Source organism: Patella vulgata, chromosome 7 (genome assembly GCF_932274485.2).
Source record: "Patella vulgata chromosome 7, xgPatVulg1.2, whole genome shotgun sequence".
Lineage (NCBI taxonomy): Eukaryota > Metazoa > Mollusca > Gastropoda > Patellidae > Patella > Patella vulgata.
Window position 1 is genome coordinate 32,550,016 of NC_065885.2, and position 144,179 is coordinate 32,694,194.

The 144,179-nt window shown below is 35.6% G+C and overlaps 2 protein-coding genes across 3 annotated transcripts; one reads left to right on the forward strand and one right to left on the reverse strand.

The window, feature by feature from the left end:
* The first annotated feature begins 20,405 nt into the window (after nt 1-20,405).
* On the forward strand, nt 20,406-24,606 carry LOC126827051 (nuclear receptor ROR-beta). Its single transcript, XM_050556228.1, has 7 exons — nt 20,406-20,529; nt 20,695-21,269; nt 21,806-21,914; nt 22,121-22,262; nt 22,596-22,726; nt 23,048-23,140; nt 23,295-24,606. The coding sequence occupies exons 2-7, from the start codon at nt 20,757-20,759 to the stop codon at nt 23,450-23,452; spliced, it is 1,146 nt and encodes a 381-aa protein (XP_050412185.1). The 5' UTR covers nt 20,406-20,529; nt 20,695-20,756; the 3' UTR covers nt 23,453-24,606.
* Nucleotides 24,607-29,885: 5,279 nt separating this feature from the next.
* On the reverse strand, nt 29,886-103,073 carry LOC126827044 (probable nuclear hormone receptor HR3). 2 transcript variants are annotated; one of them, XM_050556207.1, is made up of 9 exons: nt 103,006-103,073; nt 71,264-71,454; nt 63,225-63,366; nt 41,319-42,178; nt 40,440-40,548; nt 39,977-40,118; nt 39,252-39,382; nt 37,793-37,885; nt 29,886-37,099 (listed from the first exon to the last, which is right to left on the reverse strand). In XM_050556207.1, the coding sequence occupies exons 2-9, from the start codon at nt 71,423-71,425 to the stop codon at nt 36,936-36,938; spliced, it is 1,803 nt and encodes a 600-aa protein (XP_050412164.1). In that variant the 5' UTR covers nt 71,426-71,454; nt 103,006-103,073; the 3' UTR covers nt 29,886-36,935. The 2 variants fall into 2 exon arrangements, with proteins under 2 accessions (XP_050412164.1, XP_050412163.1); XM_050556206.2 differs by lacking the exon at nt 103,006-103,073 and adding an exon at nt 102,448-102,568.
* Between the last annotated feature and the right edge of the window lie 41,106 nt (nt 103,074-144,179).

Consider the following 144,179-nt stretch of genomic DNA (forward strand, 5'->3'; position numbering starts at 1 on the left):
TAGGATCTCAGAACAGACAGTCCGTAAACGCCAGCGTGAAAGCGTGTTAAGAGCTGCTGTTTTGAAATACACCGACACCGTCAAATCTGACTTCAATGGGCTCAGACACACAGGGTATGGTCACAGCAACGTTGGAGAACAGTTTGTTTCGGCGGTTTCAGAGACGCGGTTCTTGTTGCAACGGGGCGATGATAGAACGCAGGTATACCGACGACGAAATGTCACTATACGTTTCCTTTTTTGAAGAGTATACTATTTTCGGTGCAAAGTTATGAATATTTGAAGTTTTGACAAAATGTAACGTAGATGGTATCACAATCTTTGCATCAATGAAATTGAATCACAATAATAAAAACTGACGTATCTCTTTAAAAAGCTCGGTAATTTGGAGACGATGATGGCATCATACATTGTCAACTGTCAAATTTCCTTATCAGGAACCTGGCAAACACCCTCCTGCCAAAAAATTCCTGGCTTCACCCCTGAATTGAACCCAGGGGAAAACGGAAGCAATTCTTGATTGGGTGTGGGGCACCATGCTAGTACTTTAGGCTAGGGGCCAGGGGCCGCCTAGGCCCCGGAAGCTCCCAGGGGTCTAGATCGTCGGAGACGCTTTCTAAGCGATTTCTGGCTAGTTAAAATACTCAGCAATGAAGTGAAGTTTTAATTCTAGATTTAAAATCCTTACCATGAAAGCACTGTAGTCGATTGTGCTTCCCTGTGATGCTGAACTGGACAAATATATGCATAATAATTCCAAGGTTGTGGACACTCTAGATGTCACAATTTTTATCCGATCTTGATGAAACTTACAATGTATGTATATAACCTAAAGATCTTGATTCTGTTCGATATTGGCGCATATCGGACCGTAACTTCTTGAATTATGGACCTTGATTGTACGAAAAATCAAATTATTAGCTTGTAGGCCCTCTAGAGGTCACAATTTTTAATGGTTGTAAAAATGTCCAAATATATAACCGTTGCACCATAATTATGGTTGAGTCCATATGATGGCCACTACCCTTTACGGTAATAGTGTAAAAGTATGTAATATAAAGGTTGTCGACCCTCTAGATTTCTGATTTCGATGAAACTTAAAACATGTGTTAAGTATCACTAGTTCATGGATGAGTTCAAGTTTAGTGCGCAACCGTTCTGAAGTTATGCCCCTGCCTTTCACGCAAAATGTGAAATATGAATGCAGTTTGTGAACCTTCCAGAGGCCTGCAGAGGCCACAATTTTTGTCCGATTCATGAGATGAAAATTAAACAATGTGTTAAGGATCAAAAGTTCTTGGATGAGTTTGCATTTGGTACGCATCAGACCTTCAATTCTAGAGCTATAGCCCCTGCTATAGAATGTGAGAAAAAACTCTACCCTGTCGTGTTTTAATTACCCAAATCTGTCAGATTGAATGAAATATTTAAGATCGACTGTTCAGTTAACTAATCGCGACCCTCGCAACTGAGGGGCTCTTAACCCAAGGATCAGTACAGTGCATAATAGGTTTTTTTTCTTCTGAAAGCCTACGTTCTACTTCTAGAAGTCTCACTTCTATGTTAAAATCAGGCCTCGTCCAGTTACGCCACTGTATATAACCGAATAGTTACTTGCGTGCAATTTAAACTGGATAAAAGAGTACTTGCGGCCAAATTATTGGGTGGGGGGGGCAGAGAAAAAAGACCCGTAATAGACAGATTTAGCTTTCACATAATGAATCTATCACACTTTCTATTGTCAATATATATTTTACAACTGTCGTGTACGTATAGGACTACTGTGTTTAAAAATGTTTCCGTGCGGTTTATGACGTCTCAACCATAATAATGCTCCCATGGTCGTGTTTCAAGGTTGTATTGTAATCAGACATAATAGACTGACTGGGGTCTACATGGACCGTTGACCTTTATACACCAAAATATATCGGTTAAACCATTATACTGTACCAATGAAAAATACAATGCAACTTTCTAGGCTACTAGAAATAATATTTATTCAGTATTAGAAATTGATTTTCCTGTGTGAGCTATAACTAAGAAGTAAAATCGAGTGATCTAGAAACATATAAACATACCATGCCACGTATTATTAGTCGATCGGCAATTCTCAATACTATTTTGGAATTTCCGAGGTATTGGACATTCTGCACACAGAGATCCATCTACTTCATACTTCGAGAATAAATATATTCCCTAAATGGCCGGCATATCCAAAAAAAAAAAAAAAAAATAATATATTGTTTTGTAATGCGGTTCTATCCCGTTCACATCTGGCATACACTCAAAGACGAAATAAACCAGTTCAATCCAATTAAATGGAAGCAGAATGAATACTTCTCAGTTTTCGACTACATAAAATCGTCGATTTAGAACTTAAAATATCGGTCAACTATAGCTTAGTGTCTGTTCTCAAGCAGAGCGAACTATAGGCAGGCAACCGAAGTATTAGATTGGTGATTATTCGAATATCTTACGGAGGCAGACCACCATTAATTTCCCCATTGACTTCAATGTTAATTCTGGCCTCTTTGCCCACCTCCAACTTTTCCCCAAATTTTCGTTGGGCTGAATGCTTTTCACTACAGACAGAGGAACAAATGGTCATGTCTTTGCACTAAAATTTGTATGAGGTTGACCACCAAAATTTTGAGATACACAAACTTGAAGAAGCATACTAAAAACATGTAACTAGTTGCCGTACATATCGCCGTAGCTAACCTGATAACCCTCTTATCCTTCCGCCTCAAAATCATGAATATTTACCAAAACCTGGCAGAAAATGTTAATTCAAACCCTCCTCGTCCATTCTAGACCAAAAAATCAACACAAATGGGCATGCAAAAGGGGAGAAAAGAGAGAGAAAGAGAATTGCTATAAATAGACGAACTACAATTCGTGGGTACCGAGATGATGAAATTTAATGGTGGTCTGCCTCCTTACAGAGAGATTGCAATGAGGGCAAGCTAAATAACCTCATGACAATCCATTAGTATCCAAATCCGGAATTATTTATTTTTAGAAGCTTTCGTATTATATCCAGTTTTATAAAAAAAAAACTCATGTTGTTAAGTATCAATTATTGGTATCACGCCATTATCTTTTCTAACAATGCCACTTTCTGTTGATAACATTTTTTCCGATTGCTTTTAAACGTAACATGTGAAAACCCAACCCAAATATAAGAAGAAACGGTTTTCAAAAGAGATTGAGACTTCAAATTCTAACCCGGCCTTCTAATCACTTCTTTTTTAAAGCCCAGGGTAGGTTAAATATATTTCAAATACTCGCATAAATGTTTTCAAGAGTTTTTCACCCCGGATTAACCAGTTTTATTCAGTAAATTCTATCTGGGATTTTTCCTTTGAATCATTTTAAAGACAATAATTAATAAACAGTCGTATACGAAAGATGATTAAATCATTGGTTTTAAATTACATCTATGCGATATTAGTATATTGATTTGTAATTGAAAACTAAATCGTAAAATGAATTTATCGTAAAGGCTCTGTTAGTGGGTCGTGTTTCAGAAGCACACATTGCACAATTTTTATCCGATATCAACGACAGGGATTATGGCACCTGATTGTACGAAAAATCACGTTTTTAGCTTGTGGACACCCCTAGAGGTCACAATTGTTATCCGATTTTGATGAACTTAAAATGTATGTTTATAACCCACAGTTCTCGGTTTCTTACGATATTCACACATATCGGACGGTAACTTCCTGAATTATGAACCCTGATTGTTCGAAAAATCGCGTTTTTAGCTTGTGCTCCCTCTAGAGCTCACATTTTTTATCCGGTTTGGCACTGAAAACCCGAAAACATCATCTCGGAAAAACAAATGTGGTTTGCAGAAGAAAACATATAAAGTTTATCTAGTTTTGAGATTTTAATCATGATTTTAAAAATAATTTCAAGATGCTGTATTTGAGTCAAAAAAGGAGTCACAATAAGTATGAAGGTGCAGAGTCAGAAACACAATTCAACATTGTGATTAAAGGTCATCGGAAAAAGCTTCATAATGGACTTTTTTTTAAATAATGCAAGTAATTATTTTAACATATCCTTTCCATAAGTATAACACGATTCCGAATGTCAGTGATACCTGCCAATGGTAAATTTCAACGTTAGCGATTTCCGCTATTCTTCGTGAGTCGCTACATGTATTCTCCGTGAGTAGTCGTAACTTTCCACCAATACACAAGCCGTGACGTCATATTTGTCCTTCTCCTTATAGAAATATAGACCATAAACCATAGACTAGAATATGAGTCGAAGGCCTAAACTGACGTCACGGATTGTTTATTGGCGGAAAGTTACGACTACTCACGGAGAACGACGGAAATATATCTGTTGAAATTTACCTGTGGCAGGTAACATTGACATTTGGATCGTGTTATACTTATGGAAAGGATATGTTGACATAATTCCTTGCATTATTTAAAAAAAAATTATGAAGCTTTTCCGGTGACCTTTAAAAATGAGAAATGTCATTAAGATTCCACAGATGACAGTTTAAAAGTATATAATACCAAGGTTGTGGACCCTTTAGAGAGCACAATTTTTATCTGACTTTTTGATGAAACTTAAAATAAATATTTATATCCCAAAGATCTCGGTTCTTTGCGATATTCGCGCATATCGGACTGCATCTTCATGTCCCCAATTATGGCCCCTGATTGTACGAAATATCACGTTTTTAGCTTGTGGACCTGAATTTTTATCCAATTTTGATGAAACTTAAAATATATGTTTATGTCCCAAAGATCTGGGTTCCTTTTGATGCTTGCGCCTACCAGACCGCAACTCTCATGATTATGGCCCATGATTGTACAAAAAAATCGCTTTTATAGCTTGTTCTCTGTCCATCTCTTGCAAAATGTGGGCGTATCATGCATTACAACCGCTTCTATATTATGCCAAATCGGTGCACGTATTATAAAAATAGTTTATACGTTGCGTTTTATATATATTAGTTCTGATCTGAATATTGTAAAATTCCATATAAAACAAGCTAATACATGGAAACGGAAAGGAATCTTAGATCAAAGGCATGTCTTTTTATGATTTACTAAAGACAGTTTAACTACAGTATTAAATCTAGACATATGCCATCAAAGATGGCCAAGTTTAATTTTCCACTAAACGATACTCAATCTGACTCACTGGAACCGCCCATGATGATTCATTTTGTTCAAATTTTAAAATTGTCGTTACATGATCAGCTAATCCTTAATTTGTATACATGTATTCTATTAAAATGTGTATATTTCATACAGTAGTATAGAGTAAGCACAAAATGTACAAAAGAGAATGACTGCAGATACTGTTGCAAATGGATACGTGTATGAAGAAAGAACAATTATGCACACTGCCCCCTAGAATTAAGAAATACCATAATATTGTAAAATTTAATTTACATGACGAGCACATAATCAACTTTCTAGCCCATAGATAATTGACACATAGTCTTGATTGTCAAGCACCGTATGGTCCTGAAGCAACGATTGTGAGTTTTACAACATCTAGCCGTTACTAGTTTAGTCTGATCTTCCCAGACTTTTTATGTACGTTATCTGTCTTTAACCACGGAAACAAATCTGATTAAAACACAGATCCTATTTCGTTTCGTTTTTTATAGTTCAAAATTTCGTTTTACCTGTGTTTACAACACTAGGACCCGGAAGAGTTGTTATATAACGCGAGTTGTTCTTGGCGTGCGATGTACGGAACTGTGGGTATCATACTAGAAACACCAACTATGATTGGGGGGTTGGATGACCGAATGGTTAGCACGTGCGTGCTGTATCATGAAGCCTGTTATTGAGTCAACTGGCGTGGTTTCGAATCCCCGGTTGTACGTGACAAGGAGTAGGGTCGCCTTCCAACCTCGTGGGTTTTCTCCGGGTCCTCCGGTTTCCTCCCACTGCTAAAGACCCCTACGCGCAAGCGAATTATTGAAATAAAATTAAACCATGTTAGTCCCGAAATGACCTAGTTTGTGTCGAGTGGACGTTAAACCCCATTTCCCTCTCTCTCCAACGATGATTGGTTAATCAAACGTCTGGCGCCATAGGATCAAAAGCCGATCGTAATATGACCCCTGACGCGACCTTCCACTAAAACCGGTTAGATCTTAATTTAGTAGAGGCCTTCGAAAGTATAAAAAAACGAAACGAATAATAGATCTGTATTTTAATCAGATTGCGACAGACACGTGATACAAACACATAATAGAAAAGATTTTGAAAGCTTTTTATTTTTAGTTGAAAAAACTGACGGAAGATTAAAGAAAATTAACCTTATTGGGATAATGGAAGAACAAAAAGTAAATTAGAAATTTTTGGACTAAGATGTGAAATCAGTAGCCGAAAAGCGGAAAGTTCCAACAACATTGACACTGAACGAACCTTGAACTTTTGCAACCCGATTATTAAAGCTAGACATTTCGGTTGAAAAGCGCGCGACTTGGTATATTCGCGATGATATTTTTCATCGAGGAATCTAAAGGTGCCTTCACACTGGGGGGTGTGTGTGTGTGTGTGTGTGTGTGTGTGGGGGGGGGGGGGGGTAATCTGAATTGAATTCAGAATAAAGTCTTATTCCGGATTTAGGCGTCACACTCAATTCTCTAAAATTCGAACTAAATCTGAAATAACGAATCTGTATATTTTTCCGAATTCAATCTGGAACAACTATTCCAGATCGGGTTATTCGCAGTTAAAATTTGAGTGTGGCGCGCTTGATTTAGATCAACGGGTTTACCGGAACCGAATAACTTTGCGCGCATATTCACTTCTACTTCAATTTTATCGCCGGGTCAATAGTCTGCAAATAAATAAACATTGATATTGCAAACATAAATCAGTTGGGGTATAGCCTACATAGCCGTAGCCCTACCTCACTGGAACATATACTGCGGTAACATAACCAGTTAAAAATCCAAATACAAAGATATGATGTGTTCAAATCACGGCTGTACATTTCAGGCCTAGGCATTAGGGGCCGGGCAGGGCCTGGCAGGCCAGTTCCAGACATCTTGAGTCTAGTAGAATCTAGTCTCTAGAATGTATTGTATGTAGATCGATTACAATGACAACAAAATTCACTGCTTTGCATTGTGCATGTTTAGTGCTGAAAGGATTTTAATTATGAAATGTATCTTCGCTGGTACAGAGTCGAGAGTGAAGTGCATTAGTCCGGTGGCTGAAGGGAGGGAATCGCCACCCGAGCTGTGAATTTATGAGACCGAGTTTTTCTAGACCAGTTTTTTTGCGTAGGGGGTCAAATGTCTATAATGGGGGGGGGGGGGTGATGGCATTATGTTGACGTAATATATTAATAAAACATAAATTTCTAAGACTGCCCATCTATAAATAAGTGTTTATGATGCTCCTGGACAACTGCTTTGATTTGTGGGGAGGTGGGGTGGGGACAGCAGGTAGGTGTGTGTTTTGAGGAGGGGGGGGTGTCAATATGTTGACATAATAATTATATTAATAAAACATAAATTTCTAGGGCTGCCCATTTTTAAATAAGTGTTTATGATGCCCCTGGACAGCTATTTTGATTTGTGGGGAGGTGGGGTGGGGGTAGCAGGTGTGCGTGTATGGTTCGGGGGGGTACATTTGGCGGGAAGTGAGTTCACGTTGATGATTTTCTTAGAGCTGGGTAAAAACATTATTTTTAATTCCACTGCACATCTCTAAATATGTGTATACGATTACCGTTGTATAGGGGAGGGTAAATGTATTTTGGGGGACAGAAACCACTTGGTTCAAAATTGACCTGAAAAGTGTTTTCTCGAGTTTTCGTTCAGTGCCAATATCGTCATTCAAAATATTAAATTATAATGGTACTTTTCGAGAGATCTGGAAATTTACATTAAAAACACATGTTTAGATATTAGTTTATTCTTATAATATGTGCGGGATAGATATCCTCTGGATGGCTGATTAACAGCCTGCGTATATCCTTTGGATATGCTTCAGATACCCATTCTTCTTGTTCCATCATTAATTTTGCAACCTGTCTCCATATTGTTGCAACATAATTATTGCGTTTAATGTGCAGCAAAAGACTACTCGGGCAAGATGGTAATAAAGAAAGAAAGTTTTGTTATTTTTCATCACAATTAAAATTTCTCCAGAAGATCTTTCTTCTAGTGTCATCTACAAACAATTTTTTCTAAACCAGCAATTACGTCATCAGAAGCATCATTTGTCTATCCCAGCTCTTTAAACATTGTTAGAAAGTTAGGATTATCTTGAAAAAGAAAGACAGATAGTCATTACCACTGAAAGCATGTAGTCCGAGATATTCTCGACACTTTCAATACCAATCTTGATTGGATCAAAAAAATATCAAGATTAGTATTGAAAGAGTCGAGAATATCCTAGAACTAATTCTTTAAATGACATCTGGTAGCACGGTTTAACTATTCATAACAAAGCACAACACAAGGTATATATATATGGATGTATATATTGTTTGTATTAGTTATTGTTATTGTAGGGCTTCTAATTATTTTAATGGTTTCGTCTGATTATTAATTAAGTTGGTGTAAGCCAAAATATGTATAAATAAGCTGACTAGATGGACAGTTAAATGGGGCCCGGCTGACAGTCCTACCTACCCCTACCCACCCAAAACAAAGATCGTAACATTTATGGCCAAGCGGACCAGACTGCGCCCGCTCGCCACCCCTTTTCTACCCCAAACTTTCTCCGCTCCTTTCGATGAGATTTTTAACTTGGGCATTCCCTGCTAAGACACTATGTCTCAAATTAAACTGGACCAAGCCTAATCCATACGGCTTCCTCCAGTAAGTTTCTTAGGAAACATCTTTGTCTACGATATCACCTTAGGTGGCAGAAACGAACGAACGGATATTTATTATTAACTTAAAAACGTGACCTGTATGTGTTACGAAACGTCGTTATTAAATAATAGAGAAGTAGTTACATCCATATATACCAAAATATCTTACCTACTCCTCTTCGCATTGCAAATTAATGGAGGTGCTGAAACAAATTGTATTTTGCATTCTTGCTCGGGCGAAATAGACATCCCAATCATTCTCTTCGCAAACGATGATCCAAATATACAAATTTTGATCGATAATGAGACGGGCAAAGGCAGAAAATATCGCGAAAGACGACTTACATCACTAGATGACGCTAGAAAAAAGATTTTCTGGGTGAAAAAATAACAGAACTTTCTTTATTACCACCTTGCCGTATACGTGGTCTTTTGCTGCATGACTGGAATGATGATTTACAATGTGAATTGGTTCCTGAAGCATATCCAAAGGATATGCGAGCTGTTGGCCAGCAACCAAGAAAATATTTATCTCGCTCATATGAACTTTTGATTTTGAATCTTCTGATGAAGACTAATAAGAATAAACTAACAACTAAACATATCTCTGAGTTAATGTGTTTTTGATTTACATTTCCAGATCTCTTGAAAATACCATTATAATTTAATATTTTGAACGAAAACGCTAACGAGATACCACTTTAAGCTCAATTATGAACAAAATGAGTTCTGTCCACAAAACACATGTTGCCACCCGCCATCACCCGCACCCCCCACACACACGGCGGGCACTCACCCCGGCGTCACCCCCATACAATAGGAATCTTATAAACATATTTAGAGATGTTTCATCAAGCTCTTAGAAAATCATCATTTAAATCAATGTGAATTCATTTCCTCGCCAATTTTATCCCCACCCCACCCCTCCACACCTGCTACCCCCACCCCACCTCCCCATAAATCAAAACAGTTGTCCAGAGGCATCGTAAACACTTATTTATAGATGGGCAGTCCTAGAAATTTATGTTTTTTTAATATATTATGTCAACATAATGACACCCCCCCCCCCCACTGTAGACATTTGACCCCCTATATCTCGAAAACGCCCCCTCAAACGCCTGATCGCCAGCCAGATTCGGAATCTACGCAAAAAACTGGTCTAGAAAAACTTGGTCTCATAAATTCACAGCTCGGGTGGCGATTCCCCCCCCCCCCCTTCTTCAGCCACCGGACTACATGTACATTTGTTGATACATAGGAAACGCGACTAGAAGAGTAATCATCCTCATTCGCTTTTGATTCTTGCAGACGAAATCGTGCCCAAAGCTCAATAGCAAGATGTCGAAGATGCAAGACCCGGCGTCACTGATATAGTCCTAGCCTTGCTCGCCCCAAGAAATTAAATATTAGCAATAGAAGATCACGAATACGAACGACGGGCGTATCCATCTTGCATATGAATGACCTTCACTTCTGCTAGTTATGCGCATTCAGTGTGGCGCGTTTGATTTTTAATTCAATCCGAATAAGCTGTAATGTGACGCACCGTTTTTAATCCGAGACAAACCAATCCGAATTCCGGAGGCCGATCTCCGGAATTCGCATTGAATGCACATGCAGTGTGAACGCAGCTTAAGATGTCCACAGCTGGGTCAGTAATCAATCGAAATTAGTGACCAAAAATGTAGGGTATTACGGAGTTAAAGCCTTCTACCGTTGCTACAATAATCGTCAAAACTTCGAAAACCAATAACTTCGCACAGAATAAATTAATTTGACTGAAATTTTCAATATATTCATTTTTTCATTATCTATTATTAAACTATTTTATCAAGAACAACCAAGGGTGGGTTGTTTAAATTTCTATTATCATAACGACACGTTAAACACCAATGGATCCTTAAAGTATTTTCCTATAGAAATTTTTAGCATAAATCTGTTGGAAAAATTATAGGATTTGCACTACAGAGACTTTAGACTATTTGGGGCTGTTATTTTCTACAGGTCCCCAAAAGTTTGTAGAATACTGTAGAAACCCTCTAGAATTTTCTATAAAATTCTATAGAACACTACACTTTTAGAAGTTAACGGAGTTATCTAACTCTTACATAATGTATTTTTATAACTTTCTCAACAACCAGGATATTCCGGGTTCGTATCCTTGTGTCGCGGTTTGGAACCGTTCTTTAGCCTTGACCTTTTCTCAAGTAAAGTGGATAATACATAGTAGTGTTCAATAGTGATAAGCTTTCATTCGTTTCCGGCTCACAGGGCACAGGACCAAATCGTTTAACGAGTCAACCCATGAAACCAGAATATATAGAAAGGAACCATTGTGAATATATAGAAAGGAACCATTGTGATTTTTAAAATGTACCTACAGATTCTAGTGGTTTCATAATGCAGGATATTATATAGACAGTAGAATCTTATTATATAGATAAATAGTTATTTACTATCATTATACTTATATACACCAGACATTAACAATTACTATATTACAAACACTGTAAAAAAGAAAGTTTTTTTTGATTTAACAATCATGTCACTAAATAAATTACGCATTTAGAATATGGGTCTTCATAAGTTCTTGCGTGGGTTTTTTTGTGTGTGGGGGGGATATACCAGAGAGGCCCGATTACGTATGGAAATAATATCATTTAGAGTAAGAATAATACAAAACAACGCGCTCCCCCACCCCACAATCCACTGCTTATACCGTCTGAAGTAAATTGTGGAGTTAATATGAAGTATTGCGAAATTAGTCACAAGAAGCGAAAGAGCGGATTCAGTCCTAACAAATTCATGCCAGAAATATATGATAATCATGGTTAGATTTTTCAAAAAAATACAACCCTTACGTTGGTATCTAATTAAGATTATAGAATGAATTTAGATCTTAGATGTTCAGTCTTTTGCTGTGAATTCAATAGTTGCTTTTGCGTCCAAGTACTTAGTCTACATTTGATTTGAAAATGTCAATCGAATTAATATGTCTGGGTTTAATAGATCTAAATGGGTTATTATTTCTATTTTTGACGGACGATGATATTTAGAGACAAGTGATTGTTCAAATAACGTATTGTGTCATTGACATGATCTGGTTTATTCTACGGACCCATCCATAATATGTTACCGAGTCTCATGTATCCAACGGAAATTCGCCGGTAGCATAGGCAAACTAACTGACCTCCAGTCTATAGAAATGAAATGGGGTGTAAAGTCCAACTTTTCTGCCACGACTGGACTAATGAAAACGAACGTACACCATGCAGTATGCTATGTGGGGAATATTAGTTATCTTACGAAACTGTACTAATTTGATCGTTTTTTTAAGACGGTATCGAGGGAGCAAAAACGAAATCCTCGGTGAAATTTTCAAAAATTACTAACACGTATTGACGTGACACGCCAATACAAGCCAGTTAAAAAGACTAGCAATGCCAATAACAATGGTGGAATGCCTTCTGTAAACGATACAAGTTTCGAACAGGCCTTAGTGATAAAATCCACAACTACGCAAAGTCTTGCCGTGGTATTATAATGCGACAACTTAAAAAAAAAGAAAGAAAATAAAATGAAACGAAAGTTAATTGTCAAGATATAAAAAGTAAGCAAAACATGTGACTATATAGAAAACATTTCTTATCAACTCAATTGAAGGATGTCTCTATTATTATTATACTTTTATGTTTAAGGGAAGTAAATGACAGGGAAAGAACAGGATTCGAAACCGTCACATCCGGAAAGCAATACAAAGCCGAAAATTATCCAGTATTAAATTATTGTGTAACCTTGAAACAATTTTGCGCCAATTAGTCCATTTATGTTTTTTTTTAAAACAACACCATAGGTCACTGATTTCCCGGTTACATTACACGCAGACAGCTATATTACGTTTCTATCTTTAGCACGAAAACGACATTAAACCTAATGACCGATTTCCCGAGAGACAATTCCATTCTAAAATTAGTCGTAATAGCCTATATCGTCAGTACGACTTTGATGCACCGAGAAATTATTCTCAGAAATAAATTTTTGTTTGTGCAAAGATAATTGAGGAAATTCACAATATGCGCATCCAGACAATTTTCGGAAAGTTTGAAGACGAGTATTTTTGTAGGCGAAATGGGTTAATATAGCAGGACTAATTTTCAAAATGGCCGCCCAAATCTTCGATTTTTTTTTTAAATTTCAAATAGCTCAGAAATTATTGAGTTTTTAAGTATATAAATGTTTTACTAACATATAGGAATATGCCTATGATCTGGTAAAACGTCTAACAACAAAGTCATTTTTCAGTAATGACATCGAAATTCGTATATGACGTCACTGTGACGTCATATTATTTATTTTTCGTTGCTTTTGCGATTATAGCGCCATTTAATGTTTTTAACTCGAGTTAGTAATAATAACAATAGAAGAAGATGAATTTTTTCCCGCGCTAATGCTATGTCATTATGCATATGACATCATTTATTTCAATGTTTTCTTGATAGTGTGTGCTAAATCCCGTGTTTTAATACTGCTTACCACTACCACTACTGATTGGGGAATTGTACTACGGGGAACTAAATTGCAAACAGATATATTTGTTCAATGCTAAAATGACGAAAAGGCCTATGAGAAGTATTTATGGGAATTCTGCTGTGTCGAAATGACAGCAGAAGACATAGCTTTCCATGACTACATTTGTAACGGGGAGTACGTGGCCAAATGTGTGTACACTGTTCCCAGAAAATGGGCTAAGCACAGGCAAAGCGAAGAATTCCTAGAGGATATGGAGGGGGAACGAGCTACGACTGCGGCTCAGGGTTACAGAGGGCACCGAAACTTTAGCTGCTTGCGACATCGCTAGCGACAGAGTATACGTTCCGCCCTCCAGTTACCCAGTATCAGGTACCAGTTCCGGAATTTGACCTGGTTATCGAAGCACGTTGATTCTGGTAAATTAATGGATAGTAACGTAATAAGTTTCCATCTGTTCCAGTTCGAACCGGTAAAAATTCTCGCAACGAGACCATAATGAGATGTGTGGTTAGTTGTTGCGACAAGTATAGACAGAGCACTAATGACACTCTGAGAATCACTGCCGAATTGGGTCTTTCGGCAAGAGCGGAAACTACCCAATACTGGCCTCGGTGAAGACAGTGATGAAAGCGAAGAACAAGACTATGAAGTAATGACTGAAGAGTTAAAGCGGAAAACATTGACTACAGCTATGTACTTCTGAGTAGAACATGTATTACTAATTAGATCTATTTGAAGGACTCAACCTATCTAAATCTAGCTGTGGTCGCTAAGCAAGAAGCAGAAGCTCATGAAAAAGGCGCGTGGGAATAGACGATACCGTCAAAACTAACCATATTAGGGTCACCACTTCTGAAGGCAAGCACGATACTTACACCACTGGGTACATGGAAAATGCCTCTCATTCCGGAGAAGCTGGCACTGAAAGCGAGATACTTACACCACCGGGTGCATGGAAAATGCTTCTCATTTTTAAGAAGTCGGCGCTGAAAGCGGTGAAGTATAAATTACAATGCCCGGCCGCTTTGTCAGACACTACCCTAGAAGATATCCTATCTAATATCGACTTTTTGGTGTTAGATCGTGCTCCTGGCTGTACCTCTTTGCTGGATAAACTTGGCATAGAGAAATCAAAAGCGTTGAAATGCAACGCACACCTGCTTCTGTGCATTGCATTGACCATTCCATGGACAAGGTGTTCAAAGATATACCACAGAGCGGGCTGATATCCGGAAGCTTAAAAAGGTGGAAAACGTTCTGCGAGGTAACCAGTCACTATATACAGCAGGATATATCGCTCTGGTCAAACTACTTTCCGTATCTTTATATTCTCAGCTTCAGTGGATTCACTTCCAACAGATTTGGACCTGAAGCAAAGGGATAACGTTTTGAATCAGTAGTATACGTTCATCTCCTGTCGGTGGTTCTTATGCTGCAGCAAAGTCTATGCACCCATTGGTTAAATATTGAAGACTAGTGGAGGTGTGACATTACTTAGAACTCACCCGGATAACACAGTTGTATCATCCAACGGATTATTTGTCTGGGTAAATATCCTCAGCAAGACTAGCACAGAACACAAAACAATGTGGAAATGGGTGAGACGTGCAGAAAAAGTAGCAGAAGTAAAGAAACTGGAAGCCGATTTCATTGAGAAGGTGAAGGCGACGAAGCGACTTTGCAAAAGGGCAAACAAAACGGGTAGAAAACTCTGAGAAGTCTCAAGAGTCTGAAAAAGTGCCAGAATCACGGTGGTCAAGTAACGCCGTCTACAAGAGACCGGATAGTTCGACTGAATGAGAATCAGCTTTTATCAGAAATTTCTTTACTCAGACTGACCGTGGGTTGGGACATAAGACATAAACGGAGAGTAAAACTGAGTAATGGAAAATATCAATTCAAGACATTTAACCTCAACGAACTGAGACAGTCGTCAAACCAGAAGCTAAAACTTGTGGATGATATCGATGAATTAATTCTTGGAATGTAAAAACGTCATGAACTTTGAATCCAGATCCTAGTGTAGTAAAGACAAATAAAACGAAATTTTGAAGTATAAAAAACGAAACGAAATAGGATCTGTGTTTTAATCAGATTGTACTTGTTAATCCAGATAAAGCCCCGGTTCACCATTTTTAAATTAAATCATTAAATAGCGAACGTGTTCCTAAAGGCTTGCTATGTGAATAAATGTCTAAATAATAGTTTAAATAACATTTGAAAACAAAATAAATACCCACAATAACTAGATTTAGCTCTTGCATAATGCATCTTTAAGTGTCATAATGAGCCACGCGATGACCATAGAGATGATATCAAAATGCCGATTGTGTAGGCCTATTCATCTGTATGTATTGACTGATAATCTTAAATTTCTAAGCTATCAATGTTACTGAGTTTATGCAAGAAAGATCAACATTAAATAGGGGTGGTTTTTTTTATTGCAAATGAAAGACCAAGGTTTGTACATTCTTATAGGTTGCGCAAACATTTCTACAATTTAGGTCGCAATTGACAACGATATGCGTATGTTGCACTCTTAAACATACATTATGCAAGAGCTAAATTTGATTATTGCAAGTCTTTATTTAGGCTTCAGATGTCATAGAAATTATAAATTAGATCTTTATTTACACAACAAGCACAAAATCAACTCTGTAGACCCACGGATGACTTGGATTCGGCTTCGATTTAAACAGGACTTCATTGATTGATTAAATTTTCAAATGGCGTCGTAAGCGGAGATTAACCGTTACGTTGACGTCATACTCCCGGGAATTTTAGATCGAGGCAAAATGATAGGCCAGAGTGTACGAAGCGAGGCCGCTGTTGAGCGAGGCCGCATGTCAGTCAATTTGATTGAAAGTTCGATATATACAGCCTTGATATTATGTTTAGTTGTGGTTAAAATGAGAGTTTGGATGTCGGTATTATACGCTCTTTTCTCACTTGCATTTACAGAAAAATTAAGGAAATTGATAAACATCGCAGCTAACATCGCAGCCCCATTGGATCACTATTTCCCATTTGTCTGCTTCGGGATTTACGTAGGCCTGTCAGTTACAGTACAAGAGTACACGCAGGCTAATAAGAAGTCGGCTGTAATTATGCCTCATTGATTTGGTCCATTCTTTTCAAACTTTCGCTTCTTATCTATATATTAAAAGTCTTATTTTTAATTTGTACTAAAAATAAATGTGATACGAATTGAATTGCAACCCCGTCTCAAACCGAATAGGCTAACGGTACCACAGCCATTGAAAACGTTAGGCTACTTGATAATCGAGATTATGTAGGTGATGTTAACGCCTGTCAATCAACGATCGGCCATTTTCGGAGACGGAGAAGAGAGAGTTGACTCCTATTTCTAGTCAAAAATTACAATGGTGATAACTTTGTTCAGAATAAAGTAATTTGACTGAAATTTTCAATATATTGTTCTTTTATCATCTATTTTTGAACTGTTATAGCAAGAATGGCCAACTCTCTATTAAAATCTCCCATAATGTATCTTTAAGTATTATTTAAATTGTGGGTATACACACAAATATACTAGAAATTACTTCCATGTCATAAACTATAAAATAAATCCCATCAACCATAAAAAAGAGTATGATAGATATCATAGTGGGCCATCTACGAAGGTATTTGAACATAATGAAAAGCTTTAAACTACGCAATCCAAAAATAAAAACTGCTTATATCATTTCACTAGGTTAGTGGGTCTCTATTAAGTAACCTTTTTACCTTTGTGGAATTTTAACGAAATGTGAACTACTGGCCCTATTCAATACATGTACATGTATATCTATATAAAAAATCTTAATGTATTTATGTTTTCAAGTTTCTGCTACCAAAGTTATAATCGATTTATTTCTAGAATATTATATGAGCGAAATTTAAAGTCCCGGTGCGTCATTTTAGCGCTATAGAATCACCTGCAAACTACAATATTTATGTCTTCAAGTTTCTGCTACCAAAGTTATAATCGATTTATTTCTAGAATATCATATGAGCTAAATTTAAAGTCCCGGTGCGTCATTTTAGCGCTATATAATCACCTACAAACTACAACATTTTGAAAGATGAATCTCTAAACGAAATATCAGCCCCAAAATGGTTCAATTCCGTTCAGTATGTACTTACAAAGGTTGGTGTAATAAGCCTGTGGTTATTTTGTTGTCGGCGCAAATTTATTGATATTGATACCAAAAGTACGATCACGCAAATCGAATGTTTTATCTTAAATTTAGCGTTAAAAATCTAAGCCAATCTCACACCTGCGCAGAATTGCGTTAAGTGAAAATGGAAATATGCACGACTAATTCAAATACAGATGGTTTTTATAAGATCGACAACCGAATTAAAATATGGGTTTTTGAGATTAAGATCCATTTTGCACATGACATTTTGAAATATAAAAACAAATCTGGAAACATTTTTCTCGGTTAAAAAAATTATGCATAGGCAACCGTGTATACAACATGTATATAACTTTGTCTGCGATATCAACCCGTTGGAAGCGGGCGTTAAATAAATTTACATGCACACACTCGTGTAGATTTATTTCCTGACATAAAATGTATAGAAATAGAGCAATATTGGTATAAATGTTATTTTTCTTTATTCAAGCGTGTTACACAAACACATTATTGTTTTCGTTCTTCTATAGCTCACTTTACCAACCAAATGTTGACATGAACACAAAACAAAGAAGAATTGTTTAGAATATACGTTTTAGTCATAAAAAGCAGTCAAGCAAGTTTCACTAATATGGCCAATGTTATTTGTTATCGATGCAAATGTTCAGAATGAACGTAAAGGTCAAAACTATTTCAAGGTTATCATTATGTGCCAATTATAGCCGTGTGTTATTTTTATGAATGAACGAAACATTATCTATTATTCGTTACTCCCAGATTAAGATAACCAAATGAATATGACATATCAAATTTCAAAATCTATTAATTCTATTGTTTATAATTAGCATCACAGAACAACAACAGATGAAATCAAACCTTTCTTTCATCAATTTGAAAATAATGTAATTAACTTATTTTTGATACTCTGTTTCAATTAAAAGTCGAATTAAAGATATGCATCTTACATAAGATTAAAATTATTTAGATTAGCACAAGTTTTAAAGATTTGATAGCAACGACGAACACTATTCTTAATATGCAATGTCTCCAACAGTTAGGCTAAAAATGTCAGTGTTCTCTATGATTAATTAGACCACGATCGATTATTACACAGGTTTTCTCAATTATTATTCATTTTTCTCAAGTCATCAAGATGTGACATAATCCTACACTGCTACGAATTTTATAAATATAAGTGTAGGGTCAAAATATTGCAACAGATTCATCTAATATTATTACTGGTTATAAGATTATTAATATGTAACAATTATATATATTTCAATAATTAGTTCGATATATTATATGTTAAATATAATTCCATATTAGTCTCATATGATACATTTTGTTTACTTGTCCGAGTTCTAGATAGCTATAAATATTATTTTCTGAATGACGTCGCTGTGATATCATTATGGTGATGTTTGTTATCGGTAGAGAATTAACCCATATATGATATAAATAGGTGTACCGCTATAAAAGTGTATGGGATAAAAATCACTATAAGCGTACCATAATTATTCACAATTTAAAACTTTAGCCCATAACCATTTTAATAGGTAAGTTGGCCATAGGTAAGATGGAAATTATTAACACACGCAAACCGATTTTTTTTTACCAATGTAATTAAGGAATAGTTATCAGAAATTAATTCTGACTTCCTATTCATCGAGTAACAACAGTACATGATGCATAGAGAAAGTATATATAAACACTGTTTTTTCCTCATTACTGATCAATACTAATATTGACGCCTAGGGTAGCTTATATACACGTGGTTCGCGTCTGGCTATAAATACACCGATATCTAGAAATGTCCGCTGTACATAGCCAATTGTAGCCGGCAGACCTGGACGCCTGCAAAGAAAAACGCGCGACAACATCATGTATAGCTTTTCTTCTTATGCCGTCATGGTAATTCGGTTAGTTCTCGATAACAGATTGATTAACTAAGAAAGCGAACTCATTCAGGATTTATTATATTTCGTTTCTTGTTTATTTGAACACGTGACCGGGTCACTGCATTTAAGTTCTAATTTAATTCTTTCCAAAGCATGAGATTAAATTGGGTTTCCATGAATGCATCTAGAATTTGCTGGCCCCTTTGATTAATTTAATTTCATATTTGAACAAATATTTCAGACTGAGCCCTTCCAGTGCAATCTGCCACGTGGTCTCAAAAACTGACATTGAGATGATCTAACAGCCACAAATGTGTTTTTATACCACGTTCAAAATATTTAATAAAACTTCAGCGTCAAATCAACAAGAACACGCGTTAAAATACGAAAAAACAAGGGGGGGGGGGGGTATGAAAAGATCCGGTAACTGTATTGCGCAAAATAAATGAAAAAGTACAAAGTGCTTTTGTGCTGAATCGTTAACTGGTCTGCAACATGATTCTTAAATGATTCGATTTGTTACAAGGCCATTTTTTTCTTCAGAGCATAGCGTGTTTCCAGTTTTATCTTTGACCGAGTTTAAGCATCGTGCAAAAATGATTCGCCGCAAATGCATTTTGGTTGGGTTAAACGTGTTAAATATAAAGAAATGACTGTCTAAGAAGCCAAGATTCCCGCCCCTGAGCACGAATTGGGCCAAAGAAGTGATCATGAAATCACTGCATGGACGTGGACGTAATGGCCAAGATGTTCCTTCATCCCAAACAGCTGTTTCTACCCAGTTAAGAAAACTCAGTTAATTTATCCATAACTCGATTTCTGGCAACATTCATTATAAGATTTAGGGGAGTCAATGCATCTGGTTAACGCTAAGATTGTGTGTGAACGAATTAAATTAAGCTATGACAAGCCGGCCTAGCTTATATATTACACAGGACATGGCGTGTGGCAAGCTTTGGTTGACGTCTCGCGGTCGAGTTTGTATTCTATACTATAAAACCGTATTGTGATCAACAGGTTTGCATAACCAACTTCCCCCATTTACAACAATGGGTTAGTCGATCACTAAACCCTTATAAAAGAGGTGCCGGCAAGTTTGTTCTCCACTCTGACAATCGAAGGGTCCTTGAAAGGTAAGAAAGCTTATGCTTACTGAATTTGACAAATTTATTTTCAATATCGTATTTTTCTAGATTAAGTTTTAACTTTTCTTTTAAAGTTTAATTGATTGCTAAAATATTTTGCTATATTATTAAGGTGAGTTGAAAGCTACATGTTATTTTGTATATATTTTACAGCTTTTTAAAGTCACCTCATAGCTTCAATTTGTTACTTCCAACTCCTAGCCTAAGAAATTAAGATGTCTGAAATCCAAGGAATTTTGCAGTCAAATGGGGCTTTCAAGTCGGAGATGATGGAGGCTTTTCTCTGCAATAGGTTAAATGCAACAACTTTAACCAGTGTTGACAGCGAAGGCAATCTGATGACACCGCCATCCCCGACTACGACAATCCCGTCAACGACACAGTCGGTCAATACTAATAACCAGGCTATTGACAATAGACCACAATTCCAGAACGACAACTTCAACAAAACTACCACTACGGCATCCGACAACAATAACAGAAACGGCAATGGTAATGGTAATACGCAGAGTGCTGCGGCATCTAATGTAACAGATCCCAATGCCAACACAGAAAGTGACGTGTTGTTACTGGAGGTGCAAAAACCAATCTCATCAGAAGAGAGACAACTAATTAAAAACGTCACAGAAGCTATAGTGTCAAATCATTTGGAAACATGTTTGAATACATACCAAAATGTAGCTGATGCTGAGAGAAAAATAGATGCTAACATGGCAGCAGGCAATATGGTAAGTTATAATTACCTACCTTATTTCAAATTATTTAATGTACCAGTCAGTAGTAAAGTATTTTATCTATAAGTATAAAATCAATTAATACAAATTTTATCAGAGAGCTGGTTGAGAAAATCAGTAAGCTTATCTCGTAATTTAATAAAACATAAAATAGTAAAAAAAAAACAACCAATAAAACAAAAAGAAAATAGAAGTCAATGCCAGGCAGGTAACGTTCTGTCTCGGGAGCTTCCGAATACGAGAAATGTCGGTTAATCTTTGTGGCACGTTTATTGCGGCAGACTTGCAATAAATGTCCGATAATATCTATTAATTTCCATAAATTACCATAATATGTCAAATTATCACAGCCACAATCAGATAGGGTGTGTTACAATTGCTGCATGTGTAGCAGTTTATTTCAACCAGGCATAGGTTGTTTAGATATAGGGCGTTTTATACTTCTTTTTAAATAAATATATTCAAGATATATTTTTACCTGTATAGAAACATAATTAAAATTTAAACATATTTTGTTTCTTTCTCTTTAGCCGGATATGTCAAAAATGGCCGGAAATGCCTCCTGTGTTTGGCAGAAATTTGTCTCCCAAATGGTTCCCGAAATCACGAAAGCTGTGAAATTCTGCAACCGATTACCAGGTACTAAATCTTATTAATTAATAATGTTAATTTATTTGAGTGGCAATATTAGAAATATATTTTGCCTGTCAGTTTCCTTATTATTTTTTGACATGAATTGTAATTAAAACAGATATATACGAGGGTTTAAAAAACCTTATAACTCTCGGATGTAATTACATGTTAAAGTGAACCGTTATTATAAATTTATATCGTTTTAATTTCAGGATTTTCACAAATTAAACCAGAAGACAAAATGGTTTTAATTAAACAAGCATCATTTGAAATTTTAGTCACACGATTCTGCATGTTAATCAACACAGAAACTGGAGATATGATAGATCCCTCACTTTCAATCAAATTTCCCAGGTAAGTTCAAAGTGCAAGTTCAAAGAAGTCATGTAGGTGACCTGGTCAACTTGTTTTTTTGGGGTCTTAAGTACAGATAATAATTGGCATGCAACGTACCATGCCTGTCTGACCTTTGTACATCTAAACATGTGACACGTTAATGCAACAAAACAACCCCAACTACTTTATGTCGAGTATAAGCCATTTTAATGAGCAGTGGTTAGAGACAAGATAAAGCTGTTCAGATTCATTCTTTATCAATATCTGACACCTATTGTATTATTTACACATAAACACCGCATACACTATTTGTTATTAAAATAAATAAACATTTTTTTTTCTTGTTTTTAGACAGGCACTTCAGTCCATGCCAATGGGTCAGTTATTAATGGAGTTTTATAAAATAGCAGAGAAATTTAATCCACTAGCATTAACAGACGGGGAAATTGGTCTCTTTACATCCATTCTAGTCATGTCACCTGGTAAGTGCCCATTCTAAAAAGTGTACAATATCTTTAATCAAATCACATGTATTAAAGTTTGAAATGTTCTGTGCTGAGAAAAATAACGTGTGAACCAATAAATATACTCAGTAAGTGTCTTTATTATATTCGAAAAACTGAGTAATTGTCTGTATTTAATGGAATACTTAGTAATTGACTTTAGTAATAATGGTCAATACAGTAACTACTAATTAGTAATTGTCTTTAATAAATGGAATGCACAGGAAAATTTATTCAAATCAATGAAAATCTCGAAATATACCTACAGAAAAACATTATGTTTTTTCCCTTTAATTTTAGATAGAGCAGGTTCCCAGAGTAAAGCTGATGTTGATAAGATTCAAGGGTTATTTAAACAAGCAATTTATTTACAATTAAAAGAAAATCACACAGGTATGCAAGTTTCTTTTTCCTTTTAATCTTCAAAAAGTAATTATTTTGGCATGAAATCCCTCCATGCCCTATGTAAATGTCGATATTATAAAAAAAAACATTTGATTTATCTTTTATTTACTTATTTTCAAGAGAAAAACGTTTTCTCTTTCAGATGCTGATAGTATTTATACAAAGCTGATGGCCACAATACCAATTTTCCGAGAAATAAATGAAAAACACACACAAGCTCTGAGTAAAATGAAAATGGCAGCCCCTGAAGAATTCAGTAATTCGTTTCCATCTTTACATCAAGAAATGTATTCCCAGTGATAACTTTAATCAAAACATTTTTCAAACTGACCAATATCAGATAGTAAAAAAAAAACTTTTTAAATCCGAAATCCTCATTTTCATCCTCAATGACAATTTGATTTAGAACAAAGACATTTATGAGAATGGATGGGGTAGTGCAATGAAGTTGGTCAATGAGTTCAGTGAGAAATGAATTGTTATTATTTGGTAGCTCAAATCATTCATCAGAACAATATTAACTTTTAATGATTTATCAGTATTGTTGTTCAAATTACTCATACGTTCAAAACAAATGAACTCATAGTCATTACATTTTATTGTTTACAAAGGCGTTGCCAGGGAAATTTTGACATGTTTTTACATTTGTGTATGTTTGCAATTATTGTTGTTGTTGTTATTATTATTATTATTAATATTATCACAAAATCATCTCCATTCAAATAAGTTATTACGATTGTTAGTTAGTTCATCAGAAAGATCAGTGAATTCGGAAGATTTTAAAAGAGAGTAAAAGAATCATCACTCTTCTAAAGATCACAAGCCATCTAATTTAACTTTCTATTGTATATCTCACTTTATATTTTTTAATAATAATTGTTGTGTAATTACTGTGGATCACAATTTATGTCCCATTAATGTATATAATGTAAAAATCCGGTTTTATTTATCATTATTAGGCAGATTTGTTTTTCATCTTATCCTTTATTATGCACCTTTTTAGCATAAAATTGAGCTCTACTTTAGTCATTTAACATGAAATAAGATGAGTTCTAATTTAGTTGTTATATCATAAACATAAACTCTAATTTATTGGTTAAATTTAATCACGAATTAAAATATTAATAAATTGTGTTTAAATGTTGGGAACAAATTCGTATGGAGACCAATTTAATCTTACAAATATATTCAAGTTTGTTAACAGATTACTTAATATCATGTAATAGTAATAGGTAATTGGATTAGTTGGACATCATTCAACTGACTTTCATGATGAATATTATTCATGGTTATTTATTCTAGTAATATTGAATCTCAGCTCATTGTGGTACTGTTATTGTAATGTTATTATTAATATCTATTAGAATTCCTATTCTAGGATTATTGGTTTAGTATTGTCTATTTTAATACATTAAATCTGTTATAAATTGAAAAAATAAAAAATTTTTACAAAATTTTGAAAAAAAATCTGTATTTTATTTACCTCTCGATCCGTGGGGTTGATGTTATAGGGCTAAATGGGTGGACAATATAGCGAGAAGATCGTTATAGAGGATATGTATCAACAATAATGGTTGTTCCTGTCCAGACAAATTCTTCCCTCCCATGTTCACAGGTACTAACTTATCTTTATGTGGTTATTTGACGTTGCAGTTGAATCACCGAGTTGATGAAATGGGGGGGGGGGGGGATCATGTGGCTAAGTGGGTAAGACGCTGGCTCGCTAGCCTGGAGGTCGGGTGTTCGATCCCTGCATTGGCCGAGAAAGTTCATCCAGATTTTCCGGCGTGGTTCCCCCTTGTCAGTGATGCAGGTCAGAGGGCCTGACAAGGACATATGTCTAGTCCTTCGGATGAGACGAAAAACCGAGGTCCCGTGTGTACATTGGAATGCACGTAAAAGATCCCTTGGCAGTTGGAATTCGATATAAGAGTAGGCGATAGTGCCGCTGCCCGGGCAAAATTACCCTCATAGCACACTGTATGGCGTATGCCCGCCTTCATTAGCCCAGCATAGGAGCAGAACAGTAGGACGTTAAACCCCATTTCATTTCATTTCATTTTTTGATGAAATTGGGTTTAATGTCTTACTTTTCTGCACCTACCGGACTAATGAAGACGGGTATACATCATACCGTGAGCGATTACAGATATTTTGTCTATGAAGTATAATTTAACTAGCTACGGGACCTCGGTTTTTCCTTCCATCCGTGCCAAACTTGACAAAATATATTGGTCGAAATTGAAATTCGCGCTCCCTCTCTGCAACATCGATTGAAAGAATGTGTCAAATGTTCAAATGATGATTTAGTATATTTGATGTTGGGGAAGGTTATGTTGTCAAAGATTAGATTAGAGATCTCATCTCTCGATCATGCGTATCTCTACAGATACATCTGAAAGTTTTTAGGGATGCTCCCGTAGCTATGGAAAGATAATTCGATGGAAAGTACACAGAATAAAAAAAAAGGTGAAGGATGGTTGAGGTCAGGGTCTGTATTGAACTTCAAGTAAATTTTCTGTCGAGTGTCTAGACAAGACAAGAATTGGCAGGATTTTAAAAAAAATACATTAAGCTATAATATTACCAAAAACCTAGAAATACGCCGAAAACAATTTTTCCGCCAACAGCTGTCAAGTTGATCATTATGTCAGACGGAAATTTTGAGAGATTGCCATACTTAGATTGGAGCAAGAATACATCCACCATATATAAAGAGCAACAGTCGGCAACAGAACAGCTTTTGTGCTGATGTGACCCCGTCCTTGACAAATATATAAAATTAGAGGCCAGGATGGCTTAATCTGTAACCGGTAGTCTATTATTACGTAATCGCCCATCGGTGGTCTTATTCTGTAACCGGTAGACTAATAAACATTTCTATGAGAGAAAATGTTAACAGAAGCCGGCCTATGAGATATCCATGGGACAAAATGGTAAGAGGAAAGTGGCCCCAACTCTGTACCTAGGCCCAGCAAATTGGGCGATTTACGAGAAGTAGAAAACGTCTAATTTGACTCTTTGCAAACAAACGAATAAGTTCTAGCCGGGTAAGATATTTATCAAATTTGGTTGAAATGTATGAAGCAGTTTCAGTGAAGAAATAATAGATATACGGAAATTACAAAATTTGAAGCCCTTTAAACATCATTTCAACAAGCATTAAAACCCTTTCAATACTAGACTTAAATCCACTGCCTGTGCTGGGCCCTTTTTGAGGATAAAAGGGGATTTGGAACTAACAATACTTATGGAAACTTTTATGGAAATTCTTGTGTGTTGGGATGGGCATAGAGGAAAAAATAGAATTTCGGAAATTTGCATAATCATGTAGTCACATGGCGTCATGGCGGCCATTTTGGATTTCTCATTTCTCACTAAAGCTAAGACGAAAACGAATTTTTCTCCATGAAATACTTATGGGATATTGTTTTTTTCACTGGACTTTGATAAAGATATATAAAATGAACACAAATATCAATAGCAGCCACGAGAAAAATGCCACCATGAACACGCGGACCACGCCTCCCGCTGCCATGACCACGTGTGAATTACAATACCTTGTTTTCACCATCACTTTCACTTTCATCCCCAATCCCATATCATGATCTATAGATCTACACGTTCAGGACTCTGGAATTGCCCACATCATTTACGATCCAGCAGACCAGCATTATCAACATCAGAATTATCGTCAGAATCTACTGCAAGCATAGGGCTATCATGTTCACATTGGGCTTGTTCATCATGCACCGGAGACATAGCCATAGGCGGAACGTCGCGCAACAAATTACACAATTCATACTACCAATCACTGTCCTGACTACTATCATTATCAACTAACTGGGAACGAATTATGTGTATCACTTGTCGAGAGTACATCGTCTACCTTGCCATTTTACGGGTTGCCGCTTGCTAATTTTAGCAAGGGCCGTACTGAGCCCGGTAATACCGGGAAGGCGCATTTTAACGACATTTTATACTACCCGGTACTACCGGGTACACGCAATGGAAGGTTAATGAGCACTGCCAAACCAGCTTGTCTACAAAATATCGTTGATTGCTGCTTAAGAGAAGAATTTCCCACTTTTAGGCAAATCCGAATAAGCACCACCCAAGCACTTACTCAAGTTAATTGGTCGAAATCCGTCAAGTGGTTCAAGTCAACGAGACCATCGCCAACGCTGCAACAAACGTCCAAAATCCTGCTTTGATTGGTATGGTATTTTTTAAAAGAAGGCTAGGCGTTGGGTTTGTTTTGCCAAGTTTACAGACTAAAAATATTAATAAAAAAGTGGGCATGCACCAAAATTAATAGTTGCTGTATTTACGGTATAAGGAATAAATATGCAAAGTTCCAAAATTATCCATGCAGAAATGCAGCCTGTAGACGATAAATACAAATATTTGGCGTGGCTCTGCCCTTGGGGGATGGATATGGAACAATAATATAGGTAGGTACCACGCTGTTATTGAAATGATTGATATGCTGAATTCGAACAAAATCTGTTAATTATTGCAACCTGTAGAGATTTACAGATAATAATTAACAAAAAAGTGGGTGTGATACCACACCCCTGGGGTCGGGACATGCACCAAAATAAATAGTTGCTATCTTTACAGTATAAGGAATAAATATGCCAAGTTCCATGATGATCCATTTAGAATTTCAGCCTGTAGACAAAAATTGGACGTGGCTTTGCCCCTGGTGGTTGGACATGGAGCAATAAAAATAGGTATAACCCTATGCTGGATCATTCCGAATTGGATCCAAATCTGTTTATAAGGAATAAATATGCCAAGTTCCATGATGATCCATTTAGAATTTCAGCCTGTAGACAAAAATTGGACGTGGCTTTGCCCCTGGTGGTTGGACATGGAGCAATAAAAATAGGTATAACCCTATGCTGGATCATTCCGAATTGGATCCAAATCTGTTTATAAGGAATAAATATGCCAAGTTCCATGATGATCCATTTAGAATTTCAGCCTGTAGACAAAAATTGGACGTGGCTTTGCCCCTGGTGGTTGGACATGGAGCAATAAAAATAGGTATAACCCTATGCTGGATCATTCCGAATTGGATCCAAATCTGTTTATAATTGCAATCTGTATATCATTTACAGACAAAATATGGGTGTAGCACAGTCCAAAGGGTGGGGTGGGGAAATCATGCACCAACATCAATAGTTGCAGTCCTTAGGGTATAAGGAATAAGTATACTAAGTTCCAACATAATCCATTCAGAATTGTGTCCTTCGGGCGCTAAATGGAAAACTTGGGCCTCTGCCCCTGGGGACCAGGACATGCACCAAAATCAATAGTTGCGGTCTTTAGGCTATGGGGAATACATATGCCAAGTTCCAAGATGATCCATTAAGAATCGTGGCCTGTAGGCAACACACAGACACACAAAGGAAAAAATGGGAGTGGCTCTGCCCCTGGCGGTCGGGCAATCACCATAAAAACAACAGGGATCATCCTTAGGGTAAAGGAATCAGTATGTAAAGTTTCAAGAGGATCACTTAAGAATTGCGGCCTGTAGGCGACACACACATACATACACACAGACACGAGCGACGCAATATACGTCCACATTGATATAAAAATTGAAACTGATGCCATATGCCACTTAGTGATTAAAGGGACAATAACACTCTTGCTGGCTTAAAAGCTCCAGAAAATAAATAATATCTCTATCTAAGTACTAGATGTTTAAGTGTCCTACCTGTTGTGTAAATTATCCATTATATCCTATTTTACTTGTCCAGAGGGTTCGAAAATATTTTTAAATTGAAGTTTCATTTGAAAAGGTTTACGTTAGACGTTTCAAACCATTATGTTGAATTTTTCAAAATTTTTAAATAAGGTGTGTTAAGATGAAATTTGTATCATCAATTAATTGAAATATTCTAAAATAGTACAATTTGTTGACCAGAATAAAGATTGGGACATATTATTCAGTTACAACAAGAGTGGTATTGAGCCTTTAAGCTTTTGGAAATGTATATTTCATGAATCCGAGCAGCATTAGCAAAGGAATTGTGGGTTGAAATCTCGAAGTAACTGCACCAAGTCGAATCTATATATAAGAGACGCATACCCATTTTCTAGAGAAAGATCAGTGCTAGATAAAGTAATCAGAAAGAATCCATTTTAAAGCCGATTTTCTGTGTAACTGTGCGCCGTCTTGATTGGCTCGTGGGAACAATTTTACAATAATGTCCGATGATTTCTTCTATGGTTATTGCCCTTGATCATTTTGCAGAATCTTGTAGTGACTAAAGCTGCAAAAGATTTTCTCTGACAAACTTGAATCTTATGTTTGGATTAGTGAGATGAACATATCACATGGTATCCATGAAATGGAATGTGATTTAACGACCTACTTTTCTGATAACTGAGCTATGAGCAAAACTGGACCCGGCTTATGCGAATTACAGGACATCCCCTACCGACTGACTTCTCCAATAGTCTTTATTGTCATATCAGTAAGATGTTTAACCATAACTCATACCAAAGCCAAGAATTGATGGACACTTCCAAAAGATTCTTTTGCAATGCATTTAAATGGCACAAGTAAAGTGTAATGGACACGTGGATTAACTATCAATGTGATCAACAGTAAACCACAAATGTTGCATACTAACATCCGATTGGTCAATATCTCCTTGGAAAAGTTTACGAATTTCCCATTCGGCCTGTCAAAAGCTTATTAATGACAAAATCTAAGTTTTATAAAGACATTTTTATTGATGCATTATTTGTACAGTAATGGCAGGCTTACCCAAATACAGCAAAATAGTATGCCACAAAAATACCATACTTTCTTACATTAAATCATTATGGAGAACAAAAAGCAAAAACATAATTGTCACTTCATTATATTAGTAGGTCTAATAATACACAGAAAAAGAGAGATGAATATATACAACAAATAATAATAATATGAACTATTACATATGTTTGTATTTAAACACGTTGTTAGTGGGTAACAATAAGCTACCTAATAGGTAATTTAAGTTGGAAACCGTAACTAAGGGTCTCTTGTTATAATATATGAACAAATAAAATATGTATATCTCGTATATATTGTTAAATTATGCATTCACTGAAAATATAGGTGTAATCACTGTACACTATACATATCCGTGTAAAATACGGGTACATGTATATATTATTCAATTCAATTCAATGAGTTAAAATATCACAAAGGGTATTAGTGAAAATTCTATTAAAGTACTTGGAAGTCCCTCTGGGTGTATTGACGTAAATCCATTATGTTAATTTGCCCAACTGTATGATTGGATTGTAACATATTTAGATATTTTATATTTTAACCACATAATAAACACATTGAACACATATCTGAGTAATATAGATCACAGAACGAATACAGAAGGCATTCTTTTGTTTTATATAAAGCTTAGCTAAATCTCATTTGTTCCATCATTAATATTGGACCAGGTCGCAGTATTCTTGCCGTAGTTATCTCCCTTGAAACAATGAAAAACAATTTCAGCATTCTGGATAACAATTGACACCACATCTAAACCTGAACAATTTTTCTTTTTTGTGAAACACTATCTTCTTTTCTTAACCTTGTCAACTCAGAAGTCCTGAGCAATATATTTTTTGTTCAACTGAAGAATTAATAAAATTTGTAACTCACTATTTTCCAACATATTATTTGGATACTGTATTTTTATTCAGTGTCAAAAAGGAAATCAGTATTACTTTCCAGTTTTACCCCGATTTCTAGCAACAGGTGATTTAAATTCAAGTAAAACTTGTGTTGAACAAAAAAAAAACAACAAAAAAACAGTTCTATGATCTGTTGATAAAGCACTAATGTATCTAATTTAAAAAGTACTAATGTTAAGCTAATGTAAAATACAGGCAGCAGTTTTAAATAGTATGCTAATCAATATAAACAATAATCATCATACTATTATGACGTAGATGATAAACCTGATAATAGACAGCAGTTGATAATGAGTCTCTCCATCATTTATTACACATGAACTACAACGCTTCCACTTCACACTTATGACTGTCGAACAATATTGATACAGCAAATATTTTTGGAAATTAATTCAAATATTATGTAGAGCCTCCATGCCAATAACACTCCCACTCCTCTATCTTGCTCCTCAAAGAGCTCTTATTAATGAAATTTGTAGTTTGGTTAAAGCTAGAAAGCTAAATAAAGAGCTGAATGTCATAGAAAGACCGTTTTCACACAGCCTACATGTTGTACCATATAATCCAGAAAGCAAATTTGAAACCAGATATACATAATTATCCACAGCATAATTCTCGCTTATCCATTTTAAACTAAATCATCTCAAGTGCTAAAAAATAATAACACTACGCATGTAGCTTTTTATCAAATAGCCTAGTGATATAAAGCTAGACCCTATCCAAGTAAAGAATCAATCTTGTTATAAGTGCTACAATACCTTTTGTTTTTGTTAAATTTCCTACATGCCATGAACCAATTTTTAAAAAGAAAACCCACCTGAAATTTGTACACTGGGAAACTTAAATTAGTCATGGCGGTCTGCGATTCCAAAATTCATTTTCACTGGACATTGTTTGTTTAAAACGGTGCCAAAGTTTTATACTTCTTTTCAGTGAGTTGCTAAAAGCAAACTCATCTTATATACTCATCTTATATACCAGGTTTTTAGCAAGTTCTTGTAGCTAACAGGACCACTGATAAATAAACTTAACATTAATTTAAATATTCCCCTTAATTTTCTTAGCTTATAAAATACACATATGTATGTGTTATTATTAATTGTTATAAATATACTATCATCAAAACGTTACAACAGTATGGTAGTAGCCTAAGGTTTAGATTGATCGCCATGCATCCCTACTTTTATTTATCTTATAACACAGACAATCTTTTCATCCAATCATTCGATAAGACAAAGTTTTAGGCAATCTATAGCTAATAATAAAAGAGCAATCAAACACATCTGTTATGATAAAATGATCATATAAATGTTAATACAATTAGTTTTGACAAAAGCCATTTATATATCTCCCTGAACATTATGTTATATCAATACACATTATGCTTGAACGTAATATTTCAACATAAAATACTTAGCACATGTAACACATGTAAAATTTATGATTTCATTTCATTGTTAACAGTGTATGCAAACTGAAAAATGCAGTAATGGCAAGCTTGAACTGTATCTAAATAAAATAAATTTTACTTCAAAAGTGTTTCCCTTAATTTGGCAAATACATTGAGCATGATATTGATTAAAAATACCGTATATGTATCTATATGCATGACACATTAATAAAATACAATTAACGAAACAATATAATTCTTGTTTCTGATATATAGTTTATAATTCTTTAAAGATTGAACAATACTAATCTAATCAACACAACATCCTAGATAAAATAATAACAAGAATGGTCAACTCCAGTAATCTACAACAGATATATAACATAGATAATCAAACCATTTAAATATTGAAACTTAAATAGATTATTCCAAAATTCTAAAATCATTCTAACAATTGAGCACTTCCACAACTTTCTAAAATTCATTTTTCCTGAAATCAAAAAACCTTCATCAACCACTGTTTCAAAGTTAACTTTAAATGCATTAGAAATTGATTTCATGTCGGGACTCTAGTAGAAGAAGAAATTATGCAAAATGACTGTCAACAAATCCCGCGGAGTTAGATAAAAAAAAAATCTGTCAAGAACTTTGTCTTGCATCACCTGTTTAGAAAACATCATCAGGAGGAACACTAGGCTTGTTACATTTAAAAAGTTCTTAACTTAGATAGGATTCCTCTTAAGTCTAAAATGGACAACCCTGCAAGTTTAAAAAATTTCATCAATAAAGCTTGTCCTGTATTCATTCACAAGTTAAAAATATCAAAATGCACCCAGGAAAAACCTGCCTGCAATTTTGATCCAAAATTCTTATACCCTAATGAACAACCTCACCAAGTTTGAAAAAATATTCATTTTATAAGTAGGGTGAACTATATCTAGTCACTATTCTCACAAAACCTGGTCATTGAACAAGCAAAATGATTTAGAGCAAGCCAGCTACAACAGTACATACCATACTAAATCTAAGTTTCAATAAAGAAAAGGTTCGATTTTGGCCTCTATGCAAATCATTTATTTAGCTAAGTTAAACTTTTATGAATTCTGATATTAATATCAAGCTTAGGAGCAGATTAAAAAAATTTCCTTACTTCATGTCAAATATCTTAATACTTAAAAAATTACACGACTTAAAAATATCAAACTAAAATTGTCAATACAATTAAATTTAAAGTGTTGATTTATTTTTCAATGCGGGTATCTTTTTACATATAAAATTTAAGGTCCATTGATAGTGCCAACTTTCGTTTTAAAAAGTTCAAGCAAAGCATCAAAGTAAAAAATTTAAAGAGATCAACTTCTGCTGTTTACCAAATTTAACACTTTATTTTGACCTAAATCAAAGTCATTATACTCCTCTAAATAATGATATTTACAAACAATCTTCTAGTATTAAAAATAGAAATTTGAAAATAGTTAAAAGTACAACTAAGGTTGTGTCTAAATTAGAAGCCTTCTAACAATAATTAGCACATGATGATGCAGGTGTATATATATATATATATATGTATATTATCTATAACGATTATTAATAACAATAGCTACAATTATCAACAAAGCTATTTACAAAAAATCCTAAACAAATGTACATAGCAATACAGGCAGCTTACAACAAAGTGCATCATTTTTCTTTTTCCATGTTTAGTTGTTAGTTTAAAACAGATTAATTATGCCTTCTACATTAGATTATTTACCATTAGAAGTGCATAGAACCTAATTTTTGAATTTTCTTAGTTTTGTTTGGTTTCAGCTGAGTAAAGGTATATGCCGATATAAGCCTAATACAGACATACACTGTTTAAGTCAATGATACAGCTATTATCTGTAAAAATAAACTCATCCAGGAAGTTAATTATGACAATGTTTTATTCACACAAGACTCAGTTTCCATTAAAAAATTAAAGTTATTAATAGTAGACTTTAAAAAAACCTAAAATAAATACTAAGAAGATATGTTCCATTTAAAGCACCTCTAACAATGACGTGAACAGTGAACACAATAATATAAATGTATTTGAAGTTATTATTGAGCAGAAATTGATGCCCAGTATTTCTGCCTAAGAGTTTTGTCAAAAGTGGTGATTAACTTTAAGTAGCATCTACACCAATTAAATCAGTAGGCCTAACTTAGATTGTGTATGGTCTTCAGCTCTCTATATCTTTATTCTAGCTTTAACCTATGTCTCTGAAAATATTTTTTTTTAGCTAGGTATGTTGACATATTACATCCTTTAATTACGATTCTATTTCTACCAAGATGCTAAAACAAGTATTTTTAGATTGTGGTTTAATTAAAACTCTATATTTAACTGCATGTCAGGTTTTAAGTTATTACAACCCTGATCTTTAATGGGTGGTGTGTAAGCTAATCCATACCTTATCTACTTTTAATTCAGTTTCAAAAGAAAAAAATTCAAATAATTAACTTTTCAATTCAATTAAATTCAAAGCAGTTACTGGCTACGTGTGAGCATATAAGTAAGGGAGATAACTCGTCCATCACAATAAATAACTTTAAATCAGTTGTATAGAAATGTCAGAAATTACTCTATTGGGGAAATATCAAGAATTTGTCACTAATATATAGTTAAATAAGCAACAACCACACATCAAAAGCACATATAATATTTATATGTATTAATACAAGAATTAAGTTCTACATGAAGACAATCTTAAAGCTTCAAAAATTATGTCAACTTCACAAAAATTGTCTAAAATATCAATAAGGAGATAAACACCTCCTGTTTAGAATTTAGAGGACTGTTATTGCTTGTTTGATACTGCTTAAATCATTAGCGATTGAATGCCTCTAAGAGGAATCAAATGAGCAATAACAGTCCTCTAAATTCTAAACAGGAGGAGTTTATGGATATTGTAGCCCAAAATATCTTTCTTGAATTCTTTGTTTCGTGATTTTTGACAGGTTTTTTTTGCTTGTTTTAAGGACGAAAAAAACAAAGAATACAATTTTTAGGTTATGAAAACATTGGGACATGACAAGATAAAACGTTGCTCTCTTTCGATTTGTTTTTTTTTATAAAGGGATGTCACTCTGCGATAATTTTAGAACATTCGAACAGATTTGTGTTTTGGTATTTCCGTTTTAAATGATTTTGAAATCCAGCAGTGACTAAGTTCAAATTAAACTGCATATCATGTTTGATAAATGTCCATCACTCGCATGATCGTGTAGATATATAGCGTACTGATGCTGTTAATACTCTGATATGAAAACTGTAAACACATGTGATTTTTTCTTCGCCAAAAACCTGTGTTTGAAAATTAGTATCTGTTCTTAATCATATCAATATGTCTGTCTTGTATTTTTTTTTTTAAAAATATATCACCATTAGTTATTAAAGGTCAGGTGGGAGTTCAATGAGTTGTAGTTATTTTGATTTACATGTTGAAAATCTTTGCATTTGGCCAATCCAGTCTAGTCTGATTTTGACAGAATAGCCATCTTATAGCAACTATTATTGTCAGACCAGCACTGAAATGAAATTTAGTTATTATTGCCCTTAAAATACACTCACTAATTTTGTATTTTTGTTTTTCGGGTGTGTGTTTCAATAAGCCAATGGTTGAATTTCATTGTTGATGACATGCAAGTAAAATTTCATGAAGATTTCCTAGCATGAAGTTTTGAAGTGGAGACTTTTATGCCTCTGCAAAGAAATGTCCAATTTGGGCTACAATGTATTATGAATATGAAATAGAACAAAAATAGAGTAGCTGTAGAATAAACCATTTGCTAAAATTTACAATTGAAAGCTTAACAGTTGACAAATTGTGCATGTACAATCTTTGCTGTAATTAATGTAAATTTCATTCGGCACGTTGTAAGAGACCAATCTATCAGGCACAACGGTAAATATCATATAGTTGTGCATTTAATACTAAAATTTACGAAGAAATGAAAAAAACAAGTCTCAAAAATGTTATTACCAATAGTAATGTTAAAATACAAGTATGTTAAAAGAATAAATGAACAAAACAAGTAACAAATATTTCATGAATACCATCTGTTTCATTTAATTACTTTTGACTACATATGTAACAAAATTCATTTCTCATTGTTTTTGTTAAAAATCATAACAACTTACTTTATTGACCATATATGTAGCTAGTACATAAATTGATTAAAATGCAATCCAATTATTATATTCCAGTATGTTACACAAATAAAAACAAAAAAAACAAACTTCTCTCTGAATCGCCTGAATTGTCAAAGTACATAAATCAACCAATGTAATATCTTCCGTGTCTTTTATATTTGTTGCCCTATAATAGATATCCTCATCTTGATGCATCTCATAGTAGAAGAAACATGTTCAAACGTATGGTCGAGAAGCACAGCTAAGCCAGAACCAAACTCGAATTCAGAAAGTTTTGAAAGAAATCCTGCACACAGAAAAAGCTATTTTCAATACATCCATGTCTTCAGCCCTGATCACATAAAATGTCCGTCATAGTCTCCACCACTTAACGTACGTTTCTAATATTCCATTAAAAATAACGATGATTAAAATATGTTACATATAGTATAATCAACACTGAAATATCCACACAAATCTTTTCAACAAATATTCTCTCTTAGTAACAATAATTCTCCATTCACTGACAAGTCTTACATAGACGTGTCAAACACTTCTTTGTGCAAGGGCTCAAATTCTTTTTCAAAAGCATCAGGAGCATTCATCTTGATATTATTCAGGGCCGTCGAGTGTTGATCGTTTATTTTTTGAAACATCGGTATCATGGTCAGAAGTTTCATAAACATATGATCGGTATCTGGAATAATAATTATATTAAATGATTAGGAACAGTTTAAAACATATATTTTTTTAAGTGAAACTCTCTCACGCATATTTGTGTGTTATAATTCTAAGCTTGCATGGAGGACAACCAGCAGACCAGTGATCTTAGAAATTAACATCTACTGTGGAAACACTAGCCAAAGTCCACATATTGTCTTGGAGCTGCAGAGATAAAAACATTGCCTCGCTAACCTGGATGTGATGTCATGTGTTCGATAAAAGTATTGGCCGAGAAAGTTCATTGTCATTTTTCGGCGTGGTTCCCAATTGTCAGTGGTGTAGGACGGAGGGACTGCCAAGGGACAATGTATAGACGTTCAGATGGGACGAAAACCGAGGTCAAGTGTGTACATTGGTGTGCATGTAAAAAATCCCTATAGCGCTGCTATTCCGGCAAAATTTCCCTCATAGCACACTGCATGGTATATGCCTATCGTCATTACCCAAGTTGGAGCAGAACAGTAGGACATTAAACCTCATCTTATTTTCATATTGTCTTACATGTGTGCAACATGTAGGTGGGAATTCCACCCTTAAGTATTTCAAAAAATAATAAGTCTTTTGCAACATTTTTTTCTGATAGTTTGGACAGGCTTCCCAAATAATGATTATGCATTGGGGATGATACATGTAACAACTGTCTTTAATATCAAGTATTGTCTCATACCTGAATGATTTCGCTTCATCATCAAAAACAATGCTTGCTGGAATAAACCCTGAATCTTTTTAATAGCTCGTTTATTTTTCAAATTTTGGCGTTCTGAAAAAAATTCAAATTAGTTCTTGTTAGTGAAATATAGAACCCCCCCCCCCCCCCAAATTATGAGCTACAGAGCTTACTAAAGGAGCTAAATCACTAATATTTGGGACCTAGAAATTGACACAAATGGGTCATGATAACGCATAATAATGTAATATGAATGTATATAAACTGATTTACATTAAATCGTTTCTGTTTTTATGAATGTATATAAACTGATTTACATTAAATCGTTTCTGTTTTTACTGTTTTTCTAATTAGTTATGTTCGGTGATTTCTATCGTCTGGTTATTCCAGTCTACACCGATAATATTTATTGCACATGTTCTCCAGATAAGAATAAGATCACAACATCAATGTTGATTTAATTTGACAAATAATTGATGTTTTCAATGTCGAAGACTTTGTATGATATTGAGTTAGAGACTTAGCTACTTTAACCCATAATTGGTGTATAATAAATATGTTCACGGATTACATGATTACTACACTGTTTACTATTGATCTGTGAACAACATAATTTGTTGAAAAAGAGAATCTAAGTTGAATGAACATATTTCATTTCTGCACTGGTCCTGCACTAACTGTCATACATTGTATATGATGGTTATTTATTTCATATAAAAAATGAGATTGTATATTGTGCCTTAAATAAAAACGGTGAGATTGCATACGTGTCTTATATGTTCCAAGGAAATATTGAGATATAATTGGTATTATAAGAAGAGAGTGAGATTATATAAAGGGTCTTAAAAGAAATGTGTGAGATTGTATAAAGGGTCTTATATGAAAGAGATTTTGTAAAGGGTCTAATAAGAGAGAGAGAGAAATGGGGTTTACCGTCCAATCGACACAAACTAGGTCATTTCGGGACTAACATATGGTTTAATTTTATTTCAATAATTTGCTTGCGCGTAGGGGTCTTTAGCAGTGGGAGGAAACCGGAGGACCCGGAGAAAACCCACGAGGTTGGACAGGTGACCCTACCCCTTTGTCACGGACATCCGGGGATTCAAAACCACGCCAGTTGACTCAATGACAGGTCTTATGATACAGCACGCAGGTGCTAACCATTCGGCCATCCACCCACCCCCGGTCTTATAAGAAATGAGCGAGATTGTATAATGGGTCATATAAGAAAAGAGTGAGATTGTATAATAAATGGGTCTAATAAGGAACAAGTGAGACATTGTATAGAGGGCCTTATAAGAAAAGAGTGAGATTGTGTAAAGGGCCTTATAAGAAAAAAGTATAATGTGTCTTATAAGAAATGAGTGGCATTGTATAATGGATCTAATAAGAAAAGAGTGAGACTGTATTAAGGGCCCTATAAGAAATGAGTGAGAATGTATAAAGAGAAACTTACCTGGACAAATAATTAGTAAAGATGTAAACAAACCAATTTCCCCATCTGTTAACTTTAAGGGATTAAACTGTTCTGACACATTGAAAAACTCATCAAAAAGAAAACCCATTGGCATTTCTGCAACAACAGCCCTGAAATAAGAGTTAACATGCAATTTAAGGTAGCTGCAGACATGTGCGATTTTATCCCATTGCATGAAATTTGTTTCATACCATAAATGTGCGAGAATCATAGATGTATAGTAAAAGTCATATATCAGGAACCAGGCATCGCCATATTTACTTGGCTAGTAGACATCTGCTATGTTCATCATGGCACTCCACTTCATCTTTCATTCATCGATTATAAACAAATTTAATAATTTTATAGGGACTTAACCTGCACTGTATAAGTCTAAGGATTTACCTAAAACTCTAAATCTCATAAGGACTTACATGTACCTTGAACACCTTATAAAAAGTATAATCTTATTAGTCAAAGGACTTACCTAGAACACCTTACAGAAAGTATAATCTTAATAGACTAAGGACTTACCTAGAACTCCTTACAGAAAATATAATCTTATTAGTCTAGGAACTTACCTAGAACACCTTACAGAAAATATAATCTTATTAGTCTAGGAATTTACCTAGAACACCTTACAGGAAGTATAATCTTATTAGACTAAGAACTTACCTAGAACACCTTTATACAGAAAATATATTATTATTAGATTAAGGACTTACCTAGAACACCTTACAGAAAGTGTTGGATCTATCATCTCGTTAGTTTCAGGACTTACTAACATGGAAAACCGTGCAAGCAGAACCTCAAATGATCCCTGTTTAATCAGTTTAATCTGATCCTCTTGATCTATTTCTAAAAATCCTGAAAATAATGAACAATTTTTTAATTTTTACTGTCTTGCTTTAAATCAAAATAGAGTATTGGTGAGCTATATGTATTGCTAACAGTGGTGGGACTAGCTCTAAATGATTGAATTCTTGTTTAGAAATATTAGGTAAGTAGAACTATAAGTTTGTTTTTTTTAAAAATAATTTTAGCTTTGCTTTTGGCTTGACACCAACACAAAATCAGTCCTTAATTGAAGGTTCTATTTGCTTTACAAGGTTTTTAGACAAGTGGGATAAGAAGGTTGCAGACTGCTGAAAATCAATAGGGCATATAAAAATATAAATTGGAACCAACCTGGTAGTTTTTTACAGAACTTGACAACATTTGTTAACTCTGGTACCATCTGTTTCAGGAATTTACCCCATATAAAAGAGGGTTCGGCACAATGGTGTGCAAATGCAGGCTACAAAAAAGATAGGTTTTCAGGCAATGAGACATACACACTGGAACATTTCAAATCAATTGGATACTATCTTTAGCAACAAGAGAGTTCACAAGATTCCAGACCGTGAACATGGGCTATAAATCCAAAGTTTTTATCAGATTCCTCATCTCATGAACATAAACACTGTGTATAAGTTTCAAGTCAATAGGATGACAGTCAATAGGTTTCTTTGGCTCTTCAGAGAGACAGGACTGAGACAGAAATGAGGTTTTATGTACACTTGACACAAACTGTGTCATTTTGGGACTAGCTACATGTAACATATGGTTCAATTTTAATTCAATAGTTCACTTGTGCATAGGGGTCGGACCGGAGAAACCCACAAGATTAGACAGGCGACCCTACTCCTTATCACGTACAAGTGGGGAATCGAAACAATGCCACTTTACTCAATTCACCATTCAGCCAACCATCCCTCCTTTGTCTCATAAACTTAAACTTTGTGTGTCAATTTCACGTCATTCAGATAATATATTTGGTCCATTGAATGTCCACAAGAGTAAATTGATCAGTCTCGTGAACTTGATTTATACACTGTGTATAAATTTTAAATCAATTGCATAATAATTGTAGCTTCTAGAACTTCCAAAAGATTTTTCAAAACGATCAAGAGCCATAACTCAGTAAGTGTCAAAAACCAATTATGGATGACGGGTGGAGAGGTGTGTTGGCAGTCTACTACCACATTACAATGTGGGTGTATCACAAAAAGAAATATAGTAACTTACGTCAGAGATCAACATTTTATTTATTTTGTTATTAGCTTCTTCAACAGCTTGGTGTGAGTTTATACACGTTAACATGTGTGCTGCAATCACAGTATCTGTAACCTGTTCTATAAGGTGACGTCTGGTATCTGATGGCACCAGTTTGACTTCCTTTAGCGCTCTTTCCATATAATCATTATTTATTACACCCAATTGCAGTTGGCAACACGATGGTGATGAGACGGGTTCCGATTTGATTGATACCGATTCCATATTTAGAAATTCATTAAAGCATGCATCCAGATTCAATCCATCAGGAATTGGAGAAAGCACATTTGAGTCTATCTGATTAGAGCCAACTGAATCCATAGGAGATGTCATGGATGGACTACCATCAAGTGACGGAACATTGAACAATCCCAGATTGTCCATAAAATTCATGCCGTTACCAAGCAGTAAATTGGGGTCCTGAGAAGGAGACTGGCTTTTGGAACTAGCTGGACTACTGAGACTTGAATAGCCAGACTCAACTGTAGTGACAGGCATATTAGGCGATGCGAACTGGGTGGGAGGCTGTTGTTGTGGTGGTGGTTGATGTTGTTGTTGTTGTTGTTGTTGAGATGTTGGTGCTGTAGAATTCTCAGATGTTGAGGGCTGTTTAGCATGATCACGAAAACTTGCCTGAGCTGCAGATAGAAAGGCCTCCATAAGTTCTGCTTTAAAGGTACCATTAGCTTGAAGGAGTTTTTGTAATTCTGCCATACGTAGGCGATACAATTCAGCAGGCGAAGGATATGGGGCAATTGGAAGATTACCATGAGATTTACCATGTTCACCACTGACATCTTTCAAACGCTTTGGTCGTCTGCCTAATCTTGAGGCTACAAATATACAGAATTGAAAATCAATGGTTTATTTGAACAAACAACTGCAGGCCAATCTGAAATAAAATTTGTGAGAGCATTTTGTTAAACACCTTAACTTTATCCAGTTTTTATATAGAGAGTTAGAAAGAGAGAGAGAGAGAGAAACTAGGTCATTTCGGGACTAACATATGGTTTAATTATTTTATTTCAATAATTTGCTTGCGCGTAGGGGTCTTTAGCAGTGGGAGTAAACCGGAGGAACCAGAGAAAACCCACGAGGTTGGACCCTACTCCTTGTCAACAAATAAGAAAACAAAATTAGCAAAACAATGGATGATAAATATAAGACCACATGATATGAAAAGATCCTTTTCTGATTATTTTTCAAGTATTGAACAACAGTGAAAATGTTCACTTTTTAATGGCTTACAAACATTTAACAGATGGATAAAGACTGGGCTTTAAATACATGTGCATAGAAAGCCATATTTTCCAGTAAACCGCATGTATTTTAATATACACAGGAGCAGCTGTGGCTCAATGAGTAAAGCACTGTCCACAAGCTAAAAATGTGATTTTTCGTACAATCAAGGGCCATAATCCATGAAGCTATGGTCCGATACATGCCATTATCATAAGAAACTGAGATCTAAGGGAGATAGACCTATATTTCAAGTTTCGTCAAAATTGGATAAAAATTGTGACCTGTAGAGTGTCCACAAGCAAATAGTGGACGGAGACAGATGGACAGGGGCAACGACAATATACGTCTACATGAAAGTCTTGATTATTGATAAATGTATCATAAACGTATTCAAATCCACTAAATATCGCAAGCTAACGATGGCATCATGAGTTAATTATGTCTAATGTCTTATTCTTAATTTAGATAATAGGCAGATTTAGCTCTTGCATAATACATTTTTAATATTCATCTAAATTTAGCCTTATATATAACTAATATAAAAAGCTTGTTACATTCAGGATATTATTTATATGGGATATTAAATATCAATTATATAGGTCACAATAACATTCAGTTGAACATCTTAAGACCTTGAATGTCTAGGCTTTGATTGGTTAACACTTATCTAACCAGCTGTTCGATTGGGCAATATTGGGGATCAGCTGTTTGGTTAAAGTATATATAGAACAGTATGGCTTTATCTACAACCAAAAACAAGCTGACTTGACATTTAAATAAACATGTAGCACATAGTGTAATACAAAGGTATTCTAGAGAATTCTAATTATCCTTGTTCATTTGAAAATTGCAATCTGTAGGAATCCGGATCAAAGCAGACTGTCTGAAAAGTGCTGCAAAATTTGTTTGCATTAATTTAGGAATTCAATTCATTGCAGACAACTCATTCGATTTACCATTTTAATTCAAAATATTGTAGTGTATATTATAGCCTACACAATGTACAGGGCATATTGATCCATTACAGATTATATACACTTAATAAATAATTTGAATCTGACTTTACATATTAAAGATAGGTTGCCAGGCATTGAAACATACGCCTGCAGCAGTTAAATCGTCCGGGCAGTCAACAAGAATTTCACAAATTTTTACTTTTGTCGGTAATGAAACATTTATAATACACTAAAATCTGATTAAGAGTAACAACTCATTAAGTAATTATCAGAAAATTATTTGAATTTGTTTGGCCCATGGATTTAGCTGTTCAAGTTATCAAAAATCATTGAAAATCAATATACTTGTTCGTCTTAAGACCTTAAACTCTGTGTATCAATCTAAAATTATTCGAAACGATTATATATAGGCGTAAACACTGTGTATAAATTTAAAGTCAATTGGATATTAACTTTAGCCACTAGAGCATCCACAAGACTTTGCAAAGTGATCAAGGGCCATAACTCTGGCAGTAATTACCGAAAAATCGTTTAAAATCAATAGGATTCCTTGTCTCATGACCTTAAACACTGTGTATAATTTTTCAAAGTGATCAAGGGTCATAACTCTGGCAGTAACTATCGAAAAATCGTTGAAAATTAATAGGCTTCTTCGTCTCATGACCTTAAACACGGTGTATAAATTTAAAGTTAAACGGATATTAACTTTAGCTTCTAGAGCGTCCACAATTGGGCCTGCAGGATATACGAGGGGGACGACAATATTCGACTACATTTCAATGTGGGCGTATACAAACAATAGTGATCGATCTTCTGGAATAAGGAATAGGTATGCAAAGTTTCAAAAGGATCTGTTAAGAATTGTGGCCTATAGTTGACACAAAGACACACACAAAATTGAGCGTATGAAAAGTTTTCAAGATGATCCATTAAGAATTGTGGCCTGTAGGTGACACACAGACACATAAAGAAAAAATGGGCGTGGCTCTACCCCTGGTGGTTGGGCATGCACCAAAAACAATAGGGGTGATCCTTAGAGTGGAACGTTTGTATAAAATTATTGATGTTACAACTTAAACTAGGAAATGTCTGCACAGGACTGATAAAAACAGAAAGTAACAGTTATGAGGAAATCTATTTTGTTAATGCGTGTAAGAAATTTAGATTTGTAAGCCTTGGTGAATGTTAAAAACAAATGTTGATAGATATGGGAACTAAAGTTTATTTGTAAGCACAAGCCAGATTGTTCACATCTATTTCAAATCGAACTCCAAATTTCCATAAAAACAGAATTAAAATTCAATAATAGTTCATTTCCATCAATATAAATGTTGTTATCTTGCCCAGCTTCTTCACAATTAAAATAACGTTTTAAAAAAAAAAACGTGTAGAATGGACTAAACAGATGTAAACGACTGTAGTTCAATTCAGTCTGTTCGTGTATTTCATGGAACATAATTGAATAGAAATTAAAATGTGTTTTTAGACCCATGTTCATCTATTTTAAGGTTCCAAAAAATATGCACCCTTTAATGATAAATTGATAATAATAATGTATTTACATTGTGACAAATGCACTCAGTGTGAATGTACTCAATTCGGATATATTTCCTAGCTGTCTGTCTGTCTGTTTTGCTCAAAATGGTCTTAATAATCCCGGCCTGCCAACCAGCCAGAGACCAATCAGTAGACTAATTTACTGCAACTAATTTCAAATCAGGGGCACCTTACAAGTTTTTGAATGAAAAATTTAGCTGTATGTGGTGATGGATATTTTTATTGTAATATATAAATTGTCATAAATGCAACATGATAATTTATTTAGTGAATATAATGAGGAAAAGTAAAATAAGGCTTGAAATCAATAGATTAGAAGAATTATTAAAGCTGCAATTTCATATTTTTAAGTTATATTTTTAAAATTTATTAAAATAAAGCCTTGAAATAGATGGTATCCATAAACCGTCCTACCTTGTTAAAGAATAATCCTATTAATCCTATAAGTCACTATTGCCAGCTGAGAAATTGGCAAAAATATCATTTTCAACTTCAAATTCCAACGTTTGAAGGTAGCTAATGCATGGTGGCAATAGGAAAACAAGGGAGATAATTGTGTTATTATTTCCTGTGTCAATGATTTTTAAGGGTGGGAAATAATGCCCATGGTCGTAAAATAGTGAGTTGATAATATTGAGCAAAAGACATAGAAATAATTATGTTTTGACTTTCTTAGAAAATATGAAATTATCGCTTTAAGTAATCAAGGCTGCAAAGAATCAATGATTTAAAGGACAATATTGGTGCCAGTCATTATCACATATGTGATAGAGCTGGTTAAACACATTCCAAATATAATTTTAACACAGAGATCATTGCTACAATAGCTGAGTAATACAGTTTTCCAGAATCGGAAGTGACGAACGCCAAAGGAAAACACGAGTCATCTCTCTATATAACTGACTGATGTGACGAGTGATAACGGATATACGGGCGAATTTCTGCTCACTAATAATTCATTCGAAGACCAAATGTTGTTGTAATAGATTGTGAGAGAATATCTGACAATTCATAAAAAGAATTGACTGCAACTAGATAAGTGAACACGAAAGAAAAACAGAAAAAGTCTGTGCATTACCATGTTTTTATAAGATATAGAATGAATATAAACAAGGGAATGTTCGGACTATTTCTATTTTTCTCGTGTTCTCTTATCTAATGACATTCAATTACTTTATTGAATTGTCAGGTATCCTCTTACAGTCCCATATATCAACTTTTGGTCTTGGAAGGAATTATTAGTGAGCAGAAATTCGGCCGTATATCCGTTATCACTCGTCACATCAGTCAGTTATATAGAGAGATGACTCGTGTTTTCCTTTGGCGTTCGTCACTTCCGACTCAGGAAACCTGTATTACTCAGCTATCGTAGCAATGATCTCTGTGTTAAAATTATATTTGGAATGTGTTTAACCAGCTCTATCACATATGTCATGTGATAATGACTGGCACCAATATTGTCCTTTAATACTAGCTGAAGATGGTGGATGAAAGCGTTTTGCTGGTAAGATGCATGTATAACTGTACCAGTTGTGAAACATGCCCATTATTGACACATCCTCAAGTCATTTAAAATTTTGTTTAAGCTGTTTCAGTCCCATGATGGGGTAAATAATCAGACTGAAAAAAAACAAAACAAAAGAAATTGTTCTGCCCATGATAGTCAAATAAATCTGTTTTGACTGATTTTACTAGAATCTGGGATAAAATTGGCAGACTGGAAAGCAGCCCTTAATTTTGGAGAATATTTGAATCAAGAGATGGTGTCTTTAGTATAAACCGTTTTACAACAAATGATTTGAAGAACTTTGGAAGAGTGCTAGTAAGAATGCACTTATTGATGATGTTGTTGGCGGTAGTGCACCAATATATCTTAGACATTTTGACATTTTTTCTGAGTAGGTCTTCATAGTAAGGGAGACCATTATTTAAGGGTAGCCATTTTGCGACAATATTCCAACTTATATTTTCACCTTATTTATAATGTTATCGACATATCAACTGTGATTTGGCAATGTATTAATACTGGGGTTGCGACTATATTTCAGATTCTTTTCCATCACATCGTGAAGATATTTCCAAGATGGCGACCATTTTTTGGCGGGAAAAACAGACGATGTGCTGATTTTGATTAAGTAGTAGTGTTTGGTGTCAATATATATGTTTTCAGGATCACAGAATTCATTTCTAACGGTTACAACTGTGTAAAATGATCACATGTTCACCTTTTTGCATATTTCCAGGATGGCAGCCATTTTTGGCAGGGAAAATGGGATGGTGTGCTGATATGGATTAGGTAGTCGTCTTTGGTGTCAATATATGTTTTCAGGGGCACAGCTTCCATTTATGCCTGTTAAAACTGTGTAAAATGACCACAAATTCATCTATTTTGCAGATTTCCAAGATGGCAGGGAAATGTGATGGTGTGCTGATATTGATTAAGTAGTCGTCTATGGTATTAGGATATATGTTTTCGGGGGGGAAGATTCCATTTCTGCCATTTACAATTGTGTAAAATGATCACATGTTTCCTAAATGGCGGCAAAATGGGATGATGTGCTGATATTGATTGAGTAGTCATCTATGTTTTCCGGGTCGCAGATTCAATTTCTGTCTTTTACAATTGTGTACAATGATCACATGTTGACATATTTAGAATATTTTTAATATGGCTGCCATTTGTGGCGGGAAAATGGGACAATGGATTTTGATAAAGTAGTCGTGTTTTTGTGTCAATATATGTTTTTGGTGGTGCAGATTCGATTTCTGCCATTTACAACTGCGTGAAATGATGGTATGTTCACCCAAGCAGAATATTTCCAAAATGGTCGCCGTTTGTGGCAGGACATTTTCTAAACACATTACTGAAAAGATTTCTGAATTCAATTATGCTATGTATAAGCATGTAGCTAGAAGCCAGTACCGTGTTTTACCCATTACATATATTATCCAACAATAAAATTCCTCATCCCAGTGGACCACTGAGCTAATAATGACTTTCCAGGAAGACAGCACATTTACTTGGTCGATCGCGTTGTAGTAGTTAAACGTATCTCGGTCTGACTGCTAACCACGAGATCATGGTGGGAACACTTTGCACATAGCTAGAAAGTTTGGCCATGAGGGTAGTAAGATCTTGACTGGATCAAGTTAGGTGTAGTAAGCGCTTGGTGTGGTCGTGGCAGGAGCATTATTGACGCGTGTCAATTTCTGGCCACAATTATTGCCCCAAGCCGCCATTACGCTCTATATGCCTTTATGCCAACAGACCGAGAGAATAGGCTTTTCTTTCCCAGGAAAATCGATATCACCTCGGTGGTCATCTGAGATGAGGAATTTTCATCCTTGGATAATATACCAAATGGCTACGACATGGTACTGGCTTTCAGGAATGCGCTACAAGCTTATAGCCTACGTAGCAGAATTAGACTCAGAAACCTGTAAATTACAATGACAAGTAAAATAAATAATAATAATGTGTTTAGAAAAATATGCTAAACTGGTGAACATACTCATTTTATGCAGTTGAATATGGCAAAAATCGAATCTGCGCCCCAACTAACATATATATTGACACCAAAGACAACTACTTAATCGAAATCAGCACATCGTCCGATTTTCCCACCACAAGTTGCAGAAATATGAGGAATGCGAAGTCGGAGGAGAATTCATTGCATAAATAAGACGATGTTGTCTTTAATCAATATTCATTTATCATAAATATTGAAGCCTAATTAAATTCTTAGATTATCAACTGCCCACGTCTTTTTCCGTGATTTTTATCTCAGAAAGTGTTGTACGTCTAACTCTTCATAAAGTTTATCAATATGTACATCAACCACGCAATCTACGCGCCCCCAATGACTTTGTAAAGGAGAGCGATTTTCAATTTTAAGGGGAAGGACAACCTTCCCTTAAAAACAATTACATATAGGACATAATATTATGTAGTCTATAGTACATCTTAAAAAGATATTTTTAAACGTGGAGAGGTGATGGAGGGCAGATATAGAAGAAATAGAAGTAATAGGTTATGGAACCATATTTTTATAAGCCAGTTAATATGTTGAAGGGAGATAACCACTTTTAATTTTTCTTTAAAATCTTGATATTATTTGATTACACTATCTTTGAGTATTTGACTGATGTAATGGGGTTTAACTCCTTACTTTTCTGCACCAACTGGACTAATAAACACAGGCATACAGTGCTAGGACCATCTAGAAAAAAGTGCTAAATTTTGGATGTTTGGGTTTGGTCCGGTTCACTGATTTTAATTGCTTGGTATGCTGATCTAAACAACATTGCCCTAATATAAATTACATAAGCGTTGACAACTATGAACCGGCCAGTAGGAGTATCAAATGACAACATTTTAATTTCTAAAATAAACATCTCATTTTATATAAAGTCTTTGATATCATTTCTGGGAAATCAGTTGTTTAGTCTTCCAAAAACCAAGTTTTATCATGCTGAGCTATTTTTGTACGCCCACATTTTCAAGTGGACGTGTATTGAGTCGCCCCTGTCAGTCCACAATTTATTAGTGGACACGTGGTTCCTTTCGATATTGGCATTTTATCCAGTATTAAAAGCTATTCTAACATATCACCATTCAACCCTTATGATGGTTGAGTTCGAATTTCCTAAAAAATCGGATTAAAACTGCCCGCTCCTCGTTCGCAAATATTGTAAAAGTATGTAATACCAAGGTTGTGGGCGCTGTAGAAGTCACAATTTTTTTTAATCGGATTTTTATCAAACTTAAAATATATGTCTATATGCCACGGATTTTGGTTTCTTTCCATATTCGAACATATCGGTCCGTAACCTCCTACATTATGGACCTTCGAAACACAAAAGTCAAAAAGTCGAAAAGTATGTAATACCAAGGTTGTGGGCGCTGTAGAAGTCACAATTTTTTTTAATCCGATTTTTATCAAACTTAAAATATATGTCTATATGCCACGGATTTTGGTTTCTTTCCATATTCGAACATATCGGTCCGTAACCTCCTAGATTATGGACCTTGGTTGTACCAAAAATTACAGTTTACACTCGATTTTAAAAACCGTTTAAATATATCGCCGTTACACCGTGGGTTCGAATTTCGTGATAATCGGACCGAAGGCTGTGGCCCCTTTAACGATTTGTATCCGGTTTTGAAAAAAAACCTTAAATATCATCCGCAGTCTTCCAGCATTGAAAACAGGAATTATTTGTCAATTTAAATGAACGTTGATGTTGTGATTTTACCGAGAGATAGGTCTATGCTTATGATATTCAAATTGTATAGAAGCATATAACTACCGTTCATAATCTCTACTTTTTGTCTCTTCAAAACACGAAAGTCAAAAAGTCGAAAAGTAGAAGTTACGACAAAATGTGAGGCGACAGCATGCTATACAGCCAAAATGAACTCGAAAATAGGAAATTAAGACACTGCGATGACAGCTCCCCTCGTTTTTTCCTAATTTCTTATTTTCGACTTGCGTTTTGGCTTGTGTACCGCCTTGTCGACTTTCGTCTTAAATCATATTTTTGTATTTATTGATTTCGGTAAGAAGGCGCCAACACGCATACCAAGTCATTATGCAACTCGAAAAGTAGAATTTAGGAAATAAACACAACACGCTATTAGCGACATATCATTTTTGGCTTGCTGTCGTACTGTCGACTTTCGCCTCGGAAGTTGTTGTAGTCGCAATTTACCAGGTCACATTAGGATACATGCAATTCGTGTTAACAAAATAGTCTGCATGATAAAGTCTAGTATTGATGGCGACATTAGCGACCTATGATTTTGGCTTGCTGTCGTACTGTCACCTTTTCGCCTTGGAAGTTGATGTAGTCTCTACTTTCAAGGTCACTTTTCGACTTTCGTGTTTTGAAGCTGCGAAAAGTAGAAATTATGAATGGTAGTTATAGGCTTCCATAAAATTATAAGACAAAATAAACATTTTACCATTGGGTCACGAATGCCTTTCAGCGCCATTTGTAACAAGGGACTCGAAGGACGAGACTAGGCATATTCCACAAGTCATTCAAACGGTTACGTCATATTCCTATCTGGAGAGCATGCGCAATAAATACTAAATCAGTTTATGTACATTCATATTACATTATCAATTTGTGTTGCGAACCATTTGTGTCAATTTCTAGGCTCTAAATATTAGCGATTTAGCTCCTTTAAATAACAAATACATGTACATGTAGATTGTTTTGGGGTGACCTTTTCCCTGTATGTAAATAATCCGTAAATTTTTTCATATTTTTGCACCAACATAGATAATTTTGGATCAAATTTTCTTTTAATGATAATTGATAAGTTCGTAAATAGTATTTTACGATGGCTCAATAGGCCATTAATATTTCGATATTGAACCCTTTCTATAGAAATAAATATATAATTGGCAAAAGTTATACAATCGTAATGTGCTCAACAACCCTTGTTTTACTTATGAATATTAATCTCCACAGGAAAAAGTTCCAAAATCATTTAATTGGTTAACATCAAATTGGTCAATGTCAAAGTATATGAGTAAAATAATGTAAGATATTTTATACCCTGGCTTAGAAAAGCTGCTGTAGATATTACATCTAATTAATAAGCTTATTATTACATTATGTAATATTTGAATCAAATTTTTTTTATTATATCAAATTGTTATTAAATTTGTATATATTTGTTTAATTTGATTAGTTTTTCTTATTCTCTTATTCAAATCTCATAGAATCTGATTCCAAACCCATCTAGCTTTAGTTTTACATTCTAAATATAGAGCAGTGTAATATGACACTTTAACAATACACCATCTGAATAGATAATAATTGGGTGACAATTTATTGTCTTTGAGAGATTGATGACAGGATTCTCTTCAACAAATCTTTGAGGTCACATTCCTAAACTTGAAGAAATCTGGCTGATTTCTAGTTGGTCTTAAGACTGCATAGGCCATGCTTCATGATATCCAGCGCTACATCCTACTATTTTATTTAATTCCATCTGCCAAGGAGTCTCCACAAGCACAACCTTGTTTGTTTTTTTGTCCATTCGGTTCGATATAACACTTTTCCTTGCATCCGCCCCACCCCTGCTCTGTACCAATGACAAAATAAAGGAACCTACAAAGAGACCAAAGCAATTAAAAGCAATTGCTTGGGACTTGCTGCAGTTCAATAGGCTTTTTTATCTTGATTTATAAGTCAGAACAATGTCGTCAAATCTTAAAACAGATTAGGTATTTGGGCCGCAACAAAAATGAAATGAAATGGGGTTTAACATCCTACTGTTCTGCTCCAAACTGGGCTAATGAAGACGGGCATACGCCATATAGTGTGTCATGAGGGAAATATTTGCCCGGACAGCGGCACTACGGCCTACTCTTATATTGAATTCTAACTGTCAAGTGATCTTTTACATGCACGCCAATGTGTACACGGGACCTCAGTTTTTCGTTCCATCCGAACGACTAGACAGCTGTCCTTAATGTCAGGCCCTCCGTCCTGCATCACTGACAAGGGGGAACCATGACGGAAAATCTGGATGAACTTTCTCGGCCAACACAGGGATCTTACACCCGACCTTCAGGCAAGCGAGCCAGCACCTTACCCACTTAGCCACCGTGACCTCTGCAACAAAAAAGCAATAGGCTTTTTGTCTCATGAACATAAACAATGTGTATAAATCGAATGATAACTTTAGCCTTTTTTTATCATATACAAACTTTTCCTATGTGATCAAGGCCAGTAACTCAGGCAATTGTTGATATCATTAGGTGTCTTCATCTCATGAATTTCAAGTCAATCAGTGTCCAAAAGTTGTTGTCGAATTGTCTGTGCATCCACAGACAGAATGCATCTACAGACAGAGTGACAACAACAATAAATAATCACATTTTGAATTTTTATTTTCTACTAGGTTACAGTGAATATTAATCATTCCAAAGTGGGAAGATCATGAAACAGATGTCCAGATGGACAGAGGACGAGCTAAAAAAATTAATGTGATTTTTTGTACAATCAGGTGCCATAATCCAGGAAGATATGGTCCGATATGTGCGGATATCGAGAGGAACCAAGATCTTTGGGTTATGAACATACATTTCACGTTTCATCAAAATCAGATAAAAATTGTGACCTCTAGAGGGTCCTCAACCTTTGTATTACATACGTTTACACAATTTGTGTACAAAGAGCAGCCATTTTGTTGGTCAGTTTCATTTCAATTTTCCCCGAATTCGAATTCAACCTTCATTATGGTGGAATGGTGATATATTTAAACGGTTTTTAAAATCGGATAAAAAATTGTGACCTCTAGAGAATCCGCATGATAAAAATGCATTTTTCGAACAATCAGGAGCCATAATCCAGGAAGTAACATTCGAATATGTGCGATTATCAAAAGGAACCAAGATCGATCTTAGTGTGTAACGCTAATATATTCACACGTTTCATTAAATCGGATAAAAATTGTGACCTCTATATTTTGTACAATCAAGGGCCATAATTAAGTCAGTTACGATCCGATATACACGAATATCGAAAGGAACCAAGATCTTTGGGTTATAAAGATGCATTTCAAGTTGCATCAAAATCTGATCAAAATTGTGACCTCTAGAGGGTCCACAACTTTGATATACCAGATGTTTACACAGGGGTGTCCATTTTGTCCATTGGTTTTGGTCCGATTTTCACGAAATTCGAACTCAACCAACATTACGGTGTAACGGTGATATATTCGAACAGTTTTTTAAATCAGATAGTAATTGTGACCTCTAGAGGGACCACAAGCTAAAAACACGATTTTTAGTACAATCACGGGACATAATTCAGGAATGGCAAATATCGAAAGCAATTAAGATTTTTGGGTTATAAACATGCATTTTAAGTTTCATCAAAATCGGGTGAAAATTGTGATCTCTGGAGAGTCTACAACCTTGATATACCATATTTTTTACACTATTAGCACACGCGGGGCGGCCGTTTTGTACTGCAGTTTTGGTCCGATTTTCACAATATACGAACTCAACCATCATTAGGGTGTAACGTCGATATATTCAAAGGTTTTTTTAAATCGGATAATAATTGTGACCTCTATAGGAATCACAAGCTAAAAACGTGATTTTTTTGTACAATCAGGGGCCATAATTCAGGAAGTTACGATACGATATGCGCGAATATAGAAAGGAACCAAGATCTTCGGGGTAAAAACCTATATTTCAAGTTTCGTCAAAATCCGATAAGAATTGTGACCTGTAGAGTGTCCACAAACAAATAGTAGAAGGACAGACAGACGGACGGACATGGGCGACAACAATATACGTCCACATGAAAATGTGTGCATATAAAAAAAAGAATTTTATACTATAGAATCATTAGATATTGCCTAGTGAGAAAATCTACCCAGTCAACCCACTTCAAGATTTTGGTCAGAGGTTGGGATCTTTGCTGATGTAAAGTTTTACAGACCCCACAGAGTGTCAAAAAATAAGTTACAGACACAGATATGGCATGCCATTAACATTCAATTCTGTGAAATAATTATCTATAAGATAATAGGAGTCAGTTACTCAGTATATACAAATAACAATACAGATAATTTCTACTTCTACAATATTTTGGTTTACTTAGCATGAGAATTTGAATCATATCAAGTTACTAGAAATTATGTTATGAGTAACCTAACTAGTATTTTGTCTTTGACAAGAGGATAACTACAATCATTATCTACATAAGTTTATTGTTATAAAGATTTACTTGTTGTTTTGTCTGTTAGGTACTTATATCATACTATACCAAATCCAATCTTACTTTTCATTGGTCATAAATAGGTCAGATTTATTTCCATTGGTTGGAAAGACACATGTAATTAATGATTTTCCCATGAAACAGATGAGAGTTCATGAACCTGACAAGACCTACATGCATAGTTTTGAGATTTGATGACAGTAAACAGGCTAAATGTACTTTCCAGTTGCATACTAGAGCTATTATTGGACATTAGGTCAAACTTAACATTTTTGTAGAAAGGATTGTACATGTACAATTGGTAAATGAGTGCTTATTTCCTCCATTTAAAAGACATATGGCTGTAACATAAAAATTATTATTTAAGAATGTTTCTGATGGATACGAATTTCTGCCACACATTCATGTTTTAATGAAGATAGGTAGCCAGGCAAATCCAAGCATTCCACAACGGTTGTCACATATATTAAATTTTTTATATAGGTGACAGGAACAATAAATGGATCATGAGTAAGAACCCACAAATTATTTCTATGCAATAATTAACCAAATTTGATATGCTTCTAGTTCTTTATAGTGCTAAAATTCTCTTATATACAAACAAAACATGCACTGGTATCAAATGATACTTAAAGCTGTTTGTTAATTGTTGAGAATCAATAGGCTTCTACAATGTCCTATGAACTAAAAATTTTCAAATCAATCAGATGTCAAGGTTTTGCATTTGGGGCATCCACAGATGGGGGTGACAACAATATACAAACACATTTCAATGTAGGCTTATCATTTGTTTGGGTAAATGTACAGGATTCAGGTTTAAACTTCACTGGTGACTTTTAGTAATCATACCCTACATATACCAAAATAATATGTTAGAAATAAGAAATTTCAATAACACAGGTTATTATTATTATATAATTTACTTAAACATGCATTATGCAAGAGCTAAATCTGATTATTGCATGTCTTGATTTAGGCTTCAGATGTTATAGAAATTATAAATTAGATCTTTATTTAAACAACAAGCCCAAAATCAACTCTGTAGACCCACGGATGGCTCGACTACAGCTCAGATTTAAATAGGATTTCACTAATTGATTAAATCAAGTATGGGGCAACCTGATGAAAATACGTCCGTTAGATCGAGGCTAAATGATAGAGTGTACTTAGCGAGGCCGCTGTAAAGCGTTTCCGTATGCCATTGAAAACTTTACTTGATAATCGAGATATGTAGGTGGAGTTAACGCCTGTCAATCAAACGATCGGCGAAGGTGAAGACACATTTCGCTACCATTTCTAGTCAAATATTACAACGACGATAACTATGTTCAGAATAAAGTAATTTTACTAAATTTTTCAATATATTCTTCTTTCATCATCTACTTTTGAACTGTTATAGCAAGAATGGCCAACTCTCTATAAAAATCTCCCATAATGTATCTTTAACGCTGAAATTTTAACAATTTAATATAAACAATAATAGTTATGATAAATGAATAATTTTGTTATCAGTTTGAAATAAACAAATTAGATCCGCCTGTGGGGATATAATATGAAGGTCACTATAGGGCTGTAATTGAGATCAAGTTGCCAACTGATAATAACAATTGCTTTATTTACAACCATTTCAATTTTTCAGTCTATATTTATATTATGTAGTTTTTTCTTGCATATCCTTTTAACCATTCCTTCAAAATTCTTTCATTCTTGCAAAATATTTTCTGAAATGATGTCATTTTTTAAAAAAAAAACTACAGGATACATGATTTCACTATGAGCTATTTCATTGGTTTAAAACTAGGTGAGTGAACCTTGAACTTAGTATTTGTTTTAATACATACATGTATCTAGAAAAGTTGACATGATTGCACTGTAAGAATATTGAAACCATTAACAATATTTTTAGATAAGTACACACAAACACATCTGTCATTTTAACAGACGCAAATAATTTCACTCCATGTTCCTTACCAAACCTTTTAATAATAATGAAGTGAAGCATATGAAACTGATAAAATATGAAATAAATCCGATGTAGATGTATTAACCTGGTGAAATATTGAGTACTCATTTTAATATACCTGTATGCACCGTTCAATTAAAAATTAAGAATACAAAAAGGGATCGTTAAGGAGCATTCTCAATTACTTTGGTTAGCTCTGACCATGTGGATTCAGACTAGTAATTCTCTTCCCATTGATTTCAATAATAAATTCATGCCATTCCTTACACTATAACATATTTCCAAACATTTTGATATCTTAATTATGTCACAATCATCTTATTAAAAGGGGTTAGCTGTCTTAATTTATTTCTATGTCAAGTCGAGAGAATCCATAAGCTGTGACATCATTTTCTTAGGTGATTTCCCCAATTTATGTCTGATTACCTGCTGATCCTTCTGCCTCTCTAAATCATGAATATTCACCAAAATGTTCAAAACCTAGCAGAAAATGTAAATTTAAAGACTCTCTAAAACAAGGTAGTCTGATTAAAATACAGATTTATATTTCGTTTCGTTTTTTTTATACTTTCGATGGCCTCTACTACATGAAGATCTGACCGGTTATAGTGGAAGGTTGTGTCAGAGGTCATACATGTACAAGCGGCTCTTAGAGCCTATGATGTCAGACATAGGATTAATCAATCAGCGTTGATGATTCTAGGGGGTTACCCACGGTTCCATGCACCTCACGCCAAAAACTCGCTGTAACAGACGTTTCATTGGCTAATCCCTCACATCATCCAGAATGTTGGTTATATAACAACTCTTCCAGATCCTAGTGTAGTAAGGACAGGTAAAACAAAATTTTAAACTTTAAAAAAAACGATATGAAATAAGATCTGTGTTTTAATCAGATTGAGATCAAGGGGGGATATAATTATTGGCACAGATTCATGGTCTGGTGCCTGTCATTTTATCTGGGACAGATTTGTCTTTTTAGTGTTTTTAGTGATATTTATAATACTATGTCCACCACAAAGTTCATTATTTCCATGCTTGTGATTGGCTCAGCAGGGTTCTCCTACATATATTTAAAGTAGCAAGTTATAAATCTATAATAGCCAGCCACATCCAGTCTTTTCATAGTGTTAAAATGTTGTATATTATGATCATCTACAAACTTATCGCATTTTTTTAAATCTTCACAACACCTAATTCTAAAATTGGTTGGCAACCAAGATAATAACACTATTGAGAAATAGATGATGGGACATCTGTTTGGGGTATCCTCAAAATTAATAATGTACAGGCCTGTCCAGGAATATACTGGTATGAATTCTATCACTTTTTTTCTTATTCATTTTTCAGGGAAACAGGGTAATCAATATTTGTATGTAGCAACTGTTTAAGGCTGATTAATGACAACAAATTATTCTGACTACAATAGACTCCTTGTCACTTTAAACTCATACAGTACAAAAATCAAGATGACACAGCCACCTACATGTTATTAAAATACCTTGAATCTGTACCTACACATCAATATAAGCCAGAGAACAAAGCAATATTAAAAGTTGATATATAGTCCACAGTAAACAATGTTCTAATTCATTAATTTTGTTTATATATTGAGAAAAGATCTATACCCCATAAATGGAAGCCAATTCCTACATTGTACTTAACAAAATGTTGATCTATGGCATAATTTTTTCATTGATTCCCATTTCAAACAATTATAAATTTAATGTCCATGTTAAAGTTTTCTAAATTGAAAGTATTTGTCATATTTGGATGAATCAGCAGTGTTGAATATCTACAATTTGCTGGCCTTTGGAAACAATGACTGTACACTTTGCTCATTTATATTTATTTGATTTAGGTCCCAATGAAAGTGTTAATTATGATAGATCTTAATGTGCTACATTGTATTTCAAATACATGTAAAAACCATAGTACAACCCATAGTACAATTACCTCTTTTATCTCCATTATCTTTATTTTGAATAATAGCCTCTTGTGACATCATCAGAGATTATTACTGTGATAAAAACTTCCATGAATATTATAATATTTCATGCAAGAAAAACAATATCTTTTGATTTCTCCCCTGCATGTTGAAGAATAAAGCAATTTCTAGTACTTATTATCTGCCTAATTCAAGGTTTGTTCGATGTCAAGGTTGTTGGAACTTTCTGCTTTTCGGAAATGATTCTGCTATAACCCACTTCACATCTTAGTCCAAACCTTTCTAATTTAATTTTTGTTCTTCCATTATAAGGTTGTTTTTCTTTGGTCTTCCTTGAGTTTTTCAATTAAAAAAAGCTTTCAACGGCTGTAAATGAATCTATTCCTTAGGTGTTTGTATCACGTGATAAAGGGAGATAAATTACCTAAAACTTTGGGAATTTCAGACTATTCTAGCAACAGATAGATGTTGTAAAACTTTTAGTCATTGCTTCAAGAACATGCAAGGCAGAGCTACAATTCTATATATTTTTGTTTTTGAATAACGATATTAAATCAGCCAAAATGTTGATGCTAGTTAAATTCCTGTGTCTCAAAACACTTTGTACAAAGTCACTGTTGAAAATGACAGTAACTATGAAATGGTCAAATGCTGCTATTCTACATATCTTATTTAGATGAATCGATAGAACTACGATTAAATGAAACAAGTGTAATGGTTAATAAAATACTATGGTATTAGAAGCTTGTTTATTGCAATCATTATTGGTTGGTCATGTGTGAATAACTGATTGGAATCAATAAAGTCATTACCTATATCATGATTACTGATAATAAACACAACTACCATCTATATGAAATTGATTAATATTGGTTACCAATACATATGTACATTTTACTCTGAATTTGATAACAACAAATGGTTGCCATGCAAGATATACCCACTTTTTGCAAGAGATAGAGAAGAAGCTAAAAAAAAAGCATACAATAAGCAGTCAAAATCCAGGATGTTATGGTCTGATATGCATCAATATCACAGGAGCATTGCTACCACTGCAATATATGCCCACATTCCTGCTTTGATTGATAAGGTACATTTTAAAATGAAGGGCATGAAATATGAAATGGTTGCAATTAGGGTATAATGAATAAGTATACCAAGCTCCAAGATAATCCATCCAAAATTGTGATCTTCAGGTGCTAAACACAAAATTTGGGCATGGCTCTGCCCCTGGAGTCTGGACATGCACCAAAAACAGTACATGTAGTTGCCACACTTAGGCTATGAGGAATACATGTGCCAAGTTTCAAGATGATCCATTCAGAATCACGGCCAGTATAGGATTAACACAAAAATTGGAAAGTTTCAAAAGGATCTGTTAAGAATTGTGTCCTATAGCAGACACACAGACACACACAACATTGGGCGTGGCTCTGTCCTGGGGGGTGGGCATGCACCAAAAATAATAGAGGTCATTCTTAGGGTATAAGGAATAAATAAATTTTCAAAACGATCCATTAAGAATTGCGGGCTGTAGGTGACACACAGACACACATAGAGAAAATGCCCCTGGGGGTTGGGCATGCACCAAAAACAATAGGGGTGATCCTTAGGGCATAAGGAATAAAAATGCCAAGTTTCAAAATGATCCATTAAGAATTGTGGCCTGTAGGTGACAAACAAATACAGAAAATGGGCATGTCTCTGCCCCAAAAACAATAGGGATCATCCTTATGGTATAAGAAATAAGTATGCAAAGTTTCAAGACAATCCATAACAAATTGTGCCCCGTAGGCGACCTACAGACACACACACATATAGGCAGGGACGACAGCATAAAAAGGAATCAAAATCTTTAGGATATAAAAATTATTTTAAGTTTTGCAAATTTACAATAGACTCAATACATTCAGGTCATCATACTCAAACCTACTCTAGTCAAGATGCATGGCATGGAATGGTTAATGTCTTGTCAATACAATATTTTGGTAATTTTAAGACAAATGACTAAGAAGCAGGCTTGAAAAAGTCAGAAAACTCTTCTCGGAATATGCCAAGATTTGAAAGATAGGTTGCCAGGCAACAAAACATACAGATCGGATGGTAACTTTCGATGTTCGAATGTTCACAAAGTAAATCAAGGGCCATAACTCTAGATGTAATTGACGGAAATTGCTGACATTCAATAGGCTTCTTCATTTCACTAATTTAAATGATGCGTATGAATTTCATACGGATTAGGTGATAACTTTTGTCGTTCAAGCGTTCACAAGATTCAATAAAGTTAAACACGGGCCATAACTCTAGATGTAATTAACCAAAATTTGCTGAAACTCAATAGCTTGTTCGTTTTACTAATTTAAATGGTACATATAAATTTCATACAGATCGGATAATAACTTTTGTCGTTAGAGCATTTACAAGGTACAACAACGTGAAACAAGGGCCATAACTCATGGCATAATTAACGAAAATTTCTGAAATTCAATAGGCTTCTTCATTTCGCCAATTTAAATGATGCATATCAATTTCATAAAGATCGGTAGATAGCTTTTGTCATTAGAGCGTTCACAGGATTCAACAAAGTGAAACAAGGGCCATAACTCAAGAGGTAATTAACGGAAATTGCTGAAATTCAATAGGTTTCTTTGTTATATTAATTTAAATGATGCATATGAATTTCATACAGATCGGTTGATAACTTTTGTCGTTAAGAGCGTTCACAAGGTGCAACAAAGTGAAACAAGGGCCATAACTGCAGAAGAAATTACTGGAAGTTATTGAAATTAAATAGGCTTTTTCATCTCACCAAAGCAAACAACATATATCAATTTCAAAACAATGTAGTCTGTAGAGGGTTCACAAGAAATTGTGAAAGATGGACGGACGGCAATATACGACCACATATAAAAAGGGATATTCTAGTCTAGGGCAGTGTTCTTAATTGGCTGTTTTTTGTCAGCTTTAGCCGATTGATGTTTAATCTAGCCGATTGGTAAAACAATGAACCTGCCACTATGGTATCATAAATCAATCAACTATCGGCTAAATTACATCGGGTTAATTTTTACATGTTAATTAAGAGGTGATATCAACTTGCTTGTCGGCTACAACAACAGCCTTACCTTAGTGAGAATCGGACACCTGTGGTTCATAATCTGAGTAGCCTAATTAGCACATTTAACGGTAATTTGGATAATACAAGCTTGCTGATTATTCATAACAGGTTCAGTAAGCTGCTTTTGTAAAAATAGCCCATGTGGTGAAAGAACACGATCTCGGCATGGTTTGCCACTCAAGCGTCTTCCACGCTCCGTATGAATTCCAGGTACCGGTAGATATTATAATTATAACTGGATCATACATTGATGGATTCACTGACCAGTTGTTAGGTAAATTTATATCTTCATTGAGTATAATCCCCTGATATAACACCAAATACACCGAGAAACAGTCTTTAATAATACATGTATATTTTTTCGATAGAAAATACAATGCCGAATTCCAATGACATATCGCGTGGAATTAGGTCAATAAACCAGTTTTAAATAGCGTTTACCATTATGATTTTTTTTTATTATATACACATTCTGATAACGGCTTAATTTTAAAAATATTGTCATTTTTATTGAAGGCTATATCATAATTGTACGGAATTTTATTTTAAAGCAATTTCAATTATGGTTGTCATGTGACAATTGTGCCGTTTGTCTATCATCGACGAATGAATAAAAACTTTTGCAAGTTACGTGACTAGTTAAGTGATAAGACAAAAAACTCAAAAAACTACAAATTATTTTAAAGCAATTTCAATTATGGTTGTCATGTGACAATTGTGCCGTTTGTCTATCATCGACGAATGAATAAAAACTTTTGCAAGTTACGTGACTAGTTAAGTGATAAGACAAAAAACTCAAAAAACTACAAATTGTATTATGAAGAAATGCCATGGTGCCGTATCAGTTTATTTTGGCTGCAGCATTTTCTGATACTGGCAATAGAAAAATGCTAATATTTTTGATCATCGACTGATGAAATACGAACGTTTCATTGAATAAACAAAGATAGTAAATTATTCAGGACTATTACTGACGTGAACTTGAAAGCTGGTACGTGAATTAAATATGGAAAATTTTCAAAAGATATACCTAATTGTGGTTATTTTTGTGGTAATCACATACATCAGAATACAACATTCTCCATAACAAATTACCAAGAATTATTTTTGTGAAAGTCTTGTTATATTAAAGGGAATGGAAGCTTATAATTAACCCATTTCTGGCCAGTTCGTTTGAAAATGGATTAAGCACCCTAGTCTAGGGTCCAATGCACTGACCATTCCCATGCTACACCCCATGTTGTCTGACCTTAAACTGCAGAATCAATAATTGTATACATATATATACATGTATATATGAATCATGAAATAAAGGGCATTTTTCAAAACAGAAATTTGTACTCACCTTCTCTGGACATGCCCACTTCAAAACATTTTTTCAATCGACAATACTGGCAACTATTTCTTGTGAACGGAGTTATTTCACATTTTTCTTCGTTCGCACATTTATGTGTCATTCCTTGAGTTATACATCTTCTAAAAAATCCCTGAAAATTATAAAGATTTATTCCTTACTACATGAAATAGCTCTTTGCATTAAAGAGTTTTTTTTAATTATATCCATAGATACTATACATCTACATGTATTTAACAGTAAAATGAGTTCATTTGCTATGCCCAGTGATGTATTGCAAATGGTGTGCTAGCAAATAGCTCTTTGCATTAAAGAGTTTTTTTTAATTATATCCATAGATACTATACATCTACATGTATTTAACAGTAAAATGAGTTCATTTGCTATGCCCAGTGATGTATTGCAAATGGTGTGCTAGTTCATATAGTATGACACTTTCCCTGGTCTCTTTGATGGCTGTGTGATGGGTGATGGCCAGGGAAGAGCCAGAAAGGCAAGGCTTTTTTGGTTAGTCTATTCTGGAAAGCTTTCTACATTATTGTGAATGGCTTAACTTGTTCTGACTCTTTGGAATAACTGTGTTGTGTTCATGTACTGTTATATATTGTTTGGCAGTTTTACTGCACTATTACTTAAATAATGTAAAACATTATAATGGATGAGTTTGTTATTGGAATTATTTCTATATAATTATTATGTAAATGTGCAGCTTATGATTGGTTAACTCCAGATCAACTGGCCAATCAAAACTTATTATTCCAAAGAAATGTGCGTTATGATTATTTTTTTATCATTAATTGGACATTGTGATTGAATGACTCCACTTTATCTTTCCAATCACATCATCAGATACACAAGTTCTGCAAAAAGGTTTGATTATTCAGCCATTTAATTAGCTATCTACTGCAGGTCAAAGTACTATTACGCTTTTGTCACATGCCCAAAGCTTCCTTTAAATAAGTCTTTTATGACCAACTGAAAAAATAGTACGAAAATAGTTTTTTTTTAATTAAATTGTTCCAGACCTGTGAACAACTTGTACACGTACAGGTGATAACAAGAAAAATCGTCATTAACATCCTCCCCTCTTGGACATCTGTTAGTAAGAGGTAACTTGGATAGAGGTACATTTGTAAATTGTACCTTGATTTAAGTAATCAACAAATAAATAATAGCAGTGTTTAAATGCTTGATAGTGGCATATGACTGTCTTCATTTGCCTGGTGCAAAAATGTAGGACTTAAATTCCATTTCGCATTGGGTCAAATGTCAACTTCCACATTAAATGTGGGAATATAAAATAGGTTGCCAAGCAACGAAACATACGCCCATAGCATGTAAATCACAAGGGTAGGTAATTGCAGGGGGGGGGGGGCATTTACAAGAAAATTTCATACAAATCAGTTGTCATTTGAGAATTAAAAAGATTCCATAAACTGAAACAAGGGCTGAAATTCAATAGGATTCTTTGTTTCACTAATCCAGTAAAAATACTAACTTTGTATCAACAGTAAAAATGACGATCAAGGCTAGCCTAAAAATGAATCATCACTAATATCTCGGTTCAGAGTGAAGCAAATTGACTGAAATTTTCAGGATATTCTGTTTTAAATATCTATTTTTAAACTATTATAGCGAAAACTGACAGCTCTTTTAATTAATTATCTAATCTTACCGAATGCCCCTTTATACCAATCAATATTGACGATCGGATAAGTCAATATTATTATATGTTATGAACAACAGCATCAAAGAAAATATGTGAAATGTCAGTAAAATACAACAACCAAAATAAAACAAAACCTAATTGGTGTTTTCTTAACTTAGCTAATATAATTTACAGTATTGAAGAAATCAGCCTTGATTGACATAACATTTCATACAATTACACATTTATATCATGACTCGTGGCAATTATATTCCTGACAATAGTGAAAAGAGTTCAATAATAAAACACAATGACAAGGAAATAACACCATCAAATCAAAATATTGTCAGGCATACCTGATTATTGTTATCAGGTTATGTAACAATTATCTAGCTGTACATGACAAATGTTGTTTTGAACTATGTTTCACTCTTATTGATTTTCATGTTAGCTGCCAGTGGTGTGCAATACATAATAATATGCCCTGTGATAAAGCACTAAATCCACCACATGTGCTACAATTTATACCATGTTTTTTTTTTTTTTTTTTTTGGGGTGTGAATATATAATTACATTACAATAGCTTTTTTAAAATACAAATGTCCTTATTCTTTTTTATTTGCAGTTGATGGAAACCATCTCTGAAAGTATATTCATTTGGGCTATTTTTTAAAGGACAATACTGGTGTCAGTCATTATAAAATATGTGATAGAACTGGTTCAATACATCCCAAATATAACTTTAACACAGAGATCATTGCTACGGGAGATGTGTAACAAGCACGTGAAGAAACTGGAAATGACGACAGTTCTATCACATATGTAATTATGACTGACACCAATATTGTCCTTTAAAATGTGGAAATACACCCAGACAGCAGCTTATCCAAAAGGAAAACTTGGATGGTGACCAAAACTGAAAAGGAATGCCTTCAAAACATCTGTCAAAGATAGGTTTCCAGGCAATGAAACATCCATAGCATCTAAATCGCCCTGGCAGTCAACAAGAGTTGTAAATTTTAACTTTTGTCGGTAATGAAACATTTATAATACCCTAGCTAAAATCTGATTAAGAATAACAACTCATTAAACATACATTATGCAAGAGCTAAATCTGCCTATTTCAGGTCTTTCTTTAGGTCTGAAATGTTATCTAAATTATTAATTAGACATTAATTAACCTATCCAGGCCATAATCAACTCTAGATGGCAGAGCTAGCCTGCGATCTTTAGTGGATTGTAAGCCGATTTACTGCATAACTTTCCTTCTCGATTAAACGATTAAATGGATAATCGAGATATGCTGTTTATCGTTCTGACTTTAGTAATGATGACTGAGGCTTGTGGGAATTTCAGTCGCTTAGTTCTCAGTTCATAGTGGATCAATTTGAATGAAATTTTCAACAAATTGCCTTTACATTATCTAGTTTTTAACTATTATAGTGAGAACTGCTAACTCGTTATCGAATCTCCCATAATGTATTTTTAAGTAATTATCAGAAAATCATTAGAATTTCTTTGTCCCATGCTAACGTTTAGTATACAAAACATTTAATATCATGGATTTAGCTGTACAAGTTATCAACCAGCGGCTGCCAGACAGGATATGCCCACATTTTGCAAGAGATGGATAGAGAAAAAGCTAAAAACAAACGTGAGTTTTTGTACAATCAGGGGCAATAATCCAGAAAGTTATCGTCTGAAATGCACAAATATCATGAGGCACTGAGATCTTTGGGACATAAAAGATATGTTTTAAGTTTCATCAAAATCCGATAAAAATTGTGACCTCTAGAGAGTCCATAACCTTCGTATTACATACTTTTACACAATTTGCATACAAAAAGCGGCCATTTTTTCGGGCAGTTTCATTTCAATTTTGCCGAAATTCAAATTCAACCTTCATCATGGTGGAATGGTGATGTATTTAAACGGTTTTTAAAATCGGATAAAAAATTGTGACCTCTAGAGAATCCGCAAACTAAAAATGCGATTTTTCGAACAATCAGGGACCATAATCCAGGAAGTTACATTCGGATATGCAAGATTAGCGAAAGGAACCAAGATCTTAGTGTGTAACGGTGATATATGCACATAATTTTTTTTATTTTTTAAATTGGATAATAAGTTATAACTGTGACCTCTAGAGGGACCACAAGCGTGATTTTTCGTACAATCAGGCGCCATAATTCAGAAAGTCACTCTCCGATATATGCGAATATCGAAAGGAACCAAGATCTTTGGGTTATAAACATGTATTTCAAGTTTCATCAAATCGGGTGGAAATTGTGACTTTTTGCACAATCAGGGGCCATAATCCATGAAGCTATGGTCCGATACATGCCAATATCAAAAGGAACCGAGATATTTTAAGTTTTGTCAAAATCGGATAAAAATTGTGACATGTAGAGTGTGGACGGACCGGACCGACAGGGGCGACGGCATAATACGTCCACATGAAAATGTGGGCGTATAAAAATTATTGAAAATCAATATACTTGTTCGTTTCAAGACCTTAAACTCCATCGAAACGACTATATATATATATAGGCCTAAACACGGTGTATAAATATAAAATAAGATGATAACTATGGTCTCTAAAGCATCAACAAAATTTTTCAAAGTGATCAAGGGACATGACTCTGGCAGTAATTATCGAAAAATCGTTGAAAATGAATAGGCTTCTTCGTCTCATGACCTTAAACGCGGTGTATAAATTTAAAGTCAATCGGATATTAACTTTAGCTTCTAGAGCGGATGGATGGACAGACGGAAGGACTGGGGCGACGACGATATAAGACCACATTTCAATGTTAGCATATAAAAACTGTTGCGTCTATTGCGTTCACAAGGTTTTCGACAAGGGGGAATAAATCTGAAAAGAAGTCACAAAATGCTGAATATCGACTGGGTTCGTCCTCTCATTATCCCAATTTGAAAAAAAAATCTGTTAAAAACCATAGCCTCTATCGTGTTCACAAGGCTTTTGGAAAAAGTGGAATAACCCGGTACGGAAACTCACAGAACTCCGAATATCGATAGGGTTTGTCATGACCACAATGCTTCATAACCAAATTTGAAAGAATCTGTTCAAAACTGAAGCCTCTGTGTTCCCAAGGTTTTCATCAAAGGGGGATAACTCCCAAACAGGGTGACAACTATATACATGTATGCCCAAACTACATGTGGGAGCATAAAAATGTTTTTATTATGCACAAAAAAATAAGCCTACACAAATTATCTGTTTACATTTAACAAACCCCAGAATACTTTTCAATATTTCGATTACACTAATATCAGAGGAGATGGCTATGTGATGACATGTCTGCATTTGATGTACTAACATAGTGTCTATGTTTATTTACACCATCATCACAATTTTCCAGCTTTTCAGTGGTGCAGAATCATTGCCAGAATGGATAGCCTAGCAAGGAATTGGATTTATTGGGCTGTGCAAATCCCTGGTACTTGAAATTGTAATAATAGTATGCCCATTGATCATCTGTTCGGGCAAAATTTTTCTCATAGCAAATTATATTGTGCATGAAGGGTTGGTGCAGAAAAGTAAGATGTTAAACTCCCATTCATTTAATTTATTCACATCATAGTTCCATAAAACATGCAATAATTGAGCTGGTAGACTTCTTCCTAGGTATAAACTATGTAAATTAAAATTTAATATGGTATGGGAATACACTCCGCTGATTTTGCTAGTTAAAATCTAACACAAATGGTCGAATCCAGGGAAGACAGTCATTTACAGTACCACACATATATATATATATGTCATCTTGATGGAGTATCATGTGCATGTTGTTTTGGATGGAGAATGTTAAAAGGTAATTGCCCCCATAAATGAATGTATATCATTGACATCCTGGCTCTGAATATAAAGTGAGTGAAAACCATGATGTATCGTTCGTTTTTAGTAGCAAGAAAACATGTGAAAAGAACTTAATGTAATACTCTTCTTCATCATTCAAACACAATTTGAAAGGGATGCCAAGCAGTGTCTCACAGCTATCTACTCAGCCATCTTTCAATAAGAGTATATTGTTCAAATTTGAAATTATCAAAATACATCCAATTCCAATGTTACTTTTTTGGAGAATAAATATCCATATTTTAAAATAGATAATGGAAAATGAATATATTGAAAATTGTAAAGTCTGACGATTTAACTTTTAATCAAGTTAGATTAAAAGTTAAATCGTCAGACTTTACAATTTTCAATATATTCATTTTCCGTTATCTATTTGATTAAAAGTTAAATCGTCAGACTTTACAATTTTCAATATATTCATTTTCCGTTATCTATTTTCGAACTATTAATAGCAAGAACGACCCGTTTATTCTCTAAATTTTACATAATGCCAACTTATGGCAAAAAGCCAGCATCTGGTTGCTTCCTTCCCAAAGCAGAAATGAAATGAAATTGGATTTAACGTTGTACTGTTCTGCTCCGACTGGACTAATGAAGACGGGCATGTCACAAAGTGTTTAGCGACTTTTTGACAGAAATATTTTCTCATCCATAAATTAGTCAATGTGGAGCATACGACATAGGTTTGATTTTCGTGGAAAAATGGATCGACTAATAACTCGAAAAATATGGTAGTTTCTGTACATAGCAAAATTCCTAAAAGTGTTATTAAATAGTATTTTAAGAGAAGTTTTTCTGCATAATCAATAAAGTTTTGAAATGTCAGAAATTTGTAAAAAAAAATTAAAATAGATAGGTTGCCAGGCAACGAAACATACGCCTACAGCAACTAAATCGTCCGGGCAGTCAACAAGTGTTGTCGCATATTTTTACTTTTTTCGGTAATGAAACATTTATAATACACTAAAATCTGATTAAGAGTAACAACTCATGAAGTAATTATCAGAAAACCATTAGAATTTGTTTGGTTTTTATAAAGTTCTGCCCCATGCTAACGCTTTGTATACAAAACTTTTAATATCATGGATTTAGCTGTTCAAGTCATAAAAATTTACTTGTTCGTATCAAGATCTTAAGCTCTGTGTATCAATCTGAAGTCAATCGGAGGATAGCTTTAGCCTCTAGAGCGTCACAAGATTTTTCAAAGTGATCAAGGGCCATAACTTTGGCAGTAATTATCTGAAATCGCTGAACATCAATAGGCTTCTTCGTCTCGTGACCTTAAACACTGTGTATAAATTTAAAGTCAATCAGATATTAACTTTGGCCTCTAGAGCATCCACAAGATTTTTTGAAGTGATCAAGGGCCATAACTCTGGCAGCAATTATTGGAAATCGCTGAAAATGAATACACTTCTTCGTCTCATGACCTTAAACACTGTGTATAAATTTAAAGTCAATCAGATATTAACTTTAGCCTCTAGAGCTTCCACAATATTTTTCAAGGTGATCAAGGGCCATAACTCTGGCAGTAATTATCTGAAATCGCTGAAAATCAATAGGCTTCTTCGTCTCATGACCTTAAACACTGTGTATAAATTTAAAGTCAATCGGATATTAACTTTGGCCTCTAGAGCTTCCACAAGATTTTTTGGAGTGATCAAGGGCCATAACTCTGGCAGTAATTATCGGAAATCACTGAAAATCAATAGGCTTCTTCGTCTCATGGCCTTAAACACTGTATATAAATTTAAAGTCAGTCGGATATTAACTTTAGCCTCTAGAGCGTCCACAAGCAATTGTGAACGCTGGACCGACGGACGGACGAACGGGGGCGACGACAATATACGACCCCATTTCAATGTGGGTGTATAAAAAACAACCCCAAAAACCAAAGAATTTTCAAAATAATTTAAGAGATAATTTCCTCATTCACACTGGACCATGTACATGTAAATCCTATGTCCAAGCTTAATAAATGTCTGATCTCATTTGATGAAGTTACTAAAGTTGTCCAATTGGTTGAGGATTTGCATGGAGATAGTTTATAGCATTTAATTTTGTCTTCTTTCTTGACATACACTAGCCATGACCACCAATAATGTTATCAATCTGATTTAAATACAGATCTACCCGATCGCCTCCACTACGCGAAGATCTCACAGGTTGTAGTGGGAGGTCGTGGCATGGGTCTTTCGAGTGGCTTTAAACCCTATGTCATTAGACATTTGATTAACCAATCAGCGTACATGTTTCAAGTGGGCATTTTGATATACAACTTTTGCTTTTCTTCGCTGCAAATGTCTACCCACAGTTCAGTGCAGCACATGCCAAGAACTCGCCACAACGTCCATTGGCTAATCCCTCACATCAACCAGATCCTTGTGTATAGGAAGGCAAGTAAAACAATATTTTGAACTATAAAAAAACAAACCAAATAGGATCTGTGTTTTAATCAGATTGGGTCTTAAGATTAGGCACTTCATTTATAGTACTCACCTTACATCCTTCACAAGAATCTACTCCATAGTGAAAACCTGATGATTCGTCACCGCATACTTTACAATGTGGTGATTTGCTGTTACTTCCTGGTTTACCTATACTGGGTGTGGCAGTTGCCCCAGCCACGGGGGCTGATGACAGTAACGTTATATCGTTCATCTACATCTATAGCTTAATACTAGTTAAAACTGAAAATACACAAGAAAGATACCTATCAGTACGCAATTATACATTGTTAAGTAACAAAAATACAAACCACACACCACCAGCAGCCCCGTTGTTAAAACCGTAAAAGGCAAAGTGATCAAGACATATGATTCTACAAATACGTGTATTGAGAAATCATATATTGCCTTGTCTGGGTTTTGCCATTTTCAATTTGACATTGCCAGAAGTAGTTTGAGTTGCCTATACCTCAAAATAGTCTGGCGCCGGCCCTACATGTAGCTTATCATTCATGGACAATATTGGAATTAATTTAACTAAGATGCAATGAAAATATTCAAATTCTTATTGTAACATAATTTCTAGCAATTTGAATTAATTAATTACAAACAATATTATTATTTAATCCTTTCTACAACCTATATCCATTATATTGTATGTTTTTTTAAAAAGTAAATCAAAAGGAAAACAAGGTCTTTCTAAGACTTTCATTTCAGGAATGAGGACACTGAACATATTTGATCATGTGCAAAAGACAGGGTCTAATCAGCCAATCACTTTTTCTTTTCTTCCCTTGTGACTAGAATACCGTTCATGACCACAGCTGGAAATAAAAGGGTTATTTAAGTCAAACTCGTAATTGTTTCTTAGGATTAAATAATTTCTCCGCAATTGGCATTCTCATATTTTTAACCGTACCTGATAGGGTCAGATTAACATTGGCTTTCACACTGACATGATCAAAATTTGCTTAAAGAATAAAAAATGGTGCTGAAATGTGACATTGTCAACCTTTTCTTGTTAGAGATATCTTGTGAGGATTAATGGCATTAAGGAATCATTTAATTCACAGTGAGATTCTGCTATTTATCAGAAGTAAACAACCCCTTGCCCCATAATCCTACTGGGAATAATAAAGTTGGAGACTGGAATGCAAATATAAAGGTTTTAATGAAACAATGGACACAAAACCACAGTGAGGATCAAAAATATAACATGTAACCTTACAGTCACAGTCCTTCTGTGTCCTTTTTTTTCCCTATATCCATTGCTTATTTGCTACTGTTTGTGCTGAACTGCTTCAAGCCTGTAAATAATTTGTGCTAATGGTGATATTTGTCCTCTGATTAAGTATCAAGTACTAAAATATTAAGCATACTTTTATTGCAAATCTCATGTGTCTGTAAGTTTTGGTAGAATCTAATATATCATGAAGGAGAATCTATAAATCTATAGTCATCCATCTCAGAGAGCATAAACAAAGCTATTTATAAAACCTTTCTACTCCCACATTATTGCAGAAGACACAAGCAGATGACACAGGCAGACGTCATGAAGATATTTATAAATGACAAGCAAAGTGTAATGGGATCAGATATCCTGGTAAATTGATTTATTGTTATGGTAAGAAAAATACATGCCACAAGGCAAATGTTTGATGCCACCTTGTCTGTGAATAAATTACAAACTGGAAAATGTGATATTGTATTAATTTGTAAGCCATGAAAACAATTAGAAATTTAGACATAAATTAAAAAACAAATAGCTGACAGATAAGAAGAAAAAAACCCAAACAGTTTAACATCGTCAGGGTCATTTTTAGCCAAACTATTTGGTGATTTTCATTTCTATCGTTTTATCTCACAGTGAAATTTGCAATATGGTAGCATTTCCACCCAATCCAGTTGAATCTTATTTGTGCCTTTATTACAAATTTGTATTTGGAACTTCATCTTGTTTCATCTGAGCCGATTGACTACATGTACATATATGCTTTCCTCATCATTTCCCCAGGTGCAAATATCTAATTGTAAAATCGTATAGAAAATATAAATTTGCAATCTACATACAGCTAAATCTTTACATGTATGTAAACACTATGTCTACTCTATTACTCAAAGTGTAAGAATAAAAGTTCAATAACCTTATAACCATAGACCTTCATTTTCAAAAAATCTGGTCCAATAATTATTTAAATCAATCAATTCTTACTCAAACAGGCATTATGTAAGAGCTAAATATTCCTTTTGGGGGTCTTTCTTTATAAATTATTAATTAGACATTAATTAACTTACCAAGACCATAATCAACTCTCGATGCCATCGGATACTCTAGTTTTTTTTTTTTATTAGATTTAAATACGATTTGCAGTTGATGATTTAACATAAAAATGGATAATCGAGATTTTTTTATTATCTTAACAACAGTAGCAATGATAATTTGACTGAAATTTGACTGAAATTTTCGGCCAATTCTCTTTACATTACGGTATCTATTTTTTTAACTATTATAACGAGAATTGTCAGCTCTTTATCTAATCTTACATAATGCCCTATTAAGTTATGGCCAATTAAAGATGCATTTCTGTAGTAATCCATCTACTTAAATACATACTGTTATAGATTTACAAAGTTTTTAATTTTAAGATGTGTATACATATATCGTATGTAACAATTCTGTCTTCAATGGCTTACAATAACAATCCCATAGGAATCCCAATTCTAAAATGATGAGTAAAAATACATTTACATAATTCATCAAATCACATTTTATTTTTAGACCGTAGCTATTAATCTCACTTTCTCGACTTAAAAAATAGAAGACCTTGAACAGAGTACCGGTACTCTTCAGTTTATCAAAAGATCACATAATGGCTTCGAACTCAGACCTAAAAAAACACTCCTTATACCACCTCTGCATTCTTGAGACATTGAACTCCCTCAACTCATCTGTGTAATAAATCTAACTGTTGTCATCAGTTTGAAATCATTTATCAGTACTTCGTTAATCTGAATGTCTAGATCAATACATCTAGTGATCTACATGTATGTGGATAATTGTGACGATAACAAGAAGATGTTACAAACACAGAAAGTGCTTTTTATTACAATAAAAATACCTCAATGGGATCGTAACATAGCAGTGAAATTCATTAATAGGAATTTCACACTTTGTCAAATGAATAGGTCGGGTTGAAACATAAACGTCTCAATATGTAATGTAAATGTAATTCTAGTTACATGTACATGTATGTACAAATCGTAACAAAAGTCCAAATTACAACACATTAACAAAAACATTCTATTGTTAATATTACTAGCTCTGTAAAAAGGTTGATATCATTGACTTTTATAAATGAAAATATATGATTACATAATGTTTATAACTATTATAAGCTAAAATTGTCAGTAATCAGGTTGTAGTCAGTATGTAAGTACTGTAGACATGTAAAATGTATATCACTAAAGAAGTAAAACCCTGCCAAGTGACATCTTTTTTAGCTGGTTACACACATTCTTATTAATGACTACTGCAGTATAACTATTTTCTATACATACATACGTATACTAAACATTAGCTTAGAGTAGTGATCACTAGTATAAGTTAATGAACAGAATATTCATTAGTAAATAGAACTGGCTCATAAGTAAATAGAGGATATTTGTCGTTTTAGAGTGAATAACATATTTTATTTCATCGAGAAGCAAGAAAACTTATATTTTCACGAATGCATAGCATGAGTGAAAATATAAACGTTTTCTTGCTTAGAGATGAAATAAAATATGTTATTCACGACAAAACGACAAATGTTCTATTTATTTTATGATTTTACAATCATTTTAGGTAAAAACAACATGGACTACTGCTAGCCAGTGGAATAACACTTTTATTTCACTGATAAAACTGACTATTTCTCGAAGAACAAGGTTTGAAATGAAATGGAGTTTAACGTCCTACTGTTCTGCTCCGAACTGGGCTAATGAAGACTGGCATACGCCATTCTGTGGGCTATGGAGGGAAATTTGGGCCGGAAAGCGGCACTACGGCCTACTCTTATATTGAATTCCAACTTTTAAGTACATGCCAATGTGTACACAGAACCTCGGTTTTTTGTTCCATCTGAACGACTAGACAGCTGTCCTTGTCAGGCCCTGCATCACTGACAAGAGTGAATCACGCTGGAAAATCTGGATGAACTTTCTCGGCCAATACTGGGATCGAACACTCGACCTCCAGGTTAGCGAGCCAGCGTCTTACCCACTTAGCCATTTTGACCCCTGAACAAGGTTTGACAATGGTTTCTGATAGAAGATGACCCTAGTGAAGATATTTGTAGTTTGCTACCTCTGAAATTTACTGGCTAACTCCAGCCAAAAATGGCCTGAAATTGACCTTGACAAATATTGTTGGCAAAATGACTCGTGTAATATATCATTTTATAGGTTTTGTTTGTCACCCGATTCATTTTTGACATTTTACGTGCTTGAGAGAAATGGAGTTGAATATCAACACCTGATATGTCATATTGGGAGTAACATACGACATATCTTTACTGTAATACATTCTATAGAAATGGAAGGAAACTGTAGAAAAGCCACAATGTTAGACAGAAAACTGTACTCCTTGTAATATACATGTACATGGGTTGGATCGAATCCATGTCTTACATAGATGATAGAGCTTATGTTGCTGTTCTGTCAATTTGTTAAACCTTAGTGTAAATAGATGAAATTTTATGTGTATGAGTTTTCTCATTTCATTGAGATCATGTCCTAATAAAATCTTTTGTTGGCGAAATAATGAAAATTTTATTTATTATTGGAATTGATATGCATGCTCTACATGTACATTCAAAGGGGATACTCATATTTGGGCAAAAAACTATCAGTTTTCAATATGTCTGGTTTAAAACATAAACTATTAAAGAGATAAAATGTAAACAAACAATATAGTAGCCTCCCTTTTGGATGTAGGATTCAAACGATGTAAAATTAGCAATAAAAAGTTTGGTTTTAATCTGACAGCATCAATATGTGATCAGTAAATTTACTGACATTAATAATATGAAGAAAAGATAGGTTGCCAGGCAACAAAACATACTTCCACAGCAGCTAAGTCGTCCGAGCAGTCAACATTTATAATACACTAAAATCTGATTAAGAGTAACAATTCATTAAGTAATTATATGAAAATAATTAGAAATTGTTTGGCTTTTAGTTCTGCCCCAAGTTACCAAAATTCATTGAAAATCAATATACTTGTTCGTCTCAAGACCTTAAATTCTAAAGTCAATCGGATGATAACTTTGGTCTCTAGAGACTGGGCTTCTTCGTCTCACGACCTTAAACACTGTGTACAAATTTAAAGTCAATCGGATATAAACTTTAGCCTCTAGAGCGTCCACAAAATATTTCAAAGTGATCAAGGGCCATAACTGTAGCAGTAATTATTGGAAATCGTTGAAAATCAATAGACGTCTTCGTCTCATGACCTTAAACACTGGGTATAAATGTAAAGTCAGTCAGATATTAACTTTAGCCTTTAGAGCATCCCCAAGATTTTTCAAAGTGATCAAGGGCCATAACTCTGGCAGTAATTATCGAAAATCGTTGACAATTAATAGGCTTCTTCGTCTAATGATCTTAAAAACTGTGTATAAATCTAAAGTCAATCGGATATTAACTTTAGCCTCTATAGCGTCCACAAGATATTTCAAAGTGATCAAGGGCCATAACTCTGGCAGTAATTATCGCATATCGTTGAAAATCAATAGGCTTCTTTGTCTCATGACCTTAAACACTGTGTTTAAATTTCAAGTCAATCGGATATTAACTTTAGCCATTAGAGCATCCACAAAGATTTTTTTAAAGAGATCAAGGGCCATAACTCTGGCAGTAACTATCGTAAATAATTGAAAATCGATAGGTTTTTTCGTCTCATGACCTTAAACACTGTGTATAAATTTAAAGTCCTTAAACACTGTGTAAAAATTTAAAGTCAATCGAATATTAACTGTAGCCTCTAGAGCGTCCACAAGCAATTTTGGATGCCGGACGGACAGGGGCGACGACAATATACGAGAATACGAGCCCATTTCCACGTGGGCATATAAAAATCTAAAAGAGAATCTTAATCTTACTTTTGAAACACTTCTTACATTAGGGTTTTAGATGTCAGATCACGAACAAACAAGAATATACTTGTACAAAATGTAGACTCGGTTGGTGTTATTAAACACGAATACAAATTAATTCTGTAAAAACAGGAAGACTGTTGAACAAGGAAATCATAGCAGTTACTAGTGAATTAACCTACAAGTACCCAGACACAAGATAATATTACCACATTTAATCAAACATCATTAAAAACCCAGATGGAATTGTGAGTTTACTAAAAGACATTAAAGGTTATATAAAGTTTTAGGACAAAATCTAATTTTTCATGGTTTAGTCCACTCCAAAACGTACTCAAATTGATTATTCAAACAGGCATTATGTTATTTACATGTACACTATCAATTAAAAGTATGATGGGTCTGATTTTAAACAGATGATTAACTGTAACAAGAACATCACTACCGCTGCAATATACGTCCATGTTCCTGCTTTGATTGATATGTTACTTTTTAAAATAAAGAGAATGAAACATGAAATGGCTGCAATGACTGAAATATGACAAGAGGCAAAGAAGGCTAGGCGTTGGGTTTGTTTTGCCAAATTTACAGACTAAATATTAAGAAAAAAGTGGGCATGACAATGCCCCAGGGTGTCGGGGCATGCACCAAAATAAATAGTTGCTGTCTTTGCGGTATAGTCAACTTAATGATAGAATTAATATATACTCAGAGTCTCGTAGCTCTGACTTAATTATAACCAAAGTTATTGTGCCCAAAAGCATCAACCAATCAAATTGCTTATCTCTGCTTACCATAAGCAGACAATGTTCATCATCGAACTCCATCAAGGCATTCATCTAATGAACACCAAGTTTGAACATTCTACCTCAATTAGAAGGAGAGTTATCGTGTTCCAAAGTCTCGACCATCAAATTGCTTATCGCTCTGCTTACCCTCAGCAGAAAATGTTCATCATTGAACTTAGTCAAGGGACTGATGTGATAAAACTATACACCAAGTTTCATCACTCTAACTTAATAAGAACTAAAGTCATTGTGTCCCAAAGCATTAACCAATCAAATTGCTTATCTCTGCTTACCAGCAACAGAAAATCCTCATCTTCAAACTAAATCAAGGCATTCACCTAATGAACACTGTTACTCAATTAGAAGGAGAGTTATTATATTCCAAAGTCTCGACCAATCAAATTGCTTATCGCTCTGCTTACCATGAGCAGAAAATGTTCATTATCGAACTAAATCAAGGCATTCACCTAATGAACACTGTTGCTTAATTAGAAGGAGAGTTACTATATTCCAAAGTCTCCACCAATCAAATTGCTTATTGCTCTGCTTACCATGAGCAGAAAATGTTCATTATCGAAAATGTTCATTCTTCGAAAGGCAGGGGACACATATTACAGACCTTAAATATAATTCATATGGCCACAGATCACTAAATATTTCCCCATTGACTTTAATGTTAATTCTCGTATCTTAGATCGGCTCTAACTTTTCGGTAGAACGCTTTCTGCCACAGATGAAGCAACATGTGGCAAACTCTTGTCCAAAAGCATGTATGAGGTTCACCATGAAAAACTTGAGATACACAAGCTGGAAGTAGAGACAAGTATACCTGCAATTTTCCTCCCTACATTTCAACCTAACCAACCTCTCAACTCTTGTATCCTTTCGCCTCAAAATCATGAATATTCACCAAAACCTGGCAGACAATGTATTTTCAAGCCTTTTTCTTCGATTCTACACCACAAAAATCGCCATGCAAAAGGGGGGGGGGAGGGAAAGACTAAAAATAACTTTCGCCCTACATTCGTGGGTGACGGCGGAGAAATATTTAGTGATCTGTGTCCATATAGGTGCATATAGGATTGTTTTACAGGTTTTAAGAGTTATCCACCCCAAATTAACCAGCTTACTAAAATACATCTGGCATTGCTCCTTTGAACAGATAAAAATAATAAATTGGAATGTAATTTATGTATGTGTACAAATACTGTGGAAATATTGATATAAACTTAAGCTAGTAAAATTTAAATGATTTTTAGGGCAACAGCTTGACAACTTCTTTCTTTTTTTTCAAGAGAATCACATTTGTCAATATGATTTAGATGTACCTATAAAAATGCATATTAGGTTCACAAAGCTCATTATTAAACAAAAGTTCAAACATTATTAATATGAAAGATGTCCAACATGTACATGTAGTGTATATTTACCAATAGAATAATGAACTGTTCAGCCTTGCATGTACATGTATTTTAAAGTACCTAAGTCTCTAACTCAGTATCATCCAAAGTCTTTGACATTGAAAACATGAATTATTTGTCAATTTAAATCAACATTGATGTTGAACGTGATCTTACCGGGAAAAGTTGGGCTTCTGATATCCAATATTTCAGACAAAATGAACTGGGCTAATGAAGACGGGCATACGCCATATAGTGTGCTATGAGAGAAATTTTACACTGACAGCGGTACTACGGCCTACTCTTATATCGAATTCCAACTGTCAAGGGATCTTTTACGTGCATGCCAATGTGTACACGGGACCTTGTTTTTTTGTTCCATCCGAATGACTAGACAGCTATCCTTGTCTGGCCCTTCATCCTGCATCACTGACAAGGGGGAACCACGCTGGAAAATCTGGATGAACTTTATCGGCCAATGCAGAGATCGAACACCCGACCTCCAGGCTAGCCAGTCAGCGTCTTACCCACTTAGCCACCATGACCCCCTCCTATATTTCAGACAATATAATGATTTCACCATTGGTACACAATCGTGAACAATAATGCGTTTCAGCGTCATTTGTAACAAGGGACTCGAAGAATGAGGCTAGACATATTCCACAAGTTATGTCAAACGGTGACGTCATATTCTTATAGCTAGAGAGCTGTGCAATAAATACTATCGGTGTATACTGGAATAACCAGATACTAGAGATTGCCATTCAATTGAGACTTCTGGCTGGCATATTTCGCCAAACATAACTGATTAAAAATTACAGTAAAAACAGAAACGACTGAATGTAAATCAGTTTATATATATTCATATTACATTATTATATGTGTTGCGACCCATTTGTGTCAATTTCTAGGTCCCAAATATTAGCGATTTAGCTCCTTTAATGTCAGATCTTTTTATTTTGAAGTACTGTGTACTCTAAAATTTAAAGGATGTCAAAGTTGTAAAAACAAAGTTTATGTAAAACATTTTGCACAAATAGAAATTAGGGTTTTATATGTTTTTACTGACTGTCAACCAAAAAAAGGATTTGAAAATAAAATTAGGTCATTCTTCTAGTTCTTGTGACTTTCCAGAAATATTTAAAAATTTTACTGATATTTCGAATGATATATCTGCTCTAATCATCATTTTATGGAGAAAGCTCCATCAAAGATAGGTTGCCAGGCAACGAAACATACGCCCACAGCAGCTAAGTTGCTCTCGCACTGCGCAGTCAACAAGAGTTGTTGCATATTAAGAATAACAACTCATTAAGTAACTAGAATTGGCTTCTAGTTCTGTCCCATGGTAAAGTTTAAAATACATGTATAAAAAACATTTAATATCATGGATTTAGCTGTTTAAGTTATCAAACATCATTGAAAATCAATATACTTGTTCATCGTAAGATCTTAAACTCTAATTTAATGTCAATCGAATGATAACTTTGGCCTGCAGAGCATCGACAAGATGTTTTGAAGTAATCAAAGGCCATAACTACGGGAAATTATTGGAAATGCTTGAAAATCCATAGTTGTCTTCATCTAATGACCGTAAGCAATTGGATAATAACTTTGGCCTCTAGAGCATCCACAATAATTTTCAAAGTGATCATGGGCCATAAATCCAGCATAAATTCGTCTCATTATCTTAAACATTGTGTATAAATTTAAAGTCAAGATATTTCAAAGTGAAAGGGCCATAACTCTGGCAATACATGTGGAGGCAGACCACCATTAAATTTCATCATCTCGGTACCCACGAATTGTAGTTCGTCTATTTATAGCAATTCTCTCTCTCTCTTTTCTCCCCTTTTGCACGCCCATTTTTGTTGATTTTTTGGTCTAGAATGGACAAAGAGGGTTTGAATTAACATTTTCTGCCAGGTTTTGGTAAATATTCATGATTTTGAGGCGGAAGGATAAGAGGGTTATCAGGTTAGCTACGGCGATATGTCTGGCAACTAGTTACATGTTTTTAGTATGCTTCTTCAAGTTTGTGTATCTCAAAATTTTGGTGGTCAACCTCATACAAATTTTAGTGCAAAGACATGACCATTTGTTCTTCTGTCTGTAGTGAAAAGCATTCAGCCCAACGAAAATTTGGGGAAAAGTTGGAGGTGGGCAAAGAGGCCAGAATTAACATTGAAGTCAATGGGGAAATTAATGGTGGGCCATTACAACTGTGTATTCCATGTAGGTCAACAGATTAGTTGATTTGTTGAGTAAGTCAAAGTACATGTACTATGACTGTATGACAGTACCAAAACTTATTTATCTTTGTTATCAGCAATTACTAGCACATGTTTTAAGAACAGTTTAGTAATCAAATATTTAAAACAAGTGAATACATGTAGACCTACATGGGCTGATGTCCCATGCCAAAAATAAATACATGACACATTATAATCACTTGCACATTTATCTGTTTTTTTAAAACATGGTAAAATCAAACTATTTATCAATGTTTAATTTAACAATAGCAGAAAATCTTTATATGTTTAACTTAATCAAGGTCTTGATATTCGGGTCTGACTACTTTTATTTGATTAGAAGCAGAGTCAATTGTGTACCAGTGTCGACCAATCAAATTGCATATATTTGTGTTAAGCTTAAGCAGAAAATTCTCATTATTGATCTCAGCCAGGACATTCACCTACTGAACATCTTCACAAAATTTGAACATTCAATCTAAATTCAAATCAGAGCTACTGTGTCCTAAAAAGTCTGACAAACAGATGGACAGACTTTAGACATACATCTCCATTCTTATAGTCCCTTGCTTTCTTTGAATGTCTGGGACAAAAATTGTCATGTACATGTTGGACAGCTGTACAGTTTATTACCACATTTAATAGTACATGTATTAGATATACATGTATTATCAATAAGATGACTTGGACATCATCATCTCACCATCTGCACAAGTTTTGGACAATAGAGGCAGGTTAAAATTGATTTCCATTCACACAAAAATATTTCAACCAAGAAATTTCCAATTAGCAAAAGGCACAGCTACTGTAGTTTGATGTGTGTGGAAAGTTTCATCCAGATATCTTGAGTGGTTCCTGAGATATGTTCTAGATACAAAACTATAAAGGTACATGTAATTAAACATTGTTAAAAACAAAACCAGAAGGTCTCAAAAAGGTGTGTATACCAACTTGAGTCTCCCCCCTAAATATGCCTTTAATGATACAGAAGGCTATTTAAAATGAAATGTTTTATGAAGCCCTTGCAGATATTTATGAGGAAGCCCTTTAAGTTGTACTTATTGTGTTCAGCCTAAGCTTAAATTCAGCCCTGACCTTACTTTATTACATTTGTATGACAGTTATATCTACACTGACATGTAGTATTGACACTTTGTGCACTGAGGGTTTGCCCTTTCTTATTTCTAAATTTATATCTGTGTTGGTGTATGCTATTTGTCTGATTTGTTGCTATACTATACATGTACATGTATAACTATAATGTACTTTTGTTGACTATTGGTCTTTGTACTAAGAATGTTCTCAAGCAATATCATCCTCCATATACAACACAATGTGTCCGGTTATTTTGAGATTAGAATATGGTAATCTTTATTTCAATAATTTGACTGTGCATTTGGGGCCTTTAGCAGAAGACTCCACTTATTGTTCTTTACAAGCATTAATATAATAAGGATCTAAACTGCCATTTTGATATTGCTTTCTTCATTAAATGTTAAATAATAAATTTCAGTACAATTTAACATAGCTGGTTATAAGCCACGAAAAATCAGAAAAGTTGCAACACGACTTGATGACAAAGATTAGTGTGAGAACTTTAAGCTTCATCTAAAGAAGATGATTCTCTAGATGTATTCTTTCTCTTTTTATTCACATACATGTACCGGATGTCAGGATGTATGGTACATTCAGTAATATGTTTACTGTTAAAGCACCATGTGCCGTAAGGGAGATTTTTTCAGGACAGTTCTTTTCTATGCATACCAACGAGCACACAGAATGGTTAAATACATTTTCCTTGCACGGAAACCCCAGAAGGACTTTCTCAGCCGACAAAGGGATTGAAGCTAGGACCTCCTGCTTCTGATTAGTGAGTCATTGCAAACAAACTAACAAACCATACTTGGCTGTCCAAATGCATATATAAACAGAACACAGACTTAAACAGGCTCTATGCAAGAACTAAATCTGCCTGTGAAATGTTATATAAATTATTAAAGATACATTATGTAAGATTTAGATAAAGAGCAAGCCATTCTTGCTATGATAGTTCGAAAATAGATAATGTAAAATGAATAATTTGAAAATTTCATTCAAATTACTCTATTGCAAGCGAAGATATTAGCCTTTGAAGGTTTGACAGTCGTGTGCAATAATTTCAACCACCGTACTGGTTGATTGAAGCTAAGTTTGGTCCTCCATATTTGATTAAATCAAAGTATCGCTGAACCATTCTAATCTATTTAATATCAGAGAAATCTGATGCCATCGAGAGTTGATTAAGGCCTGGATCAGTTAATTAATGTCTAATTAATACTTTAGAAAACATTTAAGGCCTAAAGAAAGACCTGCAATAGGCAGATATAGCTCTTGCATAATGCATGTTTAATTAGACATTAATTACATCTAACTTACCAAGATCAAAATCAAGTACATGTAGATTTAAATACGTTTTGTGGTCGGTGCGGTAACTGTAAAGCAGTGAAGGGATTTCAAAATTTTTCTCGTCAGACATTTTTTTCCCGAAAATAAAGGGCCATAACTCTTATTGTTATTTAAGCAGGCGTTTTCAAACCACAATCAAGAATCATGTGTCAAAAAAATATTCAAATTCATACGTAATAAAAGATAGGTGCACCTCGGTTTTTTTCATGTTTAATTCCCGTACAGTATTTAAATTTATGTCAATAATATTCTTACAAAATTATGTGACATCGTAATACCATAGAATGAAAGCGTGCCGACTACTGCCGATCCTTACCAGTTTCAAATTCCTCCAAGATTACTGTATTTTTCGGGTCATAAGTCGATACATTTAAAGTCAATCCGATATTAACTTTAGCCTCTAGAGCATCCACAAGATTTTTCTAGGTGTTCAAGGGCCATAACTCTGGTAGTAATTATCGGAAATCACTGAAAATCAATAGGCTTCTTCGTCTCATAGCCTTAAACACTGTGCATAAATCGAATATCAAGCTTAGCCTCCAGAGCGTCCATAAGATTTTTTAGAAGGATTAAGGGCAGTAATTAAAAGATTGAAAATCAATAAATTTAAAGTCAATCGGATATTAACTTTAGCCTCTAGAGCGTCCACAAACGATTGTGGATGCCGGACGGACCAACGAACGGATTGACAATCGGACCGACGGCAATATACAATCACATTTCAATGTGGGCATATAAAAATGGGTTTTATCAAGACTTTGTTTGTTATCGTTACAACGATAGTAATGACAATCAAGGCTAGACTATAATTGTGTCGTCGATATCTAGGACAGAATAAGTAATTTGGCTGGAATTTTCAACATATTCTCTTTTCATTATCTATATTTTAACTATTATAGCAACAACTGTCAGCTCTTTATCTAATCTTCCCCAATGCCGCTTTAAGCGAGCCATATCAAGTCATTGCAAGAGACAACAAAACAAATTTCAGAAAAATACATATACAGAGAATCTCCTACCAGTCTTTTTTGATATATCAATACAAGTTGATATTTTTTGATATCAAAAAAGATGAGTAGGAGATTTTATTTATCACCCAATCCCTTCTTACATGCACAAATAGACAAATATAATTCTTTGCTGTAGATTTCACTTTTACTGAACATTACGGCGTAGTGATACATCATTTTTTGACAGCAATTCAACCATTGCAAAGTATTTTATATTGACCCAGTGTTTCCATCAAGGTCAATTGAATAACAATAGTTCATTTTTAATAAAAAAAAGAGTTACTTTTATTAAGAAATGTACTGTTCTTTGAAAATAAAAAAAAAGTAGTTCCTTTTCAACTGACCAATCAAATTCATGTAAAGCGATATAAGGAGATATCGCAGTAGATTATGAAATATATCACACAAGCGATATCTACTGTAGAATGTATTATTGGGTGATAAAGCTTAATAATTGCAGCCTATAAAGTTCTAACTGTATAAAAACAAAATAATAATTCAACAGTTTTTTTTTAAATTGAGATCAATAAACTCATTACCATATGAAGGTAGTTCTGTTATTAACAACTTGTAATTTATTAATTAAAAGTCATTTCTACTTCCTACATACACAATTATACTATTCATTCAGGAAGAAGTCCAACAAATTCATGGTACAAGATCTGTGCAGTACAAGGATCTTTAATGCATAAACTTCTAGAAAAAGAATAAGGATTAAAGCTGATCTTATCAGTCGACTCTTACATCATTCATACATTTCTGCGCAAAAACTGTGTGATTTGATGATATTTGTGGACTAAAAACATATTCAAACTAATTAATCTATCAAAAATTTGCTTCAAATCCCTCTCAAAACTTTGTATTCGTGGGAAGATACCTCAAGCCATTAATAAACTGTTGTTAAAAGCCATGGTTGTCACCTAACTTCATTGAGGGAGGGTCCATTTTCAGAATGTATTTTTCATTACTTACTGTCCATTTACCATAGATATTAAGGCCTAAGTAAATTCTTAATTATTTTCTGTCAATTTCTTCTTCCGTCGTTTAACTGCAGAGTCTTTTGTACGTTGACACCCCTCAATGTTCCCTAAACCACCTAACCACTTTCTTCGAAAGGCGGGGAACAATAACCACCCGATAAATACTTTTGAGACAATGTATCTTTAAAAGAAACATGTACCGGTATATAAAGGATACAACGTTGGTAGTATACATGTACATTTCGATTCTACATGCCTCATGTTTCGTGTTTGATTATTCAACTTCCGATCAGTGGATCTTTATCTAATACAGTACTTAAATTTGAAATGAAAAGTATTTATACAGAGACAAGATAACATTAGGAACAAAACTATTTTGATATTTCCATATAATTATTTTTAACAAGATACGACAAGTACAGTCCAGTTATCAGTTTGTATGACATCATAAAGGTACCTTATAAAGTTATGAAGATTAATCAACACGACAAAATTCTATTTTATTTTTTTATTTAATCTTTATTCTAAATATAGATATTTGGATATTTTTCATAGAAGTGGTAATTTGTACACATAATCTTGCATAAAATTATTCTGACTTGAAATCAAAACCATTGTTTTCAATTAATTTGCCCTTTTAGTCTCCCATTCACCCACAAATATGCATCCATATTTGTAATAGTCTTATGTACTATTTGAAATCAATAAATGTATTGAAAATGTTAAATAATTACTAGTACAAGCCCTATTTACTATAGGATAGTAAATTTATTTAATCACCTCGTGTATCAACTGTGAATAACAAAGTCTTTTTACCTAGCGCACTCCTTAACAGTTCAATGACCTATACTGAATGTTGGGTATTTAATAACCACAGCATATTTGCTTGACCCAAACTGACCTTCGTCCCTGAAGACTTCTATTAATAAAGATGTACGTCAGTAAGATCTACTGGTTAGTTTACATCACTGACCAGTTAGTGACCAGCACCCACCTGAATTCAATCAATATACAACGCTAAGTAATTACGATATCACTACATATAAATAAATCTTCACATGACTGCATGACAAACAAACACACTAACTCGTATACCACATCGATATTATGGCTATTATTATTAATAATGCATCGGTTGACTATAATCCATTCTAAGCCCCATAAGCTCACATGGATTGATTTAAATGGCCATATAATTTAATATATTTATAACCTTTTTATATGAAGTATACATGTAAAAGCCTGTTTTACCATCATCACCACTTCACAATAAAATATAAGAAACATTGTAGTTTGACCTCACACTGGGTAAGACTGATGTAGATAGGCTGACCGCCAAGTGACCCTTGGCTATTCATAACCACTGGTTGCACACCAAATGGACTTGGCTGGATATCAAATACACTACTGTATAGGATATGTATTAAGAAAAATTCACTAACACTGTCATAATAGTATTAATACATTGCAGAGATATTTTAAGTTTCATTAAAGCTGCTGATCATCATTTGGCATTTTTCGAACAATATCTAATTCTTCACAACTAAATACACAGACAAAGATAGGTTGCCAGGCAACGAAACATACGCCCACAGCAGCTAAATCGTCCGGGCAGTCAACAAGTGTTGTCGCATATTTTTACTTTTTTCGGTAATGAAACATTTATAATACACTAAAACTTTTTCAAAGTGATCAAGGGCCATAACTTTGGCAGTAATTAATCGGAAATCTTTGAATATCAATAGGATTCTTCGTCTCATGACCTCAAACATTGTGTATAAATTTAAAGTCAATTAGATATCAACTTTAGCCTCTAGAGCATTTACAAGATTTTTTTCAGTGATCAAGGGCCATAACTCTGGCAGTAATTATCGAAAATCACTGAAAATGAAAAGACTTCTTCGTCTCATGACCTTAAACACTGTGTATAAATTTAAAGTCAATCGGATATTAACTTTAGCCTCTAGAGCGTCCACAAGATTTTTTGAAGTGATCAAGGGCCATAACTCTGGCATTAATTATCGGAAATCGCTGAAAATCAATAGGCTTCTTCATCTCATGGCCTTAAACATTGTATATAAATTTAAAGTCAATCGGATATTAACTTTAGCCTCTGGAGCTTGTGGACGGACGGACGGACGGGGGCGACGACAATATACGTCCACATTTCAATGTGGGCGTATAAAAATGTACTCAAATAGAATAAGAAGACACAGGTTGAAAGTAGTATAACTCCGAAACATGAACCGGTGGTCCAATGCTACCTGGCCAATGTTACTCCCTGGTACGAGCTATCCCTTGACACCATATTACAGTCACAGGGCAGCCCTAGTGTCAGGGGCGTGCTGGCCCCAAAGGGGCCCGTCGGTCGCCTTCGACGCTGGTAGGGGGGTCTGGGGTGGTTCTCCCCCCAGAAAATTTTTGAAATTTGACAACCGGAAACGCGTTTTGCAAGCACTTCTGGGAGAAATCTAGGTATCATATTTTCCAAATTTATGCTGCTATTTTGACTATAAGACATACTACTGTACTACACAAGACACTCATGACAGGTCTGCTTAATATAATGCTAATGAAAATTAGAGCTCTCAGGGGGGCCCGCTTATACGGGTGGACTTATTGTTTAATGGGGGCCTGGGAGGACACCGTCCTCCTAAACTCCCCGCCCCTGCCTAGTGTAGCCACCAACCCTGAACAGACAGACCAATGACATTCACAAATATTAGTACTGATATTAGATACATGTACATGTAAATCCATTCTTGGATTCAATCAGATTAAAAATACATGTAGGCCCATCAGAAAATCTTAACAAAAAATTACAGGTGCTGTTTGGTTGTTTTGACCATATCCTGTTTATATTGTCTGCCCAGATTGCAATATGTTGACAAAAGATCAACACTGATTTAATGATATTTCTTTTTTCAACTATCACAATATAATATAGTTTACATTAAAGGAGCTAGAAATTGACACAAATGGGTCACAACGCATACAATAATGTAATATGAATGTATAATGTATATAAATTGATTTATATTTAATCATTTAGGTTTTTACTGTAATTTCTAATCAGTTAGGTTCGGCGAAATATGCCAGTATTCTCCATCGAATTTCAATCTCTAGCGTCTGGTTATTCCAGTCTACGCCGATAGTATTTATTGGGCATGCTCTCCAGATAATAATACAGCGTCACCGCTTGACATGACTTGTGGAATATGCCTAGCCTCGTTTTTCGAGTCCCTTATTACAAATAGCGCTGAAACGCATTATGGTACACGATTCGTGTACCAATTGTAAAATGTTTATTTTGTCTTAAATATTGGATATCAGAAGGCCATCTTTTCCCGGTAAGATCACAACACCAATGTTGATTTAAATCGACAAATAATTTGTGCTTTTAATGTCGAAGATTTTGGATGATATTGAGTTAGAGACTTAGCTACTTTAATGGATTAAAATTCCTCAAATAAAGATCAGAAAACTTTAATTAGTGTGTATAGGAAAAGAGGGTAGGGAGAGATTACATTAAAACAAAATCCATGTTATAAAAGAATCCAGTGAACATGTCCATTATTATTTATTAACTGACCTAACTAGGATAACAGCTGGATTGAAACATACTTGGCTTACAATTACATATATCATAAAGTGGTGTGCATTATTAAGTGATAAATCATGGTGTACGAATGATTTATAGTGTAGTCTGACAGATTATTTATTGAATTCATACCTATATTACAAATGAATGAAATGGGGTTTAATGTCCAACATACACGTTTGTGCAGCTACATGTATGGACTCATGAAGGCAGTATATTCCATGTTAATTACATGCATTAAATTTCAAGTCGATGGAAGAATAACTTTCGCCTCTAGCCACATTTCAATGTGGGTGAATAAAAAGAACTACATTGCAGTAACGAGACATTAAATGCCCTTTCTGTGACAGGCTTATATAATTTGTAACAAGATTTTCAAATCAACATCTGACTATTGTAGTTTGATGGAAAAAATCTGAAATTAAATCTCCCACACACATAATGTACATGTTCATGTTATGTTACTTCCTTAGAGCATTATACTGTTTATTGTGTTCGTTCAACATACATTACTATTAGGCCTACTAACACCTTCATTTGGAAAATTGTGAAAGGAAACGCCTACAGAAAATAAAATTTAATCAATAATAAGAGTTTGCTACATATCATTTACAATGATCTCTGACAGTATTTTTCTTGTACGTGTACATATAAATGTTTTCCTTATTATTAAACTATCAATCTATTCTTATTTTAAGATCACTATAAATGGGTAATATTCCAGCAAACAGATAAATTTATCACAGTTGATGTCCAATGTAAAGTACTATTAACAAATAAACAATAAAATTTACCCACAGATTATTTATATTAAATTCAATTCAAACAGATTAGAATTATACTATAGATTGATGTCGCACAGCCATTTTTATGTCTCTCATCGGTCTGATGAATACTGTTTTGTACTCACTATCTTCGTGATAACAAACATGCATTTATTGGTAAGGCCTTAAAGATGCACTATGTAAGAGCTAAATCTGCCTATTGCAGATCTTTCTTTTAGGCCCCAAATGTTACATAATTTTATTAATTAGGCCACACAAAAATCAAAATCTGCACCCTCAATCTCCCCATGGAGAATATTTACTGTCATCTATCTCAGTCAGATTTCTAGTGAAAGGTACATGTAAGGTATTTTGATTTTGATTGTAAAAAAAGACAGATTGAAATCAAAACTGATCTCATCTTTGCGAATAATAATTTAATGTTCGATTATCCAGTGTCGTTCGTGATTGCCAATAGTGTTTCCCAAGGTTAAGTACTTAATAGTCTAGTCTAGGTTTCATTTCCTGTTATCAAGAAACGTTCAATTGAGTTACTTCCAGGCCAATCTCTTTAAAACACAGATCCAAATTCGCTTCGTTTTTATACTTCAAAATTTCGATTTTACTTGTCTTTACTACACTGAGGGGTCAGCCAATCAAATGGTCTGTTGAATTGAGCGTTTGACCTTTTTTGCGCAGAACTGTGGGTAGACATTAGCGGCAATAGAAATCAAAACAAAGCAAAAGTAGACCAGCGGCTGCCAGGCAGGATACGCCCACATTTTCGAGAGATGGATAGAGAATAAGCTAAAAAGAAAGTGATTTTCCCTACAATCAAGGGACAAATCTTTCAGGAAATTACAATTCGATATGCGCAAATATCGAAAGGAATCAAGATCTTTGGGTTATAAACTTACATTTCAAGTTTCAACAAAATCGGATTAAAATTGTGACCTCTATAGGGTCCACAGCCTTGATATACCATATTTTTACGCTATTTGAGAACGAAGGGCGGCCATTTTGTCTGTCAGTTTTGGGCCGATTTTCACGAAATTTAAACTCAGCCATCCTTAGAGTGTAACGGTGATATAATAATACGTTTTTTTTAATCGGATAAAAATTATGACCTCTATAGGGTCCACAAGCTAAAAACACGATTTTTCATACAATCAGGGGTCATAATTCAGGAAGTTACGGTCCGATATGCGCAAATATCGAAAGGAACCGAGATCTTTGGGTTATAAACTTACATTTCAAGTTTCAACAAAATCGGATAAAAATTGTGACCTCCATAGGGTCCACAACCTTGATACACTGTATACCATATTTTTACGCTATTTGAGAACGAACGTCAGCCATTTTGTCTGTCAATTTTGGGCCGATTTTCACGTAATTCGAACACAGCCTTCCTTAGGATGTAACGGTGATATAATACGTTTTTTTAGATTGGATAAAAATTATGACTTCTATAGGATCCACAAGCTAAAAACGCGATTTTTCGTACAATCAGGGGCCATAATTCAGGAAGTTACCGTCTGATATGCGCGAATATCGAAAGGAACCGAGATCTTTGGGTTATAAACTTACATTTCAAGTTTTAACAAAATCGGATAACCAGCGGCTGCCAGGCAGGATACGCCCACAAACAATTGTGGACGGACGGACAGGGGCGACGACGAAAGCATATAAAAATGAAACGAAATATAGTTCTATATTTGAATTTGCTTCCAGCCCTGTAGCTAGCCCAAAATTGTTGGGGGGGGGGGGGCAAAGGCTTCTGGGGGCACCAACAATGGGACTTCTGGGAGTGCCGATGTACCTACACTTGATGATCCAGGGCGAACGGTACCCTGGACACGCCTCCCTTCGGAGAAGTGTCTAGGGTGCTAATCTCTCACCCCCCCCCCCCCCCCAAGAAAATTTTGGAAAATAATTTGCGATATTCCCGTATTATGATATTTTGATACGAACATTATAAAAATTTGAAGGAAGGAATACGACTTTAATGTACCTGTAATAATTTATGAGAAAAACGAAAAGTTCAGAATCGAGCTAGAGTGCAACTTGTTTGAATTTTGAAGATTATCACACCATTTTGGGCGCCTAACCAATTTCACTCGTCATTATGGGGGTCCAACCAATTATATCGTCGCAGGTGGCCGACCAGTCTCGGCATTATTGCCACACCTCTGGGATGAGGCACTCCACAAATCATGCAGTTTTGGGCGCCCCATTGATCAAGTCGCGGGCGCCCAACCAATCTTACTCGGCATTATGCTTTATGTGCGGCCCGACAATCATATGTATAAGGCGCCCCACCAATCATATCATTATGGGCGCCCCTCAGGATAAGGCATGCCACAGATCAAGCCGTTTTGGGCGTCCCATCAATCAAGTTGTGGTGTTAATTGTGTGAGTCATATACCAGATGTTTACACTATTTACGTACAAGAGGCGGCCATTTTGTCCAACAGTTTTGGTCCGATTTTCAAGAAATTCAAACTCAACCATCATTAGGGTGTAATGGTGATATACTAAAACGTTTTTTTAAATTGGATAAAAATTGTGACCTCTAGGGACCACAAGATAAAAACATGATTTTCGGTACAATCAGGGGCATTATTCAGGCATTTACGATCCGATATGCGCGAATATCGATGATGAATACCTGTAACTACTGTCATTATAGCCCTTTATTGACATTCTTAGAAAGCTGTGGGCGTATAAAAATGAAACGAAATATAGTTCTATATTTGAATTTGCTTCCAGCCCTGTAGCTAGCCCAAAATTGTTGGGGGGGGGGGGCAAAGGCTTCTGGGGGCACCAACAATGGGACTTCTGGGAGTGCCGATGTACCTACACTTGATGATCCAGGGCGAACGGTACCCTGGACACGCCTCCCTTCGGAGAAGTGTCTAGGGTGCTAATCTCTCACCCCCCCCCCCCCCCAAGAAAATTTTGGAAAATAATTTGCGATATTCCCGTATTATGATATTTTGATACGAACATTATAAAAATTTGAAGGAAGGAATACGACTTTAATGTACCTGTAATAATTTATGAGAAAAACGAAAAGTTCAGAATCGAGCTAGAGTGCAACTTGTTTGAATTTTGAAGATTATCACACCATTTTGGGCGCCTAACCAATTTCACTCGTCATTATGGGGGTCCAACCAATTATATCGTCGCAGGTGGCCGACCAGTCTCGGCATTATTGCCACACCTCTGGGATGAGGCACTCCACAAATCATGCAGTTTTGGGCGCCCCATTGATCAAGTCGCGGGCGCCCAACCAATCTTACTCGGCATTATGCTTTATGTGCGGCCCGACAATCATATGTATAAGGCGCCCCACCAATCATATCATTATGGGCGCCCCTCAGGATAAGGCATGCCACAGATCAAGCCGTTTTGGGCGTCCCATCAATCAAGTTGTGGTGTTAATTGTGTGAGTCATATACCAGATGTTTACACTATTTACGTACAAGAGGCGGCCATTTTGTCCAACAGTTTTGGTCCGATTTTCAAGAAATTCAAACTCAACCATCATTAGGGTGTAATGGTGATATACTAAAACGTTTTTTTAAATTGGATAAAAATTGTGACCTCTAGGGACCACAAGATAAAAACATGATTTTCGGTACAATCAGGGGCATTATTCAGGCATTTACGATCCGATATGCGCGAATATCGATGATGAATACCTGTAACTACTGTCATTATAGCCCTTTATTGACATTCTTAGAAAGCTGATTTTTGAATTTCGATTTCGTTTATTACTGGTTTCACTTTGAATTTTCTTCGATTTTTGACCTTCAATCTGATGAATGAGTCGTTCAATGACCCTTGACCTTTGCATTATATGATGACCTTTATGTCTGCTTACAACCAGAGGTAGCAGTCACACAAAAATCTGTGTTTTTCCAGCAAATTCTTCAAAATTAATGCAAATATTGGCGGACGCTGCGTAATTTACATGCAGAAAATCTTCCCAACGTGTGAATAATTAGACCATGTTTAGATAGCCGATAAAATTATTCTATTATTATATCTTTGTTATAATTTGTACATTACATCATCAATCTATGCACTTCAAACAGCATTTACACATCACAACTGTAGTCTTCGTAGGTTTTTATTTTCCGACATTCAATAACTACACTATTATACCAATAAGTTTTCTATGTGCCTCGGTTAGCTCTCTGCTAGTTAACGATTGTGCCGTCGCTTTTTTGGTAGGCCTATTATGTTAGTTGTAAATACATGTAAATCTTTTGAAATATATACATGTATGGTCATAAGGTCATAAATATTGAAATAAACCATACTAATATGTGGACATGAATATTTAAATTCATTAAAATATATTTCCCTTTATTTCATTCATAATCTTTAAGTTCATGGCAGTAGTAAGCCTTCTTTACATGGCCATTTGAGACCCCCCCCCCCCCACACACACACACCATAATAACTCACATTTATTACAAGACTTTGGATTGGCTGCGATAAACTGTTTACATTCAGCCAATCAAATATTGGCTTTCATAGAGATAGATATACATGTACATGATGCAGTTTGCTCAATTCTTCCAGTCGAAAGTGAAGTGAAATGACTGTGCCATGAACTATGCCAGAGAGAGAGAGATGGGGTTTAACCTCCACAAACTAGGTCATTTCGGGACTAACACATGGTTCAATTTTATTTCAATAATTCGCTTGCGCGTAGGGGTCTTTAGCAGTGGGAGGAAACCGGAGGGTCCGGAGAAAACTCATGAGGCTGGACAGGCGACCCTACTCCTTGTCACATACAACCTTATGACAGACCTTATGATACAGCGTGCAGGTGATTCTGCCATCCACCCCCCCCCCCCCCGCCACTAGATATGCCGTCAACCTCTAGGTCTTCATTAGACTAAATACAGGATCAATAAAAATGGGACTGGTCACACAATGATTTTACTTGCTTCTATTGAATATTTTAAGAGTTAGTCATGCAAATGTTGAGGACAAAAACGCATAATTTTGGAATGTCTGCATATTTTTACGCAACTCAAAAATTGATCCACTGCGACCTATGCTTACAACTAATAAAAAGTTATGTCTTGGAGTATAACTTTCAGTTTAATTAAAAGATCAAAATGACATGTTTTTCCACTATTGTTGGTGTGACAAGACGTGACCTGCACAGGGCAAAAATGTAAGGGGGTCACTACCCAGCAAGGAGTGTGCTCAACTGATAGTAGACCGGAGGCTCAACGCTGGGGGGGGGGTCCATCAAATGGGCACAAAACCAGTCCCAACTTTTCTAGAGTAAAATTTTGCATAGAATATGATGCCGAATGGTTATCAGTCCGCTGTTGGGGCGTTTTCGAGATATTCGGGGTCAAATGAGTTCATTTTAACTGAAAGTGGATGCGCAGTCATTCTTGTATTATGAAAAGAAGTTGAAAATCATCGAAAGTAGTCACACTTTCAATAAAAATGTAAACTTGCTAAATTCACCTTTAAATAGTCTTAGTGACCCTGGAGGTCAAAAGGTGAAATTTGCTGTTTATGCACTAGGAAGATTAAAGCCAGGCGCAGAAGGGCAACTTTTTCGAGCAACTTTCAGGCAACAGTGAAATCGCTGGTCGTTGAAAGAAAAAATCGCTCGTCTGCGCCAATGGGCAACAAAACAATAGTTGCCTGCTGTTGCTCCGAGTTGCTTCTCGTTGCCAAATATCAAACATGTTTGATATTCGACAACAGAAAATTGCTCGTCACCGAGAAATTGTTCATCTGTTGCTTTAAAATTGCTCGTCTGCGGCGGTAGGTGACAACAGACAACAAGCAACTGGTTAACTGTCCAATCAGTGAGCGTTCTACTGTCATGTGATACTTCAAGATGGAACAGCTAACAACATTAACATGGTCCGTGGAGATGGAAGACATGTCTCCGTCCTCTTCTGAGCATTATTATCAAATAAATGCCCAAAGCTGTCGCGTATTGCTGTTGTTGTTGTATGTACGGCGCCATTTTGAATGATCACGTGATATCGGCATTCCGGATACATCCGGGGAAAAATTGCTTCTCGGTGCCAGTCAGCGCACACGGGAGACCTCGAGTTGCCAATTGCTCGGAGTTGCCATTAGTTGCCTATTGCAGCAACAAGCGACGAAAAGTTGACCGTCTGCGCCAAGCTTTAAAGCAATAAAATGCCAACGTAAAATATAACGAGAGCATTGCTAACGCTGCAATATATGTCCACATTTGTGCTTTGATTGATATGGTACTTTTTAAAATGAAGAGAATGAAATATGAAATGGCTGTAATATGACAAGAGGCAAAGAAGGCTAGGCATTGGGTTTGTTTTGTCAAATTTTCAGTCAAAATATTAACAAAAAAGTTGGTGTGACACTGCCCCAGGGACCAAAATAAATAGTTGCTGTCTTTACATTCTAAGGAATAAGTATGCAAAGTTCCAAGATGATCCATTCAGAACTGCAGTCTGTAGATGATAAATACAAAAATTGGCCATGGCTCTGCCCCTGGGGGTTGGATATGGAACAATATAAATAGGCCCCACCCTGTTATTGAAGTTATTGAACAAAATCTGTTAATTATTGCAACCTGTAGAGTATTTACCGATAAAAACTAACAAAAAAGTGGGTGCAGTACCACAACCCTGGGGGGCGGAACATTCACCAAAATAAATAGTTGCTATCCTTACAATATAAGGATATGCCAAGATAATTCATTTAGAATGCCAGTCTGTAGAAAAAAAAAAAAAAAATTGGGCGTGGCTCTGCCCCTCGGGGTTGGACATGGACCAATAGGTACAACCCTATGTTGGATCATTCCGAATTGGATCCAAATCTGTTAATAATCAACAAAATATCAACAAAAAGTGGGTGTGGTACCGCCGAAAGGGCATGGGGTGGGGGTGCAGGGGGTTTGGAGGAGGGGGTCGTCCTTAGAGTATAAGGAATATGTATACCAAGATAATCCAATCAGAATTGTGGCTTTTGGGCGCTAAAGGCAAAAAGTGGGTGTGACTCTGCCCTTGGGGGTCGGGGCATTCACCAAAATCAATAGTTGATGCCCTCAGGCTATAAGGAATACATATGCCAAGTACTAAGCTGATTCATTCAGAATTGCGGCCTGTAAACGACAAACACAAAAATTGGGTGTGGCTCTGTCCCTTGGGGTCGGGACATGCAGTTGTCGTCCTTAGGCTATAAGGAATACATATCACAAGTTCAAAGAAGATCCATTAAGAATCGTGGCCTGTAGGCAACACATACAGACACAAAGAAAAATGGGTATGGCTCTGCCCCTGGGGGTTGGGCAATCACCAAAAAACAATAGGGGTCATCCTTAAGGTATAAGGAATAGGTATGCAAAGTTTCAAAATGATCTGTTAACAATTGCGGCCTGTGCAGGAAACACAAGACACACAGACATTGGGCGTGGATCATCTGTCCCAGGGGGTCAGGCCTTAGGGTATAAGGAATAAGTATAAAAAATTTTCAAGACGATAGATTAAGAATTGTGGGCTGTAGGCGACACACAGACACACAAAAAGAAAATGGGCTTGGCACTGTCCCTGGGGGCTGGGCATGCACCCCAAACGATAGGGATGTTCCTTAGGGTACAAAGAATAAATATGCAAAGTTTCAAGATGATACATGTACGTTAAGAAATGCCCCCTGTAGGCGACCCACAGACATACATACACACACACACAGACAGGGGTGACGGCATAATACGTCGAACATTATGAATGTGGACGTATAAAAACTAAAGCGAAAACTGTTCTAATTAATGATAGGAACATTTAAAATTTATCTTTAGGGGGTCTTAGCACCGAACTTTTACTTTGGAACGTTGAAAATGATCTTGCATAACAGAACCAACACACTTTGAGACCTGTTTCAAAAATATGTAAAAACTGTCAAATCGAAATCTCTCCAATTTATTTTCACACACAACGGTTGTTATACATCACGATACTAGTTATCTGAAAAACAATTGAATAGTTTCAGTGTTGGACTCCAGCCTGCAGGCCGCGTGGATTTCCGAGAATCTCAGTCTTGGAAAATCGACGTTAATCTGTGACAGGAAAACACGTAACTAACAGCAAGATTAAAAGTTTGTACATTTTTTTATGAGTTTTTATGAATTTGGCCCGAACATTGGACGCAGATAAAACCAACGAAAGCATTGTACATAGTAGTTCACAGGATACATATGTCGTATTGGTAAATGTTAGCAGGGAAAATTTTGGCAGGCTTTGTGACGCGGCCTGCAGGCTTCAGTCCAACCATGAAACTATTCTATTGTTTTTTTCAGACATCCACATCTGACGAGCCACATGGCAGAATCTGGAGCAAGTTTACCGGTTTTAATGTTTTCAATTTAGTGTCCTTCTCCCAAGTAATACAGTTCCGGATCAAGTTCCGGCGGATTCCGATCTTCCAGTGAACGCCACACAATAGCTTTGCGATGACATATTTATACATTCGCTACAAATGGATCATTCGTTGGAGCTTGACTACATGGTTTAGGTGGGGATGATGATGATACATTTCCAGTTTTGGATGCCTATACCCCCCAGTGTGTTTCAGTCACCGATGTCCATAACAAGCTTACAGTGGAATCGCCAATAGAGGAAAGAACAACCATTGACATTGGTCAAACTACGGAGAAACACATGTCAATTATCATTGAAATCCTGCCAGCTCATACTCTTACTGGATGTGACACGGTTACATGCAGCTACGTCGTGGGGAAAGAACAGTTTAGAAAGTGGTTGGAGCTTGATTGTATATTTTCTCACTCGTCAGGGTAATAGACACTCCAATAGAATCATTGCTTACACAATTTATGTCAGCTTGTTATGGACAGAGTTCTAGAAATCTATGTCTGAAACACGCTGGAGGGTTTGGACATCTGAAACTGGAAATGTATCGTCATTATTCCCCACCCAAACCATGTAGTCTTGCACAACGCATGATACATCAAAAAGCTATTGTGTGGCGTTCACTGGAAGATCTTGGTCCACTGGAACTTGATCTTGAACAGTATTGCTGGGATACTAAATTGAGAACATTACAACCGGCCAACTTGCTCCGCAGTCTGTCATGTGGTTAATCAGATGTGGATGCAAGAGTGACAGCGCATGTAGTATGTGTACCTGTGCTTGTACATGTAGATGTAGCTGCCATTAGGGATGACTTAGAACAGAGCCTTATATACATGTATATAGAGAGCCTGGCCAAATAACGTCAAGGGCGCTATTTTGACACCCATTCTTGCGTTGCAGATAGAACCACAGTACAACGTATGACCGATTTATACGTTTCAGATTTAAGCAAATGTATTTTTATGTTCACTCAAGTGTAGAGGTAGACAATAAATTTTATAAATCAATTAATCACAATATGTAAATTTTATTGACAATATTTATTTTTTTAATGCAATAATCCAATATACCGTTTGACTACAGGTTAAATCTAAAGTATCAAATAATGATTACCTTTGAAATTAGAAAATCATTTTTTATTTAATTTTTATCCCGCGCCGAACGAAGTTAGGGTAAGAACTGAGATATTGAAACAAGCTTGGTTCATTCAGATTTCGTTTCCGTATTTAAAAAATAAAATTGACATTAAAAATACCACAATAATCCAATATATCGTTTGACTATAGATTAAATCGAAAGTGCCAAATAATGATACATGTACCTCTGAAATTAGACTCTAATTTTTTATTTAATTTTATTGTATGTTATTATCCCGCACTGAAGGAAGTAAGGGGAAGATCTTGAAACAGGCTCTGTCCATCCCAATTTCGTTTCCGGAGCATATCACAAGATATCTTTATGAAACTTTGTTATTTGCAAACACATCAACCTATTATAGCAGTCGTGCCTTTTGCTAATTAGAAATCTTTTGGAATTAATCATTTGTGTGTTTCCTTGGAGACAGGGAAATGGGTGGTCAAGTGATCTAACACATGTGCTTTAGATCATAAGGTCTGTTATTGAATCAAGTTGGCTGGGGATAATCCAAGAATTTACTGGTAATAAGACTTTGATAGATATTGTAAATGGGCAGTGAGTAAGGATAAATACAGGCTTTAAAATGGGCCCTCCTTCAATCAAGTTACTTGACAAACAAGGCTGCATAAAAGAGATTTCTACAGTTTGGGATAGTTTCTTGCGATTTGAATGTTTAGAGGGGGATTTGAAGCAATCTTTTGATAGATATGTACAGTAAATTAGTTTGAATATATCATTAAAGGAGCTAAATGTAATTCTTTATCTTGGGCACCTAGAAATAGACACAAATGAGTCATAATGCATATAATATGAATATATATATAAACTGATTTACATTTAATTTTTCCTGTTTTTACTGTAATTTCTAATCAGTTATGTTCGGCGAAATACAGGAAGAGTCCCAATTGAGTAGCATTCTTTGGTGCCTGGCTATTCAAGTCTACATCGATAGTATTGTCCCCTGGGATACGTTTAGACTCGTTCATCATGTCGTTTCATTAATGTAACGAAACTAACCACCCCGTTTTTCCACTCTCACTCAAATGGAAATTACATCATGCCCCAAAACATTGACACAAGAAAATGTTCATTATTGAAATTACTCAAGGTACTCGTGTAATAAAAATTATTGGAAATGCAGTTTGTTGAACTTTGTCAAGGCACTGATGTATGCCAAGTTTCAACATTCTCACTCAATTAGAATCAAAGTTGTAAAGATCTGAAGTCTTCACCAATCAAATTGCTTATCACTCTGCTTAAAGGAGCTAAATCGCTAACATTTGGGACCTAGAAATTGACAAAAGTGGGTTGCAACGCATATAATACTGTAATATGGATGTATATAAACTGATTTACATTCAATGGTTTCCATTTTTACTCCAATTTCAAATCAGTTAAGTTTGGCGAAATAAGAGAGAAGTCTCAAGCGAGTGCAAATTTCTAGCATCTGGTTATTCCAGTCTACATACGCCGTTTGATTTGGTGCAATGTGTCTAGCCTCGTCCCTCGAGTCTCTTGACACAACTGGGGTTGAAGCGCATTATGGTACACCATTTGTGTACCAATGGTAAAATGTTTATTTTGTCTTAAATATTGGATATCAAAAGCCCACCTTTTTCCGGTAAGATCACAACATCAATGTTGATTTAATTTGACAAATAAATCGTGTTTTCAGTGTTGAAGATTTTGGATGATATTGATTTAGAGACTTCGCTACTTTAACCTAAGCAGAAAATGCTCATCATCTAACTCAGTCAAGGCATTCACCTAATAAACACCTTCACCAAGTCTAAAAATTCTAGCTCAAAGAAGCAGAGTTATTGTGTCCCGAAAGGTGTGACGGACAGACAGATAAAAAGACACTGAACAAAACAAGCCCAATTTAATAGTCCCCTGCATTCTTTGCAAAATGGGGGACAATAAGTTTCAATAACATGAATTCATACGGTTTATGTCATTATTAGTGTAATGCAAGTAGATAGGCAAATCACTGTCACTATGGAATTTTATGACAACTCTAATGTGCTTAGGAATTTCATCTGCAGTACAATGAACATCTAAATTAGAAACTGGAACGTCTGTTCTGTCCCAAAAAATTCCAATGTAAAAATATTATTTTTAATATTTTGAAAGTCTAGATAAATATTAAGTTGATTAAATCACATGTCCTAACTAAACAATGTAAACGCATCTACATTTTTAGGTCAATAATGGGGCATGGCATACATTGTATAACGCTGCTTTCACGGCAACGCACAAAACATGGAGCATATGTATAAATAGGTCATTCTGGGGTTAGAAATATGCTTGACATATTTACCGTTAGATGTGTGGTGTAACGTCTATATTATCCGACAGAAGTAACATTGTATTATACTTTATCTCGTATATTATCAATACTACCTCTGTAATCACTAGTTCAACTTTGTCACTCCTTGTATCAAACAAGTGACGTAGAAATCGCTTCGTTGAAATGCACAAATATGATAAACAACTCGCGTGCATTGCGAGCACTGGTTGCAAACCATGACCCGTTGTCGGTCCGTTAAGTGCCCTACACTATGATTTTTAGATGATATGACGTCTGCAAATATGACATTAATATTTAAAACAGCTGTCATGCAGATTAAGCAAAAAAATTCACGCAAGAATGGAGGTTGAAGCGGATAAGAAAAAACTAATATCTCTACACGGGCTGCTCGCCTCAGCTTTAAAAATAACATATTGCAGACGATGTAGAAACCTTCATCCCTCGTCGATACGTTAATTTACGGTCATTGTCTTGTGCCGCCGTTTTCTAGAAAGTACTATAGTTGTTGACAAATACATATTAGACATTATTATAATATATTTTCGCACAAATTATAAGAATTCTTACCTGAAACACAAGAGTTTGAGCCTCCGGGTATATGTGCTGCTACTGCTAACCTTCCGGTTAGGTCATGGTCACATGACAAAATACTGGATTAATCACGTCACAAGCATGTGCACGCGTCGTGGCTGAAATTAAATTTTGATATTTTAACAAATATATGACGAAATAACAGAATATAAAAAGATAGAGATAAAGACTTCTAATGCGTGGGCACCACTGTATAAATATAAATCAAATTGTGTCTTTTTTTCAAAGCAAAAGTATAAAAAAAATAATGTACTCTCGGTTGTCATAAAGCGAATCATCTCGGATTATTGCTGTGTATCAAATGAAAGCTAAAGGGAGGCAACTACGTTTAAATAAAACACAAACTTATATTTTTAAAAATAAGCGTTAACATGCAGACGGAATAAAATCATTGATATTGAATTATTACGTGCCATTCCCCAATACGACCCTGGATAAATATAGGCTATATCTAATTTCATATATATAAATAATAAATAATCTCATCAATTATGTTCCATCCCTGCATTGGCAGAGAAAGTTCATTCAGATTTTCCGGCGTGGTTCTCCCTTGTCAGTGATGCAGGACGGGAGCCTGACAAGGACAGCTGTCTAGTCGTTCGGATGGGACGAAAAACCGAGGTCCCGTGTACACATTGGCGTGCACGTAAAGGATCCCTTGGCAGTTGGAATTCGATATAAGAGTAGGCCGTAGTGCCGCTGCCCGGACAAAATTTCCCTCATAGCACACTGTATGGCGTGTGCCCGTCTTCATTAACCCAGTTTAGGTGCAGAACAGTAGGACGTTAAACCCCATTTCATTTCATTTCTCATCAATTAATTAGCACCTTAGTGCCCGCTAGTGGCCAGGAGATTAAGATTGTTGATTGGATAATCATCAAAGAAGCCGCCACAGCTGTACGCGTGTTCATTTAACACGTGAATTAAAATACGATTTTGCGTGTACGATAGGTCTATTATTATTTTCATATGCACACTTTACTTGACATAATTGGGATCACACAACATCCAACTCGACTTTCCAATTCTGACATAGATCAGCGTGTTAAGATCAAACAAGATTCAAGTAAATCTTACACAGATACCCGTAAAGGAGCAACTATTCGAACTTTTAATCAAGCCAATCTTGTGAGAATTAAAAAGTATTGGTATGTGCCTAAGGGTCATAGTTAATACACCGATCCATTTCGAATTACGTTTAAAGTTGGTCAAAGAAGTGTTATACTTGATAATGGTCAGAAATGGAATTTATGTCATTCATCTCCATTTTATGGTAATTATTTTCAAAGAGAGGAGGAAAATGCTATAGATAGGTTCTCAAATACAAATAACGATTATGGTTGTAATAATAATAATGAACCTAACGTTGTCCATCCAAATAATTTCCATTCTGAAAGTGTTAGAAGCTCTAGAGTAAGAACAAAACCAGTATGGTTTAAAGATTACATTGTTAGTACAAAATGATTTCGTAGTTACTAGTTTTGTATTTCTTCCGGCAGAGGGGAAATGTGGTGTCTAGCTATTGTAGCAATATTGTCGTTGCGACATTTTTTTCAATTTATAGGCAAGGAATAGAGAAATAAGATGGCATTATATTTCATTAATTAATATCTTTGGTGGCAAGTTATTAAATTCACATATATGTAGAATTGTACTAAAGTCAGCTAAGTCTGTAACTGACAGTTGACACATAAAAAGAGTTATTTAGCCAAAACATGTGTCAATAAAATACCACCAGATTACACGTGAGTGGAATTATTCTAATTGCATCATTTGGCTTAATTTAACTAATCATATCAGAAATTACACAAGTTCAGGGCCATGAACACACTTTGTTATGCGTGATATACGTGAGTGCTATATAAGATATATATTTGAAACTTTCAAGCAGACTTCCATTAGATTCCAGAGAGGTTCCATCTGAGTTCTTAAACAGCCGCGAGGCTGGCTAGGATGGAGATATGGTTTTAGCTAGTATTGTGATCTGTGCTATACTTGTATACATGTTTTCAGCTATATATATACTGTAGAAGCGAACTGTTGCATTGTTATTCCTGGTAAGACAAACGTCTTAAGAAACTGTAAGAAGTAAATACACAACGTGAAGCAGAAGTAAGGACAGTTAGAGACAAATTCTAGACGATCACAAGTCTACAGAAATATGTAGTAAGAAAAGATTCATGGGTCGTATGTAGGATGTGGCGACCGGTTTTTAGGATCGCCCGCTCTCCACGTCAGACAAAAGACCTATGGTGCTACATATTCGATTTGGTGCACGTGACTACGAGATCGAGTAACCTGGAAGAAGATTAGAAGAAAAGAGAGTATGCATCACACGTTGGATGTGGGGAGTTCTCCCGACATATTTTCCACATCTAACCAGTGACTGCACAGCACTGCATAGTCTTACATATTCGATTTGGTGCCGTGCTGAAGTTTAGACCTTTGGGGTAAGAAGTCACTTAAGAAGAAGAATACATATTTGATTTGGAAGACGTTAAGAAGACCAAAAACCGGTACAATCCAGCAACAGAAAATTTTTGGTGGAAATACGAGATCTGGTGATGATATTCGCAAAAGTTGGTAAATATATTTTGATTGGTAAATTAAATGTGTTAAATTTGTTTACAGACCAAATAATATTAATTTAAAATTAAAATCTGATAAGAAACTAAATATTTAAAATTTAACTGTAGGAAATACATTATAGCCATTCATAAGTTTTGATAGACAGGTTTAGTAAACAATATAATATCATGAGCTATAGGTATGTATATTGCCAGGTTAACATGACCTGCAGTAAATTTGAGTAAAATTAAAGTTAAAGTGAGGGTCTCTAGGGCGTAGGTTTTAAAAAAAAAATTGAAATTTTGGGGATATAACTAAGGACAAATAATAATGATAAAGAAACGGAATAGGGAATAAAGTAAGGAACTAATGTTGTCTCCGGATTGCAGTGGAAAGACGGCAGATCTAAGGATTACGTTTGCGAGTGATAAACTCTAGTTAACTGGCCGTGCTTTCTACTGTGATTCGTTAATTTGTGTTTTTCGTTGTTTCGTATATAATATAATTTTGAGGCTCTAGTCCATAGTCTCAAGATTTTAGTTTTAGTCGGGTAAGACTAAATTTTGGTAATTTAACTTTTGATTAAAAAGTTAGGTTATGTTAAGATCCCATGTAATTAATCAAGGGATGTTGGTTATAGTTTTTCTGGGGAAAAAACTAAAATTATTGGCTCGTTAAATTGTGAGAATATCGCAGTCATATAATACGAGTTTAATACGAGGTTAAAGTAAGAATAAGACAATTTTTTTAAGAAAAGTGGAGGTATACGGTGGATTTTGTCCGTATATGATTTTGTGTAATTAAATTTTTGTTTTAGAAACGTAATATAAACGTTAAATATATATTTACTAAATGCTATTTTATTCAGTATTCGTCTGATAGGGCAGAACGGAGGGCCTGACAAGGACAGCTGCCTAGTCGTTCGGATGGGACGAAAAAACGAGGTCCCGTGTACACATTGGCGTGCACGTAAAAGATCACTTGGCAGTTGGAATTCGATATAAGAGTAGGCCGTAGCGCCGCTGCCCGGGCAAAATTTCCCTCATAGCACACTGTATGGCGTATGCCCGTCTTCAATTAGCCCAGGTTAGGTGCAGAAGACTAGGACGTTAAACCCCATTTCATTTCATTTCGTCTGATAGGAAATGTTTATGTAATAGTTGTTAGTGTTTATAAAAAAACGAAATACTAAATTCTTAATGATTAGGTCAAAAAGGTCACATAACTGTAATGGAGAAATATAAAATAATACTTGGCAGTTGGAATTCGATATAAGAGTAGGCCGTAGCGCCGCTGCCCGGGCAAAATTTCCCTCATAGCACACTGTATGGCGTATGCCCGTCTTCAATTAGCCCAGGTTAGGTGCAGAAGACTAGGACGTTAAACCCCATTTCATTTCATTTCGTCTGATAGGAAATGTTTATGTAATAGTTGTTAGTGTTTATAAAAAAACGAAATACTAAATTCTTAATGATTAGGTCAAAAAGGTCACATAACTGTAATGGAGAAATATAAAATAATACTGAAATTGTTTTGGGGTAATTCTAAAACACAAACGGAAATTATAAAACAGAAACGTAATTATAAAATTGTCCATTACTGATCGAGTTAAGGTCAAGAGGTCTAAGTTAGTTTGAAGATTTATAATTAAAGGGACACATCAAAGTTTATTAATACTTAAATAAAGTTTAATTTTAATTAAGACTAAGAGTGAGTTACTTGTAAGTTTTCGAAATAATAATGTTAGACTAATATCAAAATAAAGTTTTAAAAAAGAATAGGAATAGTTAGTTCTTGGTCTGATGACAATGACATGTTTGATTGGCGGATAAAATTGTACAAACCAATCATATTTCGAAGAGAAAAAGAGAGGTTTCAACTTGACACTATGGTAGCTGAAACAGACCAATAGAAATCCAAGAAGAAGAAATGGTTTACCAGTTTACCAAATTGAGATATCCTGAGACAGAATTTTAAGTGAAACTGAACTTTATAAATATTACGTGATATGTTTTAGTGTTTTGAAATTAGGACACTGTACAATCGTGCCTTTAATGTCATTGGAGCAACATGGTGGAATGCGGTGCCGAACGACATTAAGAAATCTGAAAATGTGCAAAAGTTCAAGCATGCCCTCAAGACTCACCTCTTCACCAATTTCTGATCCTGTAGTGCATTATGTACAGCGCCATTGAAGATTATTATCAAAATTAGCGCTATATCAAATGAATAGTTTATAGTTTTATAGGAGATAACAGGTTGGTTACGGTGTTATGGACGGCAACTAGTTACATGTTTTAGTATGCTTCTTCAAGTTTGTGTATCTCAAAATGTTGGTGGTCAACCTCATACAAACTTAAGTGCAAAGACATGACCATTTGTTCCTCTGTCTGCAGTGAAAAGAAAAGCATTCAGCCCAACGAAAATTTGGGGAAAAGTTGGAGCCGGGCAAAGAGGCCAGAATTAACATTGAAGTCAATGGGGAAATTAATGGTGGCCTGCCTCCGTATATTGATCATGTGACATGGCTAGCGTATAAGAAAGTTCTATGGCGTGTATCAACTATGTTGTATGCTTGGGTCAGAATGATGAATAAAATCCATCTTAATCTACAGACAGGGGCGTACATAAAGAATTTGTTTGGGGGTGAAGGGGGGGGGGGGGTGTTTAGCAAAAATGCGACCGACTGATGCACAGTACGAATACGAATGACGCAGTCAGGGGCCGAGCACCAAAGATGATAGTTTTCTAGGTACCAGTAGCTGATCTGGAAGCTGGAAATAGGGGGTGGGGTTAGGGCGGTTCCTAATCTAGGGCGCCATCCACAATCACACTGGGCGTCCCGGTAGAACATAGATCGTATTGCCTATCGTTATCTAGTCGGAAAACAGTTTTATTCAAGTTGACATAAAGTATATGTCATATGATATGATGTTTGCTATTGATTTTGTAATTGAATTTATGTGAATCTTAGGGGCAGTAGCTATAACACTGAGCAACCTTGAAAATTTTGAAAAATTGAACCAATATCCTGGCACTTGAAGTCATTGCTGGGAGCAAATTCTTGTGAACAAGAGAACCAGAAATAGGAGCCAATGGGACAGAATCTCGAAATCTGCCCCTGTCAATTACGCCTGAGTTGTCAGAACATTTGTACAGTCTGACGCCCCACGACCCACGCACCAGCGGTACTACTAACTGGGCAGTTCACTATAACCGTGAATATGACAGTGCTGGGGCAGTTTAAGACCACAGAGGAGTGGAAGAATGATGCCATAATAGAATCTAGCGGCGCAGGCGAGAAAAAATTTAAGATATGTAACTGACCTTTTAATTTTTGGGGACTGGCCCTGAAAAATTATAGTCAATGTCATGACAAATGGGATTAAATTCTCCTTAAAGGGAGGATAAGAAATGGGACAGAATCTTGAGGCCCGTCTGTCAATTTCGCCTGTTTTGTGAGAGTAGAAATAACAATTATACAGTCTGTCGCCCCACTCACTAGTGGTACTACTAACTGGGCGATTGTATAAGAGGAGTTGAAGAATAATGACACAATAGAATTGAGCGAAAAAAAAATTAGATTATGTAACTAAGCTTTTAATTTTTTGGGACTGAGCCTGAGGGAACTTTGTCTCACGGGGGTGCTTACTTGGTCTCTGAAGTGCAATTTACTGGACTTTGGGATCTGGGGAAACGTTTTGCAGAATTCTGATGGTCAGAAAATACTTACAACATGAGTAAAGTACGTTTTAATTTCTACTGAGATTAAATATGCAATAAGTAAAAATTCTTAAGTTCAATAGATCGCCTTAACATTTCATAATTTAAAGATTTTTTTACGTATTTCTGAAACAAACTATGCTTCCGATAACTTCTTACCAACTGTTCGACTAAAGTTATTCGTATGACAATCAATAATTTAAGTTATCAAAATCTTCGTAACAAGCTCTCTAAATGTCTTAGACCAACATACTCATAACAGGGAATTTTTTTTTTCAAACATAAAAAGTTGACTAGGTTATTTTAGACTATACCGTTGCAATTTAGGTGCACACATTCTATATTGGCATTGTTTACCTCATTTATTCATTTAGTCTGAGACCGACTACAGTGAACGCTTATTTTAAGACCGACTATGTGACGTACGAAATTTAGGTGCTCGTATATTAAGTATTTGAGGTTTTTCTTTTTATTCTGGCATTATTTGTTTACCACATTAATTCATTTCGTCAGTCCCCGATGCATAATTTTGGAACCGACTGCAGTGACTGCACTTTTTTTGAGACCGACTATTTTTCTCCTTGGGGTATTTTTTTTACTTAGACCAACTCACAACAGAATAAGGGTAAAAAACCATTTTTTTCAAACATGATAAGTTGACAAGATTATTTTATACTAAAGTTTTGGGTGAGTAGCGTAACGTATGCAATTTAGGTGCACGGATTCACGCAAATACATAAAATTTGTGACTTGTTACGAGTGAACTTAAAATCTCCGAGAGAAAGAGATTCTAGTAATGGTATGAAATGCCATGACAACTGGAGAATAAAAGAGGAAATAGGCCTTAATTAATTGACTTAATTTTATTTCCTTTATCATATTTGTTTCAAAAATAAAAAAAGCACCCCGATGTTCATGTAAAATAACCGGGCTGTGTTTTCCTATAACTCACCCTTTTCTATCGATAACTCCTTTACAATGACAATGTTTATTTTCCAAGCCATTAGTTTTTTATGTTCGGCGGCTGGCGGAGAGTCCCAAATAAATTTCAATGTTAAGAATAGTTCTCTCCCTTTAATGATGTTTGGAAATTTGATGTACTTGAATGAAATAAATAGTATACGAATTGGTGTTCTGCACCGACAGGGCTAATGAAGACGGACATACGTTATGCAATGTTCTATTATGTTTAAAATGGGTACGCTGAGCCCAATGGTTTGTCCCGTCCGAACGACTTGTCTTACACTCCGTCCTGCCCGCTGACAAGGGAAACCCACTCTTGAAACACCGGGATCGAACCCCATACCCCCTGGTTACTGAACCCGCGCCTTAGCCTACGCACTGCCGACCGCGGAGGCGGAGCACGAAATGAAGATATATATACATGGGGAGGGGAATACTACGGCATGTAACAAACCCAAATTAAAAACGTCTAAATTCCAGTTACTTCCCCTTAAATGGGATAGGCAACGCCGAATTTGGGAAGGGAGCCTAAGGTCCATTCGACACTGGGTCACACTAATACTAACCCAGACAGTGTTAGGCCGGCTCCCGACCCGAAGAAATGAATTATTTGAATTGAAATTCATACAGACATACTACCCGCTTTTCCCATTTAAGAACATTTAGAGAAGAACTTGACTGATAAGGATGTGGCCTGTTTTATATATTTGATGATCTGCCTAGTTCTGTAATAGACTGCTCCAATGATGAATTAAATAATGAAAAGATTCAGGATACAAGTCCAGAAGTATATTTCTACGTATAGAAATCTGTTTATAAATCTTGGGGCATATTGAAACAATTTAGTTCTGTACTGCCTAACATTCTCGGGTTAATTGTATATTTACTATATTTGCGGTATATCAATAAATAGTAATAGTATTAGGTACAAAGCATCCGATTATTTGACCTATTGATGCTGGTCTTAATTTTCATCAAGGCATTCACAAATGACCGATTCACGATTCACGACCCCATTGGAAACTGTGAAATGGTTTACGAGGCCTAAGGATGGCAGAGGTTCCAAATCTAATTACGAATCAACTATCAGCCCCTTGGCAGCAAAGGTAGCGGTCAAACACCCTGCCCCTTCACCCTTGACGGTTTTGCAAAGCAAACTGGAACTCAGAAACTGTAATACGGCCACAACTTTACTCATGTGAAATCAACACTTCTTTCTTTTTACTAGGCCGTATTGTTTTCAATAAAATATGAATCGTGCAGATGTACCTTAATTAATGACGTTTTTATTGTTCCTTTTTGTACTCTATCTCTCCATGACACTCTTACTTTTCTGCACCATCCGACATAAGTGGAAAATTTGGCCTGCACAGCGGCGTTTCCGCTTACATTTCACCGAATTCCAACTGCTAAGGATTCTTTTACGTGCACGACAGAAGTAAAACTAACATCGTTTTTTTTCGTCACATTCGAGCGACTAAACGCTGTTCCCTGACGTCCTATATCACCGACAAGAATAGAAAACTTCGAAGAATTTTCACGACGAACTACGGGTTCGAACATCAACCTGCTGTTTAGTGATCCAGAGCCTTTCTCATCGTGGCTCCCTAAAGCATTATTGTAATAATATGTATATTTCCTTAGTCTGTAATTTGGTTGAATATAACAATTTGCGTAGATAGAGGTCGGTTGTAATTAAGAAGAAAATACTTTGTTTTTGGTATAATATTACTGCAATACCCCTTTAAGCAGGTGTATACCAATAGAAAAAGTTTCTATTTTGGCTTCGATTGAAGCAGGCATTTTTATTTTGAACAAAAAAAGCGAAGCGTGGGTTAAACTTTAAGGAGTTTAGTCTATCTAACATAATTGTTATTATCATTTTCGAGATCCAGTGATATACAACATTACTTTGTCTTTTGTATGGGAACTAAACAAGCTGAATGCATCTCCTACATGGCCATTACAAATTTTACAATGCATGCAGCTATAAAAGGCTGATACTACGAATGTATTTCTGTGAACATATAATTCAATGTATAAAACATTGTAACTCTGCTATATACACAAGTTCCCCAACCTTCGATAATGGACCTCAAAGTTTAACGTACTGACATAATTCGGAAAAACATGATGTTCATTAATTTTAAGTCAACAAAGGGTAATAATTCAATAATATACATCAGTGTATCAACCTTTAATCAAATATTCCACAATAAGACAATATCGGACCCAGATACCCGAAGATGTTACAGATTTCGTTTACTTATTGTTTATATAACACCCAGGTTAACCTGTGTCCATCACTGTAACAATGTTGTAAATTGTTTATATATGGTGGGCAGAAATACGCAACATGTGATATACAAATTCTTCTTTATATCATTCAATAAAATTAGAAGTCCATGTAACTGACTCTTTTCCTAGCTTTTGTCATGTAGGAAGTCAGCAGGAAGAGGCCTCGTTTTCCGTCATTGTATTTAGAATTTATACATAGATACTACCCCTGGCATACTTCACAATCAAAGATTTATGAAACTAAAACTATAAATCAACCTTCTAATACATTTTCGCCAGCATGCAAATCAATTAGTGATATTGTTTTGGATGTAACTTCCCCAATGCACGTAGTTAAAAAGTACACAATAAGTTATTAAAAAGAAAAATGGCTTTATATTTTTTCCGATGTCAAACAATGGGGAAAAGGCTCAAAATATTGGAAAGCTCAGACTGCGTTTCTAGACAGAATTAGTGATGTAATATACATATTAGACCAAAATGACACATCATTATAACATTTTCTAGACTGTAATTACAATAAACTACACAGTAATTATCGATAAATGTATGAAAAGCAGTGAGTAATACAGATAAGCCATTTTAACAAAGGTGTAACGAAGCTTATAAAGGACAAACATAAATAATAATGGTCTAGTGCCATATAATAAACAGTGTATTTACAATACAATGTTAGGAAGGGATACTTCCTCCTAGAAAATCTCTTAATTTAACGGGATCTCAACCTTTTATCAAAGATACCCGCTTGTCACCCTAGTTTCTAATTACACAAGCCGATTACGCTTTGGTCCCCAATCCAGAAAGATTATACATGTAATATAGATTTGGGCGTTCATTTAGATGGACCAAATTATAGTGAATACAAAACTTACGAATCCCGATGAAACAGGGTAATTATATATGAACATATTAAATTGAAGATTAGTTAGTGAGCCCCACCATAAATAAATATCTCGACAATTACACCACAATATTTATATATATATATATATATATATATATATATATATATATATATATAGCCTTAAATCAGTTTCGCTCATTTATAGGCACTAAATAAACGGTCATGTTGTACTTAATAAGCTATGACCATTTAACCATCAATAAATAATAGACTGAAAATGGTTACGATTGTCGGCCATAACATCCGGGCACTTTTGAGTAAAATATAGGTTACGTGCCATTGTTTTGAAATGAGTCTCGCTTAACCAGTCTACCGACCATTCTCCGTCTAATTGACAAGCTGGGATAATCAAGACTACTGTTTTACGAAACATAACAGAAAGCTGGAACAATAAATTAATTTTAGAAACACGCACGTTAGGCAACTCAACAATTGGTTTAAGAAACTTGTAAAAGTAAAATGAAACTACTGCTAGTATCATGTTCTTGTCTGACCCGAGTGTTTCAGAGATATTATTTGTACTAAACCAAAAGATGCCGCTCCTAACTATATACATGTAGTTAATGATAAAGCAATTTAAAAAATAAAACAAACGTAATTTCGAAAGCTGCTGTAATAATCAAAACGCTAAATATTACTGCTATTCAGAATAGTCAACAATATATATTTTTACGGCTGTAACAGTAGATAGATGTGTAGAGAATTTCACGTACGATGGCTATTCATAGACTCTCGCGTTGAGTGTTATCGCTCTGCGTGACTAGCGAGAAATCACTTTGAGACAAGCCACTTAAGCGCGCACCTTCGCCATGTTGAGTTCAACTTTCAGTAGGGTAAATTTTCGCTGCATGAGGCACCGTAGATTAGTTGATATCTGTTCACTAGAGATATACAGAGATAGCCCATGATATGATTTCTTTTCCCCATCCATACCAAATGCAAGGCCAATGACATAACAACAGTTAAATTTGCTATGTCGCCTTATAGGTTATCTTCAGCCATCATGATCTCACTAAACCTTATTTTATCTTAAACATTGAGGTATGTACCAGCAGTGGCGTTATATGTACCAGACTACCGAGGAAATTATATTTCCATTATCTGTGGTAAAGCTTGTTTTCCAATCCAAATAAATTATTATGCATTGTATATAATATGTAATTATATGTTAAATAAACGCTGTTTAAATCATCCGTGGTAAAGACGGTTTCACATAAAGTCGAAAAACAGGAGGCTAAAGGCGAAGGCCACACAATGTCAATACTGTGTTAAGTATGAAAGGCAAATTGACTCTTCGGATTACAGCAAATATTCACATAATTATCCTTCAACTAAATAACTATGATAAAAAGACTAATTGGACGAACATCAGAAGTGATTTCCAATATCATCCAGTGGACAACCATAGCTTAATGAAGCGTGAAAGTGACCGGAAATAGCCACTTGTCACCGGAAGCCTGAATATAATTCTTGGTCTAGCAGCTAAAAAGTAAACGAAATTAAATGACAAAATGGTAAATTATATTGGTCGGATCTACCTACCTTACAGTCAGTCACAAACACTAATTATAGTACGATTCCTACAATTATATTTAACAAAAGCTAATATGTACTCATTATCTGTAAAATAGATTTTGATTGTCAAGTTCCGGCCATATTAACATACTATTTCTATTAGCATGAAAATATACAACCGAAGATAATGTATAAGATCATTTGGCTATTCTAAGTTAGATTTTAATTTAGAAAATAAAACTACAAGACTAAGTTATAAGCGCTCGAATTTATCTTACTGTATGGACCAGAAATTGAGCACGGCATGATAGCAGCCATATTTGAATAGTGATGCCAATAAACAAGCATGCCAAGATTCATGGGGGTCGTACTTGAATTAGCGAAGCCTTATGGGTTTTTCTAAGACGGTCTCCCCCACAAAGAACAACAAAATGAGTAGCGCTTTGGGCCATTTCCTGGTCTAAAAGTTAAACCTTTGTTCAATAAATATAACTACAGGCATTCCACCTTATCCAAATAACGGTGTGGTTTCCCCTTGTCAGTGGTGCGGGACGGAGGGCCTGACAAGGACAGCTGTCTAGTAAAAAAAAAATCTCTTGGCAGTTGGAATTGGATATAAGAATAGGCCGTAGCGCCGCTGACCGGGAAAAATGTCCCTCATCGCACATTATATGGCGTATACCCTACTTCATTACCCTAATCGGAGCAGAACAGTAGGACGTTAACCCTCATTTCATTTCATTTCTATCCAAATAAAAGAATATAGTATATACACATCGTAACTAAACATGTATTATTTCTTGATTTAATTTTTTTATAATTAACTGTATAAAATATAAATATTTTTCAAAGATCATGGAAATCAATTTTAAGCTAATGGGTGTAAAACAGGCACTGAGCCAGAGAGCATCGGATCATCCGTTCAATCAATAAATTTTGGAGAAATCAAAGTAGAAACAATGAACGACGGACAAATAAAATAAGTATTGGACAGGATAGTACTAACTTTGAAATAATATATATATATATAATATATAATGTAATAACATATATTAGCCATACCCGTTCAGTCAGTTTAAACTGATATGTTGGAAAAAACCCCACATAATATATTAAGCAGCAAAAGAAACGTCAGGTTGGTATGTTGCTCTGAATAGACGCATTGCATAAAACTTGCCAAATGTTTTATTGTATATTTGTGACCACATCTCCAACTTTACTGGAGCAATAAGGCTCCTTCCCAAACACAGAATTGAACACAGGAATTTCACGTAACTCATGTTGCACGTGCTGTTCACCTGGGACCAGCCCTACAAAATGCACCCGCCCCACCCCCCATACCTGGTTGAATCAATCACACTACAACGTCAGCAGCATGCCACGACCCACGACAACTCAGAGGAACCAGGCACTTGGAAGACTCGACGCTGGCCATACTGCCCAAGCCGTTGCCAATCATTTCGAGGTCAATGTTCGGACCATCTACATGCTTCAGCAATGCTTTCGGGCCGCTTACACCACGGATGATCGCCCCCGAACTGGTAGACCAAGGGTTACCACAAGGCGACAAGACCGCCATGTTGGCGACAGCACGTGCAGAATCCCTTCATACAAGTATCTGAGACAGCACGTCAGACAGTGGGAACACACGAAAGACCTTACCGTGAGCCGATCCTCGCCATTGACGTGAACGTCTACAGTTTGCCCAACAACACCAGGCAATGGAGAACTGTTCTGTTAACAGATGAGAGTCAGTATTGCGTATCAACTGCAGATGGCAGGGCCAGAATATGGCGTCGACGTGGCCAGCGTTATTCTGACCAATGTGTCATGGAACGAGATACCACATTTCGCACGTCATCGAAACAACGGTTTCAGCATGAAAACGCCCGTGCCCACACCGCCAGAGTTACTCGGGACTTTCTACAGCAGAACGGTGTCAACGTTATACACTGGCCAGCCCTTAGTCTGGACTTTAACCCGATTGAACATCTTTGGGATGAAATTCAAAGGAGACTTAATAACGTCGTATCGAGACTAAACACAGCCGATGGATTGCGCCAGGCTTTTCTGAGAGTGTGGTTCCAGGTGTCAGTGGCGTTCATCAATCGTCTGGTCCACTCTATGTACAGACGCTGCGCTGTTGTTATTGACACTCGCGGTGGACACACCAGACACTGATGTATAGACTGTGTAATGTTTTGGAATTGTGATTAATTAATGACTAATGTGTCAACATACTGTTCACAAAAAATTGCTTTGATCCCTTTAGTAAGTAGTTTTCTTGAATGATTTGATTAAAGTGCCTCTCTGATTTTGAAATCGTACTGACGTTTTTTCTTTTGCTGTTTAGTATATATAAGTAACTAGCAATGTTCCCATGGAGGAAAAATAAAATAGAAACTAGAAAGGGACACCGACAAAATTGGTTAGCCTATATATATATATATATATATATCTATATGATCTTATTGAATCATACTATTTATCCACTGGAATCATGTATCATAAATTTATACAAATAATGAGTATCGTTCTCTTAAAAAAAATATCTGTTTTTGAGGCTAATATGGATTATTGCTACAAGTTTATGAAAGTTACGAAGAAATATTTTATATTAGGAAAAGTCTGGATGCAATGTAAATAGCTCAGTTTTAGAACATTTTTTTCACCTTAAAATCAAAATGGCGCAAATACAAAACCGAAATTAAAAAAAAAACTGAGCAAGACATATTTTGCGCCTTTAGTAGGAGCATTCGTCTTGATTTATTAGATTTGTAAAATTAATATTTGCTTTCGAAAAGACCTCCCAACCCGTCAAAATTGAAGTTTTAGGCAAAATTACGGCACTTCTGATGACGACAGAAAACTTTATCGGTAGAGAAAAGTTGATAATTTGCACCACGGATTATAATTTACTCTTTAAAGGCACAATAACGTGGAAAGTGACTCATGCAAAATTGCCTATTTATCAGCAACTGCTTATATTACAAACTAATTTTGACAAATATTTGTTTTGGAAGCTAAAGTAAAAATACAGTCTTTGTCAAAGTTACATTACTTCCGGTGATAATGGATATATGGTATTAGGCATCACATGGTAAATTTTTTTTATGAAAATCGAATAATAATTATGAACTAAAAGCTTAAAAAGTGACTTGTAGAAAATCGTCTATTTCTCTACAACTAAACAAGTTAGAAACCATTTTGTGATATCCATATGACCGCATTGATTCATTCCATCTGTTGATTGGAAGCAAATATCTTAATTATAAACAAATTATAATTACGATTCATTTGAATAAAATATTTGTTTTGAAGCCTAAAAATACAGTTTTTGCCCAAATGAAGACATTTCCTGTGATAGTGAAAATGGGAAATTGGTGCCGCCCAGTGGCATTAGGCATGACATGGTGAAAGAAAATTGAAAATCGGATTATAATTAACTCGTTTACAGGCAAAATAACGTGAACAGTGACCCTGGAAAAATTTTCTTTTTCTGGACAACTGCTAATTACCAACTAATTTTGATATACATTGTCTTCGTATGGATTAATGCTACAGGTTGATGAAAGTTGTCAAGAAATATATATTTTAAAATATGAAAAGCCTGAATGCATTGTAAATAGCTCATTTTACACCTTTTTTTCACTTTTAAATCAAAATAGCGCAAATACAAAACCTGGCATATTTTGCGTCTTTAGTAGGAGCATTTATCTTCATCTATTTGATTTGTAAAAATCAATATTTGCTTTTGAAAGGACCTTTCAAAACGTCAAAATTGAAATTTTAGACAAAATTACGTCACTTCCGGTGCTGACAGACAACTTTTCCAGTATAAAAAAGTAGATAATTTGCACCACAGAGCAATGTACACAAATATGAAACATAATACATAGCTAATAACCACATACTGGTACATGTTATATATCAATTTCATATAATATAAATAATTATGTTGAGATCAGAAATCCGGGAAAAAACACACAGTATAAGTTATGTGTTCTGTATTAATCCATACACCTCCTCACCAGTCTCTATAATTTGAACAAGTATAACAGGTTAATTAAGTAAAAGGCAATTAATAACCCTGATAAATATTTTTTGTGATTTAAACCACAGACGTTAATAGATTGAGCTTCTTGATTAATTAAGTCCCACCGTTTCAACCCAAATTTGCTAATGCCAGCAACGTCCAAATGCATAATTATCTGTAGAAAGACACCAAGTAGTGATTAATTTGAATACATATGGGTTCGATGGAACTGGATATAAAACTGGCCTAATTTTCGTCTCCGACTACATTTTGATCTTCAACCGCGGTGAACTTAAGGAACATTTCTGCGGCTAGAGACTGGTAGTAGGACCTCGTCGAGTATTAAGAACATTGATTGTTATTGTTTTGTCACAGATTACCAAACTGATTTCTCCTTTGCTTTAAATTTTAATTTTAGTCTCCCTGCCCGAATCTATCTCTTCTCCAAATGTTCGTTTACATGGGCGCAGCTTGGCAGGGTCTTCTCAAAAACAAGTGTAGAATAGAATGAAAACGGTTTCAAGGCCCTACTTTTCTTCACCCGCCGTGCTAATAAGATGGTTCTGTTCTATTTAACATCACACATTACGATATGACACATGAATCAAATTATCATGCTGGTAGATTATTAATATGCTGTTTGAAGATAACGCTTAAATGGTACTTTGTGACTTCTTGCGTCATCACTAACATGGATACCATATGGATCTGTGTTTCTTCCTGATGAATACAGACATTTTGTAGGATACAAGCATGCTAAACGTAGTGAAACATGATACATTTATATATAACTTTCTTATTATGCAAAAAGACACTATATCATAAAACCTTGTTTTAGACTGGAAATATGATATAAACGAATATGTTTTCAGAAGAACAGAAATAAACAGTTTCGTTTACTTTCAAATCAAAACCTCATCTTGTAACTATAACCTCGACAGATATTTAAATTGAGTTATGATTAGGAATAAAATATCAAACTAAAATAGTCATACTCGTTCTCATTTTACTGCGAACAGTATTTTTATTTAGTAAACAGCCAGATTTATTTATTTTGTTCTGTCGTGTACCAGGCATAGTGCTTATTTACTTCTTAATTAAGAAAATCGGGGTATTAAAAACAATATCATCACGTAGATTGACCTGGCTTGTACGAAAAAGATGAGTTAATTATTATTATCTTATTTGTCTAAGATGGTTGTGTGTAATCAGTCGAAATCTATGTAGACTTAAAGTCTAGATGCGTCATTTTAAGCAATATGAATCACTTGCAAACTACAATATTGTGAAAGATGAATCTCTGATAATAATAGCAATCCAAAAATGGTTTAATTTCGTTCAGTATTTACAAAGATCCACCATTCTATGCTGATTGCTATGCCATTTTGGGGGATCACGTGGCTAAGTGGGTAAGACGCTAGCTCGCTAGCCTGGAGGTCGGGTGTTCGATCCCTGCATTGGCCGAGAAAGTTCATCCAGATTTTCCGGCGTGGTTCTCCCTTGTCAGTGATGCAGGACGGAGGGGCTGACAAGGAAAGCTGTCTAGTCGTTCGGATGGGACGAAAAACCGAGGTCCCGTGTACACATTGGTGTACCAATGTTAAAATGTTTATTTTGTCTTCTTTATTGGATATCATAAGCCCATCTTTTCTCGGTAAGATCACAACATTAATGTTGATTTAAATTAACAAATAATTTGTGTTTTCAGTGTCGAAGATGTGTGTGTGTGTGTGTGGGGGGGGGGGGGGTGGCCGAATGGTTAGCACGCGCGTGCTGTATCACGAGGTCTGTCATTGAGTCAATTGGCGTTGTTTCAAATCCCCGGTTGTACGTGACAAGGAGTAGGTCGCCTGTCCAACCTCGTGGGTTTTCTCTGGGTCCTCCGGTTTCCTCCCACTGTTAAAGACCCCTACGCGCAAGCGAACTATTGAAATAAAATTAACCATATGCTAGTCCCGAAATGACCTAGTTTGTGTGGAGTGGACGTTAAACCCCATCTCTCTCTCTCTCTCTCTCTCTCTCTCTCTCGAGAAGACTTTGGATGATAGTGAGTTAGAGACTTAGCTACTTTAAAATAATATAAATATTCAAAAGAGATTGGATTTAGTTTTCAACAGCTACAAAAACATATTTTCCAGAATTTAGAGACTGCCATTAACGAGAAGGCATGCGAGAACCCCCCATAGTTCAACCAGAATAACTCATTAAACAGGTATTTTTTTAAATTAAAAATGGCCAAATTAAAAGTGAATTTAACTTATGTTATTACAAATTTAAGCAAACGTTAGTTTCTTTTGATTCACGACGGTATCTTCGTAAAATAATAACAATGCTTGAATTATTCAAATATTTTTTTTTATTGTGAGTAGTAAATTTGATTTCAAAAATATTTATGAACTATTAGTTTTTATTTTTAAATTTATGAGATACTAATTCTTTCAGATCCCTGGGTTTTCCTGAGGAATTCACGGAATCCAAATCATTGTCGCCTGAAATAGTCTAAAGCGTCAGATTGATTTTTTTACCCAAACCTTTAAGTGGATCAGTTTTATGTCACTTGGACAAATTTAAGCCCTTCCCTTTAATTATAATGCTCTAGTTAGAGCAAGAAAGTAGACGGAACCGAAAAATAATGAACTAAATATGTCTGCGGTTTGCAGTTAAATACAGTCGATCGTCACAATTTTCCCGGAATGACGCAATGGAGTTTGGGAATGACGTGCTTAATCAAATTTTCTTTGATAAGATTCAACGACTTGTCTTCCAGGACAATCGCACGCAGTGCGCCAGTATTTGTGATGATAGTATGGTGAAACGTATAGTTTATCAAACTGAACCGGTTCAGGTTCTGAACCGTTATCAAACTTCTATATTATTGATTGATTCTCCGAGCGAAATTCCAAAAGCTGTAATCAAGCACATTCTTACATTATTGTGGATTTTCTATTTCTTGAAGGAAAGCTGAAAGGGAAATGAAAGTCACTAGCTTCTAGGCTACCGTTGAGGTGTTTCCGTTTCGAACACACTTCAATCCATTATAAAAACCGTTACTTCAATCTTCGGAAAAATATAATTTAACTTGAGATTTTTGCCGAACCTACAATTTCCGGAGTCATTTCTTTTACTCACTCCGCTTACCTTAGAATAGAAAGATTTTAAAGAATAAAAATTGTCATTTGTGTCTTTGTAAATTGCCTGAACAGAGAAGGGCGAGAAAATCCGGTCATAATCGTAGATGTAATTATGAGACGAACTAACTCTGATTCAAGTCTTTTCACGCCGAGAAGATTGCGCCAGAAGACAAAGTACACATAAATATATGACGTAAAGAACATTTCATTTATTTGATGCCCACTGATTGATGAAAGAGGAAATTCTCCAGTCTACATTGATGGGTTTTGTGAAGTCATTCGAACTTCTTGTATATCACACATTTGTTTTTACTGGGTAATAAAAATGCAGCGAGTTATTTGACCGATTAATTTTTAATTCGACAAGTAAAAGATAAGTCGGTCATATATAGCACGCAGTCACATTTAATTTAGCGTGGAATGATACTGGGCTTGTACTATTAATATCAAGAATACTATTATTAAAATTGATATCAATAATTCTATTAATATCAATGATAATTGTTGAATTTTAAAATAAAATACAAATTATATCTAACACTACGGAACAGAATCATGTAATTTTTAATGTATAAAAAAGTTGTCGTTATCAAACAGATGTCAAATTAACAAACTGGCATTTAAAATACGTTAAAATATATTTTTGGAGGTGATGTAATAGACAGGGCTTTTATAATGTACTATCTCCTCTCCATTTAGCACCGTTCGGTGGGATGTTTTCAATTATAGATATCCACAAAAACTGACATACATTTTAAAATTTTATGCAAGCCCGTCACCACCTTCTCTCTCCGTCACACCCCGTAAGGTCGGTACACTCCACTGTACGTTTTATTTCAATCTAAACGATAAATATATAGGTCGCAAATACTTATAAAACATCAGTACCAACCTTACAGTTTAATTTAAAAATCGATAAGGAGTGTTTAAATTGGATAATAAGCTGGTAACATTTTGATTCACGTTATATTTTCTATTCAGATGTCATAACCTAAACCACATGAATTATAATTGAACTAACCCAATTACCGAGGACATACATTAACGTTGTTCACTACTGTGGAAATGAAATGGGGTTTAACGTCCTTCTGTTCTACTCCGAACTGGGCTAATGAACACGGGCATACGCCATACAGTGTGCTATGAGGGAAGTTTTGCCCGGACAGCGGCACTACGGTCTACTCTTATATCGAATTCCAACTGTAAAGGGATCTTTTACGTGCACGCCAATGTGTTGTCCCATCCGAACGACTAGACAGGTGTCCTTGTCAGGCCCTCCGTCCCACTATTATTAGCTAGCTAAATATCTAGACAGATAGATTAGCTAGCTAGATATATACTATTCAAAAAAAGTAGGGGATATTTGATTTTGGGGGCATAATACTAAAATATGCAAATGACTACGAAAAAAGTCACTATAGAACCTAACAGAAGAAACATTTCCAGTTACATGTGACGCCCAAACGCACCAATAGCTACCGCATGGAATGCATGTGATGCTTGGGATCATCATGGGGGTCCAACCCAAGATTTGCACGACTCTGACTTTGAATGTTACAGTCATTGTGGCATTGAATTCCAGGGTGGAAACATCAGTTTAATTGTTTTAGTGACCAGAAAACAAATTTTGATATGCGTCGGCTTACCCAAAATGAAAGGTTACGTGCCCTTGGCATGCTACAGATCGGCACAACACAGGCGGTTGTGGCGCGGACGATGAATGTTTCTCAGTCTGTCATAAGCAGGCTATGGTCCAGATACCGTGATACACAATATGTTCAGGACAGACCACGCTCAGGTCGACCAAGGGCGACAACTCAAGCCCAGGATCGATTTATCCGTACCTTGGCCTTGAGAAATCGTGTCATCACACAAATCAGATCAGCGCTCGTCTTCAAACAGACACTGGTGTGAGAGTGAGTGGCCAGACGATTCGGAATCGACTGCATAGGGGTCACCTTCGCGCCCGACGTCCTCGCGTGATCCCTTGTTTGAGAGATCATCACATTCAGGCAAGACGTCGTTGGTGTAGGGATCGTCAACACTGGGATAATCGACGCTGGAGCAATGTGATGTTTTCAGATGAGTCAAGGTTCACTGTTGATTTTTTGGACAGACGTAGGAGGGTGTGGCGTCGTCGAAACGAGCGCTTCCAAGACGTTAACGTCATCAGACATGATCGATTTGGGGGTGGTTCTGTTATGGTGTGGGGAGGCATCACTGTTGCTGGAAGAACGGCTTTACATGTTGTTGCAGGGCGTGTTACAGGCCAGTACTACCGGGACAACATCTTGGCAGTCCATGTTGTGCCGTTCGCACGACGTCATGGCCGCCGTTTCATCTTCCAGGATGACAACGCAAGATGTCACAGGGCCAGGATCGTTACAGGTTACCTCCAACAACAGAACATCACCACATTACCTTGGCCAGCACTGAGTCCCGACCTCTCCCCCATCGAGCATGTCTGGGACATGCTTGGACAGAGGTTACGTCAACGTCAACAACGTCCTGCCAATGTCCAAGAACTTGCTGCTGCGTTGCAACAGGAATGGGACAATCTGGACCAAAATGACCTTAGACGTCTCATTAGGAGTATGCCACGTCGGATCAATGCTTGTTTGGCAAACAGGGGAGGATTTACCCGTTACTGACTTGGTTGTGATGCTGTGGTAACTTTGCTGTTTGACCCCGGGTATCATTTTACCCTTATAATGGTCAGTCTGTGCCTTACTTAGTCTAACGATCATTTGGAATAAATCGATGAATGTGAACTTCATTTCATTTTGTCATTTGTTTCTTCGTCAGTTTCATTAGGTGACTTTAATAACACTTAAAAATCAAATATCCCCTACTTTTTTTGAATAGTATATTACATGTAAAATATGAGCGAGTTCTGCCTTCTTCTTACTTAAGATTTTAGTCCGCTTCCATCTTGGGTGATACCGCACATAAGAGATAAGATATATAGATGGTTTAGGATTACACATTATAATCTATATTGGATTTTAAGGACTTGAGCGGACAGAAACTAATAACAAACGGTTGCCATGCAAGATATGCCCACATTTTACAAGTGCTGGACAGAGAAGAAGCTAAAAAATGGTTATTTTTCGTACAATATGGGGCTATTAACCAGAAATTTAAGGTCCGATACGTGCAAGTATTGGAAAAAAAAACAAATCTTTGCGATATAAACATATATTTTAAGCTTCATCAAAATCGGATATATTGTCACCTCCAGGGGGGCCGGAACGGCGCGAGGGCCAGGGTACAAAAAATAGGTGGGGGGCGGGTGGTTCTCTCCCCCCGGCCTCTAGAAAATTTTAAAATTTGTCAATTCCGAGAAGGTGGTTTGGAGCGCCTCTAGCATTCCAAATTCCAACATAAAACCCTTTAAAATACATGATAATGAAAGAGACAAAAGCCTGATTATTCACAAGTTTCGTATCATGAGCAATAATTCATCTCATAAAAAATTCTTTTTAATTTGACATTCAATACACCAATCTTTATCGCTGTATAAACAAATTGTGTAATTGAAAAGATCAACAGAAACTACTATCACTAAATCACTTGCCTTTATCATCTCATGAACTCGATTAACCACTTATAGACATCTGGCCAAGGCATGCACTGGTAGCTGATAATGAGAGTGCGAGAGCCGGTTCGCGACCGACCAGAGAGCAATTACATATCTATCTTTTAAAAATGAATAGACTATTTATTTAATAAATATTTACTTAATATAGATATAATATATATAAATCTGGGATCTGAAAACAAGCCGGGGCTTATATAAATTCATCTCCCTATTTACAACTATATAAATACAGTGTTTGAAATTATAATCATAAATTATATAACGGTTTAAATTTGCAAAGAAAAATGTATACTCTCAATGTTGCAATATTATATCGGACATATCGTAGTTTAAGTACAAAGGGGGTTAATATACAGAAAGTAATGTAATGTAATGTAGTGTAATGTAAAGTAGTGTAATGTGGTGTAGTGTGGTTAGCGAAGCATGGGTATACATTTATACCCCAGAAAAGGGCAGGGTACCATTTGTATACCCTGGTACCCGGCGCCCCTGGTCACCTCAAGAGGTTCCACAACCTTGATATTTTATATTTTTACACTTTTGTGGGGCAATTTCGATCCCGTTTTCATGAAATTCGAATATCATTAGGGTGTAACCTCTAGATGGTCCACAGTCAAACAAAAAAACCCTCAAAAACAACAACAACAAAAAAAACATGATTGTTCCTACAATTATGGGCCATAATCCATCAAGTTACGGTTCATTATAATGACGTATTATAATTACGTATAATGACAGGTCGTATTTATAACGACAGGATCCGAAATCTGTTGGATATAGACATATATTTTAAGTTTCATCACAATCGGGTAAAAATTGTGACCTCTAGAGAACCAAAACGCGATTTTTCGTAAAATCAAGGGTCATATTCGCGATATGCGCGAATATCTACAGGAACCGAGATCATTGGGTTGTAAACATACATGTTAAGTTTCATCAAAATTGGATTAAAATTGTGACTTTTGGATGGACCAAAGGCTAAAAACGCGATTTTTCGTACAATCAGGGATCATAATCTACGAAGTGATGGTTCGATACATCCCGATGTCGAAAAGAACCAAGATCTGTGGGAGATAAAGTTTCGTTAAAATCGGATAAAAATTGTGGAACCTAGAGTGTCCACAAAAAAATTGTGAACGGAAATACGGACGTACGTGTGTCCGGTCCGACAAGGATGACGACAATTATACCCACATGAAAATGTGGGCGTATAAAAATGGCAAAAACCGGCCATTCCATACCTCGCATATATTCGTTCCATTTTACGAGTTGTACAAACGTTTAAGTGTTTTTAAAGAGATTAACGAACAACAGTTACATCGACTCGTCATTTAGCCTACGATGAGTTTATATAGAAGTAAAAAATCATAGCAGATAATTAACATTTATTAACAATAGAATTATATTCATCCATTCATTTATTCGACCATTTGTTAAATAATTAGTTTCAACTGAATAGTTTTTACGAGAAAAATGACAACTGCTGAAAATTAATCATTCATTGAATCACGGATATTTTGCCTATTTTTAATCTCGCGGATTTCTCAACCTAGTTATTCACCACTCTCTCTTAAATTGAAATCTGTCATGAGATGTCGACATATTCACTTAGATTTTAATAATAAGGGGGAACTGTTTCAGGTCAAAGCTCTATAATGTTGTGGCCTTTACATTTTACCCTCGCTGACCTACACCTCATCACGGAATAAATTGAACGAATGGATCACCGGTCATCTATTTAGTGCGGGATTACCGTTTATCGTGTTAACTAAAGCTGCCATAATTTACAATAAACTTTTAGTGATTGCAAGAGAGATTTTCACCATCTGGCTATTTGCACGTTCCTATTTTTGCTGATTGTAAAGTCTGCTTGAATTTCGTGAAAAATCTTCTACAACGCCCTAAAATAACACAAGCCAAGGTGGATATTGATCACGTTCTCGAAACGGAGAAGTGGTTGAAGCGGGCAAGAAGTTCTGATAATCCCATTTGATATGATTTGAAGAGGTCTGTTGCAGTCCAACACCAGTTGCTTTAACTGCGTGAAAATAACTGTAATATCGGGAGATAGAAATAGCAAACAAAGAAGAGCGTTGCTAGTCGTGCTTTAGGCTTCGCTATTGCTTTCATGGAAATTGTCTCTCGAAGATCACGACTGTTACATTAGCCAAAGACCTGCAAACAAAAAAGGGAAGAATCGAAGAGTAATCCAAAGCGAGCAAGAAGTGAACCGACACGAATTGCTTTCAAGGCGATGAAAATACTAACAGTTACGCAAGAGAACCGACAAATGCTATATCCCTGTATTTAGTTTCACTTTTTCTGGACCTGACATCACCATACTGCAAAATATCTAAATCTGTTATCGTTTAAATTAAAATAAACGATTGTATGAGCAAATATCCGCTTTATGGGTGAACAGAATTAGACAAACTGCACCTGATGGGTATTCGTTGACATATATCAATCCAAATTACCCTATTTCCACTATCAAGAATCAGGATCACTTTGAAACAAAATATTAATTTAACCATTTCTTGTGTGTTATGCCAACTCCCGTCGGGCTGTATAATATGAAATCCTGCGATTGTACTTTCATATATGTCTAAAGCAATGCTAACGAGTAATCCCAGTTCGTGATCATTTTTTGCAGGAATATGGTGGGACTACTATGTTATAATATGGAAATGCACTTCCGCACAAGATGGAGGTAAAAGAAGAATGTAGTATTGGCAGAATTTCGGGGCATTCCTAATTTTTGAGTCACCAATACATTGTTTACTGTCAGACACACAGACTAACAAACATAATCAATCATATTATTGTTTGATGGGTAATTCACTCCAAAAAACTCGTATGTGCACTCATGCAATTAATTTAAGTATTTTGTAATGTATTTGAACCCTCCCCGCTCACCCCTGTCCTCTTCCTTTCGGACCTCCTACATTCGCCAATGTATTACGCATTATTTTCATATATGGATTTCCTTCCGTTGTGCACCCATGCAATTATTTTAAGTATTTTGTAATGTATTTGAACCCTCCCCGCTCACCCCTGTCCTCTTCCTTTCGGACCTCCTACATACGCCAATGTATTACGCATTATTTTCATATATGGATTTCCTTCCGTTTTTTTTTTAAATTAACGCTTTAAGACATTTGTTGTAGTTTAACAGAGCGTTTATGTTGTTAGTCTAGTATTTTCAGTATTCATATCAGTAGATTATTTAACTTATATATTTTGGGTTCTAATTTTTAAAATATAATTGTAAGCTCTGTTTTCATTTATTGGTCTTCACATACGCATTTCCTTTGAATGAGCATTAGCGCTTTAGATGCTTTCGCCGGTTGCTAAAATATTTATTTACAGTAGGTAAAATTTGAGAAAATTCCACCAAAACCATCGCCAAAATACATATATATCTTATTTTTTTTTATGTTTTAGAGGCTTCTATGGAGTTAAAGGCACGCTCTTTGAAAGTACCTTAATCCTTGTGTTGCGATTTTCGATAAGGTTACGACGTAATTTGTTTAACAAGATTATTCAACATTAATTACATTTATTTTCTTGTCGAGAATGATAAGGTCTGTTGGATATTCTACATCTACATGTAGATGTCTTTTCTTAGCTGATATATCTAATATCCAGCCGATACTATAAGAAATCAGAATAAATAGACGGCTGTCTAACCAAAACTATATAATAATCTCCAACTGAAATCTTATAAATAACGAGATTTTTTTCATGTCTTCTCGGTAGGCCAATGTGATAGTGCGTCAACCAATGCCTTATTAACAACAATTGGACAAGATTAGAAATCTTGTAAATGAACTCCTAGCAAGACATCAAACCCTAATTGATGTTCGGCGAAAGAATCGCCAATATTAGCTAATTGTTGCAGGCGGAAAAAGCTCCAAGATGGAGCTCACACAGCGTTGATTATTTGATCTTTACAGAAATTGAAATACTATGGATTTCCTATGACCAATAGACTATCAATTCTGACGTCGCACGGTCTCCTATATATTTTTTTAGATGTGTGACATGGCAGTTTCATCAGTCCTGGTGACAACCATGAATTATATAAAAGAACGGTTTGTAAATCATCATAATGATGCACAAAATGTCTTGACATAAATACGCTTTAATGGATGTCCATCTTGTTAACGTTATGCGAGACAAGATGTCATTACCCTGCATAAACAGGCAAAAATTAGGTAAATTACAGCGTAAAATATGACTGCAGGTTGCTTTATTAGAAATAAGCTTCGTTTAATTGGATTTTGTTTTAATGGCATTGTATATCTCGCCAATGTAATTTATTTATTATCATCTCCAACAAGATCGTCAATACCTATAGACAATATTCATTAAAATATAATTCTTTAAATCTGTCAAGAAAAACAGGTATAATTTCTTCAACTGAATACCATTTAATCTTACTTCCTTGTCTTTTCCAGACATAAAAGGTATATTTCATGTAGATTGCACACGACAACATAATATATTCCTTAAATATATAAGAACATGTAAAAAGAAATTCAGTATATGATATAGGTAAAACCGTAGGATACTTTGATGTGTATGTTTTAGCTGCAAGTTTGCCCTGTGAAATTATATCGAATGCAAGTGGTTTCAACCAATTAACGATTTATTCGGATGCCACGTGAACGTATTCGTCAATTAAAAATGGACGCACTTGAATTAAATTCAACACCAAATACGTATAGGTATGCCACAAATCACAGTTAGTATGTCGGAAATAGTGTAAAGAATAAACATGGATCACTCTTGGACAGTGCTGCAGTGACTTAAAATAAGTTTGAAATGCATGGGTGGGGTTGGCGACTGCTACTAGAAATGGAGAGAAGGCTAGTGACAAGTAGCAAATAGATATTATAAAATTTCTGTTTAATCCAGGATTATTACGGTTTTGTAATTAAGGAATTTAAAGAATACTGTTGGATATTAGACACACCATTAACGATGGAGACAGAAGCTGACGTTGTCAATGCCCCAAATATAGCCCTTCCCATAGCAAACCCATCGCCCCAAAGTAAAGAGTCTGGTTAATCGAGATGCATATCCATCACCTTTACGTGAATTATAATCCCGATTATCCAGACAATATATAATTTCCAACGAGAGAGAGAATGGGGTTTAAAATCTACTCGACACAAACTATTTCATTTCGGGACTAACATATGGTTTTAATTTTATTTCAATAATTCGCTTGCGCGTAGGGGTCTTTAGCAGTGGGAGACCAGAGGACCCGGAGAAAACCCACGAAGTTGGACAGTTGACCCTACACCTTGTCACGTACAAGCGGGGATTCGAAACCACGCTAGTTGACTCAGTCACAAGCCTTATCATACAGCGCGCACGTGCTAACGATCCGGCCATCCAACCGACCACAAATTTCGCAACAGTCTTGCGCCAGAATTAAAGATTTTGTCGATATGTTTTGAAAGGGGTAATATTGTGGAAATATATTTACAGAGTAAGAAGATATACATAAAGTCACCAAATTCGGTAATGTCCATTTAAATTCTAATTTGCAACTATCACGAGTAATAAGACCCTTCACGTTATTGAACATGTTAACCATTTGGAAGATAAAAATGGTCAACAAAAAGTACATTAATTATTTTCTGACGTCAAGCAAGCTTTTTTTTTGAGGTGACAACGTGCTGTAAACGTTAAACCGGTTAGTATACACCACGTGGTTATTATGGTACAGAAGAACACGAATATTTGTTTGAAATTAAACCTTAGAAAAGAATTAAGAATATCCTTACTAAAAAGTGGGTTATCTCTTTGGAAGCACAGCTGGTGGCGCCACTGAAGCGGAAATGAGTTATCGATGTTGACAGATTCGCGATTTTTGTTTCACATCATCCTATAACGTAATGATCGATGGTAAAGCCAGTTAGAATGCAGCTCCCAGTCTTAATAATCAGAAAAATAATTTTTAAACGACTCTAAAATATCGCTTGATTGTAAATAGTATTACTCTAATCATTTGTACTCTTCTCATCAACCGTTAACACTAGTAATCTAAAGCACTGGGCCTGGCTGGCATCTGCAGCATTTAAACAACCATTTTCTCTATATGCAAAGTTTAAAAGCCACACGCCTCGCCAGTGCAATAAATTATAACATATGCATGCACAAAGCTTTAACATTGAATAGGCGTCCTAGGCTGGTTTGAGGATTTGTTCTGTCGAACGTTTCGTATTTTGTTCGTGGAGTTTGTCAATAATTGAAGAAGCTTCATAACCGCCTTTTATCTTCTACAAGCTAAAGTTGGCTTTCAGATATTCCTTCGCATGTATAATCTCGGAATTATTACTTACTGAAATGCCACCATTCCCTCTTTCATTATTTAGTCATCTGTTCGAACCTCTAAATATATTTTTTATCTAAGTGTATAATATTTGTAGTAACCAGGATGAATAAAAATATACACGCTCAAATGATAGATGCCCACAATAAATTACACAAAACGATCACCCTTACGTTACTAGATAAGGCTAGCGCTCGCTCAATCATCGTCTTGCAAGTGTGATATATAACGGCGGCTTTCTAAATTGTCAAAAAAGCTTTTTATGAAGAATCTTGAGATATGTTGACAACTTTTTTTTTTTTAGGGGGGGGGGGGGATATAGTATGGATATACCTTATGTGTGTAGGCTTGGCATATTTTCGAAAATATTTCGTTGAGTGTGTCGAATCGGTATCTTGTGTCATTGAATGAGACAATTTAGCCCTGTGATTAGGCTAGGGTTTGATCAGTTACGCTTGCGTCTGACAGTCCGGATGGATATGGAAGTATAACGTTGCCAATATAATTTCATTGTTCACGGTGCAAACTTGAAATATCTGGGGGGTTTTACCGATGAGAACAAATAAGAATAGTCTTGTTAAACCAGACTATTATCTTTCAGAATCCTCTAATCGTCGAACTGATTACATTATAGAGCCTGGACGTTGAAGACTAACAAAATCGAGAACTGCCCCCCTCTTCTAATGACCTCAGTCTTATGGCTTTATCGCGTAAATCATTAATTTCCGTCATAGTCCGGATTTTTTTCCGTATGTAAATGACGTACGTCGTACATCCCATATAAGGTATATGTTCTACTTTGCAAGGTTCTATTATGCATTTGTCTATTATGCAAGATGCAGAATGCAGAAGTGTAATGTGCAAAATAACTATTATACTGTATTTTGTATTATTGAAAAGTGTATTCTGTATTTTAACACCGTGACATTGGTATTGTTGAGCAATGGAAATTGTAAAACTAAAATACGTATTTTGAACTACTGACATTTGCAGTTTGCACCGTGAACAATGAAATAATATTGGCAACGTTATACTTCCATAGATGGAGGCATTGAGTAAAACGCCGAGATGAATAGGTAAGTAATCAGAAACTGGTGTACTAATGTGCTATGCCTCGTGCATACCTCTCACGTACGCAAACAAAGAAGAATCATGGTGTAAAATAGTCGGCAAGGATTCCAAAAGAACCTTAAGAGGTGGGGAAGAGCGGCATTTTCATATTGCAGCTATATAGGGACGGATAGGAATATTCAGCGGACAGCTTCTGATCAGAGACCGTTCCTAAAGAAACTAGAATTCTACCAGGTCAATCTTTTACAAGTGACGTAAGCATTGGGAAATCACTTGTGTTGAAAATAAAACACTATCATCAGTTTTCTGTGAAAAGACACAGTTCTGTCCAACATTTGATCATAACTGTATTTATCAGAAAATTATTCCCGCAGTCCCTTCTAAACACCACCGTGCTTTTTTCTGAAAACAACGTTCTAATGACGTAGTTTGAACCGGTTCTAACATGTGACATGCCAATTTTCATTGACATTTCTCTTGTCATCAAACTAAAAGAAAAAGGATATTGAAGGAAGACATCTAAATTGTCGCCTTGATGTGTAGATGGGACTGTATTTTTCTTAGCACAAAATCGACTCATTATAGCTGGACAGAACATTGATTGAACGATGAATCACAATAATCATAAATCTATACATAGTCAGTGAATATAAAGGACCGTTTAACTTGAATCATTATCAATTAGAATGTATCAAAATTTTGAGCAGCTACTTACGACTCGTTTTGGCCATAGACGAGGACGAATCGTATTGCTTCGCCACGATTTGCGACTTTAAGTTTCGGAGTTATTCCCCTTTTGAAACCAGGCCTTGTTAGCCTCCCTGTAGGTCCCACAATTATTCTTTATATTTGTATAGGTTGCTAGCTTATATAATGAGAGAATGTGGAATGAGTGACTAAATTCCACACCTTTTAATCGCCGATGTAAGCCCATGCTGCAGTACATAGTAATTTGTCATTTTATGCAAATTATCTATCGAATACAAAGCTTTTGAGCAGCAAAACCATCTAACTTCTTATAGATATTTGCCTCTGAGTTTAATTAACTGACTCATTCAAATCTTTTTGGTTTAACTATAATAAAAACAGCACTATTGTCAAAAATTACTATTTCTGCTGGTTTAGCTATGTTTTGTTTCCCGGAAACCAATTTTCTCTCTTTACAAAATGCCATGGTATGAAACATGCCAATAATACTGCTTTAATAATATGTCGCCATATGTTCCCCAAAACTTACGGTATAATCAATTTTTTAAAAATTCCACTTTTCTATTTTTAACGTGTCAATGATCACTGGAAAGGGTCATTAAAGTTATTTTGAGTAATTTATCATCATATTATGTTTTTGTTTTCTGTTAGATTTAATCATTGCAATAACGACACCCTTTTTAATGTCAATCAAATGATAGTTTTTCCTCGCAAAATTTTCTTTAAAAAACAGTATGTTTTAACAGAAATCGTAGATTGGAGTTCAAGTATAGAACAAAATTATGAGGAATTGAAGGGTGTAAATTATTAGTTGTTCCATGCACGATAATTTTATGTTTTGATGTAGCCCGGAGGACTTGTCATACTTCCTGGTTGTTTATCAGTTACACGTCACTTACTTCTGGACCAGGCTTGAAAACCTCGAAGGTCCACATGGTAATACTAGATGTATTTATGAGATTATGGCCCTAACCACACTTTTATTACAAAACCTGCTTCAATTTATATATATTTTCCGCTCCCACAAAGTGATTTTATGGAGTACTATCCATTTAAATATTTTATAGTATATTTTATTACTTGTCAGAGTTGCGTGAGGTAAAAGTGCTTTCGTGGAAAACTCCTGCCCGACACCAAACGGAATCATTATGGCTGATTACGTGTAATAAAGATATTAAATGAATCGACGCTTTTAAGACGTCTACTCGTGATTATATTATCTGGAATTGAAACAATTTTTGTATTAAGTTTTATATCAATTACAGACTAACTATAGACATTTTTTCTAACTTGTCATTTCGGACGGGATGTTTTATATATATATATATAGCATCAATTTCATTCTGATCTGAACGAGTCACGCCTTTCGTCTAAGAAAATAGTCATTGACTTAATGGATCTATCTTTTTAATTGTTCTACTTATTGAAACCTTTCAGACAGTATAATGTTCGAAAGTAAGACTTGAAATGAAGTTGACACTCCAGAATTTATTTTCATGTCTGATTTAGAACAGAAGGCAAATGGATATAACGGAAAGGCTTCCATGACGATACGAAACCCCATTTAAAGAATAAAGTACTGAATTCAAAAATTCCTAACGAAACAAAGGCAGACCAAGTTACTTTGTTTCAAAAGAGATGAAAGTATATCTTTACATATTATATTGTTCTTATGAAACTAAATATGTTCAAAATCACGGTAATTGTGAAATTGATATCCTATACAATTACGGGCCTACTAAAACACTTACATGAATAACGTTTCGCCTCAATTATATTTATATATACTAAGCAGCAAGATGGTAATGTGTTCTCCATGATTTTCATGTAACTCATGCTGCATGTGCTGTTCACTGGAACCAGCCCTATAAAATGCACCCCATACCTGGTTGAATCATTCACACTACAACATCAGCAGCATGCCACGACTAACGAAAGCTCAGAGGAACCGGGCGCTTGGAAGACCCGACGCTGGCCACACTGCCCAAGCCGTTGCCAATCACTGCCAGGCCAATGTTGGGACCATATACAAGACCGCCATGTTGTGCGACAGCACGTGCAGAATCCATTCACACAGGCATCTGAGACAGTACGTCAGAAAGTGGGATACAGTGCGCCGACGTCTCACCAGAGAGAACATCCATTGCCGTAGACGTAAACGTCTACAGTTTGCCAATCAACACCAGTACTGGCAACACAGACAATGGAGAACTGTTGTGTTCGCAGATGAGAGTCGGTATTGCGTATCAACTGCAGATGGCAGGACCAGAATATGGCATCGACGTGGCCAGCGTTATTCTGACCAATGTGTCATGGAACGAGACTCAAGCTCGTAGACCCGACGTCATACCACATTTCGAACGTCATCGAAACAACGTTTTCCAGCATGAAAACGCCCGTGCCCACACCGCCAGAGTTACTCGGGACTTTCTACAGCAGAACGGTGACTTAAACCCAATTGAAATCTTTGGGATGAAATTCAGAGGAGACTTAATAACTTCGTACCGAGACCAAACACAGCCGTTGAATTGCGCTAAGCTTTTCTGAGAGTGTGGTTCCAGGTGCCAATGGCGTTCATCAATCGCCTGGTCCACTCCATGTAGAGACGCTGCGCTGCTGTTATTGACACTCGCGGTGGACACCCCAGATACTGATGTATAGACTGTGGAATTGTGATGAACTAATCACTAGTGTGTTAACATACTGTTCACAAATAATTGCTTTGATCCATTTAGTAGGTCGTTTTCTAGAATGATTTGATTAACGTGCCTCTTTGATTTTAAAATCGTACTGACGTTTTTCTTCCTGTTTAGTATATATACTATTCAAAAAAAGTAGGGGATATTTGATTTTGGGGGCATAATACTAAAATATGCAAATGACTACGAAAAAAGTCACTATAGAACCTAACAGAAGAAACATTTCCAGTTACATGTGACGCCCAAACGCACCAATAGCTACCGCATGGAATGCAGGTGATGCTTGGGATCATCATGGGGGTCCAACACAAGATTTTCACGACTCTGACATTGAATGTTACAGTCATTGTGGCATTGAATTCCAGGGTGGAAACATCAGTTTAATTGTTTTAGTGACCAGAAAACAAATTTTGATATGCGTCGGCTTACCCAAAATGAAAGGTTACGTGCCCTTGGCATGCTACAGATTGGCACAACACAGGCGGTTGTGGCGCGGACGATGAATGTTTCTCAGTCTGTCATAAGCAGGCTATGGTCCAGATACCGTGATACACAATCTGTACAGGACAGACCACGCTCAGGTCGACCAAGGGCGACAACTCAAGCCCAGGATCGATTTATCCGTACCTTGGCCTTGAGAAATCGTGTCATCACAGCAAATCAGATCAGCGCTCGTCTTCAAACAGACACTGGTGTGAGAGTGAGTGGCCAGACGATTCGGAATCGACTGCATAGGGGACACCTTCGCGCCCGACGTCCTCGCGTGATCCCTTGTTTGAGAGATCATCACATTCAGGCAAGACGTCGTTGGTGTAGGGATCGTCAACACTGGGATAATCGACGCTGGAGCAATGTGATGTTTTCAGATGAGTCAAGGTTCACTGTTGATTTTTTGGACAGACGTAGGAGGGTGTGGCGTCGTCGAAACGAGCGCTTCCAAGACGTTAACGTCATCAGACATGATCGATTTGGGGGTGGTTCTGTTATGGTGTGGGGAGGCATCACTGTTATTGGAAGAACGGCTTTACATGTTGTTGCAGGGCGTGTTACAGGCCAGTACTACCGGGACAACATCTTGGCAGTCCATGTTGTGCCGTTCGCACGACCTCATGGCCGCCGTTTCATCTTCCAGGATGACAATGCGAGATGTCACAGGGCCAGGATCGTTACAGGTTACCTCCAACAACAGAACATCACCACATTACCTTGGCCAGCACTGAGTCCCGACCTCCCCCCCATCGAGCATGTCTGGGACATGCTTGGACAGAGGTTACGTCAACGTCAACAACGTCCTGCCAATGTCCAAGAACTTGCTGCTGCGTTGCAACAGGAATGGGACAATCTGGACCAAAATGACCTTAGACGTCTCACTAGGAGTATGCCACGTCGGATCAATGCTTGTTTGGCAAACAGAGGAGGATTTACCCGTTACTGACTTGGTTGTGATGCTGTGGTAACTTTGCTGTTTGACCCCGGGTATCATTTTACCCTTATAATGGTCAATCTGTGCCTTACTTAGTCTAACGATCATTTGGAATAAATCGATGAATGTGAACTTCATTTCATTTTGTCATTTATTTCTTCGTCAGTTTCATTAGGTGACTTTAATAACACTTAAAAATCAAATATCCCCTACTTTTTTTGAATAGTATATGTAATAAAATTGCTATTGTCTTATAAATTTACTAACAGTAATCCGTCATGGTTATCTATTCAAATATGACAGCAACGGGGATTTGTGTGAGTGATTTTCTTATATCTACAGTTCCATTGGGCTTTAAATATCAAGTTTGATTAAATGTGATGTGAAGTACAAATGAACTTATCAATCGATTATGACTTTCAATAAAATTTTGTCGCTGATATTCCGGGCTATTGCATTGAGCACAGGATAATTTGTCGCCGATGAAATATGGCTGGTAATTCATCTTTGGTGCGAACTGCCCTTAGAGCCGGGCACTACACATCTTGAAAATAATAATACAAGAACAATTCAAGCTTGGAAAGGCTGAGATAACGTCGGCCAAACAAATTCGTATCTGATTTTTACAAAAGTAGATAGTTCATTCTATATCCAGTTACAAAATGCCTCTAAAGAATTATACATCTCAGCATATCCCCATAGCGTCAGTGTCTGGATTATGGACACATTTGTCCTTGTAAAATGCATGCCAAATTCCAGGTTTATAAATCTGTTTATGTTTTAGTCATCTAGATTTCTTTTATAAAGGTTAATATATATATTCATATCCCATAACACTAATAATGATCTGTGTTCAATATCTTCTGCTTTAAGCTTTATAGAATACTGAACTTCTGGAAAAGATATATTAACTCTAAATATTGCAAATTGTAAAAAAATATAAATGAAAAAATAGAATTTTATCTGAACATAATACTTTACATGGCCGTACTAAGACTGACAGCTTGAAGGCAGATTGTACACGATGTAGTCCATGACAAACTTGCATCTTGTGAATTCCAGATATCAATTAAATTATGCCTATATATCGCCTTAGGATTAGAGTCAGAAATGAATTGACGGATGAAAAGCTCACCGTTTGTCTAAAATTATTAGTATGGAATATTGTTCAATGTTTGTCAACCCAGTCCAAATATATAAAATAGATTGTTTTCGTCATAGAAGAGTAAATCTGACTTGATCAAAGTACTTTTTGTGGATCCTATGCCTTATTTAAAGACGTCGCTCGCCAAGTTGTTTTATTATAGACCACAATAGCGTAGAACTAAATTTTTCCCTTTCAATTTGATGATTGAAAAATCCCCTGGATTTAGCTGCAAATATAAAAAAAATATATCTCAATGTAATGAATTAAAAATCTATTTCCAAAGTAGGTTGCGATCATCGTGTTGGCCAGAAAATTCATTTTATTGAAAGTGGATCAATGACAGTGAATATTCTGTTTGTGTGTATCTCTTAAATGTTTAACAATCTATACGAATATTATTGACGATGTTTTCCCCATCTCTCAGTCCCGGTCGGCAGTTAAACATACGCACGCGCTTTGGAAAGTCATAGCAGGCGTGATCGTGGCAACCAGTTTTCTGATCAATCGGTCATATTAAACGAGTTTCATGTTTTTAATACAATGATGAACCAAAGATGCAGGAATTTAAAGCATGATACCGATTAAGAAATGATTAAACAGGTTTGCAAGATATGAATTGACATGAGTTCACAGCAAAAATGAAACGTAAGTTGTCTCTATACTTATATTTTTAAACGTATGCGTTTTTAATATACTTATTACATGTTTCCATTAGGGACCAACTCTCGTGTCAATCTCATAATTGTTAGTCCATTGTAGTTAAAACACGTGTTACTCGCAAAAACTGGAATAGAATCGGAGCAATTAGACCGACATTACAATCAACAGAATACAATGCCGAGCGTGCGTGATATTATACTGGTTATAGTTTATGTAATTTGAAATCAACACCAAATTAAGAGCTATAGATGATCCAATTTTCCATGGCATTCTGCCAAGTAATTACATGTATATACATACATTGAAAAGCATAAGCCTACCTTGTTGGAATTTCATGACTCCCTGGTTGTTTAGGTGGCTATTGGTTGTTGGCGCACAGAGAACGATTAGTCTATAATTGTGACCATTAATAACCATTTTCTCGAAATATTAATCATTTACTATTTCAAAACGAACTTTCCAGACATTTCTACGACTTACCTGTGGAAAATTTTGTGCAAAAGAAACAAAAACTATCGACATCGTATGACGTCGAGGCATTTAGAAATAGTTATGGTAGGTGGTTGGTGCTTGAAAACAATCTTTGGAACATATGATATATATGGATTGGGTTGTCCGGGTCAGAATTTGATTTAAATTCTTGCCGATCCCCCGAATCTTTGTATAAAAAGGATAGTAACTGGTTTACTCTTTCTGACCTTCGCCCTCTCGTCAGAATACCAAAATACCGATCAAGGTCCCACCTTTTACAGGTGTGGGATAATAATAGTAATTGTATACTCTTTTTAAAAAGTAGGGGATATTGAAATGCAAATACCTATGCAGGTTGTGATATGATAAATAGTCATGGACACTTAACATGCTTTGAAAGTATGTTCACAGATAAAGAAATTATCGCCCCAACATAACCACTGAGCTGCACTTGCGACACGCAATACCGGCATACACGTGGAAGGGGTTCATTGTCAAATTTGACACTCCAAGAAAGGGTTGAAGAAAACTGCCTATCATATCCATGTTTGCTTTACTATCGGTTCTTGCATAAGATTTATTGTTTAGCGTATCTTTGCTTTAGTGTGTTACGTTTAATTTGCAATGAGACGTCTTCAACATGATGAACGTCTACGTGCTATTGGCATGCTTCAAATGGGTTCTACACAGCGAGCAGTAGCCAACATGGTTAATGTGCCACAGTCTGTGATCAGCAGACTGTGGAACCGGTACCTACAAACACATATGAATGTTGATGATAGACCTCGTTCAGGTCGTCCTAGAGCCACTACACAATCCCGTTTTATTTGCAATGAGACGTCTTCAACATGATGAACGTCTACGTGCTATTGGCATGCTTCAAATGGGTTCTACACAGCGAGCAGTAGCCAACATGGTTAATGTGCCACAGTCTGTGATCAGCAGACTGTGGAACCGGTACCTACAAACACATATGAATGTTGATGATAGACCTCGTTCAGGTCGTCCTAGAGCCACTACACAATCCCAAGATCGATACATTCGTACACAGGTCCTACGAAATCGAGGACCAATCAGTTTTCTGTAAACTTGTACTAAGTTATAGGAATTCGAGTTACACCCCAAACGATTAGAAATAGGCTACATGCAGCCCATTTGCATGCGCGACAACCGCATGTTGTGCCTCCATTAACTCGCCAGCACATGGCAAACAGGCGCCAGTGGTGTAGGCAGCGTAGAAATTGGGATAATCGTCGATGGGCGCGTGTAATGTTCTCAGATGAGTCCAGATTTACTCTGGATTTCACCGATAGGCGTGCTCGCGTTTGGAGGCGTGTAATGTTCTCGGATGAGTCCAGATTTACTCTGGATTTCACCGATAGGCGTGCTCGCGTTTGGAGGCGTGTAAATGAGCGTCATGCTAACGTTAATGTCAGACAGCATGACAGATTCGGGCGTTGGTCTGATATGGTGTAGGGAGGAATCACCATGACTGGCAGAACGGACTTGAATATAGTTGAAGGAAGGGTCACTGGTGTGTACTACGTGACCACATCCTGGCACCAATAGTTCTGCCGTTTGCTCAACATGCAGGTCGATGTTTCATCTTGCAAGATGATAATGCCCGTGCCCACCGCGCTCGTATCGTGAATGACTACCTCCAGCGTCACCATATTGTCCATATGGCTTGGCCAGCCATGAGTCCTGACCTTTCCCCTATAGAGCATGTCTGGGACATGATCGGGAGACTTGTTCGTGAACATCAACGTCAACCGACAACACTGCAAGAACTGACCGTGGCACTGCAAGAGGAGTGGGTCAGATTGCCCCAAATCTTGATTGGACGGTTGATTAGTAGCATGCCACGACGAATTGCTGTATGTTTGAGGATTGGTGGAGCAATTACTCATTATTAAGACAAAAATCAAAAACGTCCATTTTCACTTTTGACAGTGTATCTCTTTGCAAGTGAAATGGGGCCGTCAGATAAACCGCCCATATGAACTGTTTATGTTCATGTGTAGGCAATTGGCTTGTTAATAACATACACTGGTTACTTCTAATAAAAACAACAGTGCATTTCCACAGTTTTGTACTGTTTCTGAATATCCCCTACGTTTTTTGAAGAGTATATAAGAAAAGGCCAAGTATCTAGTAACCCAGGAAATCGTATAGGTCAAGTTCTGCAATATGCGAACAATGTGGTATACAGTTATTCAAGTGTGTTTCTCACATATAAAACACTTACAACTGACATAAATTAATAATAGTTTTTTTACAACATGTGGGAAACGATAGATTTGTTGCAAGTCTAATCTGAAGATGCAGATCAGTCGTTGAGCTCTGGAATAAAATAACTTCGATCTGGATAGTGATGCATATTTGTATATTGTTCGTATTTCATATTTGGATATCGATTGTATAGTCAAAGGTGAAATCTCGCTGGGCATGAGATATACATGACCAAGCGGACAAAGGTTCCATTGAAAACATTTCAAACCAACCAATTGGCACGAAGGAATTCTTACATTTTAAAACACTAGATATATATGTAACAATCTTTAGGTTAATGAACCATTACAGTTCTGAAATTAGTAATATTATATACCAATTAATGCATCTTCTTGTCATTCGGTGATACGTGTTTCTGTGTGTCTTTTGAATTATAATGGGGATCACGTGGCTAAGTGGGTAAGACGCTAGCTCGCTAGCCTGGAGGTCGGGTGTTCGATCCCTGCATTGGCCGAGAAAGTTCATCCAGATTTTCCGGCGTGGTTCTCCCTTGTCAGTGATGCAGGACGGAGGGGCTGACATGGAAAGCTGTCTAGTCGTTCGGATGGGACGAAAAACCGAGGCCCCGTGTACACATTGGCGTGCACGTAAAAGATCCTTTGCAGTTGGAATTCGATATAAGAGTAGGCCGTAGTGCCGCTGTCCGGGCTAAATTTCCCTCATAGCACACTGTATGGCGTATGCCCGTCTTCATTAGCCCAGGTTAGGCGCAGAACAGTAGGACGTTAAACTCCATTTTATTTCATTTCATTTGAATTATAATAGGCAGCTCTGGTAATTATTTTGTTTATCTTCGGTTTGTAAAGCTTTATCTGCTTCACAAAGATTTTTTAGTTTTTGATATTGATAACTCTAAAGCCCGTACATTATGAACGAGTTTGAAGTGCTAACAATTAAATATTTTTTCCCTCAAAAACTGAATATAATCAAACACAAGTTGTGATGTTTTTGAGGAAGTGCCAAGAGCGACAAGGCTTGTGTTAATATTATATTGCTACTGCTTAAAAGGAAAAATGTTTTTGATCTTAATAAATACAGATCAATCATAAATTATACTATAGAGCACTATATTTTGGTTTCAACATACACGTTGTATTCGTGTTTTGGACCAGTATAGTTACGAGGGGAGGGTGTAGAAAGATTGATAGAATTTTTGCTCCTTAAATTAATAATAACATTATATACTCTCCAAAAAAAAGGAGGGGATATTCAGAAACAATACAAAACTGCGGAAATGCACTGCTGTTTTTATTAGAGGTAATCAGTGTACGTTAATAACAGGCCAATTGCCTACACATGAACATAAACAGTTCATATGAGCGGCTTATCTGACGGCCCCATTTCACTCACAAAGAGATACACTGTCAAAAGTGAAAATGGACGTTTTTGATTTTTGTCTTAATAATGAGTAAGTGCTCCACCAATCCCCAGACATTCAGCAGTTGGTCGTGGCATGCTCCTAATCAACCGTCCATTCACGATTTGGGGCAATCTGACCCACTCCTCTCGCAGTGCCACGGTCATTTCTTGCAGTGTTGTCGATTGACGTTGACGTCGACGAACACGACTCCCGATCATGTCCCAGACATGCTCT

Coding starts and splice junctions, on each gene's coding strand:
- LOC126827051 (XM_050556228.1), top strand. CDS start 20,757: ATGTCTGAAATCCAAGGAATTTTGCAGTCAAATGGGGCTTTCAAGTCG. Junction 21,270..21,805: donor ACATGGCAGCAGGCAATATG/GTAAGTTATAAT, acceptor CTTTCTCTTTAG/CCGGATATGTCAAAAATGGC. Junction 22,263..22,595: donor CTTTCAATCAAATTTCCCAG/GTAAGTTCAAAG, acceptor TCTTGTTTTTAG/ACAGGCACTTCAGTCCATGC.
- LOC126827044 (XM_050556207.1), bottom strand. CDS start 71,425: ATGAACGATATAACGTTACTGTCATCAGCCCCCGTGGCTGGGGCAACT. Junction 40,549..41,318: donor ATAAAATGTTGATCTCTGAC/GTAAGTTACTAT, acceptor TCTTTTTTGTAG/CCTGCATTTGCACACCATTG. Junction 39,383..39,976: donor CTTTCTGTAAGGTGTTCTAG/GTAAGTCCTTAA, acceptor CTCTTATTTCAG/GGCTGTTGTTGCAGAAATGC.